This window comes from Zosterops lateralis (assembly GCF_965231275.1).
Source record: "Zosterops lateralis genome assembly, chromosome: 1".
Taxonomy (NCBI): Eukaryota; Metazoa; Chordata; class Aves; order Passeriformes; family Zosteropidae; genus Zosterops; species Zosterops lateralis.
In genome coordinates, this window is record NC_139762.1 from 48326034 (window position 1) to 48467931 (window position 141898).

A 141898-nucleotide genomic window follows, 5' to 3' on the forward strand; every position below is an offset into this window, starting at 1 on the left:
AACTGCCAGTCTAATTATTAGGAAATAGCTACCTTCCCTCATTCTTGTCTTTATATGCCTTATTTTTATTTATAACAAAAATGATCAAAAGCTTGCTAAGTTTTATGCAGTCCATAGAAAAGAAACCATCGTTCTGCAGAACAATTTATAATTTTTGAAGTTCCAGTCTTACAGGTTTGCAGATGTCACTGCACATGACTGGAGACTTACAGACTCTAACTAATAACTTTACTCATGAGCAGTCCCAGGGAACCTCATGTATCCACTTCAGTGCATATGTATTTACAGAAATAAGATCCAGTTGTCCTGGAAATCCATGTATTTTGTATATTTATAATTTGTTATGTCTGAGCCATTGTCTCATGTCTGTTGTTATGACACTGTCATATATTTTTGAGTGGAAAAAAGCTGGTTTAGATTTTGTTTCCAAATGCTTTTCTATTCTTGTTTGTCTTTTTAGGTGTCATCCTGACATCTGTACTCTGAAAAATATAACCTTCTCAGTCTGAAATGTTGTTCCTGCAGCTAAAAGATTTTGGAAAAACATTTATCTCTGTCCACTAAACATCACACATTCTTGAATATCACAAGAAGAGTCTTGAGTCTGAGATTGAAGTCTCAAAAGCCCATTGCTCATATATGTGGAGCTTTACACTGTGTTCTGAGAATCTGTAGTCAAGTCTCATTTACGATAGCAAGATACAATGAAATAACCTAGGAGGGGTATTTTGCCTGCAGTTCTTGATGCCTTGGCTTTTGTTTTGATTAAAAATTGCAAAGGGTGAATTGTGCCAGCAATAGGAATTAAACCTAGTTATAATTTAATTCAAGCCACACTGAAGTGGTTGCAAGAGGAAGAAGGACACAATTTCCTCATAGTGACACTTCAAAGAGAAGTCTTAGCTGTGTAAATCTGGATGCTCCAGTTCTAGCAAGGAATCCTGTGCATGTATGTAATCAGCCTTCTGCCTAGCAGAGCTTCCTCAGCAGCGCTGCAGGTTACATGGCTCCTCCTAACCCAAGGGGGATCGTGGGACTTCATGCACCATTTGTGAAGACCAGGTTCTACAAGCTGTCATGAGGGTTCTTGGGCAGAGTCAGTTGCTCTGGCCAGTCTTGATCCCTACAGTCATTTCATAACAATGCCAGACTTCTTATATTGACAGTCTGCTGTTTGACTACGTTTGCCTGAGTGCCTTTTGGACTGTTCAGCCAGCTACTCGTGCAGCAAGTATGCCAGGTATTTTCCCAGTTTGCCGGCACAGACATTGTTCCTGCTGAACCTTAAATGATTATTAACCAACAGAAGGTTAGTAAGAGGGAGCTTCTTGACATCTGTCCAGGATCTAGGTAACATAACACAGATGGACTTTAAAATCAGTATTTCATGCACTTTCACTCAGTTTTCACATCTGTCATTGTAAGTTGCATGAACTTGAAATGTTCTCTCTTTGTTTGCTTGAATGAGAGTCTTTGGCTAGACATGGACTTCCTGCAAGACTCCATGGTCCCAGGACGTGTGAGCACTCAGGTCATATAGCACACAGGGTGTTGCATATCAGGCTCAATTTTCAAACACCTGCATCAGCACACAGCCTACAAACAGCTCCTAAAAACAATTAAAGATCCTCAATAATTCCCAAATCAAAGATTCCTCTGACAAAGTTCCCATCCCCTTATTTTGCCAGGTTGCTCCAATAACATTGTGTTGATGTCCAGAGTGTTTCTCTGCCTTCTACAAAGTAATCAGTGTTACACCAACCTTGCTTCTCAACCACGAGATGCGATGCCACCTCATGCTTGGGAAACAAATGGCACATGCTTAGGAGTGCTTATTCACACAGGTACTCAACCACATGTCAACGAGATGAGTAATAGGGAGACTCAGCAGGTTGCTAATCAGCTATGAACTATGTGCTTCAGTAATTAGCTTCTGCTGAAAACCAGTTCTCCACAGGCCACGATTTTGGGATGGAAATGGGAAGTTAAATGAGAAGCACAAAAGATGCTGTGGTTAACCTCGTCGGTCAGTAGATGGCTCTATTGCTTCTAGCCACCTTCAGGAACAACACTGCATTGCTACGGCCAGTAAGGAGAGCGCCCTTCCCCAGGGACACAAGGAGCCACTGACAGTGCACACACAGACCTTTTCACTTCGTTGTTTCCTAATGGTTCAATTTGCACACAGTATTGTTCTTTTTTTTTTTTTTTTTTTTTTTAAGGTGTCTATTAATTGCACAAAATCTTTGTAACTCTCTGGTTGAGCAGTCTATGCATTGCTTTTCATACAGCTTAGCTTAAGTAATTATCTGCTCTTGACATCACTATAATTTCGCAGCAACGGGTTACAAATGTTCCACTGTGAAGGAACTGGTTGTTTCCGCTGATTAGAAGTGGACTGTGAGTTTCTTCAGTTGTGCATTCATAGTCACTGTCCAGGTTCCTTCTCATTCTCACCTTGTGGCCTAGCAATTGTGCAAGTGATGGGCTTTCTGTCATCTTAAAATATGGCAACACTCACATCACCAAAAAATTACAATTGCTTCATTGATTAGCCCCAACAAAGAGAATAAAAAAGCACAGAGTTCAAGCTAGTCTTCCTTTCCAAAGAAACAGTCACACCAAATTGGAATTGCAGGAGACTGCCAGGACATCAGGAGGAAGCTTGCAGTGTTAGGCTCCTTCTATTCTGCAGATAAAAACAACATTTCAGTTACCCAGAAAATCTATTAATGAGTTTTCTCATGCATTAAATGACCACACAAAACCCTCTTCCCCTCTGTCTTAAAAAACACAAGCCAGCATGATGCCAGAAGAGCTCAGTGGTGGCAGAATTTGCAATGGGCACAAGGAGATTATATTGGTTGCAATGGAAAGAAATGAAAAAAGAGAAAGCTTATTCTTTGGCAGTTGTGGAAAAATGCCTCAAAACTAGCAGCAGATGTAAAAAGTTCAGGAAAAAATAGTAAACACTTAGAGATGCAAGTGGATTAATGTTCAGCAGGTGGTAATATTATCTAAGTTCCTGGAGCAACGAAAGTAGGTCCTGTAGGCAGGATCTGCAGTCCTCTGGAAGCACTGAGAATGTTTTTACAAGTTTCAATAGCCTGTAGAGCTGCCAAATGTTGTGGATTTCACTCAGGCTAGTGAGGACCTTCTCACGCTGGCCTGGCTTTCAGCTGGTTTCTCAGGCACTCAGGCTGGCAGTGGGAAAATGTGTCAGGCTTTTGGCTTGTAGTTCTGTCTTTGGGCTGTTAGGGGCTCCCATGGCTCTACTCCTGTGGAATCATGACCTGTCTGTAATTGGAGTATGGCCCTAAGCACAAGGGTACCAGGATAAAGGTTTCCAAGCTGACATGTCTATTGTCAGTGATGGCAGGATCCTCAACATTTTGCTTCACAAGTAAAGTAACTTCTACCTCAGGAAAGCCTAAGTCAGAGCATTGACTGCTTTTCTCACCCAGCAGTCTTACTCATTCATCATCCTTCTGCACTGGAACCACATGAGTCTGATGTTCTCTGTGCCTCCCTCCTGATGGTACTGTCAGCCTTGGTGACCATCTCTTCCCATCCATCCCCAGCAGCATCCATCTAGTAGCCCTCTCCAGCACAGCACTACCCCACACCTCTGCTCTGCACTGCTTAAAATAATGTGTGTTGCCTGATAGTCTGAAAATTGTTTGCAAGCATGTGTAAAATTCCACACAGGGAACACGGCACCTTTTGGAATCGCTGTTTCAGTCCCAGTCTGGGGCAACCTAACGAGGACAATAATAATCCCAAAATCAAAGAAACAAATTTTCAACTCGCGGAAAATGCCTGCAGTCAATGAATGACTGCACAGCATGTGGAAATGAATGACTAAGGTCTGGAACAAGACAGGACGTATATTGCCATAGATTTCCTACTGGATGTTGAAAAACATCACACAGATTGAAATAGCAGAGGAATTTATCTAGAAAATGCTGCCTTACAGAGCTATGAGAACATGGAACGTTAAAAATCCATATTCAGTGAGGGGTCAAAGGAGATATTTAACCTTTCTTGGACTGAACACATACAAAAACTTGTGTTAGATGGTTACAAGCTTTAAAGAAAGCTCACCCATTTTGCTCTCTAAAATATTCTGAGACTTCCATGGAGACTTATCTGATGCCACCTATATATAATGACCTAGATTTTAAAAACAGTTGGGAAGCAGACGTCTGGAAATCTGCTGTGAATTTTAATGTTTTCCATGCAAAGATTGAGTATAAACTGGCAGTTTAATTTCACTTATGAAGAACCAAAATTGCTTTAGGACTTCCCAGTTATATAATTAGGATTGTCTTGCTAGGAAGATGACCATGAAGTGACAACAGAGCCATCCTTTCCCCGCCAGATTCCTGTCCTAAAGGATGCTCAGGTAAGCACAGGTCTAAAGTCATTGCTATCTAATAACTGTATGGTTGTCTGTGTGCCATATTTTAATGTGTTTATTAATAAATGGGTGTCAGTGTCACAAAATTCACGTGTGCCACTAGTGCTGCTGGCTGAGTTGTCACAGTGACCAACTAATGAAGCAGTGAAGAGAATGAATTACTTGGCCAGCGTGAAGTGCTCAGAATAAAACAGACGTGATGATTGGGATGAAGCACTGTACAGGATATCTTCCCCTCTCCTCAGATTAACAGGCTTCAGTCCACAGGTTTTTCTTCCCAGCTATATTTTCTGGAGCTCACTCAACCATCCAAAGCATGGACTATGTGAAGTGGCATTTCTAGAGTTCAGCAGGCAGGCTGCCAAAAGAATCTCTCCTACTCCTTTTTTAACGTGAATTTCTATGAGTTGGGGAAACTAAATCAAGCAGTCATATGAAAGAGAATTGCTGGCAGAAAATATTTGAGAAAAAAAAAAAAAAAAGAAAAGAAGAAAAGGAAACTAAAATGTCCCTTTTTGTATTTTAAATAGGAAAAAATATCCCAGAGCCTTGTAGGCTCAGGGATCCAAAGGTCAGCAGAAACAATAAGTAGTAAGCCTTAAAAAAACAAATAATCTAGTAGAGAGAAAAAAAAAGAAAATTTGTAAAAATAAGCAAAAGCAAGTTAAAGGGTAATTAGTGAGATAAATAATGCTCATTTCCAAAAAAATATTTCAGCTGACAGCAAGGGGACACAAATATGTTTTTAGTGGAATCTGACCAAAGATAACTAAAAATTGGTCCATGGGAGCATAATTGGCTTGATTGTCACAGCTCTTTAAATAAGAGTTTTGAGATTATGAAAACAGTTGTGTGATACTACTGAATGTGCTCATTAAAATGAAGCAGGCATTTATGCAGGCTGCTAGCAAAAATTTCCTATGAAAAGGTTCGATTAGTTTGCTCTTCAAAATCTTTCTGCGCAACTTTTGGAGGCCAGAATGCACATGGAGAGAAAAGTAGAATTCACTATGCACTTCCCCAACTAATTCCATCAAAACCTTAGTGAATCACATTATAATCACATTATAAAATAAATGCTCATTTTAATCCCCTGCAAGTCTCAGAAGTGCTATCCCTGTTACACAAACAAGGATGACTCCAGACACAACAGTTATGTCTTGAGAAATATCAAGCTAGATCATCTTTCACCAGAATAAATAAAAGCCAGAGAATATAAAATACTGTGAAATTATGTTATCCTTTTTTGCAGATGTCAAGGAAAATTCTGTGTTATAGTAGCAATACTGAATTAAGTCAGAGCTAAATACTAAAGTGATTATTGTTGTGCAGAATGATACAATGGCAAACATATGTGCTATGAATCGAAACATACCAGATGCTTGTTCAGATGAATCTTTGCGAAAATTGAGTCTAGTGCAATGAATTTCAGAGCTTTAGCTTCTCAAAAGAACATGCTTTGAATTACTTTTCATAAATATTTGGTGGTTACTCTTTCAGCTCTTCTTATTTTCTGAGTGCAGTCCTGTTAGTATGAGATGATGTTCCTTCAGTCTCTTGAAGTCCAGTTCCAGAGGGAACTGCCCCTTTTTTATGCTGGCCCCATGGAAGAACAGACTGGTTGTGGATGAGGCAAGCATGAAGGGCATTTGAATGTCAATGGGAAGTACCAGGTGGAAACCCTGGGCAAAGGAAAGCTTGCAGTGCTGCAGCAGACACAAAGGACCTGAGCAGAAGGCAAGCAAAAAAGCTCAGGATGGACAGAAGACAAATGCTACCAGATGCTTTAACATCACCAGAGTAATATCAAGTAATTTTCACTTAACTGCTCTTTCTTACAACTGCAGCACAAAGAAGCTTTGCCAATGCCTCCCAATCCTGACTGCACTTTTGCAGCAGAGAATTTAAACCTCACAGAAGTCAATATGGTACTGCTGGCAGAAGACTGGGTATTGCACATTATTTTTTTAAAATACAAATTGAACTAAACTTTTTTTAGTGTATACTGTGATTTCCAGAAATGACTAGATTTCCAGAAATTGCCTTTTATACCAACTTTAAGTAAGAATAACTCAGGTAGTAAAAACGTATAGCCACTTTACCATCTCATAGCTTGCAAAGTTGTCTTCCCAACAATTTATAGTTCATACCCCCCACAAACATGACAAGAGTCAAGCCCCAGAAGTTAAATGACCTACATCCTCTGTGAATACACCAGCCCCCAACCATCTGCAGAAGGCCTGAGAAAATAGAGCAAGTAGTGTAACCCAGAAGGTCAATAAACTGGTTCTTTCAGATCTGCACTATTTTGGATTTGGAGATAAAAGCCAGGATGTGAGCTTTCTGAGTCTGTTGCTTCTATATGTAGTGTGTTCACAAACTTTCTGAAGACAATTCAGAGCTATGTTAGTCTTCAGCTTTTCACACTTATTTGATATTTCCTAATTACAATTCCCCTCGGCGATTGAGATGATTGAAACTCCTATGATTCCTGTTGTAGCTATTTTGCAGGCTTCTTTTATCTACATAAACATTTCCTGTTCTGCTTTTTCATCCTCCCCCACTGTCCTATAATGGCTTCCTATTGTCATTTTTTTACTCTTTCTTTCACTTGAGTCCAAATTGGTTTTCACTGGTGACAACTCTGTGTGTGATATTTCTTGACTTAGAAATACATCACAGCTTGTCCCCATGTGAAGAGTTTTTCTGTGTGCTACTAAATGCTATAGATAAAATGTGTACTGTGATGTTTAAAATTCTTGACCGCATCTTAATTTGACCAGAGCAACTGGGTCACGTTCTGCATCTTACCCTTTTGTAAGGGTACTCTTGGGTAGTTTATTATTTTTACTCCTGGGTAGTTTATAATTTATAGAACACCATTGGTGTCATTTGGCTACTGCACAGGTGCTGTGTTTCTCTATGAATTATACTTTAGTACTATGATGATTTACTATGGAACCTACAGTCTTACTGCAGATCACACAGCAAAAAGGGAAAGACCAATGCTGAACAACACCAGTATGGAAGTTCTTTAATAGTTCATTAAAGTCAAGTGAAAGTCAAATGAAAAAAAAAAAAAAAAGAGGAGTCTTAAGGAGATTCTTAAGTTTTTGTTATGTGGAATAAGAGATGCAGGAAGGTCTGGGAAACAAGCCTGAGTGATATTTGTCTATCCTCAGCCCTACTGCTGTGCTCTGACCAAGAAAACTTGCCTCCAGTGACTGTTTTGCCCCTCTCCTACTGGGGACCCTTAAATCATACTAGTAATTTTTACAGTGTTTGCTTCTCATAATCTTCCTTTCCAACCATAAAACTTATGAATATCCCCCAGATACCACCACCGGTCCTGTCCCCTTACCAGCTTTACTTGTTTTTTCTCTGCCTCCCATTCTGGATATCACCATCATGTGCATTTAATCTGCAGCACATTTTGCTGCCAAGTCACTCAAACCTGACCCATGCTACAGCCCAAGGGATTCTCCCACTAACACTTAAGGGTGCTTTGGCCTTTCTTTGGTGCTTTTCATTTCAAAAATGTAGAAGCCTGGTTCTTTTCCTTTCCCTGAAGGCCCTTGGTGAAATACAAGTTTCCTTCTCTGAGATGGTGAGTGACTCCATCCTGTACACCTGCAGATCCTGTTCCACATATTGGGTCTCAGTTCTCAAGTAAGAGTGCTCCTCATTAACTCATATAAATTCCCTCATAATTGTTATGAGATTGTGTATGGCCACCACATAAAGTGTTCTGCTTTACTCCAACAGGTGGGCCATTTTTTAGGGTTCTGCATGTTGTTTAAGAGGAAGATGTTGTAAACGTGGCTTTTCTTACATCCAAGAATTATGCTGGTTTGTCCTCAGCTGGAATGTCTATCCAATAGCTTTTGTCTTTTGAGAAATTAGTAGATATATGGTAGTTAAAAGAAGAGATAAGGGAGATAATTTAGCAGGAAATATATTCCTGCTTCTGTTGAAGGAAGGTTTAAAACAGAATATAGAATATTGGATATAGAAGATAGAATATATAGAAGATAATAGAAGATAATATAATATAATAGAATAGAATAGAATAGAATAGAATAGAATAGTTCAGCTGGATGGGACCTAAAATGATCATCTTGTCCAACTGCCTGACCACTTCAGGGCTGACCAAGTTAAACCATGGTATTAAAGGCTTTGTCCAAATAAATGCCTCTTGAACACTGTCAATGGTGGCGCATCAACCACCTCTCTAGAAAGCCTATTCCAGTGTTTGACCACCTTCTTGGTAAAGAACTGCTTCCCAATGTCTGGACTAAACCTCCCCTGGTGCAACTTTGAACCATTCCCATGTCCTATCACTGGATCCCAAGGAGAAGAGATCAGCAACTCAAAGGATATGCCTTCCTGCCCTTTCACCATCGTTTGTGTCCTCTGGACTCATCCAAGGATCTTCACATCCTTTTTAAGTTTTGGGGCCTAGAACAACACAATATACTCAAAATTAGGTTGGACCAGCTCAGTACAGTGGGAAAATTATTATTCTTGGCTGGTCAGTTGTGCTGTGTTTGATGCATCCCAGAATAAGGTTTGCCCTCTTGGCTGCCAGGGCACACATTGCTGACTCCTTTTGAGTCTCCTATCAATTGGCACCCCCAGACCCCTTTCTGTGGGGCTGCTCTCCAGCCACTCCTCTCCTAGTTTATACTTGTACCCAGCAGTATTCTCTCCCAGGTGTGGAATCTGGTATTTCAGCTGGCTAAATTTCATCCCATTAATCATAACCCAATGTTCCTGTCTATCCATATCCCTCTTTAAGGCCACTTATCCTTCAAAACAATCAACAACACTTTCTTGTTCAGTATCATTAGCAAACCTGCTAATGGTGCATTCAACTCCTGCACCCATACCACTGATAAATATATTGAACAGAACTGTCCCCAGGATTAAGCCTTGAGGAGCACTGCTGGTGACTGATCTCCATCCAGATGTAGCCTCATTCCCTACAACACTTTCAGTTCTACCCTCCAGTCAGTTAAAGTTTGAGTAAACAATATGCACCTTGCCATCTTTTTTAAAAAAGCAAACAATGATCTGCATTTTTTTTCTTTACCAGATGAATTTCTGCAGCAAATGTGTGTTCTTCACACTCTGTCTCCTCAACTGATCTGAGTTTCATTTCAGTCAAGACAATTACATCATCCCCTTTGAGCCAAGTATCCCTGGAGTGGTAAGGAGGGAAATACAGTCATAAATGGGGTTAAACCCTATCCTGCAGAAGGCCAAGAAGAAAAAGATCACCGTTCTGGTTTAAAGCAGTGACTGAATGGGGAATCACTAAGCTACAGGGACATACATTCTGAGCTGTATGTATTTGCCTTTGCAGCTCAAGAGATGCATAGCTGTACAGTGGACTGGTTAATGCTTCCAAACAGCTTTCTGGACATTTCAAAAGATAGAAAATTCCCATCTTCCATTTTAGAAATAGATACAGGGATAGATGCCCCAGCCCCAAGAAGCAGGTTGGATTAAGACAGAAGGTGTGTTAAGATGGCTTCCTGGGTGTTCAGACACTAATCAGAATTAAGTCTTACCTGGGTGCTGACATTCTTGATACTCTCTTATATATAATCTCTCCTTAGCAACTGATGGAAGAAGGGGAAAGTCGTGATTTCCTTGAAGTGCTGTACCATCTGTCAGCTCTACTCATCTTTTTTTCAAACTTATTTTGAGATAGCTTCTTTTCTCCTTCTGACATTCTCTATTCCCAGGCTTGGCTATAGTTGGATGATTGTTTTGTTCAGTTACAGATTATGAGATACACACAACTGTTCGCTTTAGAAACCTGAAGTATCTCATCAAGTGACATCCCGTTGACACAAATGTTGACAACCAGTTTTCCATGAGCGGATGTGAAGCAAGAAGATAACCAATATGATTCTCTCAGATATTTCTGCAGGGAGTGCAGATAAGCATGACCCCATTGATCCCAGAGAGCTTCTGTAGAAAACCAGCTAGATCTGAAGTTCATGTATGTTGAGAACTGATGATAAGCCTTGCAGACTTTTACCACAGATAAGAGGATCATATTCTGTGATGGCTGTAAACCATGCTAAGAAACATTTGTATTTATATGAAAGCTGTGAATTACTGAACCTGTCTTCCATATTTTTCTTGAACTTAAAAAATACAGTGATTATGCAACACAATAAATAGATTCTTTTATATTTAAATATGATTATTTTATTGAGCAACATCTGGATCATGTATGTGGGAAGAAATTATGCATATTTTAAAAACCTGTGTCTGTTCTGATAGTTTTAACCTTGCAAAGACTGGGTTTTGGATTTTAAATTTTCTTCTTGCTCTTAGTAGGACTTTTTTTGTTGTTGTTGTTGTTGTTTTAATTATTTTTACTTGCTCTCTGCAGTCTCTCCAACTGAGCATTAAGGCAGAAGAGTTTAAAATTACAAAAAAAGGCACATCCTCATATAATCAGGATGCTAAATTCAGCTGAGCAAAGCAAGCAGAGTGCAGATGCAAAACAGAAATAAAATATGCAGCAAACTCAGAAGTGAAAGAATAAAGAAGTCAGTATGGCAGACAGTGAGAAACTAAGCAAACTCACTGAAAACACAGCCCACGAGAGAAGCAAACACACACCACGTATAATGAGGAAGGAAAAGTCAGGCTCAGGCCATCCCCACTCATTGGCAACACATGAAGAGAGTCAGCAAATGCAAGCTGTATGGGTTTCTCTGAAAACAAAGGCTTGATTTTCAGAAATGGAATTTTCTTCTTCCCATGAAGCAGCAGATCGCTTTGTAAAAGCCAGTCCCTGCAAAAAGTCAATGTGAATACCAGAATGCGGTTTAGGGTTTTGTCTTCTGGGAAAATGTTTATCCACACTAACTGGGGGTAATTGGAAAGAAATCATTATAAATTATCTGTAGAACTTTGAAATTTATCTCTTGCATTGTGTCATGTTCTGGCAGTAAAGCGAAAGTAAGTTAATGCTAGCGGTTCAGGAAAAAAAGCTGGAACAGGAAAAGCTGGAACAGGAAAAGCGAAGGCAGTGAGTAGCTACTCACGGTATAATTTACAATATGTGGATGTTACAGACACACCTGGAGCAAGATGTGCACATGTACTCACATGTGTGTACACACACACCTTTGCCATGCAGACACTGAGGCAAGAGGCAGAAAGACTGAAGCAGAAAACAGCTTAAGTACTCTGAGCCCATGTTCACACATGTTAGACCTCTGTCCCAAGCCCACCCACACTGAGCCCTTTTTGTTCATTTTGCTAGTTTTGAAAAATGTGACGAAGAGCCCTGGCATGTGGGAAAAAGCTAGTGGTTTGCTAAAGCTCTTATGAGTTGGTCTGCTTTTTTAATCCTTCGTTAAATGTGATTGCAGCTCAGAATTCGCCCTTTTTTATGTTTTGCAATTTGAATTAAAAATAAATAAATAGCTAAAAGGATCTTGCTGGCAATTTTATTTTATCTGTGTGTTTTTATAATCCAGCTGGGAAACACCAAGTTTTTCAGAGGAGAACATCCAGGGCTCATGGCTTAAAGATCAAAAATCAGAAAGAAGGCAGCAAGGAGCTACATCCTTTGACACCAGCCCAGCATCCATTACGAAGATTTTTATTAATCAGTCATATAAAGGCAGCAGAGACAAATTACGAGCTCAGAAAGATCTCATATATCACATAGATGGAACTAACAGAATTTTAAAATATGTGTCGTTTTAAAGGGTAATGAACCAAGATAAATGTGTCTTGCTCCATACTCCAGAAACGAGCAGCTATTTGGAATGGGAAACTGAATAAACCTATCATTTCACATCACTTTCAGTTCTTCTACCATAATTTTCACAGACAGAATAACTTAATGGGAAAGTGACACAGGTCATAATAAAAAGCTGAATGTCAGATGGTGAGAAAAGATCCTCAGTGGTTTTAACACTATCAAGAGTATTGGAGGCTTGGCCTTCCTGAAGCCAGGGCTATCTACGACCATCTCTCACAGCATTTGCACTGGTGGAACTGCTGGTGCAAACCACGCAAAGCAAAATGAAGCTCAAGTAAAGACCTGTTTCTGAAAGATGGAAAGGTCTAAGCACAACAGATGCCTCAGCTTGACAACATGAATCTTGTAAGGACTCAAACAGAAAGGGGCAATTACTGCCTTAAGCTCGAACTCTAATCTTAAATTATAGGATAGTTTCCTAATGAGGGGGAACATTGCTGGAGACAGCTGTGGTGGATGGAAGGGAACACTGCTGTAATTACAGATCCTTACACATCAGTGACAGAAGTTCCCAAACTCCAAGGGGAAACACCTTCATAATGTTTGTTTTTGCAGAATCAAATATCATTCTCAGTTTGCAGTGGAATGAAAACATTCAAGTATGGGAGTCTTAAAACTGGATTTCAGCCCTACATGATGCAGGTTGGGAGCTGGACTGCATTGGCAGAGGTGAGTTAGTGTGCTAGGATCTTAACTCGGGCTTGCGTATGATAACAATGGCCAACTAGAGAAATGCAAGATTTGTCAGTGGCACTGGAAAGGGAGAAAAAAAAGAAAACCAGCAGACAAGTCTTAGGCAGAACATCTGATAGGGCATAATCAGACAAACTTGATCCTTTCTTTCAAGATGACTGCTAGCAGCAAGGATGTTGAATGTTTCATACACTTTCTTATGACACAGAGAATGTTACTGGACAGACTGAAAATACGACTCTTGGTTTAACACTTTTTTTTTTTTTTTGCCTTTGTGAGCTATACAGTGACAGACAGCAGTCTAAAACGTGGTCTGCAGACTCCCAGGGTTCCACAGATAACTTCCAAGGGCTGCAGCAGAAATAACTAAAGAACAAGCTGTTATCTAGTCACTGTTCCAGGATCTGCATCTCTCCAATAACGTTTACAGGGGTCTACAGGTGAAGAAAATTTAAAATCTTAGCATTTACTTTATTACTATAATATGAGAAGAAATGGATGATATTTTTCCAATTAGTACTCCCATGGATGACTCAGCTCCTAATAGCATGATACACAACTATATTTTCAGAGTATCTTTGCTTCAGCCAGTACACAGAACAAGACCTGATTATGTAATTAGCAACTGTTCAATGATTTGTGTTCTACTGGTTGTTTATTGGGGCTTCAGACTTTACTTTGCTGTATTCTTTTGTAATGACAGAAGGATTTTTTGTTCCCTAAGATGCTTGTTTATTGGCATTTAACAGTATAAAATCTGAGTATTTCACAAATATTTTTTAAGAAAACCTGTGAGGTGAGTGGATAAAAAATACGGGGTGGGGGGGGGGGGGCGGGAATAAAATAATCTTGGCAACCAATGTGAGATATTAAGACCTGATCCTTTTAAACACTTAATGTTTGAGATTTTTTTTTTTTTTTTTTTTTTTTTTTTTTTTTTTTTTAATATATGAAAAACATAGTTCCCATTGACTTTCGTTACAGCTCTGAATACAGCACTTTCTCACATCAGGAGTCACACTGACCACCAGGGAAATTAGGAGCTTCCGGATAAACATACACAAAGTTTGCCTGGAATGCAAGGAGTTCTGGAGCAGTGGGACAGAGTCCAAGGGAGCATTTAAACCCCAAAGGCCTTTTATCCATACCACATCTTCTCTTTACCCTCAGCTTTAAGTCCTGCACCTCTGATTGATCCAGTCCTTACCTCCACTCTATAAACTTCCCACCCAGTCCTAATCTTCTTGCACAGCAAAACCTAGACCTTAGTAAATCCAAGATTAATGGACCACACACATCAGCCCCATGTAGAGCTTTGTTTCTTAGATCAGCAGTGTTCCCCCTCTCCTTGTCTCAGCATCAGTGTTCCCATTACCTTTCTCCTTTTCTCCTGTGTCAACTCAGACAGGTTCAACCACAAGTTTTCTTTGTGAGTATTCCCAAGCTCTGATGGTCCCTTCCAGCTTCTGCCTTGCACTTTACTTCATCATCAGTGTTCTCCCCCATCTTTGATTCTGGTTTGAAACTTTCATCCTTCTTCCTGCCACCTCCAGGACCAATTTCCACTATTCTGAGGCTTCTGCTGTGCAGCAGCTTCTCCTTTCCTCCATAGTGCTGGTGAGGAGAAGCTGGTTGAAAACCAGGCTGTGCCCCTCTCTCAGTTCAGATCTCAAGATTAGGTGTGACCTGCCACAGAGTCAGCCTTGTAACAACTGTACAGGGGGAAAAGTTACCTTAAATTTGGATTGGAGTGTGCATCAGGGAGGTTAGCTGCTAAAACTGTGAAAGTTTCTGTTGAATATTTGTGAGTGACAAACCTTCAAGGGCCTCTCTCTGAATGAGTGACCTGTGGCTGCGTTTGCTGAAGTAGTGTAAAAGAGAGAGCTCTTTCAGCCAGACCACCTCTCCCTCCTCCCCTCAGCCCTCCTGACTGCGAAGGCCAAATCTCCACTTCCAATGCCTTTGACCTGAACAAGCCTTTCAGGCTGTATCTGAAAATTACAGCCACGCGTCCGTAGGTGTACCTGGTAGAGCCAGACGGCTCTGAACAGCTCAATTCTAGGAGCCAAATTCAGACAAAATTATAACTGGCTGTAAACAGGGCTTTGTGAGATGTGCAGACAATTTTAATAATACCTGGAGCCACCAGACTCACCTACAATAACTGATTTCATTTGGAGAAATCTATACAAAAACTGTTTTGGTACAGCCTACAGTAAACAAGCTTTTGTTTTATCCTCCTCCTCCCCATGTTAATTGTGACAGATACAGCCTGACATCATTGTAATCTGGGAAACAGATAGTTAGGAAAGGAATTGCAGCCACACCAGCACCTAGCTTTCATCTGACTTCTTTCTGCTCTTTGATCTCTTAGTTGGCTAATTAAGAAGCTTGACTCAGCACCCTACCAAAAGAGGTGGTGCCTTTTTTCCATACCTGTGACCCTCAGAAAGAACAATCTGTGTACTCACGTTCAGTGAAAGAGGCATTGCTTATGAGTCTTTCAGCTCTGTTCATTTAGGTGACCATATAAATGTGTGCTGTGTTCTACCGTGGACCCTCCTCCTTCTGCGTTTCCTATTTTAAGATGAATTGAGGGGGAAAAAAAATATAAGCCTTGACATTACATTTTGCAAAGGAAGCAAATGTGCTCCTCCCTAAATCTAAATGAATGGCCTTTTAAGGTGACTGCTGAATTAAATTCCTGTATGATGAAATCAACAGGCATGAGAAAGTTCTTATTTCCGAAAAAGAAAAATGCTGCAGAGAAAAAAAAACAACCCACCAACAAAAAAATCAGCCAGTATGTGATTGCAGGGCTGAGAGCTGAATAGGAGCTGTTTACACTGACTCAATAAAGATACTTTACTCAGCTTTGGTAGTAAGGCAGCTTCACAGGCTGAAGGGAAATGGGGATATACATATTCTGAGCCTGCTAAGCTTCTCTAATGCAAGACATGTGCATTTTGCTGAAGTTGTGAAATACCTCATCTAGAAGAAAGATGACTGAAACCCCAAGAACACCTTTCTGTTGATCATACATTACATACTTCTGTCATACTTTGAGGAGTACTGTATGCAGCCAACATCAGTCTTTATACATATATGCCTGTAAGGTATGCAGCTAAAACCTAATTTCTGTGAAGACCTAAAATACCCTTAAGACAGAGTAAAAATAATCTCATTAGGGGAATGGGGCACGTCTGGACATTCTCAGGATAGAAACTCCACCGAAGCACAGCCTGTCGCTTTACCCTCACAGGGGGAAATCACAGGGAACCAAACCACCATGAAATGCAAAAATTAAACAGTCTCCCTGCAGTCTTGAAAAAAAGAGCCAGAGACCTCCATGAAGGCCATAAATTTTGTAAAGCTCAGGAGGTCACCAATGGTTGATTAACACTAGTGAAGCACTTTTCTCTCATTTTTCACAGTGATATTGCAGAAACATGAGAATACAATGGACATGAAATCTGGCTCCAGTTTTTTACCTCTCCTTATGCCTGCTGCCCCAATGTAACCCTAAAAATCTGGGTCCTTCCTCCAGGTCTTCCATTGTTGGGACTTCTCCTGTGGCTGACTTGTTGATAGAAATAATAGCTTTAGGGCAGGAGAAGTCCTTTAAGATGTTGGTATTTTTATTATTATTCCATCACCCAGACTTGCGTTAAGTAAGGTTAGACCAAGCAGTGATAAAACACTGATGTCTTATCTTAACTGTTCTCAGTGTTGCTACAGGCAATGGTGCTACACCAGAGATAACTGAACGTTAGGGGAGGGTGGCTATTTTAGACAAGCCTACATGTGCAGGAAGGAAGGGAATGTGACACCTTGTTACGGATTTAGTTTTAAGATAAATTAAGCAGAAAGCAATGATTTTCCTTTTTCAAACCTAATTCCTCCTATCACAGATTTACAGGTGGTAAATTAGTTACTTGGGCAGTACAAATAAGGAATGGAGAAGAAGCTGAATGATGGCTTGAAGTCACTTAGAGGCGAGTGACTTCTATCACAACAGGCAGGGGAACACTGCAGTCAAAGCTATTTTTTCTGTGTCATAATCTGGAGCTAACCCTGAACTGGATGTCTCAGCAGGGGACGTGACAGCACTACACCCTTTCAATTTCTCCTGTCTTCTTTGGTCTCTGTCTACTAAAAGAATGAATTCTGAGTTTTGGACCCTACATATATCTTATCCATAGCAACCACAACACTTCCCTCAGGTTTGCTAAAATGCAGGTCTGAAATTTAGATGAAAGAAGATAGATCTTCCCCCAATACTCTTAATTCTGAGCTTGACCAAAATTTAGAAGTAAACGTCTTTGTCAGCATCAGAGCTTCCCGATGGCCCTTCCTATCTTACAGCCTCCAGACTCTGGCTTAGCAACCCATGACCTTTGCTAGCAATCAGTGGGAAAGCACTGAAGAAAAATTGCTGAGTGATGACTCACTCTACCAGAGCTTGGTTGCCCTATCATTTTCTAATGCTGCTGATGGGAAGATATTTTCTATTGTGAGAGGCTTGTTTTCCTGCTCCATAGGAACAATGATCCATAAGGATTTCCTGAGGAGAGACTTCTTAAAGTAAATCTTCTTGTCTCTTAGACCCTGGAAGACTAACTGAATTACCCATTACCCAGTTACTTAAAACCTTCCTGTTCCCTCCTGCATTTTCAACACCTACTTTAATGCAGAAGACTCCTCACTGGACATAGGCACTGGGGAACAGGGAACTAATGAAAAACTTTCATAAATCAGCAGTGGAGGTGCAAAAATGTAGGACCCACTAGAGGAATCAGGGGGTTGAATAAAGCATGGAGGATTGCACTTGGAGTTGAGCAACTCAGTCCTGGCAACGCTGCAGTGTGAACTCTGGCTTGGAACAGCTGACCCTGATGTGGGTCATGGCAGAGGACTTCTTTCTTCTCTGATCAGAAATAGCACTTGGGGCTTCTTAAGACAGCAAAGGCATAACAGCAGTTAAGGTTTATCTGTTTGGGCAGAAGTCCCAAAGCCACTACATTCTTCTCCTTTTATTTACAGCCTTTGGTGATGACTCCTCTCCTCTGATGGCTGTAATGTTTCTCTGCAAGCACAGCTGGCTATTTGGGGTGGCTGACACGCAGAGCTGCACCTGCTAGAATAGATGCAAAGAAAAGAGATGTGTTCTGAGAGATACAAAGGCATTGTCTGACCCGTGAGGGACTGCATGGGCAAAACAGTTTGTTAAGACCATCCTGTGGGACCTCCTGCATTGACCATCTGCTGGCTCCTGGTTGGGTGACAGAAAGCCTTTCAGGATGCTACCAAACCTATAGAAATTACTCTCATCTGATGGTGAGTATTGGTAAATATGTGTGTGTGTGCCTTTAGATCGGTGGTGTGGAAGAGATGTCAGTCACACTGCATAGCTCACTATTGTCCCTTTTCCTACTCCCAGGAGGCTGGGAGAAGCAGCTGTACTGCAGAGATGCCAACCATCAGCAAAATACAGCAATTGTTTTATGAGTTTAATGCTATTTATCTTCTAATTTATTTACCAGAGATACATGTATTGCTCAATGAAAGCCAGTTTGCTGAGGAGAAAAGTCTTAAAAACACCTTTCCATTTGCTAATGTATTTTTCTTTTCAAATAGTTTTTTTGTTTGTTTTAGAATATCTAAGCTTCATTAAAAAAAAAAAAAAAAAAAGAAAAATAAACAAGCAAGTGAGAGTGGAGAGCTCAGAGAGCTCAAGCTGAGAGAAGATGGGAGCAGGCAATTGAAAGCAGGCAAGCCAGGTCTCATCTTCTTGTTTCTAACTACTTGCCCTACCAAGGACAGGAGCCCCCGTTGCTCTGGAATTGTATGGTCCCTGCTCCAAAGGCTCACATGCTGAGGGGTGAACGGTCATTTTGTGTAACTGTATCTGAAGGAGTTCAGTCTGATCTCCAGACTAATGTGAGAAAGTCACTGCCTTGGTATTTGCCAGCCCAGGTACTGCAATCTCCTCTGCGTTTGCTACAGGTATTTGTAATGGCTGAGACCCCACGGCAAGCACTGCCAACCTCTGTACCAAGTGGAATTAATTGCAGGATAGAGGCCCACTGTGGAACAGATAAGAGGGATCTAGAAAAATGACGGAGGCCAGACAGCATTAGATAAATGATGGTGAGAAAGCCTGCATTAACAGCAGTAATGTAGCTGTGTTTCCTGAAAGCCGAGCAAGAAATGTCCCTAGTGTGGACATACTTCTTGTTGGCCAAAATGCATTCTGAATTCCTCAATTATCAAGCAGGAAGTGGTAAAATCCATCAGACAAATGAACAATGTGTTATTTTTTCCAACATTAAAAATACATTTTAGGTCATAACTATTACTGAAAAAACATCTTATGGCCAATCAGATTTTTTTTTTCTGCCACACTAAATTTTTCAGTGATGTAGAGCAAGTGGAATTTCTGTGCAGAAAGATGTGTTTTAGAAGCTGTGTTTCCATACAGATCAGTACTTTACCTAATATGTGCATTATTCAAAAGTCCTCACTGCTCTTTCAAAATTTTTTTCAAATAGAAATCAAATTTTAGTAACTTCCCAGTCAAGTAATCAGAGAGGAAAGCAGAATTATAATAGCCATGAGTTTTGTGCTTTGTGTAAACAGCTGGAGTTAGGTAATTTCTGGTTCATTTTTGTCACTTTGTGTGATTTTGTCTAATTTGCACCACGAGTGAAGTCAGTGTTGACTCTGTACCACAACAGGTACAGCCTTGTACCTACCTTGCCTTGGTTGGCTGTTCTGAGAGCCTCCTACCAAGATTTCCTGTTGCCTCCATTTTAGAGCAGTTCTGTCTTTTCCCTGACGACTGGAAGTTAGTAAGACCCAGCAGATGCTGCTGCCTGAGTTCAGTCAGCAGAGTAACACTGTGATTCCTTTCAGCTTCCTTGCTTGTACATCAAGAGGAAGGAGGATGCTAACTTTATAACTTCTCCCCATTGTGCCCCAGAGGTTAGGCACCTTGCCATATACAGATGTTATCAAAAATGGAATCATTTTATAAATAAACTGTGAATTAACGACTGTCTATATAAATGTATGCTTTGGTTCAAGACTGATGTATTCCATTCTTTGAGAACATTCTCTAAATAAACTGAATGTTTTCATTTTATACTTTGTTATGATTTATCACATTGTGGTTTATTTAAGGCTTTCAATGCTCTCTCTTCCATTTGCTGAACTTTAGACATGGAATTAAAATACACTTGACTGCACAGTCTTCCTTTATATTCAAAGAAGAAGCCATGTAGCTATCACATAGGATTAAGACATCCTACATTAAAACCCTGTCACTTTTGCAACTGCATTTATGCAAGAAGACAACAGTAGCTAATGGGTCCATCTAAGACATTGAGTTGAATGGACAATCTTTTCATAGCTGTGGTAATTATGAATACTCTGAAAAAGGCTGCTTTGCCAGTGGTAGCCCAAGAAAATTGAATACTGTTCTGTTGCAAAAAAATGCTCTGCAAGTATTCAGCCATCTTATTCCATTACATGCCATTACAAAAAAACAGTGACTTGTTTATTCATTGGAAGTTCATGTACATACACTACATCTTTTGACAGTCCATAAATACTGCTTTAGCCTGCTTTCTGTCAAAGGCACAGGCTCAAGCTAAAAACCTTTCTAAAGGATTACTTCTCCATTTGTCCTTTATGGACAGACCATAGCACTAATAGATGCATGATCCCAAATTTAAGTGATCCTCATTCTTTCATACAGGTTCCAACAGCCACCTTTGCTGTCTGGACTCAGGCACAACAGTGTTATGGGGTGATCCACCCATCTGCAGGAAAAGGTTTTCTTTCTTACATCCCCCAAAACATCAGGATCAAACTTTCAAGTCTGTCCAAACCAACTTTTTCAAGAAGTAGGGGTTTCCAGGAAAAAATATTAATGGTGTTGAGATATCTTCACAAAAAACTCTTTCTGTTGTTACCAAACCTATCAACTTCCATTTGGTATTTAGTTATGCCTTAAATAATTTAATTTCTGTCTTCTAATGATTCATATAACTATATAGTGCTGCCAAGTGAATTCCATTACCATGGGGACATTTGCAGACATTTTAAATAGTTGAGATAAATACAATAAACTAGAAAAAAACACCAAGAAATAAATTGATATAAAATGGGAGATCACTGGCTCATGAACTGGAGTGAAATAAACTGCATTTTTGAACCAGTTAGTCAACTCAACAGTAACTGCACAAGTTGCTTAATAATACACTAGAGGTAGAACAGTACTGCATTCTCTCTGCAATAAAGTAGCCAAAATACTTTTTAAAGAAAGGTCATATGGACAAATACTTGCTTCCTACACAACTGAACCCTCTTTTGATAACATTCAATTTTCCAGCTAGGCATTTCAAGGAAATAAAGAATACACAGAAACTGGCATGTAAGTGTCATGTCCAACAGACTCTATCAGAGTATCCTTTATGAAGATGAGTAATATCTGAAGACAGGCATGGCCATTACAAATACTACAAAATTAATAAAACATGCAGTCATACATCTAAGCATTTCAGGTCTGTCTATCTATCTATCTATCTATCTATCTATCTATCTATCTATCTATCTATCTTTTATTTAGTATATTGTATAACAGAGGTGTTCCCATGCACTCCATGAGCAAAAGATTAACTACCAAAAAGTGCTATCAATATAAAATCAAACGGTACATGTTTCCCATATATTTGACTACAATTTTTTACCATGGTTTTTAGAGGACTTTGGGCATTACGTTGAATTGTTAAGGGGGAAAAAAAAAAAAGTGTTGGCAAGGAGTTTAGAAACATCCTGTGTAGGAAGAGTCCATGCTGCCAGTTTATCCAAGAAGGACACTTAATGAGCTCATGACCCAGAAGTTGTTTCAAAAAATATATTTTTGATATTATGCAAATAACCCCAACCCTTATTTTTCCATACTTCCATGTGGATTCTGTGTTTTGCATTAAAATTTACACACTGTAAGGATTGTGTTTAAAATCTGGCTCTGTAACAAGCACATAATTTCTTCAAAAACTCTGTAACACTCTAACTTTCTGTTATTACAACACCACAAGAACCTTCCTTATCTGGAAACTAAGGATAAGTTTTGAGTTATGCTAATGGATCTACTTTGAAACAAGCTCTTGAAATATTCTTGGCTTATATAGGGGATTCATCATCAAAAAGACCATTATCTCCCATTATGAATCCCAAATGTCTACATAACTGATTCTTTCAGAACTGTGCTCTATTTCTAGTATTGCTCAGTCATCATAGCAAAATCACTAAGTACTTTCCTCCTTATGTAAAACAGTTGTTCAAAATATTGCAATTCAGAATATAAATACAAAGAAGTAATCTGAATTAAGTTTCAGCATTTTCCTTTTTCTATGTTTCTAGGGTTTTTTTCCACATTATGCACCAATAATTTAACTAAATGGAATGAACCATAATGTATTTTGAGTATTTCTGTACTCTTATACTAATATTTTAGCAGTTTATGGTTCTCTCACAAAATATAGTTTTGAGATTTTTTTTTCTTTAATAGAGAACTATGACTGTTCAAGATTGTATAATCCTTAAATTCCAAAATTCTCACTCTCACCAATGGCAATAACATTCAGTCAGACCTATGTGTAATATCGGATTCCAACTGTCACATATGGTTTAAGTAAAAAAAACAAACAAAGGAGTTTGCTTTTTACTTACTGATAAGTATTTCATGACACCTTTTGTTGCAAAAGACAAGTGAGTAGCTGTACTGGATTAACTGGAGCTATATGCATAGGTGTGTTCAGCTCAATGACTGCCACTAGATAAACTATCAGCAAAGCCCAAAAGACAGAGACAAACAAGTCATCCTCTGACAAAAGCAGGAGACGAAACCAGGCAGAGAACTATAAAAGTTTTTATTCATTGATTCTAGCCCAGGAACTCAACGGCTAGTTTAGGCTAGACTCTAGGGATCAAATGCATAAGGAGTACCTGAAACTGAAATTTGCAACTGAGTGTCTGAAAAGTGACTTTCAGGAGGTTTTGTAGAGGTGATGTCTGGTGCTGAGACACCAATAATTTTGTTCATACAGAGCAGCTTCTCAGAAAAACCAGGAAGGATGGTATGACTACCTTGGACAAATTACACGTATTTGTGTGGTAGATTAGACAGGAGTGGTGGTACAAGTCCTTCTCTATGTGAAATCCTTTGCTCCTAAAGGTCATGCCAAAACAATTAATTTTGGTTAATCAATTCATTTAAGTGCCAGGTGCAGCCTCCAAGGACAGATCTGGGAGCTAAGTCACGTGCTAGGTAGGCACAGCAGCACAAGGGTAAGTGCACTGGTGGACTCAGGACCTGCCTACCCAGAGAGAGCAGAGTCCAGGCTGGTCCAACTTGAGACACTTTGGAATGAGTTTGGAGAGGAATCCAGATTGCAGGCATGCCAATAGCTATAACAGAAGCTACAGTCACATTTTTACAGGTAAAGGAAACAGAACAAAGTGACAAAGTGATTAAAATGCCAGTAAGTGGCACAATATGCAACACTTGGCTTCAGCTGCTCAGCGTTTGTACCCAAGGCCTTGATGTGCATACTGCTACCTCAAGTCTAATGTCAAGTACTAGATGTACTGCTGCTTTAGTGTGTGCAAAGACAAAGCCTGATTCAATGCTCCTAGGCTGATGTAGATGTCCTTTAATCAAAAGGGAACAACTGCAAAATACAAAGGCAGACTGCTGGGGCCTCAGTGGCACAGAGTACACAGGACTTGTTTCTCATCAGAGCCTGTCATTCACTTCACTTTTTATAGAAACAATGTCCTGATATAAGTAAAGGGAATGAAGAGCTGACTACTGTACATACAGAATTGATGTTTTAATTAATTCTGTAATATTTGATTTATTCTCTAATATTTTCCTTCTGGAATTTTAAAAAAACCCACTGTCTAGTGTTTATGCAGGAAATTAATTTTTATCTCATTAATTCATTTTAAGAAAAAAACATTTTTCTTTGGAAAAGCATAACTCCTTTCCTGAAATAAAAAATAAAAATAAAATAAAATAAAATAAAATAAAATAATTTTTTTTTAAAAAGGGCAATAAAATGTCATATTGCATTACATGTCTAAGTATCTTTTTTTCCCCTAATCTAATATGCAAAGTATGACAGCAGTACCTTATTCTAGGCTAGGAAGCACTTGGTGATGTGAATAGGCAGTGAGCCCAGTTGCCCGAAGGCCTCGCTCTCGCAGCAGTGGCAGCCCCAGCAGCCCCTTGGTGCCCTGCTCAGACACAACGGCTGCGCTGCTCCCTCACGATTACACATCTGGCTATAGGGAAACTCACAAGGATCTACCGAGACCTGCCCAACCCCAGTGGGGTTTACTCATTAACAAATAATCAAACGGAGAACTGGAATTACAGGACACGTGGCACACACGATCGCCTTGCTCCTGGTCATACCAGCAGTTGCTGCTACTGCCTGCAAGCAGAGGGGTGGAAGGGAAAGAGGGGCCTTTGCTCAAGGCTCTGATCCTTTGCTCAAGGCTCTGATTCCCTGGCTTAGGAAATGTATTTTTCAATCTGTCAGCTCACCAGCTTGCATCTGTGACTCCTGTACAAACAAAGCATTACATGGTGCATTTTTCAAATAGCTTAACACTACTGGAAACCTCCTACATCTCCCAAGACGCGAGTGTTTCACATGGATGAAGGAAACTGCCATGAAGGTTGTACCTCACCTCACTTAAGGAAGTAATCGTTGTTGGCATGAGTGTGGGGCTAAGGGTTAGGCTGCCTTCCTGCTTCTACTAAGCTATATTCCCTGCTACACCACTATAGCTGCACAAAGCAACCATTTTCTACCTTAAACAATAAGTGCATGTGTGTGCCTCTCACAAGGATCACATCATTGGGTCGTAATCTATCAAAGCCTCTTTCTTTAGATAATTGAAGTAATGGATGTATACCAGGACGATACAGTAAACACACTACAAAACAAGAGATGCTGTATTTTTCCTGTAGCAATTGTTCAATAGAAGCCTGTGTTCATAACTTTTACAGCATTCACTTGCTGGTGAATGTGGCTTTCTTATTGCTGCAGAGCAGTTTTTTAGAAAAGCAAATGGCAAAACTTAAAAGAGGGCCAAGAGGTGAACATTTAATTTTGCTTCATTTGCGTATCTGCAGAATAATCTTGTCGGCGGCAGCCAAAGACAACAGTCATGATGCAGGAATAATGATAGTTAGGACAGAATAATAGAATGGCCTGGGTTAGAAGAGGCTTTTAAAGATCATCTAGTTCTAAACTGCCTGCCATGAGCAGGGACATCTTCCACTAGACTGGATTGCTCAGAACTGCATCCAATCTGGCTTTGAACACTTCCAGGGATGGGGCAGCCATAACTTCCCTGGGCAGCCTGTTCCAGTACCTCACCACTCTCATAATAAATCATTTTCTCCATACAGATAATCTAAACCTACTTTCACTTTGAAGCCATTCCCCTTTGCCCTGTCACTACTTGCTCCAGTGAAAAATCCATCTTCTTCCTTGTAGGCTCCTTTCAGGTACTGAAGGCTGCAATCAGGTCACCCTGAAGCCTTCTCCAGGATGAAAAAAACCAGTTCTCTCAGCCTTTCCTCACAGGAGAGGTGCTCCATCCCTCTAGCTGGTTACTGTGCTGCTCATGAGTTTGCAAGGGTTGTTTCATGACAGCCCTCCTCCTCTGAGAACAGAAATGTCCCATAAATATAGGCCTGACTCTGGAAACATTAATTCAGGCAAATGACTGTGTACCTTTGGGGGTTGGTATGTCCCCAAAGGACAGGGTGAACAAACAGACAGATGTGACACCTGATTCCTCACATTACTGTCAGCATTTGTATTACTCCTATTTCTTGCAAAATGGCAGCATTTACAAAGAGATCAACCAACGTAAGTGGCAACAGGTGTCCAAGAGGCAACACAGTACAAGGACAAAAGGCACTTCTGGTCAACATGACAAGCAGGGGTCAAAGATTGGTCAAGACGCTGGTAGGCATTATTACAAACCTGAAATTTAAGGATTGGTTTGAAGAAGGACGCTGTGCTCATTATTCCCCACTGAGCATCCTCAGCCTCCGATCTTCCAAGAGCTAGACTGTAGAGAGGAGAAGGAATTCAGGACTTCACCCAGTTGGTGTAAGAAGACTGGTTGTTTCAGCAAGACTTTTCTTGGTGCACAAAGATCTGTCCCACTTGTACAGCAGCTCCAAAGGACGGTGCATACTTTGGACTGATTGAGCAAGCACGATTCAGTCTGGAGATGCACCATGTGCCCTACAAACCCAGGAGGAATTGGAGTTGCCATGCAGGAGCAAGTCAGCAGACTACAAGTGCAGCAATTCCACCACATCTCATGTTGGAGCTAATGCTGTGTGCAAACTTACCTAGTGAGTCACGTCTGCTTGCATTAAAAGAAATGCAAAAACAAAATAGTCTTCCTATGTCTCACTGGCAAGGAGAAACTGAAACTGGCTAGGCTGGTTGGGAACCAACCTGGAGGCAACCCTAGTTTGCAGATTTTCTAAATAAGGTGAGTGGCTTTTGTTTCTGTATCTGAAGACAAGAGGGACAGAGATGGGGGTTGAGTTATGGCAGGTAGTGTCCTACATTTAAGTTTGCAATGCTTTTTATTAATTTCACAAAAAAAAGAAGTCACAAAATTGTATCTTTCACATTTGAATCCAATAAATAGAATCTACGGAATCCTGAAATTTACTTGTTGAGATCAGTTTTTTAAAGTTCAATGACATATTTAATGAAGACTTTGCTTTTGAAGAGGAGAAGCAGATCACTATAGGAATGAAAAAAGTTTCAATTTATTATATTGTACGCAGAACACAGTATTTTTCAAACCTCAGGGATCCCTTTGCATTTGTTTTATTTGTTTATAGAAATTAACACAATTTTGCAGGATCTTGTGAAGCCTGTGAATTGCTGTATGAAAAGAAACACCCCCCACACTGCTATTCACAACCCAGAGAAATGGGACATTAACCTCACATAAAACCCATTGGCTTGCACCTTGCTTCCTCATTAGGCCTGTGCCAGTTTTGCAGTAGGTTTCAAAGGTGCAAGCTCACTTTTGTTTTTCCAACAATCAATCCACAAAGTACTGTTTTACTTAAAATGGAATTCATCAAAATTATAATTTCCTACTTGAAGATATCCCCATCAGTTACACGCTATTTTCTCAACATTGCATATCTGAAAACCAAGATAAATGTTTTTAAGCAATGTGAAGCCCGTATTACAAGAGAGAAAACAAGTACTATTTGTATTGTTTGATTCCCCACAATGTATTTTTATGGGAGAGCTGTGGGGACCATATTTTGCATTCAGTGAACAACTTCTGTGGTGTAAAATGTCTCTCTTTGTTATTCAAATAACCACAAAAGCAATGTAGCTCTATCTCAGTGCCATGGACATTACCACCTAAACCAACCAGAATGAAAAAAGGGTTATTTCTTACCTCATCTATTGTGAAAGACACGAATTTACGAGATAACATTTGGCAGTCCTGTGACCAATGATAATAAAAATCTCTTTCCCTTGGGCACCCAAGAACCACAGTATATTGTAACGCTTCCAGTTCTTAAACAGTGCTGAACCACATGGTGAAGGGCTGCATACCTCTCTGAAAACATTATGCATTTTCCTTGACGTCACAAAAAGTATTTGTTTATCAAATGAACAAAAAAAAAAAAAAAAAAAAAAAAAAAAAAAGGAAATACATTAGACATGAACTCTGTGAGAAACAAAGATAGGCAAAAGATAGGCAAACTTAGTGTCTTCACTGTTGCTCCTGCCCACCTGGCTGTGACTGCTGTGACAGAAATATTGCACTATTAAGAATTTTCCTCTTGCTATTGAAATGAAAATTGCTATTTTCATCTTCCCAGTACCAGGGCATGATGGTAAGATGTACTTTTAGTAATAGCAGCAACAAATGATATAACAAACAGTAAATTAATGTATTTTTACCTTTTTGCTAACCACCTTTCCCTATTAGAGAAATGCACTGTGCCACATGTGAAAGAAAAGGCCTGGAAAGGACCATACTTGAAAATCCCTGACACAAAAGAAAGTATGCTAAGTTTCAAATAGCACATCATAAATACAGGTCTCCACTATTCCAGTTTGGGCATAACATAACCCAGATTTTCAAAGGCTCTTGGAGCCTTTGGACAGATACCTACCCAAAACATTGAACGGAAATACAACACTGAGAGGTCTATTGGAATAGGAAAGGCAAAAGGCATGTTTCTGCCTCTCTTGGAATCCATGTTTTCCCATGTCCCTTCTGGCAGCAGCTTTTCCAAGGAGCCGGTTCAGGGTCCCAGGGCCGTCCCAGACCAGCCCGGGCAGGGGGTTTGGCAGCGGGATTTCAGGGCACCCAACCATCCCTTCAGCCACCTAGAGGGATTTTACCCAGTGCCTGCCAACAGCTGCTTTCAAATGGTCTGACTGTGTTTTGGTTAGGTTTTATTTTCACTGAGTCCTCATTCATTACGGGCACCTAATGGTGACTGTGTGTGTGGGGAGCAGCGACTCGAGCACTGCAGCGCCGCAGCCCGAGGCTCCCCGGGGTCAGGGCGGCTGAGGGGCCTGACTGGCTCTGCCCGTCCCGGTGCCGGTGTCCAGGCGGCCTCTCCCTGCACCGCCGGCGTGGGCGGCCACAGGGCCCGGCCCGCTTTAGGGCCCGGCCCGCTTCGGGCCCCGCCGGGCGCGCAGGGAGCGGCGCCGCTCCGAGCCCGGCCCGCCCTCAGGCCCGGCGCCATCTTTGTTCCGGGCAGCGCCCCCGCCCGCCGCGCGGCCCCGGCGCTCCCACCGCGCGCGCCCGGTTCCAAAATGGCGCCCGGGCCGTCCCTCTGTTCCCCGCCGCGGCGCGGGAGGAAATAACTGCGAGCCCGAGCCCGAGCCCGGGCTGGGAGGGGCGGGGGACAGACGTGGGGACCGTCAGCCGGAGGGGCTGAGCCGGAAGCCGCTGCGTGCTCGGAGAGGCGGGCGGGGAGCGTGTGAGGAGCTGGGCGGAGGCGGCCGGGGAGAAGGAGGAGGAGCGGGCGGAGGCGGCGGCGGGAGCGGAGCCGCTAAGTCCGTCCGGCCGGCCGCGGGAGCGCGTAGGCGCCGTGTGCGGAAGGGCCGCGGCCCCTCGGCGGAATCGGCGTAGGGGGCGTTGTAGGATCGCCGCCGGGTTGGCTGGCGGGAGGCGCTCGGGGAGGAGGGGGCGGCCCGCTCGGTGCCGCCGCGGCTGAGGGAGGCAGGGCGGGAGGACGAGCAGCAGCCGGAGCCCAGCGTCAGCAGCGGCAGCCGCACCGCCGCCGGCCAGCGCCATGGGTGAGTCTCCAGCCCGGGGCCCGGGCGCGGCCGGGGGTCTCCGCGATGGGTGGGCTGAGGGGCGGCGGGGAGGGGGGCACGGCGGGCACCGCTAGGCTCCATCCCATCCCGGCGGCCCCGCCGCGGGGCCCCCCGTCCCTCGGGCCGACCCCCGCCTTCCTCGTCCTCCTCCTCCTCCTCAGATGCGGCTCCAGCGCCCCGCGCCGCCGCCTCTCCCCCCCACCCCCCCGGTCACTTCCTGCCTCGCCGAAATTGTATAATGCCTGCGCGGGGCTGGGGGAGCCGGGCGGCCAGAATGCCGGAGATATTTCTTCTCCCTCGCTTTTCTCCCCTTCCCCCTCCATCCCGCTCCCTCCTCCCCCTTTTTCTCCTTTTGCGCCCAAATTTGGGAGGGAGGAATTTGCTGCTGCAGGAATTAAAGCAGCCTTTCAAATATGCGGGAGAGGAGCGGGTGGGACTGGGATCGCGAGAGGAGGGGGAAGGAAGGAAGGGGGCGCCCGTGCGCGGGTGGGAGCGTGTGTGGCAGCGGGAGCCCGCCAGCCTTCTCCTGCCTTTTTTTTTTTCTTTTTCCTTTTTTTTTTTCTTCTTTTCTTTTTTCTTTTCTTTTTTTTTTTTTTTTTTTTTTTTTAATTTTTTAATTTTTTATTTTATTTTATTTTATTTTTTTCCTCCTTCCTCTCTAGGGCATTTTTGGAGGGCTATATCTCGCTTGGGTCTGGCTTTTATTGCCCCGGCCCGTGGCCCTGCTGCAGCCCGAGGGGGCCTCGGCCGGTCGTTTGTAGAAAGGAGAAAGTAGAAATTACAATTTTCGAACAACTGCCCCCCGGGAGTCTGTATGAAACGCCTTTTTGAGCAGTTTCTGTTGGATCCGCTCGTTTAGCGAAGCAGTCTTGCAGAATAAATTGGAGGGTGACTGGGAAAAGGTTAGGGATTATGCACAAAGATTTTTTTAAATAAGTGACTTAAGGAAAAGCAGCTAAACTTATTTTAGCGTGAAGTTGTTGGCTTCACGCTGAACCAGTTATGTGCAAATGTAATTCCAAGAAAAGACAGCGTTCAGGAATCTTCTGCGTGCAGTTTGTGTGCCGCCTCCTGCAGATGTAATATCGCCGAACGGAAGACTGTCAGAACTGCCCATTCACTGAATGTTTTTTTCCTGGCCATTGTAATCTCCCTCTGACTGGCGGTGGCTTCAGGTTGTGCTCAGTGAAAGAAATGCTTCTATATGCAGAAATACCTATGGTCTGTATTAATATCATGGCCACAAAAATGTCAGTTTGTGTAAAATATGCAGGTTTTGCTCCCATGGAAGTTAGGTGGGCCACTGCTGTATATCTGGGCTTAAAAGGTAGACCATACCTTCTTATGGAAGTGAGGTTTTTTTGTAGCAATAGTTTCCCAGTGCTAAATGATAATTTAATTTATGACTAGAACTTTCACTGAGATATCAAACTAATATTATTCTTTATAATTCTGTATACATATAATAAAGTATTACGGCTGAAATGTTAGGAAATAAGGGAAGATGTATTATTGTGTAGTGTTTAGTATTTTTCACTTGATACCTGCTTAGTTTGTAGGATTACTAGCATCTTTAGTTGTTGATTTGTGAATATAAGAACAGTAATTCAATCTGACTTTGGATGACTGCATTTTTTTTAAACTGACTCATGAATAAAAAACCCCCAATAAATAGAATTTTTTTTACCTTAGGAGAGTGGGTTTCAGGAAGCCATTGCTTTAAAGGTTAATTACTACCTTGTCTGTGTTGAAACCTGAAGTGGAATCCAAGAGTGTCACCTGTTCTGTGTTTGCTGCTATGGAAGGAAGGGTTGTTACTTAAGTCATTTTGAAACCGAAGCAGATGTAACAAAAACTGTGCATATCATCCATGCACTGATAACTCACAGCATTTCCTTCTGTTTACCCTTAAGGACAAGTAACTAACTGGTCACAATTAAAACAGTACTTCAGATACATACTCAGTGCATGTGTGTTTATGTGGATAAAAATTTGATTGTTTATCTTGTGCAGAAATGAAAGGTCAGATTCGTCTATTTTGGAATCTTAAATACAAGAGGTTTTGCTATTTTTTTTTTTCTTGCACAGAAATGTCTAAATGTGCACAGCAGAATTTTTTTTTTTCTTTTACTGGCTGTCAAGTTAGTGGTATTTAGTCTCTTCCATGGGGCAGGCTCATGCTTCGTGTGCTTTATTTTCTTCGGTTCTAGTACCTCGTTCTTGCTGCCGTGGTGTTTTTATTACTACCTTAAAATACCCATTAAAACAACAAATAGTTACAAAATACAATGGCTGCAGGTTCAAAACCTCATTTTTAACATAAAGTCTGTGAAGGAAAGTTTGCCTCGGAGAAGGTGTAGGAGAGAAGGCTGTAGTAAAAATGACACACATTTTTAGCTTCAGTTTGTTGCCAGACTATTCACTTAACCTGTCTAGACCAGAGATGTGTATGTATGAGCGACGTTCTGTTTTCTCTAAGTTGGTGCTCCAGCTCCTGAAATGAGCTAGTTAATTGCAAATGTGTGCTCTGTAATTAGAATGGCATTTAGTCACCATTTAAGTAGTTTAGTTAAGCCTCGTTTAAATTACTAATTCAAATTTGGGGTAGTGTTAAACTGTAGGCGGTCACAAACTACTCCCTGGGAGGGTTTGAACGTCTTGAGCTGATGTTTGTGGAATAGATGTCCTGCAGAGGTGGGGATGGTGGCACAAGCCAGGGAAAGGCGTTTCTCAACTGCAAGGGCCAGGAACTCAGGTCACAGAGACCAGTGATTTCCTGTTCACCTTGCCAGAGTGAGTTTCATGTAGGGCAGGGATGAGTCAATTTTTTTTCCCAGCCCTGGTTTAATGGCTGCATACTGATAACTCTGTAGTGTCATCAGGTAGCTCTTTTCAATTCTGTGGGGTTTTTAAATAGGAAAGAATCAAGTCAGTATTTACCTTCATAACTTATTTTAGTGCAATAGTCCTGTAAAACCAGGTATTGGCTTCACTGCTTGGACATGGCTGTGAAACTCCTGTAAGCCATGGCATTCCTGCTTTACATTAGAAATCATAAAGTAGCCAGTAGGTTCATAAGCACTTCAGAAGCCAGTATGTATCCACTTTCCTTTTGACAGAGTTTGAGTTAGAGCGGTGTAAAATTCATGCCTGACTAAACCTTGTTCTGATGTATGTCCTGGACTTCCTTCCCCCAAAAGCCACTTAATCTTCTGCTTTTTGTGCATCGGTGCTATTCCGTGCTTCAGATGTGCCTTACAGGAACCTGCTGGTTGCATGGGCTGGCAGGGCTGCTGCTCAGAGCCACTGCCCGGCAGCCCTTCTTAAAGCCACTCATGGGGAACAGAATACTTCTGTATCTCATTTTCAAATGGCTCTTTGTCTGGCTGTTTTCACGCCACGTTTCTGTCGTTTAGCACAGTGATAGTTCAGTATGCATTTGAAAATAATTTTGGAAGCAGAATTGCTGAACAATGTCACTCTGGGTGTTACATTCAGAAGCACTTAAGCTAAAATAGAACTGAATTATTTCTTAGTGGCACAGAAGATTTAGAAAATTTTTTTTGGTCAACATTGAAACTAACACCTCCAGCTTTTCTTAATTGCCTTTTTTTTTTTCTCATACTGTTATTACTGTTTTTACTTAAAGCTATTAATAATTGTGTGCTTCTTATTTTTTAATCTTAATACTTAAGGTGTTGACTTACAACCAGTGGGAGAATTGATTAAAACATCAGGTAGATTGCTTCCTCCCATGACCCATTGTAGCTCTGGGAGGGATCAGTATTAAGATACAGCACATAGTTTTGGTCTGACACTTTTAAAATAGAGGTTTTTTAAATGGAAAGGTTGCATCATACTCACAAAAGATGTGAGACCTGAAAAAAATAAAAAATATTTTAGACTGCTCTTTTGTTAAACCAAAAAGAGGATAGGATTACAGTTGTCTTTAGGAGTGTGCTCTTAAAGCAGAGAATACCCCATATGAGGCTTCTTTCCAGTGCTATGGGGTAAAGCATGACAGGAGAATGACTACAAAAATAGAAATACAAACTAAATATATGAGGTGTGCTCTTCAACATCGTTGGTGAATGTTCAGCTATGAACTAGTAGTTTATCAAATTTCGATCAAAACAGTCCCATATATGCAGAAATCATATATTATCATACATATCACTATCATACAGTGATGTTATTACAAAGAAACCTTTCAGAAAGGCAGCTGAAGTCCTTGATGGTTGAATTCATGGAGTGACATTTGTTTGAAAAAGCATCGTAGGTCATCGGAGTCGATGCTGAGAAAAATGTAAGGTGGCATGAAGGGGCACTGATGCCAGTGATTGTCACTGAGTTATGGGTAGGTAGATTCTTAGAAGAATAATGCATTAAATATTGCCTATTTTTATGTCTTGTACATTTAAATTAATTAATTTTAAAATTCATGTAATGATTCATACTGAACTTTAAATAAAATGAAACTTGACCTAGTGAGGTGATCAGAATTGCCAAGAATACTTAACATTAACATAAAGCTTAAATTAAACCTTTTCCAGTGTTGCCCAGTTGGAATGTTTTGATTTCATTTATGTGTAATTCTGTCACAGTGTTCAGGAAGTTCTAGTGTGCAGTGTCCTCTGCTTTCCTATATGTTCTTTCATGAGAACCTTACCATGTGATTTTATAGCTTAGCTGATATGTAACTGGGCTGCAGTTGGAAAATCCTGTCTTGATTGTACATTTTTTCTATGCACAGTGTAGAAAAACTTCCAGTGTTCATATGGTGGTATGATTAGATGAGCTTGCTGATGTAATGGAAAGTTAACCTTACAGTAGGGTAGTTTTCAGCTGGGCGTGTGAGCTAATCTCACTTGTTTGATATGCAGTTATCAGAACTGATAGGAAGGAGGGCAGCCTGAGCTCACCCTGGTGGTGCAGCTCCTGGGTGAATATGTTGGCCAGCTGCTTGAAAGGAGGCAGTTCTGCTGCTCTGCCCAGCCTGGTGCCTCTTTAACCCAGCAGTGAGTCAGGTCATGGAGCTCAACCGCAGAATCTGCCTGTTTTTTCTTCTTCAGGATGATTTTCTTTCTCTTAGTTGAGCTCCCTGAACCTTTCATACCACGTGCTCATGGAAGTGTTTGATGTGGACAAAGAAATGCAAGCGGGCTGGAGGCAAGAGATGGAACACCAGCTGACCACTTGGGCAGTAGAGAAGTAAGAGCCTTGCTTTAGTGTGTGCTGTAGACTGGTTACACAGCACTGCTGCAAAGAGAAGAGAGCTTGATTTTCTGTTCCCACCCAAATACTGAATCTTAACGTAGGCTGGCATTGCTGTGTTAGTGTGCCCAAGGCAGCAGAGATACGCGGTAGTTGATCTAGTTGTACAGCTTGTTTATTTCCACTCTACCAGAGGTTGAGATAGGGAAGGAGGAAGACTGTATCCTGTTGGAGGAATTAGTGCTAGTGGTTGAGAATGTAGTACTCTCCCCCTGGTGAGAGCTGATGACTTATCTGAGGATAAACACAAGTGGGCAAAGTTTAATGGCTTTTGTTTCAGCTCCTGTCGCTTACTCCTTGATCACTGAATGGGTGAGGTAAGGCTTTTTATTACAGGCTGTTGAATAATTGCCTGTGACGTTTATGGTAATATTATATTAGCATTAGGACTTTTCTAGAGTGATTTGCAAAACCAAGGCCCTCATTAATGATGGCTGCAAAAATCTCTCAGTGTAGGGGATCTTGTAGCCAGATCCTGACTGGTGGTATCTTGAGATAGCAGTTTTAGCTGACTTCCTGTTATTAAAAAAAAAAAAATTAAAAAAAAAAAGGGCAGTTTTGAGGCATTAAAAGCTGTTGCTGGAGAAATGTAATTCTCTGGAAGCTTTCTGACAGCAGAGGCTTTTCTGAATGTGTGATCTTACCAATATGCACTGTAGTAAAATTCCAGATGCTGGCTTAAATGTAATTTAAAGCTTTCACATTTGGGACAGTGAAAAATTCCGAAGTAGACTGATGCCAAGAAACCCATCCTCTTATTTCTCCCCATCCCTCACTTCTGGGAACAAACATGTCTTAATTGTAGTTACTAAAGGTGTATTAACAAACCAAGAGATTCAAGATTATCTTTTCTTCTTCTTGGGAGGCTTTGCCAGATGGTGTGAAATCAAGGTCTGAGTAATCCCTTGATGATGGGTAAAGGGAAGCCATCCTGTTGCCTTCTGTGTTCTTTATTTTTGTAGCACTTACTTGAGGGAGAACTTGGAGGAGAACAGACTGCAAACTGCTGCAGTATGGTACTGAAGTTTGCAGTCACCTCCTACTGCTCAGCTGTGCCAAATATTGACCTTCAGTGCTCTTATTTGCAATTCTGTGAGCATCTGCAAACCAGTAAGTTCTCAGAGCAGTGGAAAGAACCTGCAGTTTCTGTGCGAGAGACTGAAACAATGAGGAACAAGATCTTAAAAGAGCACGAGGCAAAAACCATAGTACGGGGTTGGTTGTTGTACAGATGAGGATTGTGAATAAAAGCAATCTCCTTTTCAGTCAGTTAAAGAAAAAATGGCTAAATGTTACAAGTTCAAAACAATGCTGAAGACTAGATGCTTGAAGGGAGGAGAAGGTGGGGGTTATGAGCCCCCATCCCATAAAATATTTGGCAAGGAAAGCTGTGAATTTCAGCAGGGAGTTTTTCCTTACCAGCAGTTTCAAATTTAGCAAGTTAATTTTTGAGCTGGGTGGTGATGTTCCTTTTCATGTCTTAAATAACAGGGACTCTGTAGAAGGTCTTTTGAGGTTTGTTGTGTTCAGAATTCTTGAACAGTTGAAATTTTCAGCTGGGGAAGTTCAGTATTTTATGCAGACCAAATTAAGTTATTTGAATGTCAGTATGTTAAGAATGAAGGGTCACTGGTGGAGTTTGTCCAAACACATGCAAGAGTTGATTTGGAGAAGACTTTGATAGTGATTGAGACACAGCTTCTGCAGAGTGTTAATGGATGGCCTCTAACCTTGTGCTGAATATTCTCACTTGCCTCTGGCCTTGTGATCTGCCTCCAGGGCATCCAGGGTCCCCCTAAGTAAACCTGACTCTTTTTTTGTATCTTCAGTTCTTTGTCACTGTGGTCATCAACAATGATCTTGGCTTTCCTATTGCTTTGAATTGTGTTTCTGCTTGTGAATCTTGCCTGCTGAGTACTCTGGTGAGGCAGCAAGGTGTGGAGAGGATTTAACTCCCACTTGGAAATTTGGCAAGGCTAATCATGCAGGATAGCTGCTCAGCTGGTGTACATGTTGGACCATGTAATGCAAGCTCTTCACAGCCAGGTTCCTCACTAAAGCCAAAAACAAAAGGATTTGGGAAGTTGAGAAACCAACAGCTTTGGTGCTGTTAATCACTGGGCTGGTTTGCAATCCAGCTGTGGCTTCACTCCTTACAGTCTTTCATTTTGTCATCCAAAGCAGTTTGACTGCTGGTAATTTGGTTGCTCTCAGATGTATTGTCTTCCTCTTTAAGAAAACATGTGCAGTAAACACCAAGTTAAAAATTAAGTTAAATTAAAAGAGTAAATGAAATAAAACTTTAGGATTTCTAAATGCCAATCTATTTTACCAGTAAATGGTAGTTTTACCAACTCCATATTAAAACTGGGTTGTAAATTCTACTGTAGATGTGGACCATTCTTTGTATCAGGTGCCATTGCATCTCACAGGGAAATTATCTTAACTTTTACTTACTATCTTCCTTACACAGTAATTATAATGGGAGCTATCTTTCTGTGGTATCTCTCTAGCTTAAAAATAAAGATAATTAAAAACAATGCAGCCAGCCAGCTGTGTTTCATAACATCTAAATTTAACACATGGAGTGGTTTTTAACACTTGACTGGGCATAATTCTTTGAAATAACACCTGGGTCTTTTTATAATCATTTTGGTCTCATTAGAATTCTTTGTATTCTAAATAGAGAACTCAGTGTGGAAATAGTTAAAAGGGAAAATTCTCTAAGTATTAGTAATGTAATAATATCCCCATGGACCTCTCTCAAGGTTTGATGAACCTGGTAGTAGAAGTATTGAAACACAAAAATACTATTTCAGCATATCATGAAAATTATAATTAAAAAGCCTAAGTTTGTGTTTTGGTTTCATTAAAATATGCTCTTACAGGGGGAACAGGGGCATGTGCTTTAAAATTTTAGCTCAAAATGTCTGTCCAAGTGTCTGCTGGTGAAACCACCAGGACTTTTGAAAGGTTCTCTGTGGCAGAGGATGAGGAGTTCAGCATAGAAACTAGTGCAGGAAAATAGGAGTATACAGAAAACCAGATTACTTCCATATTGGAATGAGTTGCAGCCATCATACAGAAATGTGTGGTAAAAGCCCTTCACCCTAGTTACTTCTCAAATGAGAATTGTCCATGTTAACAGAAGAATCAGGATGAAATACTGTAATTTCTCTCTTTAAGGGGAGCACACTTCATTTAGACTGTGTTGAATGTACTTGAGTATTTTTGCATGAATGATTCACCTCTCATTAGCATTTCTGCACCTACATGTTCAAGAAATTTTACTAGATCTGATAGTAACCCTTTGGACTGGAACTGTAATAATGCTGTTTCTTCTCCTGCCATCCTTACAGCTGCTTGATGAGGAGGGAGAATGGGATGTGCTGCTGGGGAGTTCACCTTTGTGGGGATTCCAGGCATCAAACAGAAGGAAGTGCAAAGTGCACACCTGCCTTTTTCAGAGTCCCTTGGCTGAAATACTGCCAGCTGGATTGCAGCAATCCACTCTTTCTGGGAAACTCACTTCTGTGCTTGGGCTTATATGAGATGCCTGTGCTGTTGCTGCTGTTTCACCCAGACATTTAGTGTGAGAAAGAGTTAGTTTGAGTTTGGTTTTAGGTTGTTTTGTTTTTTTTTTTCCATTTTGCGTTTTTGATCATCACCTGCTGAATCTTTCAGTTAACTGATCAATCTGTGTGCAAATTTTGAAGGAAAATGCAATGTTAGGGTGAACCTGAAGGAATTGAAAAAGGGTATGAGGAAGAACTAAATGATACATTGCAGCCTGACATGTTAGTTTGTTTCTCAATACTTACTGTGCTTTGTGGCTTGTTTCCTTCTGTGTTTCCAGTGCTATATGAGACTCTCAAAATGGTCTCCATGTAGAGGCACTGAGCTACAGTGCCTTGGGTGAGAATTCTCACCTTGGGTGAGAATTTCCATTTCCTTAAAAATGTCTCTTTTCAGAACCATAGTTTAGTTGATGTCGTAGGAGATGAAAATAGTGTAAGACAAAACTGTCTGAAAGATGCCGCCATTTTGGTATTGGTTTGTAGGGGTTTTTTGGGGGGGGGGATGGGGGTTAAATTTTTTAGATTTTAAAATCTTTTTTTTACATGTCTTTGGGAAAATATCTGCAAGCTAAATAGACATGAGACGTGTTATTTGTGAAGTGTAATAACAGATTGTTTTCATTCTTGTTGGAGTTGTTTGTTTATGTTTAGTGGGTTTTTTTTCCCTTAGAGGGTTTGTATCCAGGGATCTTCCATAGTTGGGTTTGGATTTTTGGGTGGTTTTTAATAGCTTTTTTTTCTTTAGTATCTTTCATCTTCAGCCCTTGGTTCAGTGTTTGTATTGGAATAAACATTCAAGGCCAGGCAAACTGGGGAGGAGGAGCTGGGGAGGCTGGTGGTGGTTGGTGACGGACGCGCCGAGTGATGTGTGGTTGATGCTGTAGGATCCGATGCCGTTCTGGACACGAGGCCCTGCCTGCCATTTCATTTCGACCCTGGCTTTATAGAGTGGAAGATAATCGGTCACTTCACTGTCAAATGTCATTTCAAGTTGGTCATTTCAGCTGGATGCAAGTTGCTGTGTGGTGGTGTTTTGTGTGCTGCTCTCTGCAGGCAGACTAAGGGGTTTTTTAAAGCCAGAATAAAGGGGAAAATGCACAAACACTCAAGGAGCTTTATAATAGTGTTCTTTTACTTCGGAATTTCATCTAAAATGCAAAAAAGGTTTACTTTATTTTCAAGGAATTAATTCTGGTGGAGGTTGAACTGTTATAATTAAATTGGCAACATGTGTGGCTAGTCTGAATTATTCTGTAGACTCATCATGGGTAGGACTTTTTAATACTGCATGTTTTAGTTACACAGGCCTGCTTTTATAATTTGACAGCCTTCCTCCCTCTCGGCCCCTTCACTCCCCCCATTTATCTATAATTAGTTTTGTTTTTCTAAATACTTAACTGGCTTCATTTTCCTGTAGCTGTCTGCCTTCCTGCACTTTGGCTGCTCCAAGAAGTGCAGCACTGGGTGTGTTGGCTATAGCTGCTGTGCATATTTATTGTACACTGGCTCTGAAGTCTCTCAGATTTCTTTTTACTAGACAACTCAAGGTTTAGTAGTGTGCCTTCTACATCCTATTTGTTTTTCTTTGGAGTTTTCTGCTTTCCTCCTGGACATGCTGCCTGAAGCTCAACCGCCAGATTATGCTGTCTGCTCTTTCTGGTCTTTACAGTGCGGAGTCCTTTTCTCTTAGACATCACACAAATTTCAGCAGTATTATTAATAAGCCAGAGAATCGTGTCTGGTATGGGAAAAAAGAGAGAAGCCTAAAACTCATTCCTCACCTATACTCACTCACTAGTGAGATTTTGAGGAACAGTTGAATTAGTGCATTCAGTGGATCAGTGCTTGAAATTATTACTTACTGACTTATTCAGCCTGCTGCTAGAGACTGAAAGAGATCCTCATTTCTTAATTGTGGTTATGCATTGAAAGGATTTTCTTTTGTAAATCCTTTATGAAAATATTTTTTATTTTTTCTAACGTAGGCCATACCCTCAGTTCATGCTTGGAAATCAAGTTGTTGTCTTGCAAAGAAAAGCTGCAGCTGATGTCTGTTTGAGGGACTAGAAGTGCTCATTTCCTTTCCATCAGTGCTAGACTTCTGCCAGGCAGATTACAGCAGATGTTACTGACCCAGCAAATATTTTTACTTTACTTTGAATAGTGAAGGGACAAATGTGTTCATAGATGTTCAGCTTAAGTTTAACTATGGATTGTGTTTATCTTAAGGGTTTTTGCAGAGAAAAAAGTCAATGCTGAGGTACTACATATTATCTAACAAGTGCTCATGGGTTATAGAAGCATTATTACATTAAATACTGCTACCTGAATCCTCTGTTTTAAGAATGCAGTAACAAAACCTATAAGTTGCAGGATGTGCAGTTGCTGTCAGAGATGTGGGAGGACAATATGGGGAGGTGTTTTACCTGTTTTCTCTATGCATTGCCTCCGTATTGACAAGTTGAAAAAAATGCAAAGTTTGATAAACTGTAGAAAATTTAGAGGAGCTTTGAAGATGTTGGTAAGGCCTTCTTGCAAGTTTTGGAGGCTTCTCTGTATTGATGTGGAGACTTCAAGTAACTAGCAGCATTAGAAAGAAGAAAATAAAAAGTTACCATGTCAGAGATAGTGGAGGAAATAGAAATAAACAGTATTTATAGACCAGTCTTTATGCATGGAACCAGAGACTGTCGAACTGGTCATACTCATGGTGGTAGAATATTGCATAGAAGTACTGTGGCTAAAGAGTTTTCAGAAATTCAGCTAAAAGTTCTAAAAATACTACTTTCATTATTGAAATCATTGTCAGAGCAGATGCAAATTCTTGTGTTTTAGCAGCACTGACATCTTTTCAAAGTAAATTGTGTGTAAAGAAAACTTGCCCTACGTCTAGTTACATTACCAAAATAAATTGATACCATAGCAAACACAAATTGTAGAAAAAAATACTGTGTTCACAGGGTGCTTCTGGTTCCAGCTGTGTGAAAAGTGTGAAGAGTGATCAGCTTTTCTTTTCATTGTTGATGACAGCAAACATTGCTATCATATGCCAAATGCAGTGAGTGTCTGCCCTTTCTAATATCACTTTGCATTGTGGTCAGATTTCAACAATTTTTGGGTTTTCTGTGATACTCCTGGGCACTTTTAAAAGCAGTATTTCCTAGGAGGTGAATGGAGGAAAAAGAAATATTTCTTTCTCTTAGAATAAGTTTGATTGAGAAGCACTAAAGCCAACTTTGATTGGAAAGGACAGTGACTCCCTGATGTCACACTGCTTTTCTGTTTGGTCTTCTATTTTCTCTCCAGCTGTCTTCATTAATATTTGCTGCTAGTTTGGCTATGTCATAAATCCTTGAAGAGTTTTCATAAGATCATATTACAGGCTCTTGGTTGCTACCAGTGCACAGCAGGTGCAGGTATCTATGTTGAGTGTGAACTGAACTCCCAGGCTGCACATCATAGAGGTAAAAAATGGCTTTAGCTCACCTTGGACTTCTATCTCCTTTTGATCAGAGAGATAAAGAATGTTCTTTTGTCAGGCACGGGATATTAGGCCAGAGACTCTCATCTTTTGGCCCAGATGGTAATACCTGAAGAATGGCTTTAAATTAATCATTCCTGAGCACAAAATAAAGGAGAAATGTAAAAGTGTCTGGGCAATAACAAAGATTATAGACTTATTTCAAAATAAAGGATTTTTTAATTTTTTTTTTAATAATCAGTGATCTTCTTTAGAACTGCTGTGGAAGCCACTGATGCCTTGTTTATCTTTTCACTCATTTGCATTGTTAGAGCAGTTTGCTGCTGGCTATTAATTCATTGATTCAGATGATGGATCCAAAAACACCGGCTCTGCAGCTGGTTTATGTGGGCTGTGACATTTTGCTTGAGGGAGAAGTACATTAAAGCAATGTTGAGTACAGAGTGGGTGCACTGAAGGTCATCTGAGGCCAAATTTCTAATTGTATGACTTGCCTTCATTTGTGCCAAGTTAGATTGGAGATGGCTGACAACTACAAGAACATGAAAATATTAGGAGATGATATAAAATGATAGCTGGAATGCATCGTGGGTGAATGTAAAGTGGTACACGTGGACTGCTGTGCTGTATGCTCAGTGACAAGCTGTGAACATTTTTTAAAGCTAAGGAGTGAGGTTTTGTGTACAGTTCAGTGTCTTCAGCTCAGTGGTTGGAAAGAGTCAAATAAGTTATGTGTTGGAGATTGGTAAACGGGTCAGAGAGTAATAGGTAGCACATGATCAGACTTTGGATCTGTGTTTTGCCTTTTGGGTACTGTGTGTAGCTCTTGCCCTGGCCTCTTCAGAAGAGTGAGATCTAGAGTAGGGTTATGTAAGAGCAACAGGAGCAGTCAGAGGCATGAAATGGCTTCTTTTGAATGCAGTATGTCAGATTATTAGGCCTGTTGTCCAATGAACTGTGCAGCAATTGAGCCAACAGGAGGTAATTTTGACATGATAGAGTCCTCCTTTTAACAATGTACAGAGGGAGTCCTTGCTACAGAGCCTTTTGTGGATGCTGTTTTTGTGATTATAAGAAGAATGTGTGTGGAACAGAAATTGGTCAAATGCTATCTAAGTGAAGAAATACCCCCATCCTAAATGCTTGCGAGGTGACTGTAGAGGTGTTAACAGAAACACTGCTCTGTTTATTCTGCTGTATGTGCTACCTTAGATGTGTGTTTCTGGCCGCTGTTGAGGGCAGGAACTTTGGTGTGACCCATGTGGCTGTTCTTGCTGCATGGTAGGTTTTGAAACAGTATTGCTTTTGTCCAGGGAAGGAGGCCCTTGTGTGCCCTTGGAGAACTTGTGCTTGATGATGTTACCTTGTTTCGCAGTTGAAAGTAGTGATGTGCGACATGATACCTGACAGTAATACAGTACTTGTGGTGGTTGATACTGAAATCTTTGAGTACTGGACTGCTGTGGGATCTGCAGTATTAGTTGTAGTCCAGCCTGTACAGCTTGCTCCAGATCTGCTGCATGTGCATCTGTCTTCCTCCCAAAGCAGAGGGAACTTCCTCCCGGAGCATCTTGTGTCACCTTTCTGCAAGGCACAGAGAAGGAGTGGCATTGATCAGCAGTGATTTGCTTTTTTGTTCTCTCAGAAGAGTACAGCAGTAGTGCACCCAATGTGCTGAGCTGTTATGGCTCTGGATGCTGAAAGAGCATGAAGGGGGCTGTAAAAACAGAAAGCTTATATTGCATTAGGTAGGAAAGCAAAAGGGGACTGAAGTGCCACTTTGAACTGCAGTTTCCATCACAGTGTAAAGTTTCTAAAATGGATTCAATGGGATTGATGAAAAATAAGATATTAAGGTGCAGAAGCATCTTCACTGCTGGCCTAGAATTTGCTATTAAGGGTTTTTTTAAAACTTATTTTTCTGGTATCAATGTCTTGAAATACCCAAGCATGGGAAAATGTTTAGTGATAAAGGATCTTTGTGATACAGCTTTGTATTTAAGGTATTGTAAGTGGTATGTTGGAGAACTGTTGTATGCCTCTTGTCGTGCACAGAGTTAGGTGTTGTTGAACAGACACTTAACTTGTGCTCCTTACTTTGTTCTTTATTTTCTGACTTTTGAGCCATGACAGTTGTGCCCAGGGTTGCAGCGGTGCTCTGATGCTCAGTGTTGCAAATGAAGTGAATTGACATTGTTCACTGAATGTATAAAGTGACTTAGAAATAAAGAATCCTAGGAGACATTTGCTGCAATGATAACTTTGATCTTTTTACCTTTTCCACCCTGAAATAAAGATACTATGAAGTAGTGTGGTGAAATGAGATTGCGTATTCTAGTGAACCCTTCAGAAGAAGAAACACCCTGAGCACATTACAGGTTCAGGTAGCATATGGCAAACAAAAAACAGCTGAATAACTGAAGTAAAAAGAGGTCTTGTGTAACTGTCTGTATTGATCATTAAATGGCTGGAGTTCACATATATTACCATATACTTAAGTTGTCTTATGTATATTCCAAACTAACTTAAGGTTACTAACAAAGTAAATTAAGGAGGCCTGCAAAAAAGCTGAAGAGGGAATTTTAACAGGGGTATGAAGTGAGAACAAGGGGAAATGGCTTTAAACTGACAGAGGATAGGTTCAGATTGGCTATTAGAAATAAATTTGTTATTGTGAGGGTGGTGAGGCACTGCAACTGATTGCCCACAGAAGTTGTGAATGCCCCATCCCCTGGAAGTGTTCAAGGTCAGGTTTGATGGGGCTTAGGGCAAACTGACCTTGTGGAAGGTGTCCATACCTGTGACAGGGGTTTAGAAGTAGATGTTCCTCAAATTCCCTTCTATTGCAGACCATTCTGTGATTCTGATTAAAAGAGGCTGCATACTGAGCATACTGGATGGAAAATACTGTGGGTTACTTTGATCAAATGTAACTAACGTTTTCTTCTTTTCTTTCTCTCACTGCCCCTGTTCCTCTCTCTGGATTGTGGCTGCACCTGTGTGGACTCGTTGCTGCAATGTTTCAACTTCATCGTTTTACTGGACTACTTCTGGATGTATTCTCTTGATATCTTCAATCCTGAAAATGATGGAAACATGTTGTTTACAAAGTAGCTGTAAGTACTGCTTTGATGCAGATGTTTTACAGCTAACGTGGGAATAGAAGCTGCATTAGGTTTTTAGTAGATGGACTAAGATTGAGCTTAAGTAGCAGCTGGTTGAAAAGTTAAGGGGAAAGTATTGTAAGTATTAGAAACATGAGATCTCATTTGGCACCATGTTCAAGAGAGTGAAAGTCAATTCTTTTACGAAAAAGGTACTAAGTTCTTTTAAAAGCTCTTGCAGGAATTAAAAGAAACTCAATTCCTAATTTGTTTTGGTCTCTTTAGAAGTAGCAAAGTTCATACTTTGTATGAACAAAGGCAAGCATTTAAAAGCCAGTATGTTGAAGTCTTCAGTTTTAATTGGTATACCAGAAATCTGAATCTGGCATTCAGCTGCAGTTTTTTAAAGGCTCTTCCTATTGATGGCAAATGCTCACATTAGACAGAGCATTAATGGCCAGTGTGACATTGCATATAGCTTCATCTTTCTGGTTACTGCCATTTATATTTCATTATCTAAAATTGTGGGTGTGATTAATGTAGACCCACTTAGTAGAGCAAACAACCCCAAAATTACCATCTATTATTTTTTAGCATTTCATACTCAATGGTCTAAAATGGCCTTTTTGTAAGGGGAAGGGAAAAGAAATAACTTTAGTTAAAGACAAGAATTATATGGAAACCCATTCTTTTAAGCAAAAGAATTAGCTAATGAGGGGGTGAACTGTTTCTGGTAAACATGACACACAGTGCAAGGTATGTAGATACTAAAAAATGCAGATTGTTGACAAGTAGAACTATTAGGAGTGTCTGACTGTGATTAGATATTTCATATCTGGTAGGATGAATAGGAGTTCCACATCCTTGATGGTTATTAAGGACCTGCACTGTTAAGGAGCTCTTTAATATCTTAAAAAGCACTGACCTGCATGTCATGTAATATCTCTAAAGCATTGGCTCCTGCTCAGAGTTTTAGATTGTGATAAATTCCATTCCTTGCGTGTAGTAATGGATTGGAAAATTAAAACAAATATTTGGATTTTAAATTCCTGCCTGATTTTTAAAATATTTTAGAACCTTTCAGATGAGATTATAGCTGCACCAAAGGCTATATTGAAACCAAAAGCTTCTTTTAAAAAGTTCTTTGATGACTTGGCACAAAGATTCCTACGTTTAGGGAAGTAATAACATTTGTTGCATAATTTAAACTTGAGCCTCTAACTTAGTCTTTGCAATGGTATAGCTTTGTTTGAGATTAATAATTCATTTGCTTTAATTAAAGAAATATTTTTAATTTAAAAATTCTGTGAGTTACTACTGCCTTGAACCTATTCTGTCAGTTTTAGAAGAAAATTCAAGATAAATGAGTCAGCCTCATAGCAAACTTAAATTAACCATACTGTATGATACAAGGAAGTTCTCAGGCAAGAGTGCCTGTAGTAGAAAATTCTTTTACAAATTATTTTTTAGAATTCCTCTGTGCTCTTTAAGATAATTTTAGGGAGTGGGATTTAAACTTGTAGACAGCACTTCAGCAGTGGGGATATGTACAGTTCTCTTAAACTCTGAAACTGAGGCAGTACCACCATTACATGACATCCTCTCAACTTTGCAGGGACACAAAGCCTAAAGGCTGAAATCATTGCTCCATGACAAGCAGTGCTTTGTGTTGCTTTAAGTAGGCAGTTGTCTCAAGACAGTGTTTTCAGTTTCTCAGTTATATTTGTAAAATAACTAAACTGTCTTGTCTCATAAGACAATCCTCAGAACTGCTGCATTAATAAGCAAACAGTTGTAGGATTGTGCTGGAAGAGCAGTGTCAAGGTAGCACAGTTGAGCTTTGAGAGATTGCTGCTCTTGTACAGTGAGGAGGAGGCATTTTAAGCATCTCTAGCATTTTCATTAATGTGGTGAGAAGAAGTGGTGGCTAACATCCATAATTCTTCTCTTGTTTCCCAGTAGACACTATTTTGGGTAAGTTTTTCAGAGTACAAGGCAACAGAAGTTTTGCCTGTATGGAGAGTTTGTTGCAGGGTGTGCTGAATTAGTGTAAGTCTGCCTGCAGTTGTGTGACAGAAGCAGAGGTGTCAGGTTGGTTCCCATCATGCTGGGGCAGTACCACCATGAGCTGGAAGTGCAGGAAAGGTGCATTCATACTGCTGGGGGCCTGTGTTTCAAATGGGCTTTGGTACCAAATTGATTATGTTTTAATTTGTTTGCACTTGCACACTGTTGTGCTTCTACGGACAGCCATAATATGACAATTGTATTTGCCCAAAATACTCTTAGTATGGCTGAATTGCTGTGCCAGATTTTTTGGCTATCCAGTCAAAAAAAATTTTTTTTGGTAGTTTTTGCTGCAGTTCATTGCACTGTCTTGAATGTTGACAGCTTGGGTTGTTGAGAGGTTGAGTAGATAGCACTTTTCTAAAAATGTGAATATGAAGTGAACATTTCAATAACTAAGAATACAAGCCAACTAAGAAATTACATGCTTTCCTTTTAACTTTTTTCCCCTCTGCATATCTCTTGCTTTAGCAACAGAAGAACCTTGAAGGATATGTGGGGTTTGCAAATCTTCCAAATCAAGTGTACCGGAAGTCTGTGAAGAGAGGATTTGAATTCACTCTCATGGTAGTAGGTGAGTTTCTTTCTTTGTTTTGAGTGTTGGTCAATAGGACTATTTTGACATAGTTCTTAAAATCTGCAATGATGATGTAAGTATGTTTTGCATGATCTCAAGAGAAAACATGGATCTTCCCCTGCTAGACTGATAAATCTAGGTTGGCTAAAAAAGCACATGTGTGGTCTGCAAGTTGATGAGGAGATGAATAAATGATGAGAACTGTATAGTTCATTCAGTCTTAAGAAAACAGTTCAGTGTGGATCTGGTCTAAATTGCTATTTGCAATTATGGCAGAAGTAATTTGTACTTGATTTTCATTTGAATATAAAAAAACCCTGTTTTTATGGTTGAGTGCAACATGGCAAACCTTGTACATAAACAGGCAGTAGGATCCAGTCTATCCTGCACTTCTGTGGCCACAAAACTATGCTACAAAATCAAAGCTTTAATTTAAACAAACCTTTCTAGTTTGTATGGTTGCAAAGAAAACCAAATGTAAACAGTTTGTTCCCTGTGGACTACAGAAAATGGGAAATTATATTTGGTTTTAATGAATAGTACCATTCAGAACAGTTTATTTAGGCTTCAGTGATGACCCAAATTTGTCATCCTTCCTGATAGAAAATCTAATTTCTTTCTTTTTTCTTCCTCTTTTGAGTACTTTTATGATAATAGACTGTTAGTAAAGTTGGGTACATTTGTGTGTAACTTATGCTACTGGGTGTGTGACCCAGTATGCTCATGGGTCAATGGCATGGTCGTCAGCAAAATAATAATAATAATAGTTTAGAAAGTGTTTTATAGTAGCCATCTGTCACTTTGTTATCTAGCTTTATCTTCTGTGATTTGTCTAGCTTGATAGTGCTTTGTTTTGTTATAAAAGATATCTTGCGCAGACTTTATGTGCATGTAGCATGTAACATAATGGTACTATTGACAGAGTTACAAATCAAGGGCAAATGAGTGCAAACTCATTGTATGGATCATCTGTATTTCTCTTTTGATTGCAAAAGTGAGCTAGAATTTTAAAATTTGAGGGTTGCTTTTTTCTTTTGGAACTTGATGACAGGTTTCCTTATAGTCTAGGATCCAAGTACATAATTCATTATTTGGTACAAAACTGTTAAGGCTAAAGTAAAATTTGGTTTTCTGCTATCTACAGGTAATAAAAAGGAGCAAGGGATGAAATTATCCTCCTAACTTGTAGATGTAGGGATGTGTTAGAACTGGAGGAAGTCTGGAAAATTACCTAGATGTTCTCTTGTTTCCCTGTAGTATAGTTTAAAGCAGTTTCATTTGGGAAAGCTGTAGAAGATTGTGACCCTCAAGAAGAAAAATTGGTCCAAAATTAGATTGAAGATGAAATGTTGACTAGTTTTACTATTTTTGTGCTTACTACTAAGACTTTATTTGTTTGCATGGAAGTTTGTGCCACTGTCTGGAAGCTTACTAGGAGATATGGCAGTATTTTCCTAAATTAAAAATGCCACTAATTCTCTTCTTTTGACCCCTAGGTATAGAAATCAGATACTTGAAAGTGTGTGCTCAAACAAAATGATGGCTGATTTTTTAGTACTCTGGGGACATTTGGGGAGGGGTGGTGTAGAGAAATTATTTTGTTTCAAGGTTAAGTGCCTGGTAATAGTATGCCCTGAAAAAATGTGTTTGTTTTTAAATATGAAGATGATATAGTTTGTGTATTACTGATAACTCGTGTTGGTAAATACTGTAATGTAATCTGCAAGTACGTTGTTAGGATTGTAATTATTTGTTGTTGCATTCATCCTATAAAGTAGTGTACTCTGACTTGATTTGAGGTCAACAGTAAATGGAATTATCTATAATCTACTTGGTAAAGTTGAAAGTTAGGATGTAGTGCTTATCTGTGTATGGTCAGTGCTGGAAAAATAAGAATGCTGGATGTATTATCTCTTGGAGATGATCTAAAATATCCTATTGCTCCTTCTAATAGTAAGAGTCGTGTGCATGGCTACCTTTTACTGCAGATTGCACAACTACTCATATGCTGGCTCTGCTATATGTGGAGGTCCTCAGTGTCAGTGTGTTAACTCACTTGTTCTGAAAGGAAAAAAAGAGGAAAACAATGCTTATGGTTGCTGAACAGATGCAATGAAGAAAACAGATCATGTTTGGGATCTGTGACCTCTGTGTCCACCTCTCTTCAGTGTCCATGAGGCTTGACATTGCAGCTAATGCAGTTGTATAGAAACTGTTTTCCTGTTGTATATTTAGTCTGGAATTATCAGTTAAACTTAATAGATGTGCACAGTGTCATAGCTAACTTTATCTTTGGTATGTGTAGTATGAGAATTCACCAAAGCAGTGTTTGGGGGGAATTTGCCAGTATCGTTGTGCTATTGTGTGTGTTTCTACTGCTGTAGAAACAATTCTGTTTTAAGTTTAACAATACAAAATTTTTCTGACTGAGCAGGTAGTAAGTACAGCATTGAACAGATCTGATGTTTCCAGTAAGAATTTTTGCAGGGAAGTAGATTGGTTTTGCAGAACATTTCCTGTGCCTAAACTGTGAATGTGCTCCATAAAACACTTATTTCCCCAGTTACTGTCATTGCCCTGGAATGATGGAGCTGCCCACAGTAGTGTGTGGTGGCTTACTGCTCTTCTTTGTGCCAATGAAGTTGGAGAGTTGGCTTTTAAATGTGGGCATGCATAAGGCCAAGGAGTTGTTGTACAGCCTACAGAAGGGTTTCTGGAGCAGGGATTCTCCTCCTGAGCTAAGTTGGTTAGTGGTGTTGCTTTGCACCATGTGGATGGTGTTCTGTCCTGTAACTTGCTCTTTTGAGTCAGGACTTGGTAGCATTGATGTATTTGATGTTTGTAATGTTAGTGAGCTCTTTTCTGAAGTGTAGTTCCTGATTTCCGGGTGTTAAGGTTACATTAAGTAGAACTATGGGATGAAGTGGTTATGAACTACATACACAGGAGTATAAAAAGAGGGTGTCAAAATACCTTTTTCATATCAAATGTTTTAAGAATCATTGAAAAGTAAACTTTAATAAAAACTGGTGCTACTCTATAATATTTAGCCATAATAAACATTTTGACATTTCTATCTCAAACTGTTCATTTTCTCTAAACTGTATTGATTCTTTTGTTAGTGTTTATAAACTTTTCTTGAGAAACTGAAGACTGAATAGCCCTTTGTTTTCCTTATAATCAGTTTTCATTGACTTGTCTTTAATCTCCATGAGACAATTTCATATTAGTTATATTCTCAAAGGCTAAGCAGTAGTTGTCATCATGCTGCTTTTGCAACAAGTTGATTTTGCAGAATAAAAACTCACAAGCACCTCCTCTGAGGGTATGACATAAAGTGAGCAGAAATGTACATTTAACTGAGCTCCATTCTTGTTGCTTTCAAAGTAAGACATTTAAGTAGTGGTTTAAAGCAACTGATTCTATATCTAAAGCATTAAATCTCAGCAGGGGAAAAAATGTCTTGGTAGCCTGCTTCCTTCATAATCTTGTGTAATCTCTTCAAGTATCAGATAGTTGTTGGAACACTTGAGAACCCGACATAAATATTTAGTCTGTCTGAAATCCAAAGAGTATTCTCTGTATTTCTCTGCTGTACAGTTTTTTGGAGAAAAGTACATGTTTAACTCAGATGCTTAAGAAAAGAAAACTTTGAGAAGTAATACCATTGTGGTTAGTAACTTACAATTAAAGAAAGTCTTAATTGTGGAATTGTAGTTCTGTCTGTTTGTTAATATAATTACACTTGCTTAAGTAGTGGGTGTGTGTTTTTGCTTTAGTGTATATGAGGTGTGGAGCAAATAGTTATTTTTCAGTGTGTCTTCCTTCTAAACACTGAGTCAGGAAATCCCTCTTTTGTTGTTTTTGTATTGAAATGACGCTGGTAACGGGATTTGAACCAACACCCAAGTTGATGCAAAGTCATAATTCTTAAAAATTCCTTTCTTCTGTAGACCTTATGTACTTAAGAATGCGTTTGTGGTGACTTTTCCTAGAGCTGTGTATTTCAAAGTGTTGAGGCTTCATGAGTCGCATGAGAAGTTGGACTTTTAAGTTTGGGGGTTTTTTTTAAGTCATCTGATTTCCAAAGTACAGAACACTTACAGTTGAGTGGCTTTCCAGAGGACCTTTCTACCCATTTCCTAGTTCTTGAGCAACTGTTTGGGAGCTTTGATTTTGAAAGCTTCTTTGAAACCTCGCCTATAGTAAATTGCCTGTTTTGTTTCCAAATTGTTCCTTTAGTCTTGTAGATCACCTGTAGATTACAACTGAAAGGAAAATGCCATGCAATATTGTTGGAGTGCTTCATTTATAATTATATGCACACTCAAATGTTTTGGTTTAAACATGGCTTTTTGGCATGGATGCAAAGAAAAGGACTGTATTTTGCAAGACTTGAAGTTACATTAAAGAAGCATCACACCCTGATTTTAAAATGCTTTTGTTGTTCACTGAAGAAAGCTTGGACTGGTTTAATACTTGTATCTTCTGCTGGTGGATCATGTTCGGATTAGAATTACCCTCTTCACTTGTTCCCTTTCTGAAGCAATTTATTTATCAAGCCAACCAGTGGTACCGACACACTCAGCCACTCACAGGTACTCTTTATAGCATAGTGGCTTTTAATCACTCAGTAAGAAAAGAAAATCTTGATTTTTGTTAAGCTTATTTTAAACATTTTCCTCTCTGTGCAGTAGCTTAAAGTTTCTAATGAACAGAACTAAAGTTGGCATTTAATAGGATTGATCTTGAATTCTAATTTTTTAATTGTTTGCAATTACGACATTAATTGGAGTTGTAGTGCTTACTGGATAACTTCTAAAGAGCCTTTGGATTTTTGTTTTCTCATTAAGTGTTTGGATGCAAAGCTTCTTGAGTAGATTATATGAAAGCCAACTACAGTAGGATACTTCTGAGTGGACGCTTGCTTACATGACTCAAGTTCTGACAACTAACCTTAAGTACCAAGTATCAGTATATTAAAATATTGCTTAGAAAAATAAAGAAAATATTTTTGTAAAGCTTTGATGATTGTAAACATAGCTGATCTGTTTCTCATGTGGCAGTATTTTGGTTAGATCCTAATTTATCTATTAAAATTCTTTGTTTACTGGCAAAGGTCTTTATGGGAAGAGGCTTATATTTCCAAGTGTGTGGATGCAAACTCATAATTTGGCAAAGAATCTGCCTGCAATCGAAATGGCTTTTATTTTTTTCTTTTTAAGTGATGATTCTGTTGCAGATGACTTTTTTTTTTCTATTCCATATATTGTTTCCTTGTCAGTCTCATAACAAATGCTGTGAATTATTTTACTGGGTCTCTAAGAGATGAATTCAGGAAATTTAATAAAAACCATCTAATAGAGATTGTATTCTGCATTGTTTAGGTTTCATCTTCACTTCTGAAACTTTGGATTTTTGATGGTGCTCTACATAATCAATCCTGTCACAGTGCTAGCTGTCTTCAGACCATCTTTGCTGTCTTCCTAACTACATAAATATTTTTTCCTTTTTTTCTGTTTGTTTCTTCTCCTACTTTACCATTTCTTTGTTTTATTTCTAAATAACAATGTGCTTGCTGATTTTACACATCCAGATATGTGTGCACATATTACTCTGGTGATATTTAATTTTTTTGTAGTAAGCTTGTTCATTATGGTGAGATCAGCATTTGAACCTGGCCCTTGTTCCTTTGATGACAGATTTGTAGGTCACAATTCAGCTGAAATGAATGCATCTGGCGTTTTGATATTAGAATGAGGATCATTAGTAATATGTGAACCTGAACACATCTTAGAGAAAGTACCAAACCAATGGATGTTTTATTTCTTAAATTGATTATCAGGTGGACAGCGCTTGTTTTGATGCTACTCAACAGATTGTCCTGAGCTGTCATGTGCATAAGCAGGGTGTGAACTAAATGTTGCACATCTTGTAACCTGTTAGAAGTCACATTAATACTGTTTCCAGTTCCTTAACCCAGGATAATCAGGTGCCAGGATACTGCAGCACTGGTTTTTGAAGCCATCACTGCTACAAGCCCAGAGTGAGATTCAAACCAGGAGCCAGTTTTTTGTATAGATAAATATGCTGTATAAGTTTATAACTGCTTCTCATTTATTGGCTGAAAATGTTAGTCTTGCTTGCTGCATCAAGAAATGCTGACAACTTTTTAAAGGAATAGGTTCATATTGTAACTAAAGTGATATTCTTGGATGGAGTATTTGTGGTCTAAATATCCAGTTGTAGTAAAGCCCATGTGACCCATTAAATGTGATTCAATATGATTGTTTTCCCTCTGGCTGATTTTACAACAGTCAGTTCAGGTCTTCCTTGTCAATCCATTTGAAAGTTAGTTTTTCTTCCTTTCCCAGTATTTTTCTGTATGTAGTATGGCTGTTATATGAAACAGTTGCAACTGTTTAATTTTGGGTTTTGGATATTTTTCTGTTGAGGTTCTAAACAAATTTACTGATAAATTAGAGTTTATACCATACTCTTGTCTTGAATTTCTCTTATTAAAGACAATGAGCATCTTCTGATAATACTTTTTCTCACTTCTTTCATGGTGTATCTGATGGTATTTTCCCGTAATTTTTACCATGATACAATATGGAAGGCAGAGTGTTTAGATTTATCAGTGGTTGGAGGGGAGAAAGGCTGCTGAAGTTGACTGTTTCATCAAATTACCTTTTTCTATTTGAGTTCTTGTCATCCTTTACTTTCATCCTGATTTTGCTCTGTAGGCAGTTAGGAAGAGCACAAATTTGGGAACTCTTACACTTTATCTCAGGATAGTGCTAAGTTTCTGACAGTGTTGATTTAAGCTATTTTAAGTTTGTAGTAATGCCATTTGGGGTAGTTCCTTCCCTCTGTTAAACATGAAGTGAAAGTTTTTTTGAGGGTCCTGGTTTCCCAATTTCACAGTCACTTCTAGCTTTTTATCAGTGAAACTTTGGTTTTGGTCAAAGATTGAACCTTAAGCCAGAATTGCCCTGGTATCTTACGACTGGAACCATGTGTCTGTCAAAGTTAATGCAAAGTGCATCATTCTGGTCCTTCTGCTCATGAAACTTCTCCTGTCAAGGCTAAAAAAATGTGTTTCATGGGGCAGGGGCTTCCTCAAAAGGGCAAAAATGGTCTGTGATTTAAGGAAATTAAACTCAGTGGAGTGAGAAGCAATTCAATGGAAGGACACAGATAAAAACATCAAGTGTCGGTTCTAACAGTATCTGGCTGTGCTATTTTACTGCTTGGGATATGTGAAGTGGTGTTGCTTTCTGTATAGGGTGACAACTTGCATTTTTGAAAAGAAGCTGGAGCATCTCCAGGTGACATTTCAAACTGCAAACAACAGTGCCTTTTAAAATAGCAATTTTGCAGTCTGAGGTCATTACATGTTGAATTTTGAGTTTATGGGCTAATCCAGAATCGTGGGTTCATTTTCTGTTGCTCAGAGAGTGAAAAAACAGTAGTTCAGTGGTCTGAAGTGGAAAGAAGTTGTTGGATGTCTGTGGAACACTTTTCAGTACAGGATCATGAGCGTTGTGTTAAACTGAACGACTGTGAAACAAACCACTGCTGAAGTTGTAATTATCAGATCGGCAGCTGCTGATGCTTGATGAGATCAAATGGCATGGGGTATCAAAGGGCATTCACTGCACACATGCATTGGTGTTTCTTGCCTTCATGCACATTGCCTACGCCTTCTATCTTTCAAGATAGAAATATTATGTGTTGTATTCACAAATATGTTAGAGAGGAATCTCGGGAATATTCCGAGTTTGGCTCATGCAAGATACGAGTGGTTCACCTGGGATATAATAATCTGGTAATGGACCAGACCTAGTTGGTATTTCATTTGTAACTATCTCCTTGAACCCTATGATGTAAATCTGTAGAACATTTACTTTCTCTCTGTGTTAAACTGTGATCCATTAATTTGCCTTCACATCTACATGATTTTTCTGATGAGAAGATATTGTTAAAGTTTCTGTCCCACGCTGCAGAGTTTAAAGGAAGCTGTAGGTTTTCTGAGAGTAAGCTTTATCCCAGAAGTCAGCAATTCTCTTTTACCATCTGTTCTTCCTTGGTTTGATGAATGAGACAGTTTCTTGTCAGTTTCTGGTTATTTTTTGCTTTGCTGTTTTCTTTATTAGCTATTTTCATCTGACATTGAAGATGATTTGGTTTATTTTCTTTTCGTCATCCCAGAAAATGCTTTACATGCCATTGGAAAAGTCTGTCAAAGAGGCCTTTGAGCAATTCATGTAATACCCTGCAGTAAAAATACCCTCTCTTCACGTAAGACTGAATAACAAAAATAACACAAGGAGATTTTTAAGGACCTGAAGATGAGTTTTCTTGGCTCTTGGATGGAGTGTGATGGCGCTTTGCTTGATAGGTTAGCAACATAAAGTCCTGTTCAAGTTTATTGTAGTTATTTGTAAGGGGATGCCCCCTCTTTTAAGGGGATATCACCTTCTGTCTCTTCAGTCACCAGGTTCTAACCTTGTATCTCCAGACTTCTGGCCAAATACTTAGGGAATGGGGAAACCTTTTTGATATTTGCACAGGTTTGTGACTATCCATTCTTCAGTGCACTCAGCAATGGTAGTTATGAAAAGAAATCATATAATCTCTTTATATAGGTCCAGTGTATGACACTCCCAGCTCTGAAAAATGCAGAGGTAACCTTGTTAGTACAAATCTTCTGATGCAGAACAAAATAGCTTTAAACAAAATCATGGCCACCTTGTTTCCATGTATTCTGAAGCCTGTGAGGGAATGGTGGGAGCAGAGGTTGGCTTGAGCAGGACAGAAGAAGCTGCTTGTCCCACACCCCACCTGTGTTCCATGGCAGCACCATTTGTGGCACATTGGTGAAACTCCAAAATCAAACCTTGAAGAACATGATCTTGGTTGCTCTGTCAAAACTCCTCCTATATGTAGGTTACTGCATCAGTAAAAATGGTACTTTACATTTGCTGCTTCTGTAAAGTTTTGCTGGAATTTTTCAATTTTTATTCTATTTCTATCTTTCAGTATGTAATTTTTTTATTCTAATTATTATTTCAAGGATATATATATTGTCTCCTATTTCTTCCTGAGCAACTGAAACTAAAAAACTAAACCAATTGCCACTGAAGGGCAACATTTTCTTTCAGTGATTTTGCAAGATCAATACCAACTTCTGCTACAAGACAGGTAGACCTTAATCCAATAATGCACGGTGCTTACTAATCCACTTAATAGACTAACACTGTCTACTGGTTGAAAACCTGAATCTATGTTCTTACGAAGAAAAACAGCCTGTGTTTCTGAAATACTATTCTTGCTCTGTACAACTGGATCCTTTTAGCCACTGTTGTTTAATGGTGAAGTCATTCTGTGATCAGATACTTTTTAGTGACTGAATGAAGAGAAATTAGTTGAGACCTGGGTGATTGGGCCAGATTTTAGTTTTAAGTATTTGTCAAATTGAAACAGTTTGGCTTGAATTATAACACTATTTTAGTCTACAATAAGTAAAAGGATGTGATTTTTATACAGTGTTTGGCTGTGGTTTGAATTGAGGACAGTGTCCAAAATTTTGACTGTGAATTTATCTGCTTTAGTTGATTTATGTCAAATGGCAAGCATTCAGATAGCTGAATAAAATAAAACTGACTCAGAGGAAGTATTTTATGAGCTTTGCAGATACTTGGACTGCTTGAGTTTCTACTCAGAAACAGTTTCTGCTTTAGTAACAGTAAATGCATTTATTCTGCAACTAGTTGCATAATATTTTTACATACCTGTCTAATTAGAAAGGAGTTGAAACCGACCATTCAAGTCAGCAGCTGTGCTGTGTAATCAACACAAACTTCCAGACGTTGCATGTGCATATAGATATTCATTCTTCTTCCCTGTTTTGGCACTCATCTGAAGTTTTGTATTTGGTCTTTTTCCTATAAATAAACTTCATTTATAAGAAGTGATTTGCTTTTAGGGCACAGTGTAGAGTGCTCTGATTGTGTTTCTAGTGCCTACTAAATGGTATTGAGTGGCTGACTAAGGCCATGCAAAGATACAGACAGCAGGATAAGCAAGAAATCAGGAGGAGGATCATCATAATGACAGTAGTTGAAATCATGTCATGGTACTAATTTGGAGAAAACAGCTCTCTGTAAAGATGGATGAAGAGGTCTCCAGTTACGTGCCTCCTGCAGTTTCTTGACTCTTTATCTATAGAGCTCTTTTAAAAGGCTTTAAAATAGCCCTCCTGCAAATAAATGTTAAGCAGCATTTCTTGCTTGAAATTTGTGCCTCGCTGAAGTCTGAGCCTTTGGTTTTTGAGAAATAAATTCTGAGTTTAATAGTTGTGGACCTGGCTATTGATAGTTTCTTGTTTGCTATATATAATTTTTCAAAAACATATGTTGTAAAGAGGTGAAAATAAAGATTACTGTTGACGAGTACCATAAACTTTGGGAGGTAAGTGATATTTCAAGGAAGCATCGCTGTTTGCTTGCATGCCTTTTTACAGAATGGAATAGGTTGGATGGAATTTCTCAAAAGTAATCTGGTTCAGCCCCTGTTCAAGGCACTTTCATGTGGTTCCTCTTGTACATTTGCTTTTGTCCTCTCTCAGGAGGAGGATGCTGGGTTAGTAAAATAAGCAAGGTCCCATTTTGTAGTGACACTTGATGATAGTGGTCTGGTGTCAGTTGTGTTCTTGAACTTGTAGCGAAACGTAGGCTCTCCAGTCTGATTGCTTGACAAATGTTTCTGTCAAGTCAATTTTTGGAGTCAGTAGTCCAAGCCTTTCCGGAGACAGCATTGTCATGTAGAGGTTCATCTTTGCCATTCAGCTTTGTCGTTTTACCATCGAGGTGGTTTGCTTTGCCTCAAAAAAGGCTGAGCTGCAGAAATGCTTTTATACCATCTCAACCAGAAGTAGAGCTTAGGAAGATGGAAGGTGTTGATGACTTGATAGGACTCTGAAACCTTTGTGAATACAATACCTTTTAGAATCTATCTGTGGTTAAATTTGTGTCCTGACATGCTTTGCAGTTGCTAGTCAGGCCACTCACAGTATCCGGTTGGTGAGAAAGTGAAAATATTTTACCCAAAAGTAGATTTTTTTTTCAGCCGAAGATGAAATTTAGTTGCCTCAAAATAGATGGAAATGAATAGAAACTAGCATTTGATTAAATGGCATAAAATGACAGTTCTTATTTGAGTTACACTAATTTGAATATGGAGGATGTGAAGACCTTTTTTGGTGTTTGTCTTTTTAATAAACTGCTACAGAAAAGATAATGCAGTTAATGAGTAAATGCATAGTTGATTATCTTATTCCACTAGCATCTTAAAACTGACACGTTGTTGCATCTTTTGTTGGATTTGTTTTGTGTCACTGAAAAGCAGGGAGACAAATGCTTCCCTGTTAGAAGCAAGATGAACTTCTGACAGATACAGAGAACTTTCTCTGCTTACTCAAATAAGGCTGTTTGTCAATATGTGTACTTACCAGTGTCCTTAAAACTCATGTTGTCAGCTTAAAAAAACAAATCTATTTAATGCATGTTGAATGTGACTAATATTTACATAAGTAAATTATTACAGTGAAATAAGAATGATATAAAGAAAAGCCCGTGCTTCACTACGTCGTGGGTTTTGCCACAAGGTTACATCACCATGGTGTGGTTTTTGCCTGTTTGCATATTTCTAAGTGGTTTGGGGTAGATGTATCACACTAAGGTTAGGATATCCTCATTTGTCAAACGCAAAAATAAGCAGTCAGGTTAGAGCTCTAGCCTCAGTAAAGATGATTCTTTTCTTACTGCATTTGATGGTTTTGCAGAGACTTTTCATAACTTCTGTGTGCTCTTCCTATTTGTGCTTTACAGAACACTTCTATGGGTTGTGCTGCTCCTTGAGAAAGTGCCCATAATCCAAACATTAATAAAGTGATGGGATTTTTTTTGCTTTGCTTTTTTCATGTTGTTAGTTGTAGGGTTTTAATATAGAGCCAGGATACTGCTTCCTATTCTCCAGCTGCTGAGAACTACACCTTTGCAAGTTAAGTAAAAAAGTCACATCCTAGAGAAGTATCACATCTTAAGGTGCTTGTTTCTGTTCATGCAAAAAATGCCAAATCTACTGTTCTAACCAACCTATTAACAATGCACTTAAGATGAAGCTTGAGGCTAGCTCTTCTTGGGTAAGAAAAAAGAGCCTCTTAGCAGTTTTAACTCAACCGAAAGATAAGAGATCAACTTTGACACAGAAATACTGCAGATTGTGGTGTCCTTTAGAGAGGTGGGTATATGCCCAATTTAGATTGGCAGTAATTGCTGTATATTTCCTCATAAAGTAGCTATCCTGTTAAAACACCTGGATTTTTTCATGTCAAATATTGCTGTCACATATACTAATATTATCTGAGTGACATAGACAGCTCAGTTAATGTTACCTATTTATTACAAAGAAGCATAAATGTGCACTTTCTCTTGGAATAATCTGCAGCCTTGATTTGCTGATCCCCCTTTTTTGATTTTTGTATAAAGCCTCTTTGTAGATGAAGTTCTGGGGTAAATTCTGTTACATGGAGATGCAAAAAGGTGTAAACTCAGCTGAGTTTTCTTGATACAGGGAGAAGCTTTTAAATGAAGTGTCATTAAAATAATTACTAAAAACAAACCTAAAAAAAACTGAAGCATTTTTATTTTTCAGCTAAGACTAAGATAACTAGAGTGACTATTTCTGTTTCTGTAGATGTACATGTGACTTCTTGGTTAAATTGTGTCTTGAATATGTTTATGCTTCTGAGAAGGGAAGATCAGTGGCTGTCTCTTGCATGCCTTATACCTGTTTAGTTCAAGCTGCTGTGTCATAGCAGTGCTGTTGAGTGTGCTTAGCATTCTTTCATGCCCGGTAAATTGTAGTGCTCTTGTTTCTGATGTTTCTGACTGCAGTTTTTTTGTTGGTGCACTCTGAATCTTTTCCGGAAGGCTTTCTATTACTTACTGCTCAAAAACCATTTTTAGCTCTTTCCACATATTCTGGCAAAGTGACTGCATATGTCAAAACATATGTATAGCTTCAGAGTTATCTGCTTCTAGCAGCAGAAGCAAAAGCTGTGGTCCTTGGAGCTATTCTTGGAGAAAGTGAGGACGTGATATGCTGGGTGGGAAGGTGGGAAAGTACTGAAGGGGAAGGTGAAAACAGGAGACAATGGAAACTTCTTGTATTGTTCTTAGTGTTGAGATGTAAATTTTGATTTGCAAAAATAATTAGTAATTGAATTTCCATGGATAAAAAGGTGGAAAAATGTGACTGGGACAGAAATACCTGCTGTGTGCTGCTCTCATGGTTTGAATCCCATGATTCAGATTTAGCACTGGGTGCTCCTGAAGAACTGGAAACCGTGTGACTGGCTGGTGATAAGGTGGGGAGAAGCAGCAGAGAGCTGTGGCTCTTGAAGAACCTTCTTCTTTGGTTGGATCTGCTATCAGGTGAATTTCTGTTCAGCCAGGACAGAAATTCCTGCCAGAAGAGGTTGTCAGATGGTACTCCACAAGGATTTCTGTTATTTTGGGTCTGCTGAATACCCCACAGCATTTTTTCTTCAAACTTCAAGATGACTTTGGAATCGTGAAATTTTGTGAAGTAGAGGTGGTATGTTCCATGTTTCCCTAAAAGATTAGGATGAATTAGTTGCCACTTGACAGGTTGTTACAAAGCAGATTTGTTAGGGGAGACTTGTTGCTTGTTTTGAGTCAGGTGTACCTGGGACGCTGTGCATAGATACTGTTCAGAATTAATGCAATTCCTTATATTCTGCTTAAGCTGTTTGGGAATGCTCTACATACTATATCATGGGGACTTTTTGAAAGCATGTATTCTCTCTACCTCTTTCATCAGAAGATTTTTTTGCTGCTTTTGTTATCTGTGAGCTCATTGGGTGTTTGCTGTTGAAGCCTTAAAGGTGTTTTGGTCCTGCCCTTTCTGTCATCAAGTATCACTAAATCCATGCAGTAATCCTTGGGGTAGCTCCTCATCTGACTCGTGTGATTCATGTCTTACAAAGACAGGCACCGTAAAAGGTTAAGTTGGTTCTTGCACAGATGTAGTGATCCACTGGCTCATGTTCATTCTATGGATGTGTTGACCGCTGCGGTTCTGAAGGGTTTTCTCACTTTTTGCCTTGTAACTCATTGAGCAGTTTAATGCTTTTAAAAGGTGCTTGCATCTGAAATCTGTCTAAAACTTCAGATGCTGAAAAGAATGCAAAAGAATATATGGAAGCTATTCTGAAGCCCTCATTAGCTCTTTTGAGACATGTAATCCCAATCTCATTTAGTTGTAGAGACCTTGAGAGTAAAAGCTGGATTTTGTATTTCTTTAATAAACAAACTCCAAATATGGCAGTTATGGTTCTGTGTTTTGGCTGGTTTTAAGAGTCTTACAAAGTAGCAAAAAAAAAAAAATTGAATAATTTGTTGGCAACCTTTTTAATGTAAAGTATAAGTTTTGTTAAAATGTAGTAAAACCTTCCCTTTTTTAGTTGCTTATATAAGTCGTTGTGTAATCTGTTTTTGAAAGATTTTTGGGTGGTTTTTAGGATATTTTTCAGCATGTCTCTATTTGCTCTTGGCCATATTTGAGTTTATGCATAATGACTATGACTTGTACTGTGTTGATAATTTATCTACTCAAGCTTGTCGAAACTACTCCATCTTGCCTTTCAGAACAGGCTTCTTAATATCTCAGTTCTAATCCTGCTAATTAGTAGTCAGCCTGGACCATAAATCAAAACTAAGCACTATTGTGTATGCTCTGAACAGGATGAATTAAAAAAAGCTTTTTGCCTTGTTACAAGCATGTTTTTCTTGGCGTTTCTTGTTTGAGGATATACAAAGTGTAGTGGTTGTCTATCCTTCTCAGTTAAATGCACTGAAGTTGTAAAACAATGTGTCTCCTGTGCTCTGGATCCAACAGTGATTATGGAAACAAGCAAGTGAAAAAGATAAAAATTACTTAAAAGCTGCAATGTTGTGGGCTTTTTTTTGTTTGTTTTTTTTCAGTAGTACTGATATATTTCCTTTTATCTAAAACTTGTATGCAAATAGGTGCTCAAATATGTTGGTTATTATGAAGTGTCATGAGATCTGTTATATAATGATGCATTTCCTGTAGGAGTATGTTTGCTACATACTGTGTCATCCTTCCTTTTCAGAATTTTAAGATCCAGAGATACTAAATTCAGTTTCTTTTAAGACATTCATGTATACTTGCCAAAATACTACTCAAAATAGCCTAACCATATTCTGCAGCATATTGCTGCCTGAGTCAATGGACCCGTGTTAGAATGGTAAATAAAATGTATTCAGTGGGCCATGAAATCTCTGAGGGTAGACATGTGGTTGCAAAAATTGCATAATTTTATGTAGACTTTTCAGGTTTGTTTTCTTGAGTGGGATTCATTAATAGAATCAAGTAGAACTAATTTCTCATCCCTCCCTAATAGCAGAGTCAATGAGTTGCTCCCAGTAATTATATTCCAAGGCGCTAATATTAGAGTTCTCAGCTTGGCTCTGGAAGGGGGAGCATCTCTGCTATTTTGTGTGAATGCTGCTGCTCTGGTTGGCAAACCAGCACTGTTTTGATGGGGTCAGTGAAGTATCTCTTGACTCACTGTTGGCTGCTTCAGGCTATCTGAGGGGTTGAGGACTAAAATGTGCTGTTCTGCTGTAGACAAAACAATGCTTTTGCACCTGAAGGGAAAAAGGCATAAACAGCTACAGCAAGGCTCCATGTAAGGAAACTGGAGTCAAAAGCATTAATACAGATATATATGAAATAGAATATAAGGAAAAAACTGTTTTGGGTGTGTTCCTGTTTGGTTGAATAAAGCTTACTTCCTCACTCCCAATTCTGAGTGTGGGAAGTCAGACCCTAAAGTTTTGAGGAAAAGGGGAGAAGGGAGGTTTGTTTCCTTTCTGGGTGGAATATAAATTATACTCCTATAATTAGATACTTTATCTGCAAAAAAACTCTGAGATAACTGAGGCCAGTAACAGTGATCATGCCAAACGTCTGGGGAAGTATTCTGCATTCAGGTTTTAAAATTACTGCTTTGATAGCTTAATTCAGGATTATAGATGTTTGTATGAAGTATTGGTGCTGTTTTCTCCCTGTACCTTTTGCCTGGTACTAGAATACTTGTTACTCCTTGAGGATGGAAGTCACAGTGATCAAGCTACCTGTTCTCAGATCCTTTTTATTCTACCACCTCTTGATGACTCTCTGAGTATTTAAAAAAGTGCTTAAGACTGGAAATGTCACATAATTATATAGTTGCTGTTACTATACATTTTTTGTAGAGTTGTGTGACTTTCTCTCCCTGGGAGAGAATATAAATAAGCTTTTTCTATTCTACATTTGGTGTTAGTTGGACAATTAGCTAGCACAAATGTTACTGGCTAGCAAGTCTCACTTGTGTCCTACCTAGCTGGTTGCATGTGCAATTCAGTTTTAGCTACAATTTAAATTTATTTTTAAGTAGATCTCCCATTTGTTCCATTCACTGGGCTTTCATTCATATCATGGGGCAGTCTGGCAGCATGTGAATTCGATTTCTTCAGAAAAAAATACTAAATCAGAAGGTCCTGTCAAGTGTTACAGGTAATAGAGTCCATTTACTGATGAGCATTCAGCTCAACTGCCTTGAGGATTTCATCCAGGAAGAGAAAGAGTCAGGAGGGCTAAAAGAGGAACCTGTGCTGACTGCCTGGTAGGAGGGAATGGCCACTGGTGTCTAGAGAACCAAACTTGGTTTTGCCAGTTGTGGAACAATGTGTGCAATAATAGAATTTATAAACCTTTTTATAAGTCTATGCTTGCAATTAAGCCCATAATAACTGCTTACAAATGAGGGCAATTTTTCTGAGCATAGCTGTTTCCAGTAAAAGTGTAAGTGTGGCCTTAGGTGTAGTAGTAAAGTCTTAGTTCCTGTAGTACAACTTTTTATGCAAATTCTGCAGTGTTTGGCTTTTCTTGTATGCAGGAAGTAGTTCATATTTTCTGTTAGGTGAGGCTGATTTCTTTGAAAGGATAAAAGGAAGCAAAGTGTCTAGTACAAAGCTTTAGAAGTCTGAGGGATTTTTATATGTAAAAACTCAGAGAAACCATAAAAGCCCATAACATGTTTAACATGCATGGTGTAAGCTATAACTTTAACATTTCGAGTTAGATTGAATTAGCCAAAGCAATTCTGACTTCATTTTATTGATAGATTGCTTTGTCAAGTGTTGCAAACTTCTCATTGGTAAAAGCTTCAAGCTTGTTCATCTTAATTCAATAAATGTCAAGATGCTTAGCATAAAGAGGTAACACTTAAAGGTTTGCTATGGGTTTGCTGCATTTATTTTTCCTAGTGAGGAGATTAGCAGATAGTTTTGTTTCCTTAGATGGTGATTCTCCCAACCCAAATTTGGTCCCGTTTGTGACATTTCAGGATGATTGAGTAAGCATGAAGATGGATGCAGGAACCCAGGTGTGATGTGTCTGTAGTAGACTTGAGGAGCTTACAAATACTTGTCAAGTAAAGGCCTATAGTCACAATGATCTTTAAGAGAAGGAAATTGATTCCGACAGCAAAATGTATTGGTATTTAAAATGTGATCAGTTTTTTTTTTGTGCTGCTGTACAAATGCTGTGAAATTAATGTAGCTTGGAGCAGATCTGACCTGATTTGAAATAACAAATTTAATGCTAAAAGAGTGTCTTGTATCAGAGTCACTATAGCAGAAAATGGCTTTTCTGTTTCTTCCTGTGCTGCAGACATCATTGTTGTTTATTACATTAGAGTTCTTAATGTAGCTCTTTGTGGGCTATTTATACTTAAATATGAAGTTTTAAAAAGACATACTTTGGTACTGAAAGATGCCATCCCGGTCACTTTGTGGTTTCCCCCAGTCATGGTAATTACCTCTTTTAATCATTGACACGATGCTTTTCAAGTTAAAAAAACACTGTTCATCCCTCCCACCAAGAAAAAGCAAACCCAAAATACCCAGCCTGGGAATGTGTATTTTGTCGGAGTACCTTTAGTACACTTGGTACAAGGACTTCAGGAGTGGTAGTTGAAGTACTTTAGTTGTCAAGAAACGTTTCCATTTAAATCTTCATTGTTTATCTTTTAAATGGTCCTTTCAGAATCAGAGCTGGGTGTTTTAGGAGAAATTTTGATGTAGAAATATGCCAATTTTGCATCCAATCAATCAGGATTGTTTCAAGCAACAGAAAAGGCACAATTTGTGGTCATGATGAGGAGGACAGGAATACACATCTCATATTCTTTTTGCAGGGAACTAGGGACCCCCTGGATACTCCTTTTCCAGTAACTGGACAGTCAACTTACAGAGAAGGATAATTTTTACTTCTTTTTGAATTTTCTGGTATGGTTGAAAGCAATAGTAGAACATATTGTGAAATGTAACTCTGGTGTACAAGTAGCAAGTTGGGTCCAGTTACAACTAATTTCTGTTGGTAACTTCAGTACCTGAATTAGTTCTGGAGCAATTTAGGCCCATAATTCAAATGAAGCAGTATTACAGATGAGTGGGGAGGAAAAAAATAATCCTAATAGAAATTTGGAAGAAAAGATCATGTTTTGATGGAGTGATAGTGGCAACCGTGGTCTTTATTTTACAGAATAGAAGAATTAAGATAAAACTGTAAAAAGTAGTTGACTTGAAACACATTATAGAAAGAGGAAGTTTGTTGTGGTTGCTTATGGTGAATTTATTTTTGGAAAGAATGCTATTGGCAGCAGAGGGCTTATTGATGTACACTGTGACACAGCTCACAGTGCTGCATATTTTTGCTGAAGTTTGAATCTTGCCTAGAACCATTTTCCACAGCTTTCTAATTGATTTTTCTGCAGGACTGTTTCACTGCAGCATATAACTGGATGCTGGGGTAGCTGGTGCTGATCTCCCAGTATTGTCCTTTATTTGGGACTCTGTCCTTGTTTTTTTCTCTTACCTGACTTAGGCGCTTCACTGTTGAGAAGTCTTGTTCAGAAGCAGCATAGATTTGGGCTGCCTGTGTGTAACTGCTGTTTTCAGATAGAGTTAGCAGTTTATTTTTCAGTTTTATTGAAACTATGTTTTACTTTTTGAACACTTAGCCAATTTCTCTCCTACAGTTCTCCTCATTCCAGCCTCAGGTTTTCTGTTGATTCTGGTGTTCGCCTGCATGCTGGTTTGCCTTTGGATGGGCACTGATGTTTGAGACACCTTACAGTGCAGCATAATGACTGAATCTGCTGGCTTCATCCTTTTAATTCCCTATCCTTTAGGCTGCTTAGTTACATCTTCATTTTTGTGGTGCTGACTTGGCTGTTGTTTGCTTGTACTTTTGAGAATGGAGTTCCCAATAACACTATAGGTATTCAAGTACAAAAAAACACCCTGCTTTTTCATCATGGTAAGTTTGAACAATAACTGATATTATTGAAATGGTAAAAGTCCCTCTATTACTCCCTCTTTTTATAAGGCTGTTATACTACTAGTCATAGCATTTGGAAATGGCTGGGAAAAACCCAGACTTGGATCTTTCTTTTGAAAAGTAGTAGAATCAGTGGAAATTCCTTGTCAGTCAGTGCCTTAGATACAACTCTGTTTTGGAGTTCTATACATCATCTGGCTGCTCTTTTTTTTTTTTTTTTTTTTCTCCTTCCTTCATATCAGTTCCAGTGGATTTCTTTGACATGGCTGTTTTTTCCACCAACCAGTGTGATGGTGGCAAACTGTCTTTTTCTCTAGGCTTCCTTCGATCACTTTAATATTGGTAGATCTGTAATGGGACCAGCATAAAGTTACCACTGGAAAATAAGAAGTGCTGTCTCCAAGACTGCTGGGTCCTTTGAGAGGTTTCCCCTCAGAACGTGGCCAAGGATGATGAGCATCACAGATGTTAATGGATAAAACTGTGCAGAAAGAAAAATACTTTTATGTTGCGGCACTCGGCTCACTATTAGACTTGTTTATTTCAAGGTCCATGTTCTTCTCATTTTCTTTTAGCTTTCTAATAATTGCACGTCTTTAAAACCTATAAAACCTGAATGCATATTTTCATTTAAATATCATGTGCTTGTCAGCTGCTTTTCCTAGACCAGGTTATGGTGACTTTTAGGAAAATGAGAATTGAGTACTTTCCATTGCAAAAAAACCCTACAAAACCAAAACACTAACACAAAAAAATACAAGCACACACAAAACAAACAAACTCACAAAAATACAACCCAAAACATAAAAGATTTGCTTGTTTAATGAAAAACAGAACAAAGTGAATGGGGGAAAAGTTACACTGTGTGCATTCCATATGTGGTCAGCCTCCTTTTCACTAGTTTTTTTGTAGAGCTTTTTTTTCCCCCTAAGTCCCTGATGTTTTTTACAGGTGCTGGAATTCTCTTTTAATGCTGTTTATTAATGTAGTGAACAACCCTTTAAAGATGCTTGGATGGGAAAATTTAGTTGATGTAGAGGGTGTCAGCGTCATGAGTAAGAGAATGGAAATGATTCTTCATAATTTTTAAGTACTTGAAAAACCATAATATCCTCAGTGGCGTTTATAAAGTGTCCTTCTGGTTTAATTAGAAAAACTCTGATCCAGCAACAGCAGCTGTTCCTCTAGGCTGAAGTTCAGATTTTAACCTGGCCTAAGTCTGTGCTTCTGCTGGAAGAACTAATAGCACTTGGCCTGAATTGGATTAGTGTGCAAATCCAGCTGGACTGTTTTCTGGGAGCTGCAAGAAAGGGTAGTCTTCAGTCTGCTTGCAGCACAGCAAAGGAATATCTTGTGTCAGCACAAAAGAGGAATGGCTTGGAGGCTGGGATTGAAATTTTTTTTCGGTTGCAGTACTGGTTGATCTGACAGTTGTGAGGCATTTGTTTCAGAAAGTTGTCAAATGGAGCCTTGGTTGGATTGAACTACTGTTTTGACTAAAAATCTTGAGCATTATGTAATGCTGTGGTTGTAACAAAGGATCTGTGTTTATGTCTGAGATATTTTTCCTTGAAAATTTTTATTTCTCTAATTGAAAGAGCAGCTTATCCTATGGATAACTTTTTACCAAAAATACTAAATGAGGCTATACATAAGTCTGTCTTGTAGGGTGGAATGAAAATATTCCTAGATAAATGCTTAAAAACTGTATTTTGGGAATTCTATATGCATCTAAAATTTTTGAGAGCTCAAGGGAAGAGCACGCACAACCTGTAGCACTACTCAGCTTAAGTCATGTGTCAGATCAGCTGATATTAGTGGATGTACATAACTCTTTACTTTGGCAATGTGCTTTCCAGTTGACAGTTCTTTTAAGCACTGGTTGTTTCAGCTGCTGTCGGGTGTGGTGTAGCGTGAAGGCAAATATTTGTTCTTGGTTTTAAAAGTGCAACTTAAATGTTTGTAAATGACGCATCCTTTAGCATAGTGCAGTCTTGGCTTTAAATTAGTTGTGTGTTTCCAAATCAGGATATGTGTTTCCTAATGAAACATTTGTGGAGTATGGAAATCCTAGTAGTATGCATTTTCAGATGGCTCCCAAATGAGTAGATTTCACATATAAACTGTCAATAAATAACTACATGTTAATCAGGTCTATCTCACTTGGACTTCCATGCATCACTGAAGTTCTGAAGTTTAACTTCATTTCCTTTTTTTTTTTTTTAAGTTTCATTACTAAAATGACTGTTTCAGGAGAAATATGTATCTGATATATCATTTAGGACAAAAAACTTGATTAGGAATATGATAATTGCTCAGATAAATTTTTGAAGATGGCACATGAGGTGTGGGAAGATTTTTATTATGGGAGTGCAACATTAGATGTCTTCAATTCAGATTTTGAAGTTTAGATAAAACAAAAATGCATAGTACTGCAAAGGTGGTATCCTTGTATTCTGATTTAAGGAATATAGCAATTAGTAGATTGTTTCATGTCCTTCTAGCCCTATAGAGGCAAATAACTTGGAAATCCACTGTGAAATTCAGCCTTAGTGTAGCATAAATATTGAAATAAAAGATGAGTTGTAACTGTGATGGTTTTGTATTAAAAAGGTTAATTTAGAGGGATACCACTGCATTGTGGTGGAGAAGAAATTGCAAGATTTCTTTATTTTTTAGGTCTTGGAGACATACACTGCTGGTAAAAGTGTGGAATATATATGAAGTTGCTAACTTAAAGGAAGTTGACTACTAACAAGTATTTGTTCACCACTTTTCTACTACATCAGTGCCAAGCAGAGCAGAAAACAATAACTGCAACTCAGCAGACATTGAGACAGAAAAGAGCATGTCAGATTTTCATTTACTTAGATATTTTGGGCGGGGGGGGGGGTGCATTATATTTGGCTGAATGATTTTAGAATTTATGTGAAAAAATATTTTTAGAATTATGTTTTGTACTTCTTAACTAAACTCATTGTGTATCATTCTCACCTTCTGTAAAGGACAAGCCTATGACTTACCAGATTCAGTATCCTTGGCTCTGGGCTGTGTCCTCTATAGCTGACAAGAATTCCAGGAGTCCTGGTCCACCTCCTGTGTCTGTCCTTCAGACTTATCCACTGCAAAACATAGCAAGCACTCCAGACAGGTCTTAGGTTATGACCTTATCAGACCTGTCCATTTTCCTTTCCACTTTGTAAAAGGATGCTTCTGTTGACTACAAAAGCAGCTCAGTTTTCTTCTAAGTCACTATTAGAAAATTCAACAGTGGTGACAGCAATTCGGGAACAATGGCTTAGCACTTAAGCAAAATGTTGTTACCATATTAAAAAGGGTGTAGTCTTGAAAACATAAGCTTATTCCAATTTTCCTCCCCCTTTTTTAGAGCTGAAATACTGTTTTTTACAATTCCAGAGGAGGCTGTCTTATGGAAACAAAAGCACATTTTGCCAAGGTTGCTTAAAAGTGGCAGCGGTGTATCCAGGAGAGCACATCTCTGTGGTACTTTTGCTCCTTGGCTGGCTAACACCAGCCCAAAGAAGCAGAATTATCTTGACTTGCAAGCAACATTGCTCTAATTTCTGGTTCCTTATTGCCACAAAAATCATATCACTGGGGTGAATTTTCAGATTTCTGTCTAGCTATCTGTATCTTCCTCTTTCCACTTGGGCCAGTTAAGGGGTTTGTTGTAATGTAGTTTCCTGCTATAGAAAGTGCTCACAAGGATATTAAAGAGGGAAGGTATAAGGTACCGAAAGAAATTTCTACTACCATAAGAAATGTTCTAAGTTAAGTCCTCTGACAAAGTTTTGTGGTTTTGCTTAAATAGCACAGTGTTCCATTTGGGATATTTTGAGAGCACTCAATATACTTCCAGTAGCTTTTATTCTGTTCTAGTGTAAATTTTCAAGGGAAGAGCTGATGAAGTGTTGAGTAAGTCATCTAAGTGCTCTTTGTACTCTTCTGTAGAGTAAATAAAAATAATTTTGTTTTTTGCCCTAAAATGTTCTGTGATGCTCATGCCTTATATGTATCAGTTGGGTGGCTTTTTGAGGAAGATGCCACCTAAAGTGCTTCACCTTTCTCTCCTTTTTCTCGGGTTGATGTGTAGAGGTTCTTGAGTTGCATGCATGCCTCACTGCCTGAGATGTTGACCCTGTAATCTGTACCAAGTGTTTTAATCTTAAATATTAAGTAAACCCTATCACTCTTATTTTTTCATTAGCATTTTGACAGCTGTGTCAGTTTTGTTTCTGTCCAAGTAATGAAAGGGCCTACTGTGACTAATCTGCCACCTCTGTTCATTAATATACCTTTCATTCTTTAGTCAGCAAATGTTAGCAATTATGTACTGAAATGCTGTACAATTGGCTGTCAGCAGTAGTGTGTAGAGATGACAAATTTCATGTCCCTATTAATCTTTCCCTCTTCTTTTTTTTTTTTTTTTAATAATGCATATAATCAGGGAATTCAATTCTCTTTATCCCTGTATTTGCCTCCAGAGATTAAGTCCAGCTCTGCAGCTTTCTCTGGATGTATAATTCTTTCAGACCAAGCAGTGGTGTCTCAGATGTTTGCTTTCTTGCCTTAAAAAGAACATCCTGCTTTATCATTTTTCACAACAGTTTCTGTTCCTCTTGCTTTGATTTTTGAAGCAATAATTTTTTTTTCTTGTGAAGGCTTTTATTTTGGCTTTGTCAGAGCCTGTGAAAATTGAAGGTATATTCTGGTTATGAGGTTTCACCACAGAAGATTTGTCCCGGAACTCTGCAGCTTCTGTCATTTCCAGTTGAATTCTTTAACCCAGTTACTTCACCCAGAGCTTGTGCGTTCAGATTTTCTATGTAGGTCAATTTTGACAACTTCTTGTTGCTTGTATATCTCTAAAGCTGCACTGCAGTATGACTACAGCTTAATCAGATATAGGAGTTTTATTTCATCTAACACAGAAAACATGGCAAGGTAAACTTTGGTGAGCCTGGACTGTTGTTGCTAATGGTGGGCTTGTAATTCTGAAGCTCAGATTGTTGCATTTCAGCTGTTCTTGGTACTAGATAGGAGTGGACCAATGCCATGGACTGTTGTTGTCATCTGCAGTAATGTTAAAGAACTAAAAGTAAGAGAAACTTGTGGTTTTGGTTCCTTGGTTTTACTGAACTGCAGGTTGTTGTCCAAAACGCTGAAAGATTGCTTCCCATGCCTCATGTTAAATTAGATAATATGTCCTATTTTAAATGGCTATTTTACAGACACACTGTTTATCAGCAGCAAAGCCTGTATATGCAGTTGGAGGAAATACCACTTTCTTCAGGAAGTGCCACAAATTCTTTGACTTGTGAATTGTTGGTGATTCTTTTGTGACACAGAAGAGATCTAGTTTTAAATGCAGATTTTTATTCTTGTTTCCAAAAAGAGGGGAGAGTATTTGACTTAGCTCCTCTGTCTGGTATCATCTCCCCCTCATTTTCCCATCCTGAAGCCCTCTGTGCCCTAGTTTGCTGGATCACATCTTGCCTCACATACGCTGCATTGTGAATTCTAGTGCAAGAGTTGGGCTGGCAATAGGGGACCATTTCTCTTGGCAGTAGCCAAAATTTCACCTGTGAAGTTAAACCATTGTTTCATGACAATTTTAATCTGTCAGTTATAGAAAGCTAAAACTGCTTCTGCTTTGTGAGGAAACAATACTGTTTGGAAAATCCTGTGTAGAATCTGTTGCAATAGTCTTCTGAGGTATTTCCCATCCCTGCTAATGGCTTTTCTGAATTATTTAAATGTTGTCTGTGACAACAATATACCAAGAGTCTGCCCTCAGTTACTGCACTTAAAATTCTACTCTAAGAAAATTGATTAAATTGTCTTCCTGTATCCTGAATGCTGAAATTATGTTGCTGTTGATGCAGTTGCTGACAGGCAGAAATCAATTTATTGCTGCTAGACTTCCCTGTTGTTCTGTTTTGCTAGGAGCATCTTTGTGGCTCTAACATATGTTGCTTCCATAATTTATGCTTCACATTCAAGTTGTGAAATGGTAGAGCTTTGAGTTTCTTCTGCTTATAAATGTCTCTAAAAGACAAAGTTGATCACTTGCAAGATTTCACATGACACCACCCTAAACAGAAAAGTAGATATGTAGCAGCAGCATGGTCCTGCTCCCATCCTCCTCCTGATGGGTTTCATTTGGACGTTCTTAAGTGTTTATTGGAATGTTAGTTTGTATTTTGTAGAGCACTGAAGACAGGAACTAGCTTTTAGAAGAGTTTCTAAAATCAGACTTGAAATTAAAAGCATCTTGTAGTCTCCATTTTTGTGGTTGTCTATAATGACATGGCAGAGCATCATTCCCCCTCAGCAAGAGGACGGTTCCATCATAGCACTTGCTGTAGTTCAGGCTCTCTGATTATTCATGTAGCTTCCCTTCTGTATAAAAGCAAAAACCTGCATGTTAGTGCTGTCAAAGCCTTTACACATTTGCATAAAGCTGCAGGTGCTGTCATGCACATAAACTGTGAATTGAACAAGGATGAAAGAAGATGAAATGCATTTTTTTATGTCTTTTGACAAGCTTTTTACCCTTCTTTGAGTCACCAGCATCAAACTAACAGGATTATGTTTTACGCAAAAACTGTCACAATAATTAGAATTCATAAAATGGAAAAATTCCATGAAAAAACTCGCTCACCAGCTAAAAATAAAATATGCTTTGATGTAAACATTCTGTATAAATAGGTTGTGAAGAAGTACAGCATTTTTCTGTTGAGCTTGATCCCCTTGTAATTCTCTGTGGCTATGAAATGTGCTATCAAATGCACTTCATCACAGAAGAAACACATTGTTGGATATCTTCATTCTGAAAAAGCAGTGAAGCAACTGCAGCTTATGCATGACTGTATCAAGGAGCTCCAAATACAGATGTCTACTTAAAATGCAGTGGAAGCTTCCAAAAACCCCGTGCAATTTGTAGAAACCTGGTTACCACAGGACTTACTGGTGGCTTGTCTCTAATGAGCTGCAAGTCCCACTGGGATGAGTCACCTTCTCTCAGGCATCAGAATTAGCAGTTCATGCATCTTTTGAATCTGCAGTTCTTGCTGTGTCTGGTTAATAGAGACAGTGACAGAGAGACTAGGCCATCTTTTTGGTGATGATACACAAAGCAAATCACTTTAAGCTATTTAACTGAAGTCTTTGTTTCCAGTGCTGCATAGCATTTTTCTTGCCTGGTGTGTGGTTCCTTGGCAGTCTTGTAGTCCCACCTGGAGCTTGGGAAAGCAATTTGAAATTCTTAAGTGCACTTGTGGTCATGTTCCCAGTGGTGCAGTTGACTGTCACAGGGCATAAGCATGAAATACTGTTTCTCTGGTAGATAGCCAAGTAATTGTTAGTGAAGAGAAGAAAACTTCTGGTGATTTCTGCAAGAGTAACTTATAATGAAGAGGTAGGAAGTCATGCAGAGCATGCTGAGAATGTTCAAGATTGGTTACTCACCTTGATTGTTTGGTATGTTTATTGAGCTCTCACATGAGGTAATAAATCTAAGAATGCAAGTCATGCTTTTTGGGGGGCTTGAGGTTAGAAAACAAGATCCTAAAAATACGGAAGAAAACCAATCCTGGATTTTCAAAATGGTGTGGCATCTAGAAGATGTAGTGTGATGCTTTATTGAGATGGACAATATATGAATGAGAAAACTGCGGTCTCCACCAGAAGTTACAAATAAAGCTGGAAGAAAGCTAGGTTGGACTGGACTTCTTGTGCATTTTTCTCATAGATATTTGAGTATGAATGGCAGAGGCTGGAAGGTTGGAGGAGTTTGGAAATATGCCACATTCTCAATGTGCCACAGCAATGAACGGTGAAAAAAGCATCATTAAGGGTAACAATTCACTTCTGTTATCACAGAGAGCAGATGCTGGCAGTTTGAGGGGTTTTGTAGCAATAAAGTCATAGCAAGAACTGATAGAAACAAGTTAGCTGTGAGTAGATTTTCTAACTGATTATCACAGATTAGGATTTCTGGTTGATTTATGGGAGGGATTTGGAAATGGTGAAAGATTTATGTAGCTCAGTTGAGCTACCTACTTATTTTTTTACCTGAGCACTGCTTTCCCCCATTCACATGGATTGCACACCATTGTTCCAGTTTTCTACTTGTTCCTTTAGTTACTTGCCTTTAGTACTATTCTGGAGACTATTTACATGGCTTGCAAACCATCCTAGTGGTTGCCAGTGGTCTCTTATGAAATATGCTTGAGATATAAAAGAGGAGAGTGAATGTGTTGATTTTTTTTTTTTTCCTTGGTCCCCCTTCTCATGTTACAGCTAGTCTTATATGCGTAGGAAAAAAGGAAAATACTTGATCAGTGTTTTGTTCACGGAAGAAAGAATTTTGCTATCCAAGGTTAATTTAAAGTGATATGCTATGGGCCATCTTTATAAAGATGCTAATGGTCAAGAGGTAATTGTTAAACCCAAGTGTACAGAAGAGTTCTACTATTTGTACAGCCATTTAGAAATTTGTGGACTTGAGAAGAGTTGAAAACTTTGCTAGTCCTGTAAGGGCTCACAAAAGGTCTTCATTCACAAAAGTATGTTAGCAAAAGTATGTGCTTATTTTCTACCAAAAAGAGTGCCCAGCTCCATGTGTTTGAATGTGACTATAAAAACAGCTTGATAAAATATTTATATTTGGAAACACTAAGTTGCTGATAAATAAGACGCAAAATAATGAAGAAAAAGAACAATATTCAGGAGAACTTGAAGCCTATATGAAATATTTAGTGGGAGAGTGAGGGCAAGGAAATGCAATACCTGGATACCAGAAATAATTTTACTTTGGGATTCAAAATAAATGTTTCCTTTGGTTTTTCTTGTTTTGAAACCAAGTTTCTAAAAATTGTTCACTCCAAATTAGGCACCTAGGTCTAACCGCATCATAATTCATCAAGTGATTGGAAGTTATTGCTGTTGAAAAGGTTCTATTACATCGTATCCTTTTGCTAGTTCATGCAATGGTCAAAGGGCAAAATCTCATCAGAAGTGCTTACTGGAAGTGGGAAGATGGATTTTATTTGGGGTGTATCCTTTTGTTTCTGTAAAGGCAAATTAAATTTCATTTGTTTTCCCTTCTCCCTTGTGGTTTTGTTAGTCATAGCCTGTTGCATCTGTGGAATCTGATTTCCCAGCCTTTCCAGTAGGCAATCCTTTTAGGTAATTTTGGGAAGGACAGAAGGTTTTGTTTGGTTGTGGAGTTAAAGGTGTTTTGTGTGTGTTTGTTTGGGGAATTTGGAGGCGTTGGCTTTTTTTTTTTTTTTTTTTAATTCTTACCGTATTTCTAATGAAGATCAGAATATTTTAGTGTGCCCAGAAAGGCTGCTAGAATGTTCAATTACAGTTGATCTCTCTAATTCTGCTTTCACTGTAGTCATCAGAGAAACTCTTGTTTTAATAAAAAGTGGAAGCAGCATGACTTCCTATAGTACAATATTAAATATTTCAGTTAAAGTTTTTACCTACAGTTTCGGTTTTATTTGATATTATGGCCTCCTACTGCTGTTGCAGATGTTGGCCCTTGCATGATCTAAGGCACAACCTCATCCAGGACTGGTGCACTGATGCAGACTCTTACATGTAATACTTCAATTACTGGTAGCAGATAAGCAGTCTAAACTGTTATAATCTGCACTGGCTGATTAAAGTTAGCGTGGTGGGTAAGGATATCTAGGATGCTGGGCACCTTTGAGAACAAATATCCTTAGCATACTTTCTTTTCACATCTTTGCAGCTGTGAGAGGGGTGAAGGGTGTGGAGGGGAACAAACCTCAGATCTCTCAGGGTGTAGTGCTTCAGCAGCTCAGGGACTGCTTGGTATGGAGTGCCACAGCTGCCCATGCCACCTAGGGCAAACTGCTGCTTTTGCATTACATTCTTTTGAAGCTGAAAATCTTATTTCCATATGTTGAATTTCAATGACAACTTGACAGGCACTCATTTTCAGAAGTGGTTGTTCGCAGTGTTTTTCACCTGAAATTAATAGAAGAGAGAAGAAAGGGCAACCCTTTTTGTATACTGAAGTAGAATCTGATGCTCAAATCTTACTTCAACACTCTAGTAGGGTGCCTTTTGCATGATTAAGGTCAAGCTAAAAAGCAAAGATCACTATATGAATTGTACGTTCCAAAATCAGCACCATCCTCTTGAGGGCTTCAGTAGGGTGGATAAAAACCTTCAGTTTGGCTGGAATCATATGTATCTTTTGAGCAGAGTTGTGAGATGGAGGTTAGGCTTTAACTGGGATGCATCTATGAGATTAGAAAGTTGTGCATTTCGGAAGCTTCTTTCTGTTGCAGAATTGGTGGGGAGGCCTCTCGGCTGCAGCTGACCCTGCCCTTGCAGTCTTGCCAATGCAGGGTAGAAAACCTGTGTCCTTTTTAACCCGACCTGGAGGCACTGCGTTTACTGCATAGTTCATAAGTGTCTCATACATCTGAGCATGGAAAAAGGCAAAATCTGCAGGGCAGCTGATATGTCAGCAAGCACATCCCAGGCTTGCATAAACCTGTCCTGGTGGGGCTAGTGCTCGTGGCTCTCTTGACACCATACATTGAGTATCTCTTTTCCTTGGCTGCCGCAGCCCATCGGCCTGGCTGTGGGCGGGCGCTGCCCGCAGCACGGGTTAGCTCATCCATCCCAGAGGGTGGGGTTTCACTGAGAGCGCAGACAGCCGGCAGGAGCTCTGGTTGCAGTGTTTCATCAGCTGCTAATCCGTTTACAGTGTAGCTAATGAGATTGCTCTGCTCGGTGCTGCAGACGCTCTGTGCTACACCACTGTAATCGAGATGGCTGCTGTGTATGAGCCAGCTCGTGTAGGAAATCAGATACCTATTACAGGGGAGACAATTCCCAACTACTTTCTGTTATGTAATGCTCTTGCATTAGCCCAGGACATTTATCTAAAGTCAGGGCTGGAAGTTTTGTCAGTTCAGTCTCTAAATCAACACAATATTTGTTGGGGCTGGAGTGATTAGTGCTTTAGTTAAGTTTTACCTTTCAATTATGGGTCCGGTTCAGCTCATTTTCCTCTGTCAGTGAAAGTACATAGTTTGCCCTCAAATTTGTTAGCTTGAAAACAAATTTCTCTTTGTTTCTGTTTAGGTCAATGTACTGACAGCCTGCATATGAAACTTAAACAGAAAGAAAGCAACAGTTTTTTATACCCTTTTTCTTAGTTCTCTTGCTCTGTGAATTGTTGTGTTGAAGTAGATTCTTAACAAAAAAAAAAAAAAAAAAAAAAAAAAAAAAAAAACCACAAAAAAAAACAACCCACAACCAAATAAGCAAAATACTTTTCTTTTAAAATACTATAATAAGTAGTTGATCTGAAATTCTTGCCCTTGTCTCTGTAGAGCTGTAAATGGAGGGTGATCTTTGCCGTGGGCTGTTTTGCTGTAGTTTCTTCAGATTCTTTAGGAAGGCTGACTTACTGCTCATGAAAAAATTACCAAAAAACCCCAAATAAAATCCAGCCCCCTTCTGTGCCCCAACAACAACAAAGTTCCCAGGCAAACCACATAGTTTGAAACTTCATTTTATCTCTTGTGGCTTTAATAGTTATAGCAACTAATCTCAGTCTTTCTCCCTCTCCCCCCCACTCCCACCCCCGCTTCTTTTTCCCCTCCCTCATAATAAAGACTCTCAAATAAATAATATTTGAAATAAAGGAGACAACTTAATCTGCTCTGGCATTATCATGAGTTATACCAGAAAGATAGCTTGTGTATAAAATTTAATGTAATATCATCTTTGTGTGTTGTAATGGGAGCAATGGATAAAAATGCTGAATGTACTCAATAATACTTAATATGGTCAGAAAAATTAATGTCAGTAGAGCCCAACAGTGATAGTTGGATTTGAAAGGTTTTCCTTGAAATTGGAAAAGATGATAGATTCTCAAAGTCTTAGAGTTCAATACATGTTTTCAGGTACCGTGTTTAAAGAGCTTTTGAAATTTAGATCTAAATGTTTATATTTGGTGTCATACTCCTGGTTTTACTGAAACTGTTCTGTTTTCTTTTAGGTGAATCTGGACTGGGAAAATCAACATTAATCAACTCATTATTCTTAACAGAATTGTATTCCCCAGAGTATCCAGGTCCTTCACACAGAATTAAAAAGACTGTACAGGTATGTCTGGGGAAAAAAGTACAGCCTGAATATTGTAACTTGCAGTTTAGTAATGTAAGGTGATGCACAGTTGTCACATAAGCACTTGAATCTCAAGATACAGTCATGATGTGAACCACTAAGAAATTCACTGTGTCTTTCAGTGCATCTGAACGAAAAAACTTTCAGGTTCTCAAACCTGTAGCGTGTAGAAATCTGGGAGTTACATATATGTGCAGAATTTTTGAAAATATAGTATTTATTACTAATTAAAATGGTAAGTAAATCTATAGAAATACATAGATGTACAGTAAAACTTGTCTGTTTAAGGCAGGCTTTTAGATCAAATATTAAAGGATTTGGCAGGAGTGCAGGGACCTGGGTATAAAAGTACATGTGAGTCTTCTGCAGACTGTATCTTTCGTGGTACCTTGTTTAGCTGTTGGAAGTTGTTACTCTGAAACATCAGGGATTAGGGTGATGCTGCCTAAGGCACTAGACTTAGGCAAAGATGATGTTCCTGTAAGTGCATGATGAAACTGAAATGTTTAGTCAAAGACTGGAAAACTGAAGTTGATCCATTTGTTTTGTGCAATAATCTGCTACTGATCAATTATATTTTTTCTCAAGAACAGGAACATGTTTTCTGTGTTATAAAAAAATTATTACAAATAACAGTTACTAATGCTAAGAAATATTGATGCTATGGGTAGTTTAGGAAATCATTGTGTTCCTGAGGTACTTTCTGTCTCCACAGCTGAGGAGCTGAGTAAGAATGCATGAGCTCTGCTTATCTCTCTTCATGTGCACTTGCTTAAGACTTTGAAGATGGGTTGTAATAATCTAACTTTGCACAGGTGGGGACCAAGGGTGGTCACCATTGCTGCTGCTGTTGTCCAACAGAGTTTCTCCAACTGCAAAATTCAACTGTGGCTGAAGTGACTGGACAATTGCAGAGTTGTCATAAAGTGATTAAGCCCTGTGTTGGGTCAGGAGGGTATGCAAGGTGCTAAACAAAAGCTGTAAAACAGAGTGCTTTTTTACTCCCTGGAATCAAGTAATTAAGCTCCAATGCCATAAACTACTGTCCTTATTGCTTTGTGAGACCTCAGGGTTTTTTGGTTGGAATTTTGGATAAAATATTTATTAATCCAGTTTCAGAACACAGAATAATTACCATAGAAGAAGGGAAAAGTTGGTTATTGTAGCCATATTAAGAAGTTTAAATTGCATTGCTTATCACTTAGCTCAAGATTAAAAGCTTGAATACTATTACAAAATTAATTCATTGCAAAATATGATTCTTCTTAATTGGAAGAAAGCTTTTGAACATCCATAGTTTGATTAACAATATATTAATAGTTTCTAATCTCTGCTCATATCTGTTAGGCTGTTCTGTCCGTTTAATGTAAAACCATAGTGACTGACAAAATGGACTTGAAAGCTTGTTATCAGGGGCGTCAGACCATTTTTTGAATAAAGATTGAGCCTACCCATTTCAAAAATATATTAAGTGGGATGGAAGAGGTGTGCAAAGAGTTAAACTCTCATATAATATAGTTATTACTGAGCCAATCAGTGACTGTTGCAAAACCAAATAGATGGGTGACTTTTTACTTTTTTTATTGGAAGAGTGATGTAGCATGATTTCATTACTGATGATTACATTTTTGTTTAGCAGAAGCTAAACCAGTTCAGGTTGTGTTCATTGAATTTTAGTTTAAATAACTATGGGATGGATTCCCTGTCATTGGAAGATTTTTGGGTTTTTCAACTGGGAAAAATCTTTGGAAGAATTCGTACATAAGCTAACAAGAAAAGAAACCCAAACCAAGACATCTTTCAAAGATAACTCGCTCCCACCCTTTAGTTTAAGGTGCATCAGTGTAAGAAAAAATAATATGAAACCCTGTGTGGAATTTCTGGAATTTGAGTTAAGTACTTTCATCTGTTAGGTGGCAAGATTAGATGATCTGTTGTTCATTCTGACCATCAAGGGTGGTTTGACTTGTATTGATTTACTGGTTTAAGAAAATGGCACATACTTTTCAGAAAGCCTCACTTAATGTTTTTTGTTTGTTTGTTTTTTTTTTACTGTGTAAAGCTGGAGAGGGGAAAAAAAGGGCTTGAATAGAGCTCAGGCTGAAAAGCCAGTGCATTTTCTTCTTACTTCCACTTGAGGCCGAGAGCTTACCAAAACTATTTTCAATAGTGAATTGGGGTCTGACATGACTTCAAAAATAATATGTTGGGAATGAAATAAATTTAAATACTATCTTCTCCTTTAGAAACTACTGTGTATTTTTATCTAATAACTACCTTTTTTTTAGTATACTTGCAATGCAACTTTGCTTTCAGTTCCTTGGGATGAATGAAAACTCAGTGTAGCATTTTAAGAAAGAAATTGAAACGATCTTATTTCATTGTCAGTGTAAGTGAGGATAAAATTGTTTCCCCCTACAAGCTTGAAAATCATGTGTGGTAGCAATTGTGTGTGGTGTATGATGTGGAGGTGTTTCCTGTCAAGTATTAAAGAATAAGGAGTGGGAGTTACTGGATTTGTACTCTTTGCCAGTGAAAACCTTTTTAAGTTGAGGATTGTTGAAACGGTTTTGTAGGGTAAGGATGAGAGAAACCTCCTTGCTTGAGCATCCTCAGATCTTGGTTGTAATAATCACCTGTTTTTATATGGTGGGAACAACTTGCTGATCAGGAATTGTGTAAGAGGCTCTTGTGTAGATAAACACAAACTGTGGTTTGGGCTTGAAAACCATTTGGAGTTGTTTTGTGAGGCGAGTCCTTTGCATCTATCTCAGAAAACGCAGAAAAATGGTTAAGAGTAAGTGATTTGGTGTCAGATGAATTCAAAGTAAACATACTCAGAAATGAGAGGGTATTAAATGTGTTTTCTCTGATCATTATCTGACTGCCTTAAATGCAGGATGGCAAGGCATGTTTCATCCAATAAAAAGCAGTCGAGCTGTAACAAGCACCAAGGGATGAACATGGTGTAGTAACTGCCAAGGAGGCCTGTGTGACCCAGCTGACTGGAGTGCATGGGAAAATGGCTGTTCAGAGCAGACTTTTCTTAAAAAGTCTTAAATTCCAATACTTGAACTAATGTTTTCCATGAATCCCTTGGGAATACTTGTAAACCAGATGATGGTATGCAGTTGGATGCTTAACTGTGAATGACACTAGTTTACAGGGATTTTCTGGCTCTTTTCCAGATGTTGCTGCTTTCTGTGGCTTTGACCATGTATGGACACATCCATTTAGGTTAGAAAAATGCAACTTTGCAGAGGCTTTGTGGCAGGGTCTTCATCTACTGTTTCATACCAGTAGAATCTACTGCTTGCAATATATCCTGAATGCGGTCTGATTGTCCACAGCACAAGTGTAGGTCACTTAATTTATCAGCTAATGTTTCTTGTCCTGTAGGTTTGTGAAAACTTGGTCTGATAGCAAGATGCCTACATGAATTTATGAAAAGTAAGAAAAAAATTAAATCCTCACCACCCAATAATGTATTAGTACTATCTGCAGAGATTCAGTTGCTGCAGACCATTTGTCAGAAGGTGACTTCACAGATTCAGCCACACTTAGATTTTATTTTACAATCATGCAGAATCAGGGGAAATGTTTGGCGTGACATTTCTGAGGATCTCCTGACCTTTCTTTTCCTTTGTTAGAAACATATGTTCAAAATAATGTTTTATTAATTGCTTCTTTTGTAAAAGCATTCCACCATGAGCCCATAGTAATTTAATGGTTCTTGCTGGGAATTTTTGTGCTGGAGAATAAAGCTGATACCTCATAGCTCTTGGCAAGAGTACATCTCTTAACATTATGATCTCTAGTATTTTGCAAGTGATGTGGGTTTCTTACACTCGTAGAGAGCTTGGTAATAGGAGGTCTGTGTGGTTACTATATGCAAGATAGCCAAAAGAACGCAAGGAATCAGAAGTTAATCTCCTGTGTGCTAAAGCTTGTGAGTAGTAAACTCTTGGCCGAGTTGGCTGTGGCAGGGGATTACTGTCTTGAGTTCTGGTATCAATTGTGTACAATAACATTTCTTAATAGAACTCTTGAGGATGGGGGGAAATGCACTCACCATAATTAGAACATACATTTCTAAAGTGGTGCATGTATTCCTAGGTTCTCATGGCTTTCAGCTGCACACTTTTAGAAGAATGAGAGTTGTATAGTTTGTGAAAGGTGGCAGCTTAGGCTGGTGTGTGTACAGTTTCGTTTGGTTGGTTTTAATTCCTGGTTTTTTACACATTTCTAACCTTGAAATAAGGCCTGTTCATGTTGGAGTTTGAATTGGGTGGTCAGGAAGTGCAGCCCAACCTGGACACTTGTGTGATCAGTATCCTGGTAGCCATTAACTCTTTGAGAACTAGCAGCGAAAGAGGCTGATCCCACTTGAGTATGATCTCCACAAATGAGTAACCTGCATATTCAGGGGTTAAATATGAAGCTTTCTTTGTAGGTAGTTACTGTTTTCTGTGATTCTGAATATTCCCTTCTGAATTGGAATCAGCGTTTCGCTTGTGCAAGAGGGATTTAGTTCAACTTTCTGCAGTGTTAGTTTATCTTGTGGATTTACATTGCATCACATATATAAGCGGTGATTGTAGAGTGTTTGCAACAATGTTCAGGTGTGGCTGTGAGAGTCTTTCACTTATATAGCAATTAGGGATGTGCAAGATCTTAAGAAGCATTAGTATGATATTTCTCAAACCTTGAACTGGTCAAGAAGCCATCCAGATAGGGTTTAATATAAATAGAACTTCCTTTTCTCTTCCTGGTTAGGGTTTGTGAGGCTTAAGGAATGTTAAGCAATGAGCAACAAGATGGCATCACCTTGAGTCTGCCTGCTCTCGTGTGATTCTGGATAAATGGCTTACATGGATGATTTCTTGAATCCATATCTGGAGAACAGTGTCACTAGTGATGTAATAGGAATTGCTTTGATATCAGGAAAAAAAAGGGTGATAAAACATCTGAGCAATTGGAAAGAAGCCAACATGAGTTTGTCATTTCGTACTGCTGTGCATCTCACTGATAGGACAGTGGTGTACAGACTTTCTCAGGCAGATGGATCTGGCATTGGCAATATCAATAATTACTGAAATACTATCAAGAGAAAAGGGGTGGCAGTCCATGTGCTGCTTAGCCTAGATCTTCTCTGTCATGACATGCTTAATCAGTTTGATGACATGTTCACTGCGAGCTGCCTGAGTTGTGCTGTGGATGGGTGGTCACAACTGGAGGCATGAACTCCCACACCCAGATCTTGCATCATTCCTTGTGCTGATGCAGTTGCCTTCTGAGGCTGGTTTCCTTCAGTGACTTGAGCTAGCAGGAACCCAATCCATTACAGTCACATGAGGTCTAGCTCAGCAGATTGCAGCCAGATTGTATTACTTTCCAATATAATTCTTTTTGTAATAGGAATCCATCACTTTGTGATTCCATTCCCAACCATTATGCTAGCTGAAGAATAAATATGTTCTTAAAAATATATTAACCGGACTAGAAGTATCTAAGGTGCTTCAGGGGAAGGTTAGTTTTGAAAAGTGTCAAAAGTGACCAAAGTTTGCAACTTTATCAATTTTAATGCCTGGTTAAGGTTTTTCCTGTTTCATCAGGAATTTAAATACTAAGATATCTCATATACTTAGAGGATTCCTCTATCACTGACTTTATTTAAATAATGACCTTTATTTTAAAAAAATACTAATTATTGTAAAATTTTTGTGATTTTATAAACAAAACACAGACACAGTGTACCTCTGAAGCAGAAAAATTAGCAGCTCTTTGTCAGACTTCTTATTCATTGCATTCTTTTCTCAGTGTTTAAGATGACTAAACTGCAAAAAAAATAATCTTACTGTATTCATTTCACAGGTTGAGCAGTCAAAAGTTTTAATCAAAGAAGGTGGTGTTCAGTTACTACTTACAATAGTTGACACACCAGGATTTGGAGATGCTGTGGATAATAGTAATTGGTAAGACATTCTTTGTATGTTCTCTGATAATTCTGCATTGTGTTTTGTGTGTGTATGAGATATATTTGTGACATACTTTGAAATGCAGGCTTCAATATTCAGTTAAAATATTAACACTTTTAAACACTTCATTTAGCTGAAAACTTCTAACTACTGTAATTCCAAGTACCTTTATAACTTGACTGAAGTGCTGCCAGCCTTTCCCCTTAAACTGAATAGTGCATTTGATTCTTTATCTACACATGCTGTGTGCAGAAGCATCTTTTGTGCTGTCACAAGATGGGATCAGTGAACAGTATTCCTTTAGCTGCTGTTCTTAAGAATTCTGATTAATGCTTTTACAATAAAGCTGATTGTGTTTGAAAGGTTTTTTTCTGTGGACTCACACATTGTATCTTCAGAACTATGTAACTCAATTTTAGGTTGAAGAGTCAGTCAATTGTAGTGTCAAAGTATCTTAATTAAAAAAAAAACCTTAAAAAATTAAATTAAAAGGGAAAAAAAAACCCCAAAACTCCCACCAAGCTGTGAGGAAATGGTGAACAGCTATTTCTTGGCAAAACCGGGTTTCTTTATGTAAATAATGTAACTTACAGGGTTTTATTCATGTAATCTCTGCAGCTGGCAGCCAGTTATTGACTACATTGACAGTAAATTTGAGGACTACCTGAATGCAGAATCTCGAGTGAACAGACGCCAGATGCCAGATAATAGAGTGCAGTGTTGTTTATACTTCATTGCTCCTTCAGGACATGGGTTTGTATTAGTGTATTTTATTTTTTCATTCTCTCTGATCACAGATAAATATCCAAATCTGTCAATCTAAGTTCCAAATTGAATTTTCTTAATGGCCTGCAGATCTTGCTTAATTTCAAAGATGAGTTTACTTTGGCTTGTCAAACATTAGCAAGCCAAGCACCAGAAAATATGATTGCACATTAATTGCATAACAAGAGAAAATAGAATTCTAGCAATGAAAAACACAAAGATGTTCACAAGTGCCAGGTCTAACTCTTTAGATTACATTAGGAGAAACTGGTTCACATGTCAAGCAACAGTATTTTCCTTTCCATTCTTCCTCCCTCCCATTAATGTAAATTGAAGGTGGGAAGTTTCATACACCCTTGTAAGCATGCCATAATTCACTTGATGTGTAGTATTTTGTCTAGTGGCAATTGCAGTATAGGCATTGCAGATTTTTTTCAGTTATTCTGTTATCTTTAACCGCTGCTTAGTTTTTACTTGATCAGACTTCTATCTAGTGGTGGACAGGGAGAACTGCATTTCCAGGGTATATTAGGTACAGATTAACTATCTGAAACTGATTGAATATCTTTTTATCATGGTATCATGATTAAATTTGTCACACTCTTGAATTATACCTTCAAAACCAAAATAAGGCAAAAATAAGTATAAGCCTATTCTATTATGTAGGTCAAAAGTAGTAAAACTTATTGAAGGGAGTGATGAAGGAATTTAAAGAGTTCCTCGGGCAGTAAAAAATGCCAGCTATTATACTTAGCTTCTGTAGCTGGAATTGGAATGAGTATAATAATTTTGAACTGTACAGATACTTCCAAATATGGAAAGAAATGTCAGAGGGTGGAGTTTTTCTTATGTAGACTTGCCTTTATTATTTTGTTGCTGTTCAACAGGCACTGTTGTAATGCCAGTTGTGCTCAACATGCATGTCAATTTTAAATGCAAACACTTGAATTTTTAACATACTGTTTTGCTAATGTGCAAAATCCAAAATGTAATTTAAGTAAAAGGAAGATGATTCCTTCTGTTAGTCAACAGTTTCTGAGCTAATTTTCAGATTCTTCTAAAAACATCTTTCCTCCACACAACCATGTCTGTTAGAACTTCCTAAGTCAGTGGGAGGTACAAATTGTTTGTAAGGAAAAAGAAAAGTAATGTTTCTGATGGATTAAGATTTAGTCACTAAATTTGTGAGTCTTAAAACTGTAAAAGTATATTCCTTGTTACAGGTATTTCATGTTATTTTTAGGGGAGAAAAAGGCATAATATTATGCTAGGTTTGCATACTGTTTTTCAATTCCTAGAATAAAGGCTTAGAATTGTCATCTAAGTAAGGAAGTTAATGAAGAAAATTGGTGCTGCTTTTAGCATTCATTTCCTCTTTTAAGATGCTGCCCTCTCTGAAAGGACAGAGCTCACTTCCTACCTGGTTTTTGTGGTGATGCAGTCTTTGCTCCTGTTTCCTGTGCAGTCAGCAGCACATCTAACCCACCAAGTAGTGTCCTCTTCACTCGTAATGCATGGTTATGTTTATGTTGAATTAAGGCATTTGTAGGTGAACTTACTTCTACTTGTCCTTTTAATACATTTGTAAAAGCCTGCTTTAGAAATTTAGAAATCAAACCCAACTGTTAAAGTCCTTCCATTTAATGCATCCCACTGTTTTTAGCCAGTATTCCCATAAATACCTGAAATGATTGAAATCAATTCTGTGGAAGCAGGGGGAGAGAGTGGAGGGGCAGGAGGAACCTTCCAAATAAGTGGGATGGGGTGATGATGGAATTCACCATCTTTCTGCAATTTTGGTATCTTGATGTAAAGCTTTCCTGCTTCAGTCTCCACTGTAAATTCTCAAGTGCTTAAGTGAGCAGACCTTGTGAACAACTCTGCTTTGGCAGCTGCCCTTCAACCCAGTGTTGCTGCCTTAGGCAGCCTTTTGAAGCAGGTAGAGGGAAAGTATAGTAAAGTGAATGGATAACCAAAAAAGTACTTACAATATAGGTGTGCTTTAATGTTAGCTATTTAATGGACACATGCTGAGAACTGTGACAGGTAGAAAATGTTAAAATGAAGTTAAATATGTATTTTCAAACATTTTCTTCATTCTTTTATGTACGGTTTTCAGAAATTTCAGTACCAAATGAATCTGGTTTTAATGTTTCTAATACTAATTTGTTTTAGATGAAGAATAATCTTGTTAAATCCTCTAAGTGAATCCTTTAAGCCTGTCTAAACTTGTTCTCATTAATGCATCAAAACCTCTCTAGTTTTACTTCAGGAAACAGGAAATACTGACCACTTTGAGCCACATAGACAGTGAATATATTACCACGCAGCCACCCTATACTCATATGATGGTTTAGTTTTTGTCACTGTCATCCACTTTCATAATTGTCTTTTTGTTTTACATGCCAATTTAGAGATATTTCTAATTAATTTGTACATAGGACACAGAGGTTACCATCTTCAGCAATCTTAAGGTATTAAAAAGTCTCCTAGCCCACTCTCCAGAAGAAGCATACTGAGACATGGCTTTCAGAACCTGCAACTGTATGTGTGAACAGAGCATAATTCACAGCTGTGAGCTCTTATCAGTCAGGCTTTAAGTGGGATTATCTTCCAGCTAATAACACAGACTTTACTACCTTCATAGGAGAGTTCTTAATCTCTTACTTAAATGAGTGTACTTTCAGCTAGCAGAAGACTCATGACTGCTAGTAATATTAATTTACCACTTACTCCTCTTGTATTATACAATTTAGGGGATTTCCTGTAATAATTGCAGGTAGCCTTTTCATTTTTAGTTGTCTGTCACTCATAAATCAGTGTCTTAAGAGTAGTTGTCAGAACAAATCTCATAATTTGTACAATCTTGTTTAATTAATATAAATTGCGAAGCTCTAATGCTGTATTTCAGACTTAAGCCTTTGGACATAGAGTTTATGAAGCGCCTGCATGAAAAAGTGAATATCATTCCACTTATTGCCAAAGCAGACACACTTACACCTGAGGAATGCCAACAATTTAAAAAACAGGTGAGTTGAAAAATTAATATTTACAACATAAGATAATTTAGTACGTTGATCCCTATGGAAATGGTGAGATTTAACTTACATGCAAAGTTTAAACCCTGAAGCAATAACTTGAGACAGCAAAGCTAAGTCATTTATATCTCTAGATTTAATTATAATTCTTGGTGAAATAATCTTGTTTCTGTCCTTAGGGGAAGATGTTTCAAGTATGGTATGTTTCTTGGCAAGTGAAATAATTCACTGCCGAGATAAAAATCAGTAAGGGAGGAAAGAAGCTTTCTGTTAGGTGCCTAACAGAAGCATGTTAAAAACAAGAAGGTATCCAACAGTATCACAGTATTACTGGTTGGATTGTGGTATTCACTTCCATGTTGATGCACTGTAATTATTAAAGATACTTCAGTTATTAGATGAGAATCAGTAAACCTGTTCACTTTTGGGTGTGGTAGTGCATTTTAAAGATGATGAGATAAATCTAACATTGATACAACTGATATAATATCTTTGTATTGGTAGAATATATTTGCTGTGAGTGTCTACAAGTGGTTTGTGTTTTATTTTCAGCTACATGATCAGAGTAGAACAGTTAAGCTTTGTAGTATTGTGTGAAGAAGACAAGGAGAACCCAGAACAAGACAAACATACAGTTTGTTATATCAAACTCTGTCCAGTTCTAGTTTAGAAGAACACAGAGTTCTGAAAAGAAGGTGGCATTAAGAGGTGTTGTGTGTAACACTCTTCATTTAATTAGATAAGATTAAAAGTTAGATTACAAAATTAAAGGAAAAATGGTAGAACACAGAATATTTCTAAATATATGTGCAGCTTTATCAATGAGTAGATGTTAAACAGGGGAGACTTTCCCAAACCAAACTTTGAAAATAAGTCCTTGCATGATTTGGAAATTTAACTTCTCTTAAGACTCCAAACCTGTGAACCAGAAATATTCCCCAGGGCTCTGCAGTGCAGCTGTCAGCTAAACGGCCTAATATTTTTCCATCCTAAAATTCTGCAAAACTAATCAGCTTGTTTTTAAAAATACCCTTCAGACAAACAAAGCATCAAAACAGGACAGTCACTTTTTTGATTATGCTCTCAGTTATTTTTAAATTTTCATTATTGCTTGCAAATGTTTTTCAACATTACTTACAGCTACAATTGGTCCATCAGTCACAAGCTCTATTAAAAACAGGCAGGTGATCCTGCTTCAAGCAACTGATGCTCAGGTGTGCTAGAAACAGAAAAGAATAGGAGTGACAGCAGTAGCCATTGTGAGAACTCAAAGGGGTGAAGTGTGCCTGCAGTTATCTATTTAAGTATCTGGTTTTTTTTAAGGGCTCAGTTGCAGGACTGGTCTAACAATTTGTTGTATTAGGTTTTGCACTTAATTCTGTGCAGGTAGAATTCCCATTAGAGTAAACCTCTTGTTTGTCCTCTTTGTCCTATCAGAAAACTGATACTGATTTTTGCTATCTTGTGTTGGTGGATAACATTCTGGTAGCTGGGAGGCTCTAGCTCTGATTGTGTCTTCTCTTGGCTAAAGAGAGATGGTCACACTATGAACCCCTTTGGGGGTCACCTGAAGGCGTTAAACATGTGCAAGTTTTATGGTGTAATTTAAGATGCCATAATCTAAAGGATTTTACTTATCTAACAAAAGGAGGAGACTCACATTGCAGCAAAAAAATCAGGCTGTTATAAGGTATAAAATCCTCAAACAAATAATAATTTTGTTTCTAGATAATGAAAGAAATCCAAGAACACAAAATAAAAATATATGAATTTCCAGAAACGGATGATGAAGAAGAAAATAAGATTGTTAAAAAGATAAAGGTAAACTAATTTTCTTTTGAAAAAGTGCTTATGGAGGGGCAAGTGGGGATTGAGTTTGAAAAGCATTCTGTCTTTAATGCAGAGCCCACTTCTTCTATTTTAGCAGATAGAAATCAGATGTAAAGCTGTCCTAAGGGTCAGCATTCCTTATCAGAAGCAATGAATGACATTATTAAGTCATCTGTCTAAGTCCTTCAGAGGCTAAAATTCAGAATAAGAGCACTAGATCACATGTTCATTAATGAACTCTTAAAGATCACTTCTTAAAATTCATCCTCATTTGATTTGTATCCACTCTTCACAGCCTACCACTTTTTTCTTTTTGGTTCTGAGCTTTGAAGGAGGCAAGGGTTGTCTTTCAGGCATGAAGTGTGTGCATTACAGCTAATAGCTCTCTGGCTGATTGATACACTGAAACTGTAATGGAGATAAATGACTAAAGAAAATCAAAAGGACTGTCAGGCTGTTGAAAGGCTTTTTCTTAGTTTACTCATGTTTTCAGTTTGTTCTTTCATGTTGGAGTCCATGTCATGTATGTTTCTTGAGCCTTGCTTCTGTTTGTTCAGTCGCTATAATAGCTTGTAAGAGCTTTTAAATTTTTTTGTTACTGGAGAAATCTCCTAGGATAGATAAACACAAATAGGACAAAAAATGGAAGATATTCTGGGACTAAGCCTAGAGAAGAGCAGAATAAAAGCAAAGACAAAAGTGAAAAATACTGAGCTTTGTACTGTGTCCCTTTCTGCCCCTTGAAGCTCTCTTGGCTCCTTTGTTGCTTGTTACACTGGAGACATTCTCGGTTCAGCTGAAAACAAGAACTTGATGTAGTTCTTTGCCAAACCTTTGAAAACTGGGTAAAAGATCCAGTCAAAGTAACAGCCCTTGTAGGCAGTGGTATATGACTTGGTAAATAATTGTGCAGTTGAGTAAATAGGAAATGGTTTGCCCCTTGCTTAGCTTACTAACAGTAATGTCTGTTCCTTAACAAGATTTACAGAATCCAGCAGCATAAGGAATTCAGAAGGAGTGTGTGTATATATAAGTCATTAAACTGGGCAGAGGTCAATAAACATCACTATTCTTGCACTTTTGGCTTAGCTGCATTGCTACAGCACTGACCTAGCTTATGTGGAGTTGATACATGGGCATGCTTTCAGTATCTTTTGGCAGCAGATTTTGATTTTTAAAGTCATACTTTATCTTGTAGGACCGTTTACCTCTTGCTGTGGTAGGTAGTAATACGATCATTGAAGTCAATGGCAAGAGAGTTAGAGGAAGGCAGTACCCATGGGGTGTTGCAGAAGGTAAGGCTTTCTTGTGATTTTTTTTTTAAAATCCATTTAAAACTTACTAGATGTGAGTCTGTATTTGAAATGTTTGAAATCCTTAATTTGAATGGTCTTTGCTCTGGTAATTAATTGAATATACTGTTTTGTTATTCTGACAATATTGGAATGAGGTAAAGGTTTCAGCAACGTGTAACTTTGTAAGCAGATTTCTGTTGAAGCGTCAGTAAGAAATTGTAAAACCTGTAATAATTTATTGCAGGTCATGATGTGACTTAAATTACAGTTGTTTTCTAGCTTTTTTACCTTAATTATCTTCATCTAAAAACTCTGTATGAAATTCTTCTTTCTAGGGCTTTCACATTATCAATATTAATTTGAACAGTTCAATTGTCATAAATACAATTTTTCCCAAAACATCTGAGTCTTAAGTGCTGGGGTGTAGCAACAGAAAGGTACCTGGTAATAAATAGAGTATATCTAATTTTTTTTTTAAAGATTTGTTTAAAACTTAGTTTCTACTGCTATATAGATTTGAAGATAACTGCACGTTCTTCTGGCAGCCATTTCTTGTGCTTTAGTGCCATTCATGTAATTCAAATGCCACATGGCATGACTTGCACCACGCTCTGTAGTAAAGAAATCACTATTAGACTGTTTTTCCATGATCATGGAGTTTCTCCCTTTGGTGTGCGTGTATTCAATAAAGAGAATATTTTTTTTTCCTTCACTATTTCTGCCTTCCAAGGGCAATGGACTATAAATTGGATGCAGTGTAAAACAGACAAAAAAGCCCCAGCCAACAAGCAGTGTATGGACCAATACTTTAGAAAGGAATGCTGTAACACTTTGAAGTGCATGTCTGGCAGGAAATGAGGTTTGGCAGAGAGTAAAAACCAGCGGCATCAGAGAAGATCAAGCTTTATTTCAGGCTCTTCTGTTGGCATTTGGAGATGTGCAAAATGGTGCTGCTTTTCTTTATTTTAAAACAAATTTCTGAAAGGTTTCATGTTCACGATTGTATGAATTTTGGAACGGAAAAGCTAGCCTAACTAAAAGGAACCTCTTGGAGTGGCTTTCGGTCTGTCAGCTAAGGACAGAGATGATGCTTTTTTGAGAGTATGACTTCATGTACCATCTGAGCGGAATTTACCATTCTGTGTAAAACGATGGAATAAAATAATGCAGGAGTGCAGATACATGAATGAGCACACAAAGTGGCAATGCTCTGCATTTTCCTGTAGGATTCACTGAATTTACTTGGGCTATTTTAATTCCTTCATCCTGTTTTTTCCCTCCTTGCCATGAAAATGTCTGTCTTTACTTCAGAGGCACATTGGAACCTGCTCTATGCCTTTCTTTTGTGCACTAAGAGCTCTGTATGTTGCCTTCTCTGTCTGCACATCAGGGAGTTCTGGAGTTTGCATTTTTCTCCAGTGTCATTTCATGATCTTACAGGGAAATCCCACTCACAGACAGCATCAGCCTCTCCCACTTTAGTGGGGTGATAGGCACAGTGAAATAGGTGGCATCTAATGACAGTTGACAGTTCTCTCTTGATCTGTAGGTGGGTGCATTAAGTTCAGTACACAACCTTCCTTTGCTTCATTAATAAAGAACTAAATCTGTATTAAAATGAAGACTTCTGCAACTCATTGGGAAGGGACAAACAGGTTGAGTCTGTCTTTTAAAGGTTTTTGGATGTAGCTGGATCTAGACTGAAGTCTTCACTTAGTGTCTGATCCTTACACAACTGTGCTAGCAGGCAGCCAAAGGATCAAACACTTCGTTAAACTGGCAGAACTGTGCTTCTGTTGTGGTAGCTTATTCTGCTGCACTGACTCAGAGTGCAGTTTGCCAGTATGGCTTAGGGGAGCATAGGAACTCTGTGAGTAAAACACATTAATAGAGTTATGTTAATGCTTTCCTTCTGTTAACACACATGTTGTTTGAGTAAGGAAAGGCTGTGGGATTAATTTGTTGTTGGAATGAATGTAGATGGGTGACATCTTACCTCTGTGTAAGGCACAGATTTTGGTTCACATCTCAACGAAAGCTTACTTCTTCTTGCAGTTGAAAATGGTGAACATTGTGACTTCACAATTCTGAGGAACATGTTGATAAGGTAAGTAACTGACAGGTAACATGAAGATTTCTGATATGCCTAAGAGATTAGTAAGTCAAACACTGGCGGAAAAAGAACTGGAGATAGTGAGTTCATATGGATTCCCTTATTTTTAATTGTAAACAGTTATCTTATATTTTATGATAACTTGTTTAACTACATATTTAGCTTAGCAAGAAGTGGTGTTGGTAGTGAATTTTTTGTGATTACTTGTTCTCTTACTTGTTACTAGTCCTTAGGAACCTGAGTTATCTCTTAGTGCTGATGTGTACTTAGTAGGCATTTTCTAAAAACTTTTGCACTGAAAATTTACCTGAAACAAGACTGCCTGGGCTTTGTTGTGTTAGGTGCTGAGTCCTGTGCTCCCAGCAGCGCACTAGATGACATCTGCTGTAAAAACTGTTAGTTTGATTCTTAAGCTTTGCTTTTCTCCAGGCTAACAATGGAAATTTTTGAAAAGAAGTGAATGCTTTTAGCTTAGTCTTGAAGTTAACGTTTAGCTTTTGTAGAATTAAAAGATAGAAACTAGGAAGTTTTGGCTTGTTGTTTCTTGCCTGACATGCTTTTTCTCACCTACTACAGTAGTAACACACAGTTTTCTTATCTGCCTGTCAAATACCTGCAAGTTTATCCACAGAACTCAAACTTTCCAAAGACTGGTCCTGTAAGTTAGTGTTTGGAATATTGCAAGCTTTAGATAGTTTGATGCAAAATAATCTGGTATTTCTGTGTCTTTGCTCTCTTGACAGCTCCAATTTAAATGGTAGAGTAACAGCACTGTGGGGAATGGGACATTAATGGAGGGATATAATTTAATTGAAGTCAATCAGCAAAATGAACAGGGACTGATTTTTCAGATAGTATTTTGTATTTGTGCACTAAGCTGCTAAATTACACTTATTGACAGAACTCATATGCAGGACCTGAAGGATGTCACTAACAATGTACATTATGAGAACTACAGAAGCAGAAAACTGGCAGCTGTTACATACAACGGTGTTGACAACAACAAAAATAAAGGGCAGCTAACAAAGTAAGTTCCTGTTAAGGTTGTACTGCATTTTAATCTCTTTACTCTCCTTTTGTTTGGTTGACTGGTTTTGTGAACGTATGGTGGTATTTTTGGTTTGGGTTTTTTTGGGGAGAGGTGCTGGTGGATTTGTATGTGTATAGCCTTCAGTAAGTTATCCCTTTGATGTGTCTGGAACTATATGCCTCTGGTTTACTTGTAATTTGGATTTTTTCCTCTTTCACTAAGGTTTACACTAGTTTCACTGAACATGTTAAAAAATAGATTCAGTTTTGAAGAGAATTGGTACATTTACTCGGAGTTTTATTTCACTGGTACTGCAAAGTTTTTTGTGCATTAGTTTCTATTTTGGTTTATATGTTACTTGTGGAGTTACTGGTTCTTCTGCATGAATGATCAATATACTCTGTCAGGGATGTTTTTGAGAAGAATGGGTTAATATTTGTTTAGAAACTCTGAAAAAAGCAGACCTGCTACTGTCATCTTTGAAATGCTCCTCTGGCTACTCCTGTGGCTGCTTATCATGGCAGGGGAATTATTGCAACATCATTATCTTTTGTGAGAAGGGTGTTGCAATGCAGTGTTTGGGGGCTTTTGTAGCTGGTTTTTCAAACGCTGATACGTCGTTTTTATTACCTCTGACAAGAAGTTATTTGCCAACCTGATGAAGTAATTGAAAGATGTAGAAGTAGGCTCTACTGTATTCTGAATTGTATAATGCTATTTGAGAATAGCTACACTCAGATATCCTGCTGTGCATGTAATAACTGCATCAACAGTAATCGGTGATTAAATAATTAATGGTTAATGGTGCTCTTATTCTGTACTGTATTTAAATACAAATTGCTCAATGAATATATAGGGTACTGTTCTTTTCAGCTAATGGTATGCAAAGTTACAGCTGTTCTTCCTGAAAAAGATCCCTGAAATCAGTTGGAAATACCTGCTGTTTGCATCCATATGACAGCTACAAAGCCATTTTTCTCTAAAGAAATGTGTGTTCTACACTCTCTTAATGCTTTAAAAGTTGTGAGGGAATGATTTAAGTGGACGTGATTTAGTTTCATCTAGTGTGAGTCTACATGAGACTTCCCTGCTCAGCACTGACAAAAACTGTAATAGTTTATGTCAGTTATAGCATCTCTTCAGAAGTGTACTTGCATTTAAGTAGAGTTTCTAATGAGGTCAAGTCTTAAAAATATTAGTTTTCAAATATATATGTCCATAACACCGTGGTTGCTTCTTCTCACTGTCATGTTCCTTGCCATCGTGTTATCCTTGACTCGTATCTCAAGGCTTCTGACTGCACGTAACAAGTATGTTGGGTGGAAATGTAGTAATAGGAGTGCAGAAGAGAAAATTCTGCATTTTCTCAAGGACTTCTAACTTGCAATTATTATGCTTTTTACTGTACTGTTGTTTGCTATTACTGTACTGAAAAGTGAAACTTTTTCCCCCCCATTGTTATTTGAGATATCAAAGGAAGTTGTTTACTTTTTGCTATGTGTGCTGTTAAATACTGGGGTTTCTTATATACCTTCCAAAATCTTAGTATGTTTTCCTTAGATTTTGGAAAATCTGAATTTTAGTGACAACACTTTGACCAATTTTGTTTTGTGCCTGCTTAGATTTGTGTTAGTCTGCACCTACAAACTCAGTCTATTACCTCATCCATGTAAGGACTGGTTATTCTGCATTCTTAAAGATAACAGAGTGACTATTTAAAGTTAATTTTTATTCCCATATTGCAGACACAATAAGATGTTATTTTATACAAAAATACATCTATGAGTAGGTTTCAAAACATTGTGACCTTCATTCACCCCTCCACCCCCCTCAGTTTCTGATAGCATTCCTGATACTACTTTTTGAGCCAGAACCTACACTGCGAGGGTCTGGAATTACTTTGCTTTCTGAAGCATGCTCACTTTACATCTCTCCTGTCGCTTCAGATCACTTTGCTGTCCCACCTGGGTATTTCCAGGTGAATGTGCCTTCTGAAACTATTTTCTCCATTAGAAATCTGTTGCATGGAACACTGCAGTAGTGCAGCTCAGAGATGAATAAATACAATTTGTACTATCAGGGTTTCTTTTATGTTCAAGAGAATGAGCAAATAATTGCAGTTTGATTCAGCCATCTGAGAGATGGCAAAGTCTATTGCAAACTTATGAAGCCTATTTGGAACATTTTGGAGGAGTTTGTTCCCCAGAACATAGAGTGACTTAATAAGTAAATGCATGAAATTCTTGAATGCATGTGGTGGTTATGAAGCAGCTGACGCTGTTTTTCGTTTTTTTACCTTAATCATATGTTGAGTTGCAGGGTTTGTTTTTTTTTTTCTTGTTTTTGATTTTTTTTTTTTTTTTTAATTTAAGCATTAAAATGCTTTTTTGGCTTCAGTGTGTTTTCGTAGCTTTTGGTTTTTTAATCTAGTATAGTCAAAGCAGCATAGAAGGAATCTTCCTAATAACCATGTGCCTCCTGGAAACTGAGGGGAAGAAACAGATATTAACAGTTTATCTGTGCCTCCCCTTAGGAATTTTATGCTTTCCTGCTGGCCTTTTGAAAGAAGTGTGTATCCGAAATTGTGGCAGTATTGGTTCTTGCATGGGAGACAGATCTTATATCTGTGTGTGAGAATGGAGACGTGCTCCAATGCTGCCTGGTGGTATTACAACCATATGGTTAAACACAGATACACCCCCTGGCTCTGGAAACTCCTAAGCTGCTGGGTTTTGAGAGACTGGGAGGGCAGACATACCAGGAGACATGCAGTGGTGCTTGTACTTTTCCAAAAGTATCTCCTGCTGGCAGCTGTTGGAGACTGGATTGACCTTTTGTACCTTTAAAACAGCTGTATTTTTATGATCCTAGCAGATCTCAGTTTTTCATGCAGCTGTTAACATATTTCTTTAGACAAAAATGCTAACGTGAAAACAAAGAAGTATGTGCTACAAATTTTAATAATATCGTGTAGATGAATTGAAACATTTTTCTGTCCAGTTAATAATCTTAACTCTGATTTTCCTCCTTTGATTTGGTGAAACTTGACTGTTCTGTAAGTAACTTGTTAACTTAGGAGCAATCCAAAGCATGTATTTTTCTTGGCTATGGACCTTTTTTGTATTTTAGGTTTAGTCTTTAGGTTTTTCAAATTTTCAATATCATCCTAACCATTACAAAAATAAAATAAAATGTCAAGATAGTCTTCACATATATAGATTAACTTGTCTCTTTAAATTGTGTGGTAATTGTAATTTCACATGTGTACTATGTGATATGTGAGAAAATTGGCATTTGCTCTGAAATTCAGAAGTTGTAATTTGAGAAGTCTTTTTGCCATACGAAGCTGCTATCTTCAGTGAATTTAAAAGTAAAATCTTATTTTTATTGAAAGTCATATTGTACGTCATAAAGATGGGTTTTACCCATCATTGATCCAGGGTAACAAAATACACAATGCTCGAGTCCCTCGGTTAAGCCCGGCGCACTTCCAGCTCCTTTTTGCCTGTACTCTTGGCGAGTTGTGTGAAAGGGCTGTAAGGCCAGGAAGCCCATTGAGAGGATGGTGAGATGAGAGCTTGTTTTCAGCCCATTTTTCGCTGAGCCGAGGCAGGCTGGGTGCAGCATCGCGGTGCCCGGGGAGGTGACGCTGCAGCCGAGCTGCCGCTGAGACCTCTGCTGGCCGTGGAGCCAAGTGCTCCTCCTGCAGCGTCGGAACATTCCCGGGCCTTCAATACACACTGCCTCTGCTAGCTGGCAAATTCTGAACAGGGAGATAAGCCTCCAGGTGGCATTGGTTTCCGAAAACTTGTTTAGAGCAAGTCGTGGTTCATGTCACTATAATACCTAGAATCTTTTAAAAAGCATAGATGTTGTAGGAAAACTATTCCTGAAAGCATCTGCACATCAAACCTGTGTTAATATTGACGTGACAGTAGTGATTAACTAACTCAATTCGAAATAAATATAACAAGCTTTAACTAACAATTTTTCTTTTTAGTGTGAAAAATTTGCTTTTGGGGGAGCAAATAATTAGCTTTAGGAGTCTAATACTGAATTTACTTTTTAAATTATTGCTTTTTGGTTTTGTGGTTTTATTTAAGCATGCTAAGCTAAGCCTCTGTATTTTTTGTTTTTTAGATTTGACACAGTTGAAGGCATGTAAGTGGTCATTTAAATTTTTCCAAAAAACTTACGGCAAAAATTCTATAAACACAAAAAAGATTTCACTGTTTGTTTCAAATTTAAAACAGTTTCCTGGTATCCCGCTCTTGGCATTGTTTTTTCCACTAGCAGTTGTTCTTTTTTTTTCTTTTTTTTTTTTTTTCCTAAAGCTCTGCTACTGTAAACTTTAGGAATTTATAAATGCTTACAGTGACAAATACCTCTGTAAAAACCTATCCTCTTTAGAAACCTTTTGGCTAAGATTCAAGTCAAATTTCAAAAATCAATAGAAGTGCATAAATTATGGAATTCCCTCAGTTGCCACCCATAGCTCAGTCATCTTTATATAGATGCTTATAATGAATTAGTGGAATTTTAATCATTACCCGTAAATTTACAATTCTTCATTGAATTGGGGATTTAGTAACTTCAATAATTTCTGACCATGATTTTATCTTATTACCTGCTTGCGGAGGTTCTACTTTGCACATATCTAGAATAATTTTTAATTTTTGCAGAATAACTTAGAGGACTGTTATTAGAGCACATGTCCTCTGAAATCAGTTAAATGTTTTACATCTTTGTTTAGTGGTTTGTGGGGTTTTTTCCCTTCAGCTTTTTTTTTCTTTTTGTGTGTGTGTGCGTGTTGTTTGTTGGTTTGTTTTTGTTTAAATCCCTTGTATAATTTTGTCCTGAAATACAGGGTGATGTGCTCTTACCTGTATCACATACTTAGGACCTAGCAAAACCAGTTGTGACCTGTGTTGTAAAGCTCTCAGCTGTGAATGCTCGCTTGTCAGTTAATCAGTTTTTCTGTGCAGACTGATTTTTACCACCTTCTCAAATATAGTTTGCATGACATTCCCATTGGATTACTAAGTTTTCAACCGAAGGACAGTTCTGCACCCCTTTCAAGTTAAAACTGCAGCCATGATTCCATGATATTTATTCTACTTTGCAATTAATTTTTGAAGAGCATGCATTTGAGAACTTTACATCTCTAGAAGAAAACAGTCTTGTTTTGACAGCTGCTTTGCTTCCACAAGTACTGCTACTCACCTCTTCTTTTACTTCCTTAGTATCTTTGTGCATTATTGTACCTCACCTGTGTTTAACCATTAATTTTTTCCTTGTAAAAGATTGCTAGTAGTTGGCCTTTAGAAGAACTAAAGTAAAAATTAATCTGAAGATCAATTTTAGTTCTGTATATTATACAGCATTTTACTCACAAGTCCAAGCATTGCAGTTAATAATTCAGATTCAGTTCAATATATACATTAGATATCCTCTGCTGATTGATTGTAATGATTCCAAATATAATCAGTTCTTCATTTTTGCCAACACAATAGTTAAAACTTTGTCCTTTTAAGCCATAGATACTCAAAACTGAAACAAGAGGCCAGTGATTTGGTTTGATTGCTCTTTGTGGAACAGCAGAGTCTTAACAAAACTCTAGTAATCATCACTACATCTCAATCATCCTGTTTTATTAGATATTTACAGTGAAACTTAGTATTTAGAAACCATATCACCATAACATGGATAGCAGGCTTATACTGCTTTGAAAATAAATACAATCCAGGAATGTATACCATAAAGTATATGGAAAAATCAAAATTTATGTACATTATTTTTATACATTATGCTTATTAATAGCTTTCTAAAGAAAAACCTTCTAACTAACACTTTGAAATACTGATGTTCAGTTGCCCAAACCTTTTTTTGAAGCTGATCTATTTAAAACTATGAGCAGAGCATTCAACACAGTTGTAGTGTTAAATGTCTCTTGGGCTCACTTGGGAACAATAAAGATTTAGAGAGAAAATAGGACTTTAGTCTGCAACGCTCCTCATTTTCTTATTACATCCATTCATTTCTTTATATATTTGAATTATGAGAAAGAAAAAGATGACTGAAGATCACTTGGAAGGTGCTAATTTTCTTTTCCTTGTTATAACATTGATTTCCTCTCTTCCCATGACCAGGTGGTTCTACAGATAGAAAGTCAAGAGTTTCTGTTAACCTAAATGTAGTGTAAATCAATGGTGGGGGAGGAAAAGACATTGTATGAAATACCTTTTTGAGTGAAGTTTATCTAAACAGTTAATATAATAATGCAAATTGAATTTAAGATAGGAGTGCCTACAGCGATGTGTTTATCTTACTGCTTCAGCATTTTTATCTTGCCTTTTCCAGATGCCCTGATGTAACAGACAGGGAAATAAGTTCTTACTAGCTAACTGCTTCTTCTGGATTTATGGCAGGAGCCCGTTGGCACAGATGGAGGAGGAAAGGAGGGAGCATGTAGCCAAAATGAAAAAAATGGAAATGGAAATGGAACAGGTGTTTGAGATGAAAGTCAAAGAAAAAGTTCAGAAATTGAAGGACTCTGAAGCTGAGGTAATCAAAATGTTTTAAACACCAATATAACTTGGGGCTGAACAAGTGTAGAGACGGGACTTTTTGCCAAGACTTTGCAACGTAATTGATTCCATAGTTGGTTTGTATGTGTCAAGACAGCACCATTCTTCTTTATCAGCTTGTTTCCTTTGCTGAAATGGTATAAGCCTAAACTTAAAACATAATTTCAATATTCTTCTCCTTTTTTTTTTTTAATATTTTGTGCTTATTCTTATATGTGATTTTAAAAGTTCTCGAGACTTTCATGGTTTACATAAGCCAATGCAATAATGATCATTTATTGTGTGTACTGAAAAAGCATTTCAGGAATTGGACACAATGCCTATAGGACATCACCTAAATGAGAATTACTAGGCTAAAGAAGAGTCAGGGATTTTGTCCGTATTCTGGTGTCATTTGAACAAGTTTTATGTATACATAAGTGTAATTTCTGTTATCTCCAGGTGAAGTCCTCACAGTGAATCTGATTTTTTACAGCCTTTTAGGGGCTCTGCAACTAATCTTTTTAAGGGACTTTAATTATAATTAAAAGTTTAAATAAAAGTAAAAAATTAAGTTACTTTTTAAGTTTTGGGAAAGCAGTTTCTCACAAAAAGCCTAATAGAGAAGTTCAGAACTGTTAAAGTTCCTAAAGAAGGTTTGTCTCCAAATTTGAAGAAAAATGAGGAAACTTGGAAGAGTAGTTGAAATGCTTGGCAGCCTAGGCACTGTAAGAGGTGCCAAGGCATACTGGATCAGAGGAAAAAATCAATCTAGGCTTCTTTTTTTTTTTTTTTTTTTTTTTTTTTTGAGAACTGAATAGACAGGGATATGAATAGTCAGTAATTTGAGGATTTTAAAGCTATGTTTTATCTGGATCATGGGTTTTGATAAATCACTTGACTTATCCTTTCCTCAATTTCTGTCTTGAATCTTTTTGAACCCTTTTATACTTCTGGCCTCCACATTCTCATTGTTATGTGAAAGCCAAAAATATTTCTGGTTTTCATCTCTTCTGGTACTATCTCTTGGCTTTTTGACTGAGTGTATCTTGTCATACCAGTTTCTTACGTCCATGCAATTAATTCTTTTTTCTTCACCATTCATGGCTTTGTAAACTTCTGTTGTATTTATCTAAATATAGAAAAGTAGGCAACAGACAGTGCCATGTAAAAATGTGTAAAAGTAAATAGGTTTTCAAGGGTTTATGTAAAACAGTGTCTTGCAAGAGAGTAAGGGAAGAGGAGGTTTTATATCACTTTCCTTGAAGTGTGGGCATCAGGGCAAGGGAGGGGATTTTGCCACTCTGCTCTGCTCTGGTGAGATCCCACCTGCAGTGCTGCATCCAGCTCTGGGGTCCCAGCACAGGAAGGACATGGAGCTGTTGGAGCAAGTCCAGAAGAGGCCACCAAGACAATTAGAGGGATGGAGCTCTTTACTGTTGCATGAATGAAGGCTGAGAGAATTGGAATTTCTTAGCCTGGAAAAGAGGAGGCTTCATGGTGACCTAATTGTGCCCTGCCAGTATTGAAGGGACCCAGCAAGAAAGATGGAGAGGGACTATTTACAGGGGTATGGAATGACAGGACAAGGGGAATGGCTCTAAACTGGAAAAAAGTAGGTTTAGATCAGACAACAGGAGAAAGTTCTCTATTATGAGAGTGGTGAGGCACTGGAACAGGTTGTCCAGAGAAGTTGTGGGTACCCCAACCCTGGACATGTTCAAGGCCAGGCTGGATAGGACTTTAAGCATCCAGGTCCCTGCCCTTGGCAAGAGGGCTGGAATTAAATGATCTTTAAGGTTCCTTCCATCCCAAACCATTCTATGATTTAACTCAATTCAAAAGAACACTACACCACACAAAAGGAATCACTTCTCCTGAAAAAAGTTTCCATACTCACATAAAACACATTTGATTGTCCATCTGTCCCATCAACTTGCAGGAGAGAATTCTTACTCTGTTTTGGAATGTAGACAATTTGCTTCCTCAATAATACTAATTAATTTAATTAGTGAATAATCCATTTAATATTTTTTTCCAAATACATCCACAATGTAGTTAATGCTCCAGGATGAAATGATTTTTTTTTCACCCCAAAGTCAAAGATGCATTAGTGATGCTCAAATGCTCTGCAACTTGCTGCTTAATGTTTGCATCAAATACCAAAGTATTTTTTAAACTTGCTTTTATTTGCCAAACGTAGCTGCTTACAAACCCTGTTTGTAAATTGGGCAGCATTTGGGGAATTTTCTGTTAACTGTAAAATGAAGCTACAGGATTAATAACCTTTTGGTTTCTGTTACTGGCAATACACTTTTTAGTCTGAGTTGCTTTCTTTGAAGAAAAATATAATACATAATTATGTTGCATTAGTGAGTTTAGTTGTTGATGTTTTTTAGTACAGTTCCAAAAGTTGCTGTGTTTTCTGCACCTACTGACTCTGTTTGTAATCTTCTACAGCTGCAGCGACGCCATGAGCAAATGAAAAAGAATTTGGAGGCACAGCACAAAGAATTGGAGGAAAAGCGTCGTCAGTTTGAGGATGAGAAAGCGAACTGGGAGGCTCAACAACGTATTTTGGAACAACAGAATTCTTCCAGGTAAATTGGAGTCTTGTTCTGCACTTCACAGTAAAAGTTCTGTACCTTTCTGCTCCAAGGCAATTTGTGAGACAGTAATGGTCCATTCATGGCCATTGACCACTAGGGAGGTGTCACTTAAAAGCCAAGAAAAATCTTGAACTGCTTGTAGTTGTGAATGACTGTATTTCAGCAATAGTGGGAAGATTAGCAGCTTCTAAAACAGATTTTAGCCTGCAAAAAAAAATGGTACCCACACATAAATGTATCTGTGTAAAAAAATAAATGTTTATAATAGATCGCATCCGACTTCTGGGGGAGGAAGAATTACAGCTTTGGGAATTAAAATATTTAATTCCTCATGTCCTTTGGAGGGGAAATCTGGTGATAACTGCATTGCTTGATTCACACAGAACAAGTACTGTGTACTTAGTAAGTTTCATCCATTGTGTTGTAACCAGCAAAGCTTTATTAAAATGCCTTTTTAAAAAAGTGTATGTAATTTAAAAAAAAAATCCGAACGTGTATGTGATATTTAAAATTCTTCTTCTTTTTTTAATGTCATTTTAGAACCTTGGAAAAGAATAAGAAGAAAGGGAAGATATTTTAAATGCATCATTTTGACCACCAGTTATGTATTAGTTGCCAATATGCCAGCCTGGACATCAGTGTTTGTTGGATCCGTTTGACCAATTTTGCACCAGTCGTATCCATAGTAATGGATTTAACAGCATGACAAATTTTTGTTAATTTTGATGGAGAATGAGATGCCTTGAATTGTCTAGGGTGTTGTGTACTTGGAAAAATAACAGCTCTAAGTACCTTTTTTCATTCTTTTTTTTTAAACAGGTGTCATTTTAATGCAAAAGAAAACATTTTACTGTTGTACAATCATGCTCTGGTGGTTTGACGGTTTACAGGATATCAAAAATGCAGGACTCTAGACGGTTTTTAGTGAGGATGAATTGCCATAATATGATGCAAACAATGCTTCTCTATTATTATAATACAAGAATTCCATTCAGTGCAGCATATACAATAATGTAATTTAGTCTAACACAGTTGACCCTATTTTTGACACTTCCATTGTTTAAAAGGACACATGGAAAAACAAAAGTTGTAAGCTTACAGTGCACCTAAGCTTTTTATAACAACCCTTTTATGTTTTGGATTCTTTAAATATATGCTATTCTCATTTAGTAACTTCTTTAGCCAGAAGGATCTCATTACTGCTTCATTTTTTGTAATAACATTTAATTTAGATATTTTTCCATATATTGGCCCTCCTAAATAGAATATAGCTTCTTTCATATGGTAGGAACCAGTGAGTAAATCTTTCCTTTAACTCCCTTTTTACGTTTTATGGTAAGTAGCAGGAAAACGCATTTATAGGTCATTTCTAGGCAAAATTGTGGAGTTAACTACCAACCTGTTTCTACCTGTGTGCAGTCTTTCTTTATTTTACTAGAAATGGGAATATGGCCTCAAGAAAAACATCACCATTTTGCATTTAGCTGTATTCATATACTGCATTTCTGTATTTTTGTTTGTATTGTAAAAAGTTACATAATAAACAATGTTGTGATGTAACACGCTGCTGTGTCAGGAATTGTAATGGAGTTGAACAGCTGAGTACTTATCTGGAAACGTGTGAACTTTGACTGACCCATGTCTTTGATCCATCTGAGGAATCAGTTTTACGGTGTAGAAGGCCCCATTTCCATGGCCATGCTCTGAATTGGCTAAACAAGGATCTTTCTGTCGTGCCCAGGAGAGGGCACCAAGTGCCTGTGCTGTGTCCCAGCAGCTCCCTTTCCTGCAGTCCTGCTTTTCCTGCTGTTCCTACTGCCTTCTGCAAGCTTTTAGGAGGATCTGGTGGATGGGTGGGAAACAACACACTTGTAAGTTGTTAAAAATTGATGGGGATCTCTTATGTCTGTTTGCCTGTGGAATAATGAAGAATATCTCATGATTTTGCAGATGTTCCCTGTATTATCCCTGTTATCACTTTGTTTCTGCTCATTTTTCTTTTACATGAGTTATGATTACAGAAATACAATTTATTCAGCTAGCTTCTCAAAGAAATTGCATTTTCATAAAGGCCTCCTTGTAACTCGTTTCAAATATTCTACCTATCTCTTTTTCAGAGAAGACACTGAGTATCAGTAAGTGGACATCACTTTCCCTTGCAAGTAAATAGAATTGCAAATTCTGGTCTGTGATACATCTCAGAGGATGTACATTGCCTACATCTGCCCCTCAAGTTTTAGTTTAATTCAATAAATTGAATAATTTAATAATCAGGTTACAGTTACAGAATTCTGAACTGCTTTTTGGACTCATCAAAACTGAGGGTGCAGTCTGTGTGGGTATATGCTGGTGCTTCAGCATCCCCATTGGCTCTGAAATAGAGATGTCATTTATCAGAAAACTTGGTTTCACTATGCTTGTTTTCATTCTCCCCACTGTTACTCGCTAGCCTCTCACACACACTCAGGATGATAGAAACTTGTATAAGCTCATTAGATCTTTTGTATTGATCATAGAATCATAAAATGGTTTAAGTTTAGTTCCAGCCCTCACATCATGGATGGGGACACCATCCACTAGAGCAGGTTGCTCAAAGCCCCATCCAACCTGGCTGTGAACACTGCCAGGGATGGAGCATCCACAGCCTCTCCAGGCAGTATAATCTATTACATGGCATTTGTATTTGGGTGAAAATGTTGAGGAGGATGTGTTGGGAGTTCTTCTGAAATAGAGCATTGCCCTTTTGGGGAAGACTTCTGTCACCTCAGCTTTTTTCTTAAATGCTTTGGCTTTTCATGGTGAGTTTGGGCTGAACCAGGGCTTTTGTTTTAAAAAAGTAAAATTGAGAATGATGTGTGAACCTCTGCAATACAGTAGCTGTCTAGCCAGTACAAAATCTGTAAGCTAATGAAGCACTGTGAGACAGCCCAGGTTTGTATTTTTTTCTTCCACTGAATAAAACATAATTTAAATGTGTTATTTCTGCAAAGCCAAAACTCATTTTACTTGCTAATATTTGGGTACTAAAACTTCCCTGAATTAGTGTCACAACTCTGAGCACATGCAGGAGAGGTTTTGTGCTGTGTATGGTGATCAGCCAGAAACCTGTTGCATCCAGGTGTCACTGGATAGTATTGGACTTGTCTCCTGTTTCCTTTAAAGTGTGCAGGGAAACACCACCTGCTCTGCAGAGGCACAGAACAAGAACTGTTAAAAGAGCAATTCTGTGCATCTGCTGGGCATTTTTGTATCAGGAGTTGCTCCAACAATGTAGTCCCAGGTAGTTGTGGGGCTGGAAATTTTGCTGATTTCATGTGAGAATGAAAATCTCCATTCAGCTTAGTGTATGTTCTGTGAAAGAGGCAGGGAGAGAAAATAATCCTGCTCCTGCCAAGCATGCCACTGCAAACAGCCCTGTTGAATGTGCAATTGCACTTAAATATGGGTGGTAGGTGTATTTCATTTTAGATAGAGATAGGTATGAAAATGCATCTATATTTTCATATATGAAGTGAGTAAAGACTGGAAACCTGGGATGTTCTTCTGATATAAAATACTGGGTAGCTTATCTGGCTGCTGCAATGGAGGTTCAGCATCCTGATTCTCAGGATGCTGAAATTGCTGCTTCCAGCATGAAAGTTTTGAGGGAATGATATAGTTCTTTTGGCTTTCACTGCAATTTTCCCATTTGATGGGCAGTGAGCTGCTGATGCCCTGACTCCTTGTAAGGCCTCATTTTGGACTTCTCTGGTTCAGGTTGACACTGTGTCACCAAAGTACTCTTGTGGTCAGGCTGCCAGAACCATTCCTCAATTGGACAACTCAGGGAATGAAGCAAATCTACATTTCTCCTTCATAACTTCCACAGCATAAGAGATTCTTAATTGTTTGGGGATTGCTTTTGTCTTCATTGATTCAAGAAACTCCTGGATCTGATGTAAATATAAATGGCTTAAAATAGTGCTTTTAAAGGTTTCAATACAAATAAATCAATGTGGAAGTCAAGAACTGGGCTGGATCACTGGTTCATGCTTTGACAATAAGCAGAAAGCATAGCTGAAGTGGAGCGAGCCAATACATGAAGGGTTCATCTTCTGTTTGTGCAGTATTGTCAGGCTGATTTGTCTGTGGGTAGTGAGGGCAGACTGTTTTAGTGCCCAAGGTAAGGATGTATTTTTCCCTTCAGATGATCTGATGAGGTTGCTTTTGCACACAGTTCTTGGGTTTCAAGCCCCTAATGTTTACAAGCCTCTCTCAATGCAGTTGATTCTCCACTGCCAACATCTCTTTTTCCTGACCTTATGCTGCCTAAGGCTCAGCAAAGGCAGTTGCTCCCTTCTCCACAACCCACACCCACCTCATCCCACATTCTGGTGAGTATCCTGTTCTGCCAGGTGGCTGGTGGGTTTGGTGGCCTGCTCCTCACACTAGGTTTTGATGTGCTTCTCTTCCTGAAAAAGGACTGCCCCTTCCAGCATCTTCAGGGATGGAGCATTTCTGGAGCTTTGCTCCACACTGTGGATTTGCCCACCCCTGCCTTCCTGTTGCCACATGGTTACTTCTCCCAGGAACTACTCAGCTTGTTCCTTTTGGCAGCTTCCCTTGCTTCTAGCTAGTCACATGTGTTCAGCGTTAGAAGCGTGTGTTAAATCCTGGTAAAAATGGCACAGGTCACCTTCAGGGGGTGCCAATGGGATTCCTCCCCCACACACGGATCTAAACACTGTCTGGTGCTGGAAAAAACACGATGTTCCCATCACTTCAGCTTGATGGAGGTTATTGGCTGCCTTTGACTCTGGGCAATGGAGAAGAAGCCCAGTGAGCAGAAGGCTTTCCCTTACTGTGGTCCCAGGAATACGTAGCTCTGTGACTGGAGAGTTTGATCCCTTCTTCTGGAATCCACAGCTGCCTGGGGTGTCTCTGCATGAGCAGGAGGGGATGCAGGAGGCCGAGACTACAGGTGGGGACTTAGCAGGAGCACTGGAGGATCCCATGAGTGGGGGCCTGGGGTGCCAACCAGTGCTGCTGTGGTGGCTGCAGCTGCAAATAATTCCTGTATACTGCACCATGTTCTCTTCCCTTGCACTATTAAAAGGCCATGACCAGTAGAACAGATTTTTGAGCAATATCATAAGGAACTGCTGACTGACAAACAAGCCAAAAATTTTATCCATTCCCCTTCTGGTTGAAAAAAGCAGCTCTGGTTCTGTAATATATCACCTCTGCACTGTCATCTGGAGAGGTTTCTGAGGCAGCCAAGATGCTTGCTTTGTGCAGACAGGGCAGTTTTTTGATGAAGGCGGTCATATTTCAGCTTGCCCTGGGACAGTTAGACACATAGGTCGAGATAAAACTTGCATTTTTGCTTTACTAAGGGAATATAATTCCTCTGGCTTCTCAGATACCCCCTGCCCCAGTCTGCCAGCAATAATCTTCACAATGAAAGGAAATGGAAAAAGCAATCATGTCACAGTGACCAGATTTTTGTAGTGTAGCAAGATTACAGAGAAGCAAGAGGAACCCCTTTTCTGCTTACATGACCTTCTCATTTGGTAATCTTAAGAATTTCCTTCTCTCCTTTGGGAGCTGCTGACTCACTTCTCCCCAGGCTTGACTCATCTGAGGTCCTGCATGTGTTGGGGCTGTCCCAAGCAAAATGCAGGCTAGGCAGAGGAGCAGCCCTAAGGAGAAGGATTTGGGGGTGCTGATGGATGAGAGGCTGGATGTGATCCAGCACTGTGGCTTTGCAACCCAGAAAGCAAATGTGTCCTAGGCTGCATCCAAAGCAGCATGGCCAGCAGGGAGAGGGAGAGGATTCTGACCCTTTGCTCTGGTGAGACCCCACCTGCAGTGCTGCATCCAGCTCTGGGACCCTACAAAGGAAGGAAATCGACCTGTTGGAGGAAGTCCAGAGGATGCCACAAAGATGGTTATAGGAATGGAGCAACTCTCCTGTGAAGACAGGCTGAGAGAGTTGGAGATGTTCAGTCTGGAGAAGAGAACGTTCCAGGGAGAATTACAGCACCTTCCAATACCCACAGGGGCCCTACAAGGGAGCTGGAGAGGGGCTTTAAACAAGGGCATGGAGTGATAGGACAAGAGGGCATATTGGTTTTTAACTAACAGATAGTAAGTTTAGATTAGATACTAGGAAGAAATTCTTTGCTGGTGGTGAGGCACTGGAACAGGTTGTCCAGAGAAGTAGTGTGTACCCCATTTCTGGAAGTGTTCAAGGCCAGGCTGGATAGGGCTCTGAGCAAGCTGGCCTAGTGGAAGGTGGTCCTTCCTGTGGAAGGGGGATGGAGCTAGATAGACTTTATGTTTCCTTCCAACCCAAACCATTCCATGGTTCCTGGTGAAGTGGAAGGCTTACTTTGTATGTGCCACGCCTGAGAACTCTGTTGACAGCATCACATGACTAGTAAAGACCTCTTGAGAATTTTGGAAAGTCACCTAAAATTGTAGTTTTCCTCAGTTTTCCCTCTGGAAACAGAGATTTGTGCCTTCCTGCAGAAGCAAAATTTTCTTTATTTGGCAGGAGATGTAGGCAAGGTGACAGGTCTTGGCAAAAGAGATGAAGCTAATTTGGCCAGCTCCAGTGACACTTAGTGTCCTGCCACCTGGCATGGCATGAGCTCCCTTCCCTTTCTGCTGCTGTGTTGGTGATTTTAGCCCCTTCATGGAACTGGTTGAGCCCCCAGAAAACTAACCAGTTGCAGAGTAATTTCATAATGTCTGGAAACCTTACAGAAATTAAATTCAGATTAAATCAGCATGATTTCCAAGGCTTTGCATCTCCATTCCTGTGCACCAGACCCTGGTGGAGTTTCTCTACTGTCCCCACAGACAGTGTAGCATAGTCCCTGCTGTTCCTTCCTGGCCACAGCCACTGGTCTGGTGCTCAGCCTTGTCCCCAGTATCCCAACTGCATCTGCAGTTGAGGCTCCCTTCCAGATGGTTGTGATTAATAGATTTTTCCCCAGAGACATTTTACCAGGGGGAATAGCAATCCAATGCTGCTGTTTCATCAGCTCTGACTGCAGAGCAACCCGGGTTCTTTTTATTTCATTTCTCATTGTCTGCCAAGCTACTGTCTCACTGAAACATCAGCGTTTTTATTTAATCCTGCACAAAGAATGTATGCTCTAATTCTCAACATTACAACCTAATTCTTTGAATTGCAAATGAGGGCAGCAGTTTGACTCCAATTCCTAGTGTGTGTAGGCTATACACTTTTTAACAGTTCTTTGAAAATAATTTTAAAAGTCCCTTCTGTCTTTAATTTGCTTTTGGGTGCTCAAGATTTGGCTCTCTCCAAAGGTTTGCACCTCATGCTAGGTGGCACCAGGGGAAAAGTGGCAGCTAAGTACACAGCTAGGCTGATATGAAGGCTTTTCAGGTGATGTTTATGTGCTGTGGTAGCCCACCTGATGTGCAAATCTGATTACAGTGAAAAGTGCAGAGAAAGGAGTATTCTGTGGTCTGTTGTGTTTGCCAGTGGAACAGTGGAAGAAGAGTTGCTGGCACCTGAGTTACAAGCAGAAAAAAATCTGTTAGTCCCCGGAACATGCAGAAAAATTCAAATCCCAGGAATGACCCAAACCACAGGGAACTGATGTCTGCCCTTATTTAAGCAGCAGGTGGCAACATCCTCTGCCTGATGAAATTCATTTTAGGATTTTATGAAGGGTTTATTTTCTCTCTTTTTTTTTTTTTTTTTTTTTTTTTTTTTTTTTTTTTGGAACTAGAGAAACCTCAGGCTCTGTTTGCAGCCTCTGCCTTTCTTGGGAGTACCTTGCCAGTGCATCCAAAGGAAAGTCTGCAGAAGCACAGTAGGAAAGTGTCTTGATTTTTGTGCTATAGTTCCTGTTTAGAGAAGGAGTTTCTTCCCCTGTGGGTTGAATGGCCATCACTGAGCATAACCTGAAGTCAATCAGTGGTGTGTGCAAGGGCACACAGAAATGCCTCCATGTGTACTAACAAATGCTCTCCCTACATGGTGGCTTTAGTAGGTTTGGGGAAGATGCAGAAAAAACTATTTCCCTAAATACAAGGATGTGTGCAGTTGTGTGTGTTTTAATGGCTTCTCAAATCGGCAATTGAGAAAACCATCTCTGCTTTCCTATTCCCAGCATTTCCCTGCAGAGCAGTTTTGTGATGCCCAAGACTTTCCTCATCCTGCCCTTGTTTCCCAGCCTCCTGCTTGCCTTCCCTGTGGTCATGCCCTGATCCTCCTGCCCTGACTTCTTATTCTGCTCCAACAGTCACTGATGTCTTTGGAAAAAGACTCCATGGAGCTGCCTGCTCCCTGCCCATCCTGCCCTTCTCCATCTCCCCGCTGTCCTCTCCTGCCATTTCCTCATCTTTCCTCAGTCTGCCAGCAACAGCTCCTTGTACTGAGGGTTTTGTTGCTCCCATGAGCAAGGGGATAATGAGGGAAAGCCACTTGGGAATGGACTGCTGTGCTGGGCAAGCAGCACTCAGCCCTCATGTGCTCCTGTTCATGGCTCCTCATGTGCTCCTGCTCTCCACCTTCCTTTTCCAGCTGTTGGGCACAGGGGCTGCTCAGCTGTCCCAAGGCTGGCTCTGGCCTGCAGGGAGAGGTGTCCTAAAGCTGAGATGGGAGGTAGCAGAGCTGTAGCTGGGATGCATCTGACTGCAAGCTGGGCACCCATCCTGGATGATGTTTCAAAGCATAACTCCGTGTGTCTTGTTCATACTGCCTTTAGTGAAGCGTCAAGTCTCCTGTTTAAAGGGTGTTGCTGCTGCTGTTCTTTCTGCTCCCACTGCTAAATCTTAGTATGTTCCTGAAGTCTTGTGTGGATCTTAGGGGCCACAAACAAAACACCTGCAAATATGAATTCAAGCCCTAACTTGAAATATCCTGGCACCACTCTGATGTCACAGTGGTTAGGCCTGAGAAATGGTGGCTTTATTGCAATTCTTGGGATCACAAACTCATAAATAGTCCACAGCCTAACTCAGGCATCTTTGAACCTCAGCATCTAAAAAAAGCTTCTGTAGACCCACTGACCCAATTCACTGTTTGTTTCTGTGTGCTACATCCACCACCTTGCTCAGTCTCAGTCTGGTGGGATGGGGAAAGAAATTTGGGGTTTATCTTTAAGTGGGGAAGGCTAAAGCTAATTTTTAAATGACAGCTGCTTGAAGAAGCCTAAAATTATTATATTCTTGGCATAGGAGAGTTCAGAGTCCAGAAAAAGTAGTTTAATGGATGGTTTCTAATGAATCAAAGAGAACCCCAGTAATTTCTTCTGTGTGCTGTCTTCGTCTTACATCTGTGTTCTTATGAAACATATTCACTATCTACTCTCAAACCCTTCTTGATGATAGATAATCTTGAGGGCCAGAGGTAAGGTTATATATTGTTTTAAACACAGAGGAACTAACAAATAAAGTGAGTCTATTATGGAGAAAGAAGCAGCCAAAAGATTATGTCAGATCACAAGATCATGATACAACAAAGATTATGTCTGTAATTGTGCAGACAGTAAATGCAGCCCAGAAATTCCTGGAAATTGTGGAAGAGACACACATGACACTGATTTAAGAGATACTAAAATATTTCTGTCTGTAAAGACAGATGATCAACAATAAATGCCTGGAAGCTCAGGGGATTTCATTTGATCTGGGTGAGGAGGCCAACTTATGAAGTCACAAAGTGATAGTAAGCAGTGAGGATTGCTGTGGGCATTGGCTACAGACCTGCTTCCACTTTCTATTTCACCTTCTGCTTTTGTTGTGGTTGTATTTCTGGTAGGTGATTCACACTGCTCTTTTCCATTTGCCTTAAACTTTTCCTTTTTGAAACCTCCTCTAACCATTGTTCTTCCTAAATTCCAGGTTTATATGTCTTCCTGTCTTTCCTATTTCAGGGACAATCCCTAGCCACATAAAGCTAGAGAAATGCAGTTGCATGGAGAAAGCATGCAAAAAAATGTTCTTGCCTACTTAAAAATTTAATTTTCACATTCAGAAAAGGCAGGAGCAGGTATTAAACCTGCTCCTTCCTACTTGCTGCAAGGGGAAAGGACTAACTCCTGGGAGCAAACCTGGGCACGGACTGGCCAGGGAGCAGCACTGTGGGAAGTCCTGGCGATGGGACAGGAGTTGTGTGAGCTCCCACCCCTGTGGGCAGAAGCAGGTCGAGGGAAGGAGTTCTCTGCCTGCGCTTGGCACTTGTCAGACCACATGTGGATGCCACATTCCTGCTGATACCTGATGGATGTCACAGAACTGCAGCGAGTTCAGGGAAGCCCCACGGTGGCTGTGCAGGTGCCCAGGAGGCTGGGAGGGCTCCCTCCCTGGAGCCTTTACAGCCCAGCTGGATACAGCATCCTGAGTACCCTGCTCTGGGCTTTGAGCAGGGGTTTGGAACACAAACCCATCATGATCTTTCTGCCTGTCTTATTTTGTGCCCCTCAGGTTGCTCCAATGGGAGTGGCAAAGACAAAACCCTTAGCTAAACTGGCCTGAAATCCACAGCCTCACAGAGCAGCCCAGGCTGCCAAGAATATTGCAAAATGGCAAGAAGGGACCACCTGACTTGCTGTTGTTCTGCAGTTAAAATAAAATAAAATAAAATAAAATAAAATAAAAATCCCACAGAAAACCTAATTGCCTTCTCATGACTGAGAAACAAGGAAATTTGATGCCACTTAAAATGCTAATCAAGAGCAATGTCCTGTGTGTCTTTATTTATGTGAGTTTACATAGAGACACTGTGTTTATATACGGGATGTAAAAAGTTGGCCCATGGTGAATGGGAATGTCCCTCAGCAGCCCATGGCCTTGTCCCATGACCAAGCCGGGTTTCCTGAGCTCCTGTAGCTCTTCTGGATAACGCCTCCTTTCAGGCAGTTTCTCCCAGTTTCCCGGGAATGTTTGCCCCCGTTTGCCGCTCCTCCCACGGTGCTGCAATGGCTCACAGGTGACCGACCCAGCGGCCAAACGGGGAGGGCAGTGCCCTCTGAGCATCCATGGCTGGGACAGGGCCGTGGGACAGGACCGTGGGGCAGGGCTGTGTCCAGACAAGAGTCAAGAGACTGCATCCTTTTCCTCACGATCATTGCTGTGTCAAAACAAATATTTTGACTGATTGAAACTCCAGTGGTTTTCACAGACTTTGGCTTTATTTTGATGTCTCTCAAGAAAGCCAATGAGTGACACCCCTCTGGTACCCCCACATCAATCTGAATGAACTGGCATCCAACGTGGGCTGGGCAGTACCTACCGAGGAATGGGTGTGCAGAGAGACTCTCACAGAATCATTATCAAGGTTGAAAGGGACCTTTAGGATCACCCAGTCCATGTGCCCACCCAGCAGTGGCACTGTAACACCTCACCCACAGCATCCAGAGCCAGAGGCCTCCTAAACACCCCAGGGGTGGCGACTGCACAGCCTCCCTGGGCGGCCTATTCCAGGGCCTGACCGCACTAAGATTGATTTTTAATTTTTTTTTTTTTTCCTAGTATGTAATCTGAATCTCCCCTGTCTCATTTTAAGGCCATTTCCTCTCCCTGCAGGCCTCTAGAGGAGACCGGCCCCACCCGGCCCAGCCTCCTTTAGGTGCTTGTGGAGAGCGGATGCTCCCTCCTGAGCCTCCTCTTCTTGGGACTAAAGAAGCCCAGCCCCCTCAGCTATTCCCCACAGACATGTTTTTGAGCCTTTCAGAGCCTTGTTGCCCTTCTCTGGACACACTCCAGCACCTCAGTGTCCTTTTCAAAGTGTGAGGCTTAGAAATGGGTACAGCACTCGAGGGGTGGCATCACCAGTGCCGAGTACAGGTGGTGATCACTGCCCTGATCCTGCTGGCCTCACTATTGCAATATTTCTGTGAGGAATTAGCCTTGCAAGGACCCTTGCAATGCATGGTTTTCTCTGTCACACCTAGGGCAGCAGCATGGGGGCAGGGGGGCTGGATTTGGAGGATTTGGAGTGCTGAGTGCTGACTGAGGTCCGATCCCCTGCCTCTCATTTGCTGTTTTATTGGCCAGCTCTGCACCTGGATGGGTCCATAAGAGCCCAGCCCTGGGTATAGGAGCTCGGGCATGTATGGGAAAGGGCTCTGCACAGCAGGAGAGCTGTGCCCACCCTTCCCATATTGCTTATTTGAAAAAAAACCCCAAACGACTTTGCATTATGTTTGTCCTTAATTCACATTTGCTGTTCCTCCTAATCTTCTCTGCTGTTGTTTACAGAAGCACTGTGGGAGGATTTCAAGCACACTGCCTGTGTGCTCTGACCCCAAAGACTAAAGCCCATGGGGGAATGGGGTGGTTGGTTCAGCTGTGGGGTCCTGGGCTGCTGGAAGTCAGCAGTCCTGGCAGTGGGCCCATCTGCTGGTCCTGGCTCACAGCAGCCACTGGCTCACGCTGCAGAGGCACCAGCTGTCCCGCTTGGAATGCTGAGGGAGGAAGGTAAAAATACCTCCTCAGTCACACGCTTGCAAGATTCCTGGATGGAAGATGCTAAAAACAGCACAATGGTTTTGGACATGTTGGGTTTCTTGGCAATGCTGTCAGCAGTTAGTCTTCCTCCTGGCTTTGCACTGAAGTGAGGTGTGGGGGATTAGGGCTGGGAGAAAGCAGCACTGTCCTGGGGTTGCGTGCTGGAGGATACATGGGTGGAGCAGCCTTTTCCCAGATTTCTTTCTGCCTTAATACATCCTGGCAGAAAACCTTCATGGCCAAAAAAAGGATGCTCTGAAAGCATGAGGCTGGCTGGATCAGAGCAGAGGCAGGGTGGGACCACCCCATACTGGCTTATAATATCAGTGAGTGTCATATGAGAAAAGGCATTGTAGTGGTCAGACATGGGCTGAACAGATGAATGTAGCAAAGGAAAATTCTCAAGGACATAACATAATGGGGAAAAAGCTTGAGTTTCTCTCCACAGCCCTGCAAACCCTGCCTGTGGTGCTCAGAGCCCTGCAGCTGGGCTTCCCCACAGTATAAATGCAAGCAGATTTGGTAGGTGCACAGCCAAATAAGCCCTGAAGCAGCTGGGGAGTACTGAGAGCTCAGTGCCTGGGACATGGGCAAGAGGTGCCTCTTGGCAGTGCTGTCCCACACCAGTGATGGCTGTTGAAGGCCTGCTGCAGTCACTTTCCAGGCTTGACAGGAAGCACAGAGCAGTGAGAAGTATTGGAAGGTTGAGCTATTAGTAGGCAGCTTCTCATCAGCTCCTGGAAGAGCTGTGTGTCCCCCTCCCCAGCCAGCAGGGCTGCAGCCAAGGGAAAAATGTAGTGAATGCCATATTCTTGGCAGCTCTGGATCTTGAATTACTACCTCAGGGAGGAAACAGCCTGTGAAAAATGTCTTTGAAAACCAGTTTCTAGATAATCATTGGTGAAGCAAGATGTAGCTTGAATCACCTGCCTTTGGGCTGAGTACCAGAGCTGCTCTCCACTGCTCATCCTCATCCAGCAGGTGCAGAACTCCCCTCCCAGTGAGCTGAGGGCACAGCTGGCACTGCTGCAGGATGTCCAGCTCCCAGCAGTGCTGCTGCTGCTGTCCATCACCTCCTCAGGAGCCCAGCTTCTTGCTCCTCATGCAGGGAAAAAGGTCTCTTTGCCCAGTGGAGGCAGCTGAGATACCCATAATGGATGAGGGGGAGAGAGCACCACAACCTTGCTCTGTGCTTAGATGTGAGGTTTCTTGGCGGTGCTCACCCTGGTTATCCTAACCAGCATGCATGGACAGGGGAAGCCAAGTAACTTTAAAAATATCCATCTACATGCTGTGCAATGTCAGCTGGATGCTGTCTTGGAACAGCTGCTGTGGAAAGTTGTCCATCCCAGCTCTCACAGTGCAGGAATGAGCCTGGCGGATGGGAAGTCGCAGGAAGGAATAGTAAGTCAGGAACCAGCACCCTTCCCATTTATTTTTAGCAGCAGTATCCAGTGGTGTTTCTGGGAATTTCCTCCTCTTCCTCTGTGTTCCTGTTGACTTCCTTCTTGGTGATGTTACAGCTTCAGTCAGCATGACCTACAACAGATTCAAAACAATCAACAAGCCCTTTCCTGGCCCTGGGGAGGTGTGGGATGAGGGGTTCTGGCATGGTTACTGGTGTGGGATGCTTCCATCTTCTGTGTGCCTGATTAGCCTGAATGGCTTAATCCTCGGTGATGCTTTCCTCAAGTCACACCTTGCTGAGAGTTCAAATCATCCCTCCGTAACTGTGAATGTTCCCAAATCTCCATCCCCACCTGCTTGTAAGAGGGAGCAAGCCAAAGCAGTGCTGGTGGCAGGAGCTGCTCATGCACTGGCCCTCAGTCACTGGAGGCAGGTGGCCACAGGGGATGCTCCATGAAGATGCTCTCTCCAGGCAGAAGTGGAAAAACAATTGCAATTTAGGATGTTGGGCCCTGCTGGGCATCTGTCACGCTGATCTAGATCATGCAGCTTCAGTACCATTTAGCAGTACAGCCTGTTTAATTAGCCCACCTGCTCAGCAGTGGGGAAGAGATGACATTCGCAAGCCTTGTACATCACCTTTTCTGGGCTCCACCAAGCCTTTAGACCCAAGAGCGGGCTGGGAGCACACCAGGCAGCAGGATGATCCTGCTTTCCCTACACTGGCAGGCAATAGCAAGCCTTGCCTTCCCCCTGTACCAGTTCTCCTCTCCCTTTCTGGCAGGGCTTAGAAAACCCATGTACACCCATCCTAGGCATGACAGGACATTCAAATCCCTCCTCAACCCATGAGGGCAGCAGAAGGGCAGATAGGCTCTCAGCCTAGCACACAGATCATTCAGAGTATCATGATGTCAGTCATGATTTGCCATTTTACCATCTACCTGTTTTTACTGATCAGATAACACAGGCTGGCCTTGCCTCCTGATGGGCTTTGCTCTAGGGGCTACAGAGGGGATAGACAGACTTAGGGCACAGAGAAACCCAACCCCATCCCATCCTGGTGGGGCCAGGGTGTTCCCCTGCTGCTTTCTGGCTCTGCATCTATTCCTTCCCAGCACAGAGATCCCAGTACCTTCCTTGAGTGGTAATAGTGAGTTACTGCTGACTTTCATCAGCTGGGACTTAATCTCCAGCAGCTGCCAGTTGTGGGGCCAAGTTATATAGGGACCTGAAGGCCCTTTCCCAGGTAAAGAGTTGTTTTGTTGTTGTGGATGTGTTTCTGGATTGTTCTACATGCTGTTGTACCAGGGACCTCAGAAGATATTTCAGCATCTGAGAGCAGGAATGGCAGGTAAATCATGCTCCAGAGAGGAAAGAAAAGTAAGGTTTTAAACAAAGCATACTGCTTCTCGTTTTTATTTCCTATAGATTAAACCCTGAAATTTTAGGTGCTCATGTTCTTACTGTGCTTCTTCATAAAAGATTTGGGCTGTAAGCTGTTGTGTTAAAGCTCCTCTCACAGCATGCTTTACCTGCCAAATGTGCCTGTAGGTTGTTATCCCTGCAGTGGAAACCAAAAAAGAAGCAGATTATGAAGTGTGGTGATAAAATGAAGCAGTGAGGGTTTAAGTTTTAAATTCCTCCTGCCATGGGTTAACTGGTGCATGGCTAGGAGAGTTTCTCTGGGCAGGTATTGGGAGGGAGGGCAGGAGATGTGGTGAGATGCTTTGTGGCTCACCGGAAAACCATTTCAGAAAGATGTAAAGAGTGACAATTTTCTGCATGCAAAAGGGATTGAAAATAATTTTTCAGAAAACGGCCTTGAAGATGCATGGAACCCTAGGAATGCAGTTTGACTGGAGGAGCACTTGAAGAGGGTTTGGCAGCACTCCTGAGTGAGGGGTGTGCAAGAGCTGTGTACCTGGATGCTTAGTTCTGTGCAGCTGAACTCAGGAAGCCACTGCATCACCTGAATGTGGCCCAGCTGATTCATGCAGCTGTGCAAACTTTTGGTGGCCTTCTGGCCTCTGGAGGCTTCATTATTCCCTTCTTTATTTCTTTGATCACATTAAACCAGTAAAAGAACGGCTTCCAGCATGGTAGTTCGAATGGTGAAGGATGGATGAAGTTTTTGGGGGAAATTCTCTTACTGGTTTGAACCTTTGAACACAAGCAGCTGTGCTGCTGTTGATGGCTGTGACTCTTTGATGACTTAAGTTTTCACTTACTAGGCTTGTACTCAGCACAGCTCCTAGACTTTGGCTTGGGGTGATGGTTTTAAGCTGGTTTTGGAACAGCAACAGCTACCAGCTGCTTGGGGTGTTGTGCAGAAGGGGGAAAAAAGAATCCCATTTTCCCAGTCTCCATGGAAAGAAAAGGGAGCAGCAGTTTCTTTCTATTCAAAGATTGCAATGGCAAAGCTTGGTGCTGCAGTAGGCAATGCTTGTGTGCCTGCCCACTGGGAACAAGGGCACATACAAGTTGTTTCATACAGTTTGGAGATGCTGGCCAGGTTACTGGCCCTTTCCTTCAAGTGGTTTGGGATCACTGTGTGGAAAGTTGCTACTGATTTGAGGACAAGGGACTTTGAAAGACCCTGGGCTGAAATGAGTAATTTCCTGACTGAGACAGTGATGAAGTGAGCTGCCCTCAAATCTGCTCAGGGAGACTCTGATCACACATTGCCTCACCTGCCATGCCCACGGGACTTCTGCTGCCCTGCTACCAACAAACACATGCAGAGCACCAGAGGACCTTGCAGCTGTTCTAAGGAGCAATAACAGCAAAACCAGCCCCTGTTCCTAAAGGTCTTGTCTGGGCAAGAACCAGAGTCCTTCTGCATCTGCCCCACTCACTGGCTCCTGGCATCTTGTTGCCTCTCTCATGAGCGAGCTGCACAGCCTTGCTTTTCAGAAACACTGGTGTTTTGTAATTTTTTTGGCAACTGAAACAAGTTCTTTGCAGCTATCTGAACTTTGCATTTGTTTATGAAATTTACTGCCTTGTCGCTCAGAGGGGTCATTTGTTCAACGCTGAATAGCTGCGGGGTTGGAGAATAAACATCAGCCTCCCCACTCTTGCCTCTACCGGGTATTGGTCAGCTGTGAGTGATGCAAGATGAGCTTAGCTTCGCCCTGTTTAATGAGTCAATGAACCCTGTATCTCTCCTGACATATGGGGTGACTTCTAAAAAGAAAGCTGGTCTGCCTGGCCTGCCCATTCCCCAGGCAGCAGGGGCTGTGCCTCCATGCCCACCCTGCAGCAATGAGGCAGAGAGTTTGACCCTGGAATGCCAGGGAAAGACAAGGTTTTGTGGTGGTGACCCATCTCCAGAGGCTCTGTAACAGTTGGGTGTTTTTATCCAAAATTAAGCTGCTTTAGAGATGGAGGCAAACAGCACCATTGGGCACTTGCAGGTAAAAGAGGCTTGTGCCAGAGCCATGACTGGAGGCTCTCTCTCCTTGCTTCCCAGCCAGGACTGATTCCCTCTGAGTCTTGTGGCTCTCCTTGCCTCACCCAGCAGCCTTTAAAATTTAGAGGAAGTGTCTCTTATCCCATCCTCCAGGACAGAAATAAAACCTCAGCCAAATAGGTAGAGATACTCAGATCAGGGCTTTTTCTGAGACATAGGGTGAGAGAGCAGATGAAATATCTTTATCCATGCAATGGAAATATCACCAACTAGCAGAGGGGGGTGTTCAATCTTTATAGATGCATAATGTTGCTGAGCACTCTTACTACGTCCTAGAGGTCAGGCAGCTTTAGGACTGGTGAGGTGTCTTGCTCTTTCACCCCAAAACCAGCACAATGTCATCTCTCAGAGCACACAGTCAAGGCTCCTGTTTGCTTCTAGTTTATAGCTAGTGGAGCTCTGATGAGGATGACTTCTGGGCTTAAAATAAGGAGGATCAACCTGAAGCTAGCAGGTTCTGCTGGGCAGCCATCCCCACAGCTTTGATGGTGCAGTACAGCTTGCTGGCTGGCAAGAAGTGTTTGCCAGGTTGGCAGCCTCTGTACACCCCAGCCACACTGCAGAGTTATGTTCTGTGGCTGAAAAGTGAAAGACTACCTGCCCTGACCACTGCCAGGCTGCTCAACTGATTTGCATGACAAGAGGATGTTTGGCTTCCCAAAATTATCTTCAATACATCTCTGAGATTTCATTTCCTTGTGGTGGCTGCATTCTCAGACGCCTACACTTCCACATGCGTATGGACACGCCTCCTGCTGCAACAGCCAGCACCCCATTAGCCTGGCCTCCTGAGGCCTGGAGCCACACCTCTGGTTTCTGTTGGAGCAAGCCAAAATTTCTGCTTTGCACTGTGTCCTTTTGCTCCCTTTTGTCACTTTGCTCCCCTGTTCTGCTCAGGGACCCAATACCTGGGGTGCACAGCAGGGGAGGAACAAACCCAAAGCCTGTAAAACCCTCCTGGCTGGCCACCACCCTTTGCTCACAGCTTCCTTGTGGGTTCATGAAGCAGTGGAATGGCAGCATCTTTGTAGGAACCTCTTTGTACCATCTGCAGTGTTGTGGCCTATGTGTTTTTAGGTTTTCCACATGGTGCAACACAAAAGCAGCAGTAAAACTTCCTTAAGGATATGTCAAAACAGAATAGAAGCTGCACAGGGCCCTTTGCTCCCTGGAAGTGCCTGTAAGATGCCTGTGATGGGCAAAGAAGAATTTGGGAGATGTTGCTGGCTGCTGTGGGATGGCCTTCACACAGCTGGGGTATGCACAGTGTCCACCAGTGGCAGGATCAGAGCCTCCACCATGACTTGGGGCTGTGGAAAGAGTCCAAACCACTGGCTGGGTGAGAGCTCAGGCTGTGCTGAGTCTTGCTGGGGCAAGATGGAAGTGACGTGAGCACTCACCTCATTGAAAACCTCAGAAAAAGTCCCAGACTCTTTTCTAGCAAGACTGAAACCCTAACACACAGCACAGCCCCAGCCTGGCACATTGCCCAGTGCAGAAGAGGCAGGGGAGCCCCTATCCCCCAGAACATCCCTCCATACAGTGAGGGTCCTACAAGTGAGTCCAGCCAGCTTTCTTGCTGTCTCCATTGCATGTGCATGTGTCTGCAGCACTTGACTCCAGACCTTCAGCTTCCTGCATGCCACCAACAGGAGCCCTTGGCTTTGCCAAAGAAAAGATGTTCTGCTCTTGCATGTGGTAAACTGGGGTTTCTGTTCCAGCCTTGACGGGGCTGGTGACTTATGATCCTGCTTTGAAAACTTTGACAGGATTACCAGCAACAGGCTGGTTGTTCTTCTTCCCTGTCCTTTGTGCCTCATTTACAAATTTATTGCCTGATCCGAGGCTTTCTCTTTATTCCCGCCAAGCTCTTTCTTCCTCTCTTCCTGGCTTGTATTTTCCTTGACAAATCTCATTTACTTGTTTCACTCTTGTTGAATCACATCATGTTCCAGACAAAACCAGATTTGGGGGCTTCTCAAAACCCCTCTAGGAAAAGAGAGTGAGCTGGAGTGCACCTGTCCACCTCCAGCCCCATGCAGGGACACGCACACACCCCCAGGCAGTCCTGGCAGGGAGTGTGGGGAGTTGGATGGGGCAAATGCACTGGCAGGGCTGTCAGCAAGGCTGCTTTGATCATGTGGGGTTCAGTAGCAAACATCACCAGGCTTGCTGTGCTGAGGAAAATTTGCTGGTTTTGCTTCCACCTGCCCCCCTTGCCACCTCCTCTGTGGCCATGGTGGCAAAATGAACTGTCATTTCATCCTTCAAAATTTCCTGTGTGTAAGGATATGGCAAATCCAAGCTATGATGTGACTTGGGAAGAGGAATGAGGCATTTCTCAAGGGAGTATTGCAAACCTTCTAACCTTCTTCATGAGCAGAGCTGCTTGTGTCCAGCCAGCCCCACAGTGTGGTTTACTACTTCTGCAGAGTAGGAGAGAAACAGCATGCCAAAGTGCTGCTTCAGAGAGGAAAACTTGCATGATTTTAAGAGAATAATAAAAGAAGTTAAATGTAATAATTCATCTGGGAGGGTCTGGTTCTTGCAGAGACAGCAGCAAGAGCCAGCCTATGCTGTCCCCTCTCTCCAGGACCAAAGACTCCATATCCTGGGCCTTATTCCCCATCAATGACTGAGGCAGGAAGCGTAGAGGTGGTTGCTTAGGCCATCATTAGCATCCCAGGGCTTGCCAGGGATTTGCCTTCTACCTCCTACATTCCCATGCTTGAGGTACCCTACAGTGAACAGGGTAACTTTTTGCAGTAACTTTTGCAGAGAGGTTGTTGTCCTTGGTCTGGAGCATTGCCAGTGTTCAGCTGCAGCTGATGAATGAGCTGTTAGGGAGATAAATGTGCCATTTGGTGGCTGGCCAGAGCGTTATTTACCATTTATGTAGGGAAAGCTCAGCCCTGCAGAAGGTGGTGCATGACTGGCATAACCAAAAGTGCAGAGACAGCCAGACCCAAAAGGCAGAGCTGCTGGCTTTGCCTGTAGGAAGTTTCTTTCTGAGCACAGCTGGCAGAGCTTGGACAGCTTATGCTTCCCAACAGATGGATCAGAAGCAGTGAGATACTGGATTTGCAAACATGATGCAGGGAAGCAAAGGCCCTTCTAAGCTGACTTAAAGCTATGAGAGAAGCCAGATGCCTGTGGCAAGGTTTATCAAGATTGTGTTTCACGAGCCTTTATTTCAAAAAAATGTATGCTGCCTGAGAAATAAGCTACGAACTCCTCAGACCTACCTGTATTATCCCTGCTACTACAGTGATCCTCCAGAGTTACTAGCTCTGTGTAGCTCTGCAGTAGCAGAACTCAGAGGTGCTGCAGCACAGAGGAGGGATTCACAGATGGGAAAGCTGAAGTAGGCAGGAGTGCTGGTGCTCAAGGGCCACTAAACTCATCTCTCCCATGTCTCTCCACTCTGCTGGATGGGCTCCTCTGCTGGCTGCTGCTCGAGAGCCAGAGCAGCTGTTGCCTGTCATGGGAGCAAGAGAGTGGGGTTGGGTACTGATGCTTCTTAATTAACAGGATTGTCTGAGTTTCTTCACTGGCATCAAAATGTATTCCTCACATAGCTGTGCTCTCTGCATTGCAAAATGGACACTGCTACTATTTTTATATGTGCTTTCCCAACTGTTTTTCATTTTTTCTGTGCATCTGTTCTTTGCATGATCTTGCTGGGTAGCCAGGAGTGAAAATGAAGTAAGGAATGAGAAAACACTACAGTTTCTCATTTGGGCAGCCATCTGGAGGCTTTCTCCAAACATTAAGAACCCCCTGAAACTTTGATCTTTTTGCAGTGTTTATGCTGGGCACCCCCCAAAATGGCATCATCTTAAATCACAGCTATCTTTGAAACATGAAGGCCAAGCTGTGGTGGTTGGCAGAGATGGCAGGCACAGTAACCAGTAACAGCCTCCCTCTAGAGCCCCTCTGCTTCCCCCACTTTCTCCTTGCTCTTCTCCACCAGCTGCTGCAGGGTGGGGTGGAGGCAGGCAGAATTGGATGGGATCCATTTAGTATTTTGTCCTTGCTCAGAATGACTCTCTGATGTGACAATTTGCTCCTGGCAAAAGGAAGAGCTGTGCAATGCAGGGCCTTTCTGTCCATGTCCCTGTCCCACACCACTGCACCCTGTCCCAGCATGGTTGGAACTGGGCTTTTGCCAGGCACAAGATGCAAAACCCTTAAGCTGGTGCTTGTGGGGAAAACAACCCTAGCAAGGCTGTGCTACCTCTTTCTGTGCAGAATGGCAAAACACAGAGAGGCCTTCTCCTTCCCTCTCTGTTATTTTTTCCCTTTTGAGGGGTTTAGGTAACAAACAATATATACAGTGTTCCTTCAGTGTAATGGCATTTTGTGGCTGGCAGATCTTGACCCCTTAGATGTGTCAGTGAATTGAGCTGTTCCTCATTCTGTGTGAGCATTCACCAGACAAATATTCTTGTCTCAGGCTGCCTTCAGGTACAGGGCATACTGAGGTGACCTCAGTAGCTGATGGAGAAATGTTCCTACTGAACTAAATTCCTGCTCAAAATCACATTCTGGTCTATTTTCTCTTCAGCAATGGTGATCCTTCATTAGTGATCCATGAGAGATAAAATCAATCTCTAGTAAGAATGATTAAATCATTTCCTTGGTCTCCTTGACTAAATTCAGCCTCCATATATTCAGGAGGTGCCCTTTAGTAATTCCAGTGACATGCTGGTGGGAAATCATTGCAGCAGAGGCTGTGGCACAGAGTGGAGCCACTTGGCTCCTTTGGTTTGGGGTGGCAGATGCTGCTGTGCAGATAAAACTGCATGGCAAGAAAGGCTGAAGAAGCTGGAGATGGAGATACAGGTTGTATGGCAGTAAATTCTGAAAATTGTTTGTAGAGTTCAGGGAAGTTTTGGTTTTAGGCACCAGTGATGACAGCTGGAGAGAAAGTGCTGGACTCTTCTCTGCAATTTTGTCACCCTCTGACATCTGTTGGGGAAACTGTTTCTTCATCCTGTGTTGCTATCCAGGCTTGGCCTTCCAGCTTAATGCAGAGTGAGTAGGAAATCTGGACAAAATGCTGAGAGATGCCTTAGCATAACCCCAATCTCAGGTAAACTCAGAGATGGACTTTCTCCCCCTGCTCTGCTTGCTGGGGTTTTTTTGTACTCCCTGCGTACAGAAAACTGTTATGAAGCATGCTTGGGTTGCTTTCTTCCCTTGTCCATTCAGAGCTGTGCACTAAGTCAGGCTTGTTCCCTTAAGACAAAAGGACAAAGGAACTAAAGTTCCTCAGCCACAGACCATGTACAGTATCTGTCAAACTCAGCTTTTCCCCTGCTGGTATTTCTACTACTGGGTTTGGGCTGGGTCACAAACCAAAACTTCAGTCTAGGCTTTGGTCCCAGAGGAATTCAGCAGTTAAACTTCTCCCTGCCTTGGAGGGAGGGAATAAATCCCATCCTTTGAGAGCAATGCTGTGCAGAGTTCCCCATATTCAGAGTGTTAAGGGATGAGGATAGCACGTTTCCAACCTCAGGGAGAGATTTTGGAAAGCACAAACCATTGGCTGGTTCCACCAGGGTCAGGTACATAACACCAGCTGACTTTTTGGGTGACAGTGTTCGGCCAGTGCCCAGCAGTTTTGAAAAATCCCTCTCCTTTAAAACTATCTCAGTTGTGGGCATCTCTGTCCATCACAGAAAATTCTTCAAGCCTTCCCAGTCTAAGAGCAGTGAGAAACCTGTGGTCCCCAAGGTTATGGAAGTGCTTGAGGCTGGTGGGTTATGTGCTCCCCTCCATGAAGCATGGCAAGAGCTCAGCCCTGGATGTTGCAAGGCTGGTGGGACTGAACAGGCTCTGACAAAACTGCTGCTGAGGCTCTCTGTGTCCAAAGGAGCATGGAAGGCTCACTGTTTGGCTGAAATCTTTTTAATTAATATCAGGCATCATGTGTTGCCCTATAAAGTTGTTGAACATGCCTGCCTTCATTTGGGCTGAGGATGGTTTGAAGGTGTCCTTGAGCACGGCACTTCTGTTGGTAGGAAAGCAACCCAACTGTGCAATGTTTAAAGCAGGAAGGAGAAAAGGGGAAACCCTGCTGCTTTGCAAGGAAGGCAGACTTTTGCTGGGCTTTATTTAATTGGAAATGATTAATATTCTCATGTTGCTAAGATCCTCTGGGGCTCTTCCTCCCTGTCAGGATTTTCATTTAGCATGTTTTTTAATGCACTCTTTGCATATCTGCTATCACATCTGAAAGTCACCTCTGTGATAAAGAACAGGCACGTGGAGGAGGAGGATGGAGAGGAAGGAGCACAGATGCCTTTTCAGCATGCACTGAGTGCTGTCTCTGGAGAAGACCTGCTGGCAGGTAGTGCTGGGAAGCCGGTAAGGCTGTGCCATAAGCCAGCAGGCAGGGAGTTGGGAGGATGGCAGGCATTTCGGCATGTAGCAGTTGACATCTGGTGCAGGGAATGAGTGGGAGGGGAGGAGGGGAAAAGGCAGCCTGATTTCTCAGAATTAGTTGCCAGCTTCTTCACCCTCGCCACCTTGCCAGCTCCTGGAGTTCAAAGTCGTGAGGCAGCCCATCCTTTGCCTGAAACTATGTGTTGTTGTTACACCATAAAAACATCCTAATCTCCTCAACAAGAAAGCAGTGCTAAATGCCTGGCTCTTTTTGGAGTGAGGGTAAGGGCATTTTTTTTCAAGCACTGCTCTGCAAGCAGGAGGGCCAGAAATGCAGGGGTGATGAGTGAGAAGAACTGATGCCCTCCCACAGTGGTCATGGGGACTGAGCTGCCACTGCTGGGATGCTGCCTGTCAGCTGTGGAGGCAGCAGAGATTTCAGGCATTATGTGCTCCATCAGTGTCCAGATCCCTCACACTTTGTTTTGGGTTCATATGGCCCCAACCCAAAAGTCTGGCATGGTAAAACTTGATGTATAGCTGTGCTCCAAGCAGGGATTGAGTGGGAGAAATGTGGCCTCACTTTTGCATTAGTAACACCAATGCATGTTCTGACTAGGTTGTAGGTTTGTTTTTATATTAAAATTTATCTTTGTTCTCAATGAAAGTTAGAGAAGAGGATTGGAGTTTTCATGGGTTTAGGCCTACCTATCCTATTGTGTTTTGTTTCTAAGCAGTAAACACTGCTTGATCAGCTGTCCCTGACTGCTGCCATCTCCCCATCTTATGTTGCTAACACCTGTCAGCTCAGCCAAAATCTGTCAGCAGAAGTCCAAGTGCACTTCCTGACTTGCCAGCCCACCCAAAACATCCTAGCCATCTCAGCTGGCTTTCCTCGACTTTCTCACAGTGCTTACCAGATCAGATAAATCTTCTATTGATGACAAGGTGTCTATCTCTGTATGGGTCATCTGTGCACACCATAAAATTATTAGGAAAAAAAACCTAAAAAACCTGTGTTGGACACTGGGAGAAAAGAGGTGTCTTGGTAATTCCAGGAACAGTCTAGTAGTGCAACACTCCCCATTTGGAAGAGACATGAATGGTCAAATTTGTGGCCCTAGCACAGGGTTGTTAACAGTGCCTGTCATCACCCTTTCCCATTCCTTGCCAGCAAAGACAAGTCAGGAGGGCTGTCAACCCTCAAATGGAATGTGTCCCACTTGCACATAAAACTTTTTTGATGTTATAACTGTTTCTTTTGTGGACCTTTTCACCTCCTTCAACGTGTGCTGTCTTTTAGCAGGTGCATTTGCATGTTACAAACTCCTTTTGCATATGGAACCAAGCAGCACACAATAAAACAGATCTGTTAAGCAGACTCTCCATACCACCAGAGTTTAAGGCAGCTTTAGAGAGAGACCAAGAATATCTCAGTGATAAATCTCTTTTCAAAGGATTTGCAGCCACCTGTAAGAAAATCAGTGATAGCCTTACATTTGTCTTTGATTTCTGGGCTGAAATACAGAGAGCAAAGACGTGGTTCAAGGGACCATGATGATTACAGTTGTTTGCTACATGCTGAAAAACAAGCCTATTTGGTCAGTCATTAACCAGAAAGAAGAAAACAGAAGATGGTTCGTTCAAGAGGCGTTTTATGCTCACTGGGTTGAAACAAATGTCCTTATTTAATTTTGTAAAGTAATTTTCTAAGCAATTAGTTTCATCCTTACCCCTTGTAGTTGTGATAGGCTGACAAATATTTTTCCACTGCCAAGGAAACTGCAAATGGCTTTTCCATAAAAACTCAGCTGGTCTTCTGGGAATTTTTTTTTTTTTTTTTTTTTGAGAAGAGGTGACAGTTGAGTGAAATGGGCTTCCCCAAACCCTTTTTTCAGCTTTAGCTTGGTTGGACACCACTGCTGGAGACCAGAAGTTTGCTTATTGTGGTTTTAGGAATCTCTGCAGAGCTTGTGGGATAATGAGTCAGTTTAACATGGTTGCACCTATCAGAACTACCTACTGTTATTCTTGTCAGAACTTTGAGATGTAGGAAGAGATTTGGGGTTTTTCAACTTGAGCATAACTCATGTTCTGAATAAGGTCTTGGAGTACTGAAGCACTTGAGCATAGTCATAGACCCAAGTCTTAGTCAAAATACGTAAGGTTGTGTTTAGAGTCAAGGCTCCAAGAAACATTTATTTCTAAGGAACCTGATTATGGAGCTTTGGAAACCCAGAGTCCCTATCACAGGGAGGCCACTTGCAGTCCTCTTGGTTAGTCTCTTCACCAGAGGCATTCCTAAAGGCAGCCTTGTGTTGAAATGTTGTCTTGGATAAGGGCTCAGGAAAACATGAAGGAAAAAACATTTTTATTACTGAAGATTGTTGCAGGAGCTGTTGTGGGGAAGATGCTTTCACAAAGAAATGTGTGTTGTATGAAAATCATGGTTATGGAAAGGAAAATTTTAGTTCTTGCAGGCCAGGTACTGGTGGGCACCCCCACCTAAGGGTCTTGTCACAGGCAGTCTGTTGAATATTGATTGTATATTAGCTGAGGCTTCCTATTTATCTCACATATTTGTTTTTTAAAGAAGATTAGATGTGAGCAACTTTCAATGGAGGAGAGCAGAAAAGAAAGGCTGGTTCCAGCACTAGCAGCATTTTTCTGTGCAAATTTTAATGTCCATGATTCTAGGAAACTATTAATACTGTAACTTTACCTCACCTAGAGGCTGGTAAAGATAGCACCTGTGCATGAGGGGTTTGCAAGATTCCTGTCTTACTTTTTTTTGTTTTTAAGGAGAAAAAATTACAAAGAAGATGGTGTCTATTTCTTAAGTTTGCACGAATGTAAAAACCAGTCAAAGACAAACATCTTGATCTCTTCCTGACATTTGTGGTGGGGAGTTTAAGGAACTCAGTTCAAGGAAAAAATCCAGCCCCACGTCAGCTAACCCTGCAGGGGTGGGCAACTGCTAGTAGCCAGCCGGGATGGATTTATTCCAGTGGCAGATGAGAGGAGGTGGCACAGACAGTGTGGTTTGGGCTCCTTGCTGAGGACCCCCTTCTGCACAGCTTGGCTGTGGATGTGTCCCCTACCTCATTCCCCAACCTTTCCCTCTGGCCACACTAACTGTGACCATTGAGTTAATCATCCCCACGTCCCCCCATGCCAGGGGAACTGTGATTAGACAATGATGGCTCTGTAAGCGTGATGAAGATCTATTTTGGGGAAGCAGGTCAGATTTGAGTGTGAGTGCGTTGGTGCTCTGCATGCGTCTGCCACAGCAGAGCCCACGGATGGGCTGACATTTCAGTGCATCCTGTTTACACTGCAGCCCAGACAGCAGGAGAAGTATTTTTAAACAAAAATGCAGATTGCATTGTGATCACCCCATGTTAAGGAAACAAACATTTTTGCCACAATGCAAAACCAAACATTTGCTCAAGATTTAGGATTCCTTTCCCTTAAGCTGTCTGCAAAACATAAACTCTGACTTTTTCTCCTTTCTTCCATTGATTTCCTCACTGATGTCCTGTGATACATTAAATGGAGAAATGTTTGCCATAGGTAACAGTTTCACATTTTTGCATTTCATAGCATGCCAGGAATTTGGTTGCTGAGAATTTTGTGTTTTGAAATGTCAGGCGTGTCTGTCTGAATCAACTGACTGCAGTTTGCATTGCGAGCAATGCCTGTATTTTGACAACATCTTTACACCGAAAGAGAGGGGGGGAAAAAAACCAACAGAAAAGCACAGGCTAAAAATTACCCTCGTTGCTAAAAATACTGAGGACAGGAATAGAGAATTCACCACGCTGTTTTTCAGACTCACGTGTGCTTTGAGTTTGTTACAGGATTAGAGCTGCCAAACTATGCCAAAGGCTGCAGTTTAGTTTCTATTATAAGTCTGCTTTTTTGGCTTCTCCCCCAAACTGTGAAAGACTTCATATAAGGTTGCAAAATCCATAGGTAAGAAGCCTTTAGGATGAAGGGGTAGATATAAGGGAGTTGCTTTGCTTTCTCCAGCAAATTTCGAAGTGGAGTGTCTGGAGCAGCTTAGCTATTGGGACCATCATTCCCTGGTGTGTGCTCTCCTGGTGGCCACTGGAATGGGGAGCAGCAGCTGTTGGCCACCTTGGCTTGGAAAGAGCTTGTTGTCACTATAATGAAGGTTTTCCCTGTTCCACATTACACCCTTCACTGTGCAGAACCACAATGGCAGAAACACTTGTCTGAAAACTGAGTGTTGTCCTAACAAACCTTTCTGTCCTACCTTTGTCCTAATGCTGGTGAAGAGGATTGAGAGGAGAGGCAGGTGGGACAAAAGAGCCTTTTGTAGAAGACATTTAATGGGGAAATAGAAGTTAAAGACAGACTTAGCATTTAACCAAAATCATATAGCAAAAAACACCACCCAATCCATTCCTCCCTTTTCATGTGATAGGCATTTGAAAGAATAAATGTTCTAATCAGGGTTCCTCTTGAGGTACTACACGGGGCTGATGCTGCCTCATCATATCTTCTTGCTTTCCCTTCTTTTTTTATTGTTTCATGTGGTTTTATTCTTCAGTGTGCAGAATACATTATTTTGAAGAGCTCAGTCTATAAAAAGCAACAAGTAAGTTGGAGCCTTGACTCAGCTGGGAGCAGCTCTGCCACTCTGAGTTATCAAGCTCCGTTTGCAGAGTGTGTGCTGGGAAGGGAAGGAGCAATACCTGAGGGGACTAACCCAGATAATTTGAACAGAACCATCTCTTTTGCTTCTAGCAGCAGAGAATGGCTGCTGCAGGTTGTTACTGTAAAGAACCAAGCAGGCAGACAGGTGCCATCAGCTTTCCAAGTGCCCAAGCTGCACACAGAGGTCAGCTCATCACCCGTGCTGGCACTGTCGTGTCTCTTGGTCAGGCACATCTGCAATGCATGACAGAATGGAAACACCTTGCAGCTGGCAGTAATGATAATAAGGCTAATAAATAGACCAGTTGCTTGAGAAATGATAATTTGTTGCAAAACAGTCCTTATTAATAGCCCACGGATGGCAGTGGCTGTCTGAGGCCTCAGCTATGCAAACTGCTACAAGAATTTGCTCTGCAGCTGATGGGGAGCCACGACTGCTGCTGGTTTAGTCCTAGGTGAAATGGATGCAAAAATAAAGAAAAGTTTCTTTGGGGAAATTTATTTCCAGTCAAAGTATCTATTCATTGCTCTGAATATTCCATAACATGGTCACGAAATATGCAGGAAGAATATTGACCCCTTGAGTACAATATGGCTGACTTAATGAGACTTACTCTCTTCACAAACTTGGCCTGCTTTATTTCTTAGTGACATTTTTGAGCTAATTAAAACCCTCCCATGCAGATAGCTTGCTTCCCAAGCGAGAAGGAAAAAAAGGAAAGAAAATTCCTTGAGGCCTCCCCCAAAGGTCAAGCCACAAGCTGTGATGAATGTGTCCATTTATCACCTCGGGTGTGAGGCTATCCAGAGCTGTGACATTTCCCTGGTAAAAGTCAATAGCAAATGCTGAGGTTGTAGCACAGTGTGCAATTTGCTTGCTTTTCCTTTTTCCTTCTCCTATTTCCGTTTAAAGGATGTGATGGTCTGTAGCAACCTCCATCTTTGTACCAGTGTTACTGGTTGGTCTAAGGCATACAAGGAGCTGCAGAACCATCCCAACAACACCTGCTCTATTAGGGAGATGATGGGACTAAGGGACCAGCTCCTGGGAGAGGGCAGATCCGAGCCTGCAGGAACCATTATCTGCTCAAGCTGCATATTAGCAGCAGTACAGAGCCAGGCCTGCTGTCTTTGTACTCAACCCTCCTTTTCCTCCAGCACAGAGATGCAAGTCTGAGAGTGTGAGTCTGTGCCTGCCTGCCTCCCGCTCACCCGGAACAGTTGTGTGCTGGGATGTGAGGGCTGGATGCACCTGCAGGGTACTTTGGCTTATTTGACCCAGGTGCCTGGGAAGGAAGCCAAACCAGAAACGGCCTTCATGTGCACATCAAAACTGATCCGGCTCCATCTGGGGTGGCCCAGACCAATTCTAACTCCTTGTGACAGGGACACTGTTGGGGGGACCAGACTCCGCTGAAATAAAACCTTTGAACTGCTTATAGCGCAAGGGCACCAGCTGCTTTGGATCCACTGATCCATTCCTAGCATGCTGAATGACTTGCTAATTATAGCCAGGAGGCAGACCTTTCCCCTGCCCTGCTTGAGCTATGCTGGCCTCCCAGTGAGCTGCAGGGAAGGTTTACTCCTATCTGTTACCACCAAGTGCAAGGACTTCACCCTAGCACACAGCTGGCTCTGGCTGCTTTCTGCCAGCCAAGGCCTTTGCATTTTAAGTTTTAGTTGCCAAGTTTTAGTTTCAGAAGCAAAGGCTGAAGCTGTGGTGTCCTCCTACGCACTCTGCTTTTTCCTGGCTTGTGGCTTTTGCGGTGTCTGAAGAGGATCACAGGGAAGCCATAGCAGAAGGGGAGACCAGATATCTCCACCACCACTGGTGCAGGATAAGGAGAGGGGGAAATTCAATGGCAAGTGAGTCATATGGAAGGAAATCTAGAGCTGTTTCACTGCCCTCCCTCCTTTTCTGTACTCTCAGTGACTGTTTTGGGAGATGTTAAAAGATACAAGCTCTTCTATAGTTGAAGTCAAAGCTGTCTGCCAATAACAGACATGTTCTTTCCCTTTACTTCACCCACGCAGGTTGATCTATGTTTTTTATTAAAATTTATGGAAGGCACTTCAAACTTATAATGATTGAAAAAAAAAATAAAACTGTTCCTTATGTTGTTGTTATGTTTGGGAGTTTATTTGGCTCAACTGTATTTTTGGCTTGGCTTAGAAATTTCATACTCGCCTGATCTGCTTTTGTTGGCCTTTGTGTGAATATATGCTTTGTAGATAGGGAGAAAAAATAATAACAAAATGTATTTTCCCCTAAGGGTTCTGAACCAGGTGGAAGAGCCTGTGTTTTGTTCTTCACAGTGAGAAGTGGGTTAGCTGCTGCAGTGAGCTGGCAGGAGGCACTATCTTTATTTTCCCTTTCTCCCGTGGCTGCTGCCTGTGCCATAGGTGTAGAGAGCTGATTTGGGGCACACAACACCCCTGGGTGCCTGGGCAGGGAGAACAGGAATGAGAGAAACTGAGGAGTGAGGATAGGCAGGTGAAGCAAAAGGGAAGGAGATGTGGATAGGAGGATAAACAAATGGGGAAGCTGGAGCTGCACACTCTGCTTCTAAGGTGAGGCTAAAGGATGTGCCAAGTAGACAAACATATGCAGAGAACTACATATAGACACACCTGCAGATGTACACAGATAAAAATGTCTCTTAAGAGTTTATAAATGATTTAAGCAAAATGTAGCTCTCTGTGTGTACATCATCTAACAGCAATTGACTTCTGAATTTGGTACTCTTCACTGCTCATATCATTGTTCATCTATAAATCCAGCACAACAGATCCATTGTTCTCTAAATAGACTCCTATTTCGAGTCTGCATAAGGTCTGCAAAAATCAGGAGGCAAAATGTAGTGTATGTTAAGTGAAGCAAATTGCATAGAAAGAGAGATAAATGGAGTCCTTCAGGGCATGTGCTGGAGGAAACTTGACACTTGCAACTCCTTTTATCTCTAGACATTCTGAGGAAGAGGTTTCTAATTGCAATGAACACTTTGTGAGGAAAGGACCTGTTGGGACGTTAGCTGGGCACTTTACTCTTCCCTGCTGAAGTCTGTTCTCTAGCAGCACACCATGTTCACCTGAGCATCCCTAGTACCCTTGAATTACAGAAATTAAAATAATTGGGAGGAAAAATAGCAAAAAAAGGGAAAAAAGGAAGTGGTAGCCAGGCTGAACACACTTTTCACATATTCTTGGGTGTTTGCTGACAAGGAGTTTTGTTAGAAAAAGGTGAAACAAGGAGACCCAACACTGGTGTGGGGCACACATTTTACAGAGGACCCTACAGTAGAGGCAAAGGCATCCCTCATGGGATGGGCATACTACGCCACAGCTGACATCCATTCATATTCAAACAACTGCCAATTCAGTAGGATTTGAGTCCTTTTCATAGAATCTGAGGAAACTCCCAAGCCGGTACTAAATTACTCCTTAAAAATTCAAAGGTTTACTATTTATTGCATGTGTCACAGTAGGATGTTGGAACTCTGCCAGGGCCTTCAGCAAGCAGAAAAAAGAGATGGCTTATACCTTATATCAAGATCTTATCTGGGGGTAAGAAATTACTGATATATGCAATGTTACCTGCAGAGAGCTATGAACCCCCCAAGAAGTTTAATCCCAATGAGTGCAGAGTAAATGCTATAGGAAATGGAAAAAATTTCCTGTAAGTTTTCCTTAAGTAATGCTTTCTGGAGTATAGAAATTATGTGTCTTGGGGACTTGGTGAAGTCTTGGTTCTGGACAAATGGCTTCACAGCAGTGCCTGAAGCAAGGACTCAGGGCATACCCCATATCAAGAGCCCCCAGTATGGGGGCAGAGGTATCATCTGCAGTGGGGTTTGCACTAAAAATCGCATTGGTTTTGCTTTGTCAGCTTTCTTTCTTTGCAAAGAAACACTCAGATTGAAGACCTTTTGTTTTGATTTGTTTTGTTTTCTTTTGTTACAAACCTGAGTTCAGATTCAATACCCGTTTCTGTAGAGAAGGAAAAGCTGATGCTTTCATCTCTTTACCAATTGAAGGCAGCAGTAAAACATTGAAATTAGGCTGGAAATCACAGGATACTACTCCTGACCCAGCAGCTGCCTGTTTACCATGAGAAAATATATGTATTTCAAATAAATATGGAAGGCCCCAGTCTCTGCAATCCTGTATTTCAAGACTTTTAATGTATTTTTAAAACATTATTTTTAATGCCTGTCCGACTCAATCTGTCCCCGTTTTTAGCTTTTTGGCCCTGGGTCAGCATTTCCCGTCTGGTTTGGAAGACTGATGTCAAAAGCTGGGCTGCAGCCAGGTAATCAGGTCAGCAAGGCAAAATTCAATCAAGTGTTTTTTCGGCCAGTGTCACTGTGGCAAGGACAGGCTCTGGAGTCACAACTGCCTGGCAGCCCTTGTCCCCTGATAAGCTCAGAGCTGACCTGCACACTGTTTTCAGCACATGTTTAACTCTTTACATCTTGCTGTGTTCATTCTGGGGATAGGCTTTCCTTGCTCTCCTTGGTCCCACACCAGTGGCTGGCTGCCAGTGTGGTCCCCATTTGTGTGCCATCCTACCCTGGTGTGAGTGCCTGTCCACAAGTATAAGGATGGGGGACTCACTGGTGTTTTCTGGGTAGTTCCTGGCTCTCAAGTGCTCTGTCTTGCAGACACCATCCTTGCAGTCCTTGTGAACTGACATGGTCAGTACCATGAGCTGACACATTTTGATGAGGCTTTGCATGAAGGGCTACTTCTTTTTCTTAATTTTAAACCTGCCAACTTCACTTAATATCCAGAAAATAAAAGGCAGCAAAGGGGCTGCAAGAGTCCTGTGGCCCAACAGGTTTCAAAGCAATGCTTTCTTCTGCTGTCAGTTACCAAGTTTTGCTCTCCAGACTGGCCCTGTCAGGAAAATTATCTTCTCTTGATAGTGTCTAATCCAGAGCCAAAGCTGAAAGAGGAGACGTGTCGATTTTCCGCTGGGTGTGTCTTAATATTTCATTGCCAGTGCTGCACAAGCAGCACTTCCCCTCCATTATAAAATGGCATAAGAAGGATGCAGAATCCCAGAAACAGGCATTGTTAATTTACATCTTACAAATGTTGTTTGTCAAATACAACCATTGTAATTGCTTGCTTTCCATTTCTAAAATGTGCTAGCAATAAACTGGGAAAAAAAAAAAAAAGGATACACATATTTGGCAAGCTCTTTCCAGGATTTTATATAAGTCCACTGCTGGGTTCAATTACAGGCAATTTGAATTTTTCACGCAATGTCTTGCTTCTTAAAAATGTCTCCTTTCAAATCAAAACCCTCAAAATAATTTGGGAAAATTATCAAGTTGTTTTAAGTTTTCTTCCAAAATTTGTCCTGTAGTATGAAATGGGATTTTTGTGTTATGTGGAAAAGGTTGTTCTTCTTGAAATAAAACTTCTCCAGCATTTCTGTGTAAATGGGTACATACTGAGGCAGAGCAAAATAGAATTAATTTTTCTTATCATCCTTCTTCTCTAATGCATTGGAATAAAATTGCCAGTCCATATCCAACTTCCCTGCTCTTTGCAGCTTGAGCACTGTCCAGGCACATACTTCCCCAAGTTAATTCCTATGGCACCCAATGGTGACAACAGAAAACCAGGAACCCGTGATTGTAGGACAGCTTCTCTAAGGTTTGAGGATCTTTCACTTACCAAAAAAACCCAGTGTCTGCTGGGATTCTCAAAAGCACTCTAACTTCTTTTTCTTTTACTGAAATAGATAATACCACTGGAATTGTGCACTGGGCCATGTGGCTGTTTATCCCAATTCCCTGAGTGTGGCTTGGAGGACATCAGAAGCATTGTGGTCTGCTTATCCTTCTGTTTTCCCTTCTTGGGCAGTCTTCGAGTTAAGTTCCTTTCCTAAAAAATGTTTCAAGAGAATGAAGTAGTTGTTGCTCATCCTAATTGATTTTAGCTGAAGTTAACAGTGCTAATTATCTCTTACACCTTCTTCCTGTTTTTATGCACTGCTGCTGAAAACAGAGGAGAAGCCATTGGATGAAAATCCTGCAACATGGTGGATTTCTCTGCTAAAACCTCTCCCATGCAACGAGAGGATTAATAGTACATGGTGTTATTAACTGTAAATCTCAGTCCCCAGGCTGGCTCCACTTCAGTACATGATTGAATGTCCCCTTTTCCCACTCAGTAATTTCTGTCTAATGCCACCCCACCCACTGCTGATCCTCTTTTATAACAGGGCTGTCAATCAGGGCAGGTCTGGCCAGCGAGCTGCGGGATGGGGAATGCACTGAGGGTGTTTCACTCTGCACCCCAGGGCCTGTGCCAGCTCTGTATCTCTCCAGCTCTGGGCACACAGCACAGCTGTCCTTAGCACTTGACTTAGTAGCCCTGCCATGCCTGGCCACCACCAAGTGTGCCCCACAAGGCTGGGCTGCTATGAAAACCTTGTGCTTCAAGCTGAACACATTCCTCCTTTACCTTTTTCCTATCACTGGCAGGTTATATTTTTAAAGGTCACACGGGCACAGAGTGAAATATGAGCATCCTGCCTCTTGCAGCTCTGCTGTGGGAGATGTGTAATTTCTCTCTGGGGAAGGGGAGGAGCGGGGAGAGCTGCAAGCTTCCCTTGTAGAAGTGGAACCACCTGAGAGAGAAAATGCAGGGAAAAGACAAGAAAAATGACATAGCAGCATTGCAAAATATAGCAGTCCTGCAGAGACAGTCAGTTCTTGTTCAGCCTTCATTTGCTGATTGATATCACTAGTGCTTCCCTGATGGGATATTTCAGTTTCCTACAGCTCTCCCTGTTCATATGCCAAGAGTGTCTTCACAATTTATCTTCACAGATGTGGACACAGAGGTAGTAGAAGGTGAAATGCCTTTGCTAAGGTCATGGAGCAGATGTAGGAATTGGGAACAGGTGTTTTCCCTGATACTTTCTCCTTTTAAGCAGGACAAGGCAATGAATTTTGGCCAAGGTCTTCCAGATGGTTTTAGTGGAGCCAACAACGCAGATACAGCTCTGTTAGATTCTTTTTGTTTCCATTGTGCAGCTTTCTGAGACTCTGAAAGAAAGGTTAAGAATAAGGACAGTCCCACAGGACAAAAAGGACTATCACATGCATCTGGAAAATACAACCTTGGGCCAAATGTTCCAGGTCTCTCCTGAGCCTCATACCAGGTAGGACACAGGATCCCATGCAGTACATGGGGGCTCTGGGCATGGGACACACGCAGCATACACCAAAATGTTCCAATGGACAGATCTGAAGGAAAAAAGCTTTGAGTTTTCAGCCTCACAACAGCAGCAATTTGCCATATCACAGGTTTGGTCCTTTAACTTAATCTCCTGTAATTTACAGTGTGTCAAGGAGCAAAATGTCTGGGGAGAAGGATCACTCCATCGGCTCAAATGGGATAGTCCATAAACCACGGGCTGTTCTGAAACACATAGAATAGGCATTCTTTCACAGTAATAGGAATAACATGTTTATGATTAAAATTAAGCATATTTAATAGAAGTGGCAAAACTTACTCAGAGAGCTGAGCCCTTGGTGTAATTAGAGTAATTCTTCCCTGAGGCTGCCCCTCAGTTTTGGGGGTTTTTTTGGTGTGCGTAGGGTGTTTTTTTTTTGGTTGTTTTTTTTTTTTTTTTTTTTTTTTTTTTTTTGTTTTTTTTTTTTGTTTTTTTTTTTTTTTTTTTTGTTTTTTTTTTTTTTTTTTTTTTGTTTTTTTTTTTTTTTTGTTTTTTTGTTGGTTTTTTTTTTTTGTTTGTGGTGTTTTCTTTTTAATTCATAGCTGACACAAGTGTTTTGGACACAGCAAAACTATGATGAAAAGAAGGACAACATGGAGAAACCCTGTTATCAAACTGACCTTTCTTGGCAGAGATTTGGAGTGACAGAGGCTGTAAGAACTGACCCCATGACTTTGACCAGCTAACCCCAATGGCTTCAAACTAGACTTTGTGCACCAATTAGGGGAGTAAACTTCAGTGCAGCAAAGCCAGCAGGTACTTTTCAGTACTGATGTCAGAGCAGCATTCAGATGTCTCATTAAGCACTGGAATATTTTTTGTGTAGTTTCTGTCAGATGTAAGGGAATTTTTAAAATCTAGTTCATAGATACATGGGGGAAGTAGTCAGGACATTAAAAATATATATAAAAAATTAGAGTAGCTTCCTTATCCTGTATCTCTTGTGACTACAAAAATGTGCATTGGAGAGCAGGGAGAGGATTGAAATGGGCACCCAGGGCTGTGAGGGCTGTTGGTCGCACAGTATCTGTTCCACAGTGTGGACATCAATGACCAAATTACTTTCCCCTTTCTTTTCTAGCTGCTGTAGTAGTACAAAGGGGCCAATATATGCCTTGAGAGGTCACTTGGTGTGGCTTCATAGAAAAAAGGGTTGTAAGAACATCAGCAGTGTAGAGGTTTCCACCTTTTGGCACATTTCTGAGTCTGGTTCTTGGAGCTGCAGGAGGGAGACGTGCATGGTTGGAAATCATGACCTATGTGTGTCTCTGGGCTGTCTTTCATCTCCTCATGCTGCAGCCTGAGGTTAAGGTCTGTGATTCCACAGTTTGTTGATCAGGTTCTCTTTAAAACAGTGTAAGCTGTAAAGAGTTTAAAAAAAGAGAGAATCCGCCAAGTTGGGCAAAAGCTGCAAAGATTTATTTCCTTTTGTCCCTATGTTAAACATTTTCCCTTTCAGCCACTTTCACTGGACTACCAGTGCCAAACAAAAAGAATAGGAGCACTGCAGGGGAATAACTTGCAGTAGTTTGAGTCTTCCTTTACCTTGCACGTGCTGAGCTTAAGAAGTGGTGACTTTCCATCATGGACCTCTTGGCTCTTTCAGTTGGGTTCAGAAACTTACGTAAAGCTCAAGGAAGAACCCGTGTCTGGAAGATATAAAAGCTGTGGAAAAATGGGAGTGAGGTGGAAGATACCCAGCTCTCTATATTTAGAAGTTAGAGTATGTGTGCTCCCCTAGCAGCTGTGAGAAATAATATTATATGGGAAAAAACCTGGCCTAATGGGTTCCAGCCTGCCTGTGGTGGATCTGTGCTTTTGAACAGATATGGTATGAATTACAGCAGCTCCAAAATTTCCCCTATGA

At 40.4% G+C, this 141898-nt stretch overlaps 1 protein-coding gene across 2 annotated transcripts; it reads left to right on the top strand.

Moving 5' to 3' along the window:
• Window positions 1–47316: 47316 nt before the first annotated feature.
• SEPTIN7 (septin 7) lies at window positions 47317–105912 on the top strand. 2 transcript variants are annotated; one of them, XM_083880714.1, is made up of 13 exons: window positions 47317–47413; window positions 78999–79105; window positions 85001–85101; window positions 85723–85857; window positions 88781–88898; window positions 90636–90728; window positions 91936–92032; window positions 94088–94139; window positions 95047–95172; window positions 99316–99336; window positions 101604–101739; window positions 104202–104341; window positions 104891–105912. In XM_083880714.1, the coding sequence occupies exons 1-13, from the start codon at window positions 47404–47406 to the stop codon at window positions 104928–104930; spliced, it is 1176 nt and encodes a 391-aa protein (XP_083736840.1). In that variant the 5' UTR covers window positions 47317–47403; the 3' UTR covers window positions 104931–105912. The 2 variants fall into 2 exon arrangements, with proteins under 2 accessions (XP_083736840.1, XP_083736841.1); XM_083880715.1 differs by lacking the exon at window positions 99316–99336.
• Window positions 105913–141898: the final 35986 nt, after the last annotated feature.

Coding starts and splice junctions, on each gene's coding strand:
- SEPTIN7 (XM_083880714.1), top strand. Junction 88,899..90,635: donor GCCAACAATTTAAAAAACAG/GTGAGTTGAAAA, acceptor TTTTGTTTCTAG/ATAATGAAAGAAATCCAAGA. Junction 90,729..91,935: donor AGATTGTTAAAAAGATAAAG/GTAAACTAATTT, acceptor TTTATCTTGTAG/GACCGTTTACCTCTTGCTGT.